Raw genomic sequence first — 116,413 nt, 5'->3', positions numbered from 1 at the left:
TCTCTTACTCATTTTTGATACAATTGCACATTCTAAAATTACATTTTCTAAGCTTTTTAATGATTTTTGCAATGTCTTAAATTTTACCAACACACGCAACAATTTATCAACAACACTTTGCATTTATATGACACCTTTGATACAGTAAAATGTCCCAAGGCACATCAAGAATATTGTTTTGAAAAGATTGGCTCCACACCACATAAGGAGACATTAGGGCAGTTGTCTAATAGAGGTAGGTATTGAGGAACATTTTAAATAAGGAAAGGAAAACAGAGTTTTCTGGGGTGAGAAATTCAAGGTTCCAGGCAGCTGAAGGCACAGCCCCCAATTAAAATAGGGGATTCTCAAGAGGCCTGAATTGAAATAGTGCAGGTATCTCAGAGTGTTGTAGAGTTGGAGGAGATTACAAAGATAGGGGGCATTACGGACATGGCAGAGGTTTGAAAGCCAAGAAGTGAATTTTCAAATCGAGGCTTCACTCAACTAGGAGACAATGCTTATCAACAAGAACAAGGGCCACAGGTGAATGGGACTTGCTAAGTTAGGACACAGATGAGAGATTTGGAAGGGTTCAAATTCATAAAGAATGGAAGGTGGAAGCATGCCAAGAGGACATTGGAATAGTTAACTCTAGAGGTAAAAAAGGCATGAATGAGGGTTTTAACATCAGATCAGTTGAGGCAAGGGTAGAAACAAGTGATGATATGAAGTGGGTGATAGAAAAGATATGGGCTTAAAATCTCAGCTCTGAGTTAAATAGGTTGCCAAGGTTGCAATTATCCTGATTCTGCCTTGAGCAGAGGTAGAAAGTCTCACACACCAGGTTGAAGTCCAACAGGTTTATTTGGTAGCAAGAGCCACTAGCTTTTGGAGTGCTTGCTGTCCCTTTGTCAGGTGAGTGGGAGTTCTATTTACAAACAGGGCATATAAAGACACAAACTCAATTCACAAAATAATGATTGGAATGCGAGTCTTTGCAGATAATCAAGTCTTAAAGGTACAGACAATGTGAGTGAAGAGAGCATTAAGCACAGGTTAAAGGGATGTATATTGTCTCCAGACAGGACATTAGTGAAACTTTGCAAGTCCAAGCAAGTCGTGGGGGTTACATATAGTGTGACATGAACCCAAGCTCCCAGTTGAGGCCGTCCTCATATGTGCAGAACTTGTCTATCAGTCTCTGCTTAGTGACTCTGCGCTGTCGTGTGTTGTGAAGGCTGCTTTGGAGAATGCTTACCTGAAGATCAGAGGCCGAATGGCTGTGACTGCTGAACTGTTCCCCAACGGGAAGAGAACAGTCTTGCCTGGTGTAACCCCCACACCTGGACTTGCAAAATCTCACTAACTGTCCTGTCTGGAGACAATACACATCTCTTTAACTTGTGCTTAATGCTCTCTCCATTCACAATGTCTGTACCTTTAAGACTTGATTACCTGTAAAGACTCACATTCCAATCATTATTTTGTAAATTGTGTTTGTGTCTTTATATGCCCTGTTTGTGAATAGAACTCCCACTCACCTTACGAAGGGACAGCAAGTGCTCCGAAAGCTAGTGGCTTTTGCTACCAAATAAACCTGTTGGACTTTAACCTGATGATATGAGACTTCTTACTGTGTTTACCCCAGTCCAACAGTGGCATCTTCACATCTTGAGCAGAAGTTAGCAGGAGAGACAAAATTGATTAATTGCAGCAAGGACTAAAGACAATGGCTTTAGTTTTGCTAATATTTAGCTGGAGGATATTTATGCTCATTAGTTCTAGAGGTTGGAACATAAGAATTTAAGAAATAAGAGCAGAATTAGACTATACAGCCGATCAAGTCTACTCCACCATTCAGTATGATCATGTTTGAGTTTCAACTCCACTTTCCCATCCACTCCCCATATCCTTTAATTTCCCAAGAGACCAAAAGTCTGTCTTTCACAGCTTTAAATATATAATGAGGGTGCATCCACAAACCTCTGGGGTAGAGAAATTCAAAAATTAACCATTTGAATGAGAATTTACCTTCATCTCACTCACAAATGATCCGTCCCTTATCATGAAACTGTTCCTGTGTTCTAGATTCTTCAGCCAGGGGAAACAACATCTCAATATCTACCCTGTGAAGCCCCTTCATAATCGTTTCATAATCGTTTCATCTCCCATTCTTCTAGACTCCATAGAATATAGATCCAATTTACTCAGTCTCTCATCACAGAACAATTTTCTCATTAGAGGGACCAATCTAGTAAATCTTTGCTTACTGCCTCTAATACAAGTACATATTTCCTTGTATATGTAAACCAAGATTGCACACAGTATTCTAGATGTGTTACGGAATTCTTCAGCCGTGCGTGCCCCAAGACCGGAAATTCCCACCTGAGCTCAACTGATCTTGAATTGGTCCACCAAATTTTCTGTTCTGCCCGCAATGATTACTGCTGCGGGCAAGACGGGAGAATTTCAACTGTAGTAGCTAGACTTTTTTTTATGTACCCCTATCCCTTTGCAATAAAGACCAATATGCTCTTTTATCTCCTAATTCTTATATCTCCAAGCTAAGATCTTGTGCTCCTTGTATGAGTACATTCTGATGTCTCTCTGAAATTCAACATTTACACATTTCAAAAATATTCTGCTTTTCTATTCTTATGATCAAAATGAATAAGTTTTAAGTTTATTTATTAGTGTCACAAGTACAGTAAGTAGTCTCACAACACCAGGTTGAAGTGTAACAGGTTTATTTGGTAGCACAAGCTTTAGGAGTGTCACTGAAACAAATATATGGTGACATCAACAAGTTCCATCCCACCATCAGACTCACCATGGACTACTGTCCGGAATCAGTTGTATTCTTGGACACAAACTCTTCATCAAGGATGGTCACTTCAGCACTTCACTGTACCGCAAGCCTACATATAACCTCACGATGCTCCACTTCTTCAACTTCCACCCTAAACACGTTAAAGAAGCCATCCCCTACATACAAGCCTTCCATATACATAGGATCTGCATAAATGAGGAGGGTCGCAACAGACATCTACAGATGCTGAAAGACACCTCGTAAGAACAAGATATGGTGCTCAACTCATCGATCAACAATTCTAACGCGCCACAGTGAAAGACCACATTGATCTCCTCAGAAGACAAACATGGGACATGGTGGACAGCATACCCTTCGCCATCCAGTACTTCCCCAGAGCAGAGAACTTATGACATCTTCTCCGAAGCCTTCAATATGTCATCGATGAAGACGAACAGCTCACCAAGGCCATCCCCACACCCCCACTACTTGCCTTCAAACAACCTCAAACAGGCCATTGTATGCAGCAAACTACCCAGCTTTCAGGAGAACAGTGACCACTACACCACAACAACCTCTGCAAGATGTACCAGATCATCAAGAGAAATGCCATCATCTCATGTGACAACACCATCCACCGGGTACACAGTACGTACTCTTGCGACTCAGCCAACATTGTTTAGCTGATACACTGCAGGAGAGGATGTTTCGAGGCATGGTACATTATTGAGACCATGCAGACGCTATGATGACGGATGAATAGACACTGCTCGACAATCATCAGGCAGGAATGTTACTTTCCTGTTGGGGAACACTTCAGCAGTCAAGGGCATTCAGCCTCTGATCTTCAGGTAAGCATTCTACAAGGTGGCCTTCACGATACACGGCAACGCAGAATCGCTGGGCAGAGTCTGATTGCCAAGTTCCACACAACCGGGATCTTGGGTTCATGCCACACTATCTGTAACCCCCATGACTTGCCTGGGCTTGCAAAATCTCACTAACTGTCCTGGCTGGAGACAATACACATCTCTTTAACCTGTGCTTAACACTCTCTTCACTCACATTGTTTGCACCTGTAAAGACTTGATTACCTGTTAAGACTCGTATTCCAACCATTACCTTGTAATTGAGTTTGTGTCTATCGCTCCGAAAGCTTGTGCTACCAAATAAACCTGTTGAACTTTAATCTGGTGTTGTGAGACTACTTATTGTGCCTACCCCAGTCCAACGCTGGCATCTCCACATCATGTCACAAGTAGGCTTACATTAAAACTGCAATTAAGTTACTGTGAAAATCCTCTAGTTGCCACAACCCAGCACCTGTTCAGGTACACTGAGGGAGAATTTAGCATAGCCAATATACCTATCCATCATGTCAATGGGGGCAAAGTAGAAATGGTTGAGAGCTTCAAGTTCCTAGGTGTCCAGATCACCAACAACCTATCCTGGACGCTCCATGTCAACTCTATTGTTAAGAAAGCCCACAAATGACTCTACTTTCTCAGAAGGCTAAGAAAATTTGGCATGTCTGCTACAACCCTCACCAACTCTCATAGATGCACCATAGAAAGCATTCTTTCTGGTTGCAACACAGCTTGGTATGGCTCCTGCTCTATCCAAGCCCATAAGAAACTACAAAGTGTCTTGAACGAAGCCCAGTCCATCACACAAACTGGCCTCCAATCCAATGACTCTGCCTACACTTCCTGATGCCTCAGGAAAGCACCCAGCATAATCAAGTACCCCTCACACTCTGGACATATTCTGTTCCAGGTTCTGGGACACATTTTTGCAAAAAACTATCATGAAAACACCCAAGAAACTTGCTGCCTTTATGAAATGAGGTTGTCTGATTATCCCAATCTTCATGGAAGTTAAAATCCTCCATTAATAGTACACTATCTTTACTATGTGCTTTACTAATCCCTGAATTAATGCACTCTGCCACTTTACAGCTGCTTCTAGGGGCCATAAATGCAATTTCCAGTCCAGTCTTAAATCATTGCTTATTTGATTATTCTGTCCATAACTCTCCGCTACGCGTTAATCTCTCATTTTATCACATCATAGAAGAAATGTCATCTTTAATCAGTAATGCTACCCCTCCACCAGCTTCCCTGCCCTTCCTGTAGACATTACCATCCTTGTATTTTCAGTTGCCAGTCCTGATTCTCGTGCACCCATGTCTCAGTAATGATTATTGTAACTTTTAAGTTGAATTTACACCTGCAAATTATTTAATTATTTAATTATACTTGATGGGCGGAATTATTCAATTGTATAAAGGGTATTTGTTAACCTGTTATGCTCTGATAATTTTCTCACAAATTTCATATTTGTACCTCTTAATTGGATTATTTGGCAGCTTGTACTTATTACATATATTTCCTAACGCAATTAATAATAATAATGGTCAGTTTTTGTCTGTCTACATTACATTGATTGGTCAGTTTGAGGGGCAAGCCTGTTGGTGGGTTTCTTTGGTGTGCAGTGCCTGACACCAGTCTTGGTACATGGAGCATGCGAAGGACTGAAGCAATTGCCAATGGTTGGTGCAGCAGTGGTATGAATGTTTGGTGGAGAACATAAACAGTGGAAAGTAAGGGGAACCCATGAGGAAAGTTACGCCTGTCTGGAGAGATTCTTGCCATGAGAGACAGGGTGATATTGATAGGGGGGATGGGGATGGCAAGGGTATGATAGGGATGGCATAGAATTGATAGAAGGGATGGAATGAGGATGGCATTGAGGGTTGACATGGGAGGGATGGATGAGATGATAGGATTGATTAAGTGAGGACAATTACTTGATATAATTATTATTTAAAATCCATTTGTTGTGCTAAAAATTAAGATTCACTGAATTTGAATGAAAATGTTTTGAAAAAGCTGCCAGGTGAATTAAAAGAATACATCAGCATTGATTCTATAGATCAAGAAAATGATAACAATCTATACCCTCCAGAGTTTCTACACATTCTAACTCCAAAAGGCATGCCACCACACAAAATTAGGCTCAAAGGAAGAGTTATAATTTTGTTACAAAATTTCAGTCCTGAACAAGGACTTTGTCATGGAACAAGATTAGCAATTAGGAAGTTGCTTTCTTTGATAATAGCTGCTGAAATTACAACAGGCAAATTTCAAGGGAATAGTATTTATTTCTGGAATAATGTTCAGCAAATCAGGTGCAAACCTATTTTATTTCCAAATGAGGAGAAACAGTTGCTAATTAGACTTTCTTATTCTAGAAAAATAAACAAGTTACAAGGTCAGACTCCTAACAAATTTTGCATTTATTTTCTATTTTTACGCATGGGCAGCTTTATGTAACGTTTTCAAAAGTGATAAGTTATACTTCAATAAAAGCTTTTGGTGAAACTGGAGATCCTGTTTTTAAAGCAATGTTTCAATAAAGATGCTAATTGTACTGCAAATTGAACTGCTAGTTTCTGAATATTATTCTACTCTCATCCTTTCCATTTGTTTTATTATATCTGGATCACTCAATGAAGATTGCCCTGATATCAGATCTAAATGATTGGTTACAAGTTTAAACACATGTCTTCCTGTAATTTAAAGGAACATCCCAGGGTTACCTTTTATAGAATCAAAGAATCCTACAGGGCAGAAAGAGGCCATTTGGCCCATTGAGTCTGCACTGACCACAATCCCACCCAGGCCCTATCTCTACAACTCCATGCATTTACCCAAGCTAGGCCCCCTGACACAAAGGGGCAATTTAGCATGGCCAATCCACAGAACTTGCACATCTTTTGAGTGTGGGAGGAAACCAAAGCACTTATAGGAAACCCACGCAGACACAGGGAGAATGTGCAAACTCCACACAGACAGTCACCCAAGCCAGGAATCGGACATTGGATCCCTGATGCTGTGAGGCAGGAGTGCTAACTATTATGAACTTGTCCACTTTGGCTGAAAGAATAGAAAAGCAAGCAAATTATTTAAATGGAGAGAAATTGCAGAACTCTGAGTTACAGGGGGATCTGGATTTCCTGATATAATAATCACAAAAAGTTAGTTTGTTGGTACAGCAAGTGATGAGAAAAGCAAATGGAATATTTGTCATTTATTTCAAGAAGAATTGAATATAAAGGTAGGCAAGTTTCACTACAGTTCCACAGTTGGTGAGATCACACCTGAAGTACTGTGTGCAGTTTTGGTCTCCATATTTAAGAAAGGATATAATTGCATTGGAATCTGTACAAAGAAGGTTCCAGCAACTGATTCCTGGGGCGAAGGGGTTGTCTTGTGAGGAAAGGTTGGATAGATTGTCCTATATTGATTTGGAGTTCAGAAGAATGAAAGATGATCTTATTGAAACAATAAGGTTTGACAGCGTGCATGCTAAAAGGATGTTTCCCCTTATGGTTTGAGTAAAATAAAAAGAAATTAGGAGTTTATTTTCTCTCAGAAGCTCATTAATCTATGGAATTCTCTTCTCCAGAAAGCAGTGGAGGCAGTCATTGAATATTTCAAAAGCTGATTTAGATGGTTTGTTGGAAAATGTCCGCAGGTCTGGCAACACCTGTAAGGAGACAAGAGAGTTGATGTTTCAAGTCCAGATGGCTCTTTGTCAAAGCTTTTACAAAGGGTCACCTGGATTCGAAATATCAGCTCTTTTCTCTCCTTACAGATGCTGCCAGACCTGCTGAGATTTTCCAGCATTTTCTCTTTTGGTTGCAGATTCCAGCGTCTGCAGTAATATGCTTTTATTTAGATGGATTGTTGATTGACAAGGGAGTCAATAGGAAAGTAAAAGCCACAATCAGATCAACCTTGATCTTATCAAATGATGAAGCAGGCCTGAGGGACTGAATGGCCAACTGCTGCTCCTAATTCATATGTTTGTAATTCATTGGATGGACCTTAGCTGGAGTATTGTGCCCAGCAACTTTAAGAAGAATGCCAAAGGTCTCAGAGAGAGTGCAGAAGAAATTAATTAGAATGTAGAATTAGAATTATTAGATAATATTAAAATAATGTGATTGTAATGATAATACATTAATAGAATGATACCAGGGCCAGGAAACTTGTGTTATTGAGAGAGATTAGAGAAGCTTGGACTGTTATCCTTCAATAGTGTTTAAAATATTAAGGGTTTTGATGGAATAAATAATGCAGAAGAACAGGTAACCAGAGGACCCTTAGCAAGAGATGATTTTATTAAAGCAATGAAACTGGTATTATTTAAAATATATTATAAATAAAATGTATTGGCCTACATGTTTTAAACAATGATGTTACGATTGAATACTGGAACTATGGGATGGTCAAAGCTGAGTCAAATGTAAATTTCAAAAGGGGATAAACACTTGAACTGGCAAAACTGCAGGACGTTTAGGGAAAAAGCAGGAGGGTGAGACTGATTCTTTGGACTCTGGAATGGTTCCAAGTGTGGTCTAACCAAAGTTTTATAAAACTGAAACATGACATCCTGATTTTTGCACTCTGCCCCAATAAATAAAGGTAATCTTGTCATATGCCATCTAGCACCTTATCTACTTGTGTCGATTAGACAGGGTAGATTCAGAAAGAATGCTCCGAGTGGTGGGATAGTACAGAACTTTCATTGAATCATAAAATCCCTCCAGTGCAGAAGGAGACCATCCAGCCCCTATCTACATAACCCCGTTTATTTACCTTGCTAATCCCCCTAACCTACACATCTTAGGACACTGAGGGGCAATTTAGTATGACCAATTCACCAAACCTGCACATCTTTGCAGTGGGTCTAGGGATCATAGTTGAGGATAAGGTAAAAATCTTTTAAGACTGAGATGAGGAGAAATATTTTCACCAGAGAACAGTAAATCTATGGAACACTCTTACTAAAAGAGATAGTTGAGGCCAAACATTGCACAATTTCAAAAAGGAATTAAACTCTTGCAGTGAAAGCAATCTGAGAAGGCACTATCAGAGTATTGAATTTAATGGTCAGCCATGATCGTAATAAATGTGGTACAAAGTTGAACAGCCAAATGGCCTACTCCTGCTTCTGTTTTCTATGTATGTTTCTATATAATTGGAGCATTCTTCTAAAGTGCCAGCACTGGCAGGGTGGGCCAAAAGGCCTCCTTGAGTTTGTGGGGCTCCATCAATTAGCAAGATTTTGTTTTGCCCTGAAAGCTGAGGCACATGCGGCACTCTTGTTTCACCAGGCAGTCTGGTAATGTGCAACTTACGGAGATGCTGGCATTGGACTGGATTAAACGTAATAAGACGTCTCACAACACCAGGTTTGTGTCTTTATATACCCTGTTTGTGATCATAACTCCCATTCACCTGACGAAGGAACAACCAGTTGTAAAAACTAGTGGCGTTTGCTACAAATAAACCTGTTGGACTTTAACTTGGTGTTGTTAGACTTCTTACTATATGCAACTTCACCCAGGGGAGAGGAAAGTGTTTAGTGCCCAACTGGGCACAGACCGAACCTCTCCTACTCTTGCTCCCTGGCCCTGCCCTCACACATCCGGCCCCGCCCACTCTCTCCCGGCCCCACCTCTTTCCCTTCTGGCCCTGGCCCCGCCCCCTGCTGGAATGCCAGCGCAGCGACGCCTTTTCTCTGGGGAGGGGGGGCGGTGGGGAAGGAATGAGCGCGGCCACGTGATCCGAATGGAATGAAAACAATGTGGCGCGCGGCTGTCCATCAGCAGCCTCAGAAACCCCGCCCACATTCTGAGGCGTGGGGGAAGCAGTGAGGAGAAAATAGAGTCTGATCAAGAGGCTGTAATTAAAACCCCTGAACACAACACTGGAAAAGAAATCAAATAACTTCAGGGCAGGAGCGGCACAAACCAACTCAATTAAACTGCCAAGTAAGGAAAAAAACTTACAGAGACTCATCACATTTTTCAATAGTTAAACTGCATTGCTTTATTTAACGTAGCTATAGATTATACATGAAGTTTTTTGTCCTAGATATTTTTTGCAATGATTCTGTTGAAAACTGGAACCATGTAGCGAGAGGAGCCATTGTGTGCGTGTGTGTGTGTGTAGCTTCCTGGAATATTACTGTGATGGCCAGCCTGCTAACAATTGATGCAAGTTATTGAGCAGGAAAGTTTATTTATTGGTGTGACAAGCAGGCTTACATTTAACACTGCAATGAAGCTACTGTGAAAATCATGATGGGCCTTAATGCAGTGACACTGATGACTGACTGCTGGGTGAACGAGGGGGAACCCATTTGTTTTAAACACGTTATTTGGGACGCTGGGCAGATTGAAAGATATTTTCTCCCGGTTGTGGAATGTGGTTTGTGGGCTGGAGCTGCCTTCTATTGGCTCGGACCCGCATAACTCAGAGAGAGAGAGAGAGACTGCCGTCGTCCACTCCATTAATCCGGGGGCAGATTTCTCAGCAGAAGTTTGTGTGTGTGTGAGTGTGTGTGTTTTTAAGGTGCAGTTAACGAGAGAGAGAGAAAGGGGGAATTTCCTCGATGGCAGCGGTAACGTATTTATTTAAACCCATCTCGCGCTGTCAACTGATTTCTTTTTTTAAAAAATACGTTTCTCTCCACTAACTTGAAGTAAAGTTTAATCTCTTTAAAACAAAATTTAAAAAATTCCTTGGCGACGTGATGGACTTTCCAGGAAGGTTCTTGGGGAGGGTGTGTATGTGTGTGTGGAGGGGCCCTCTGATCAGTTTTGGAGGATGGATCGATCCGATTTGAGGGGTGAGGGAGTTTGATCTGAAAAAAAATCACACGGTAACCGTCTCTGAAAACTTGTTTTTTTAAAAATTATTATTCCCCCCCGCCCCCCGTTTCGGTGAGGGGAGGAGGGGAGCGGAGGAGAGGGGGCGGCCGAAAGACTCGACGGTGACAGCTTTGCGGGTAAATGTCTGCTGATTCAGGGCCCGCAAAGCAGCCAGCGCTGCTGGAAGCTGCATGCTTTCGGCAGTCTGTCATCGGTAAATTCTGGCGGCTGGGTTGGCTCTGTACTGGGCTGTACAAAACTTTAATGGGCTTTAAATTGCCCTGCTGGGTCTCTCTCTCTCCCTCTTTTAACAAACCAACATCAGGTTCTGTACATTTCCCCGTTGAAATCTTTTAAAATCCCAGCTCTCGAACTTTTTTTGGTGTTCCTCTTAAGAAACGGGCCGTTGGGTGGATTTGGGTCGAATATTGTTGGAAAAGTTACTTTGAAAATGATCGATTCTTTTTCAACCCTTTTTGTTAATTTTAGTATCTCATGCTGCTTAAATACCGCAACTAATAGCCGCGTAGATGTCAGTGCTGCGTTTGATAAAGGACGGTCAAAACGTTGAATGTATACATTGTATAATTGCTGCTTTTCGTCGCAACAAACACTTTGTGATCCAAAATTATGTATATTTCTGCGAGCCGATGTTTTGGTTGACATTTTAAAAAACAGCTTGACTTTTCCCCATACACCCAAGATAAAGCAGAATTTAACTGAATGCCATTTTGATTGGTGTGTCTTCCTGTTGTCTTGAAAAATCACAAAGGAACACTGTTGATCGCGATCACTTTGTACCTAGGAAAATTCGCATGCTATTTTATTAACTGCGTACATTTCAACTGCAGGGTAACCCCACTCCCTGTTTGTTTCCGTTTTTCCCTCTGAATATTGGTGGACATTTCTCACACATTTACAACGCAGAACAACTTACATAAACAACTTGGTTTACACATTAAATTAATTACAATTATTTGACAGGCAATCTTCATATAGTCGTTTTATAACATTTCAAATTTTTAACATTTGCGGAATGTGGATGTTGCTGGAAAGGCCACTATTTATTGCCCATCCCTAATTGTCCTTAAGGTGGTGGTGAGTTGCATTCTTGAACTATTGCAGCACCCATGGCATAGGTACACCCACAGTGCTTTTAGAAAGGGAATTCAGGATTTTGGCCCAGCAACAGTGACGAAGTGACAATATATTTACAAGTCACCATGATGAGTGACTTGAATGAAAACTTCCCAGGTGGTGATGTTCCCATTTGTATGCTGTCCTTGCCCTCCTAGATGGTAATAGTTGGTAGTAGAAGGTACTGTCGTTCTTGTAGATGGTACTCACAACTGCCACTGTTGTTGATGGTGGAGGGAGTGAAAGTTTGTGAAAGGTGTGTCAATCAAGCAGTCTTCTTTGTCCTCAAAGGTGTTGAGCTTCTTGAGTGTTGTTGGAGCCTGCACTTATCCAGGCAAGTGGGGAGTATCCCATCACACGCCTTATGTGTGGACAGGCTTTGAGTTGGACAGGGTGGAGAGCAGGGGGTGAGTTATTCACCGCAGGATTCTGAGCCTCTGACCTGCTCTTGTAGCTATAGTATTTAATTGGCCAGTCCAGTTCAGTTTCAGGTCAATGGTATTCCCCAGGAAGTTGTATATAAGAACATAAGAAATAGGAGCAGGAGTAGGCCATCTAGCCCTTCGAGCCTGCCCCGCCATTCAATAAGATCATAGCTGATCTGTCGTGGCTCAGTTCCACTTTCCCGCCCTCTCCCCATAACCCTCAATCCCTTCTCTTATCAAAAACCCATCAACCCGCTTCTTAAAAATATTTAGCGAGGCAGCCTCCACCACTTCAACGGGCAGAGAATTCCAGAGATTCACCACCCTTTGAGTGAAGAAGTTCCTCCTCAACTCCGTTCTAAACCGCCTCCCCTTTATCTTGAGGCTGTGCCCCCTAGTCCTACTGTCTTTTTTGAGCGGGAAGAGTCTCTGTCGCAAAAACCCAGCTTGCAGGTGCAGCAGGTGGTCAGGAAGGCGAATGGGATGCTGGCCTTCATAGCGAGGGGGATTGAATATAAAAGTAGGGAGGTCTTGCTGCAGCTGTATAGGGCATTGGTGAGGCCGCAGCTGGAGTACTGTGTGCAGTTTTGGGCGCCGCACCTGCGCAAGGATATTTTGGCCCTGGAGGGAGTGCAGAGGAGGTTTACTAGGCTGATGCTGTATATGGTTAGTTAATAGTCATTTTTAATTTTTTTTAAGATAGTGGTTTAATTTAGAGTTGTTCAGCACATCACAGGGAACTTAAGCTATACATACAGTAGGTTAAGACTATGGCCGTTTATAACCTCTTTGTACATTGCTCTGACAGAAAGCAATGATTACACAAAACATACATGAGAGTTTTGATTGTCATTCTATGTATTAAATGTAATACTAACATCCACAATAGTATAATAGTGTTGTTTACTCAGTTAAGATGTCAGCTGGTATGGTTTTCATTGTTTACATCTAACACGATATAAAAAATTGTTTGATTTGGTTTTAAATGCTTGAGTTACTTGATTTGATAATCTAATTAATAATTACAATCCATGTAGATTTAATTAGTTATTTCTATTTAGTAACTAGATTCCTATGGATTATAGGTTTTCAGACTTGGGTCTGCAAATCCTGGAGCCCACAAGTTCGTCAAATTTCTGGTGGGCTAACTACTGTCATATAAAGCTTCTGAGAAATGGACCTGGAAAGTTTTGTGTATTTTTCTTTTTGTTAACTTATTAGCAAGTCTATGTCAGTAGCTGTATTTCAGTTTTGCTTTGCACCATTCTTGCAATATTTTCGTATGGGTGGCCAATACTCTTCTAACAGTTAAGACGGCATCAGTATTTCCTGCTCATTGTTTGATGATTCAGATGCAAAATTTTTGTGTTTGCCTATCCTATCAAAGGGTGGTGAATCTCTGGAATTCTCTGCCCGTTGAAGTGGTGGAGGTTACCTCGCTAAATATTTTTAAGACGCGGGTTGATGGGTTTTTGATAAGAGAGGGGATTAAGGGTTATGGGGAGAGGGCGGGAATGTGGAACTGAGCCACGACAGATCAGCCATGATCTTATTGAATGGCGGGGCAGGCTCGAGGGGCTAGATGGCCTACTCCTGCTCCTATTTCTTATGTTCTTATGTTCTTATGATTGTTACAACACTACATACATAGTGTAAGGAGAACCCTATTAAGAAAGTTATGGGAAAAATGGAGGAAAATGTAACACAGTTATTCATCAATGCCTTATTATGTATGTTTGTATTTGTTTAAATTACACTTGTCTTTCAGGAGAAAGATTATTTCATGTAGTATGTATGCAATTAAAAATAAGGTTAAGGCAATTTTGTCAATATAACTTGAATTTTGATAGAGACAATTAAAAGTGACTATAAATGTGACATTTATTAAATATTTCAATTATTCCCAAAATTGCATGTTTTAAAAATATTTTGTAGCTCTTTGATTTGTTTGTGATTAGAGCATGTTTATGTTAAGAGATATTGTAGCTCCATGAAAAAAATTGTTACACACTATAATCAAGTTCTACATCAAAATGTATACCAGTGTCTGAAAATAATTAGCAGGCAGATGGCAGTTGTTACCTTGTGAAATGTAAATACTTTTGATTATTTTGTAAGTACAACAAATTGTTTTGTTTTCCTGTTCAAGTCTTTGCAAGTTATCACCCCCTTGATTGACACTACTATACTAAATAGTTCCGTTCAGGGTTAAGGCAAAATAAATGAAAGGAATATTGTTATAACTTGTCTAAGCTTGTAATAAAATGCACAGCTTACATTTTTTCTACACAGTGCCTGTCGTGAAATGAAAATATCAAAATATAAATACTGTTCCATTTTCAATAATCAAATATTAACCAAATAAGCTGGCAGTTGTTTTAAATTTTGTATTTAGCTACACAGCTACTGACCAAAAAAATGAAAAAACTGATTGTTTTGTGTACTTGAATGCAGCATTCTATTGAATGGTCCTCATGACGTTTTTTACCTTCACATAAGATAATTGACAACTACTGACTAAAACATTAAGCTATAATTCTTTTTCCCTCCCCAGTATAATATTTGCCTGGGTATAGTATTTGTTGATTATTTTTTGTGTGAAATCTTTCTGTAATTATAATTTGTAAGGTTCCTTTTGATAAGCTGTTAGTTCACGCTGCAATCCAGAGGGCAAAAGTTCAAAATCTTGCATTTCCTGATAGTAAAATCTGGCACTTTTGATTATGGTGAGTTTTATTCTTTTGTGGTGTGGCCACTTTTGAGGAAGGAAATAACTGAAATTGTCCACTCTTGCTTGGAACAAGTATCTCTCATCCCTGTTTGCCATTCACATAACTGCATATCAGGCAGTTATTAAATAGTAGGAAAGCTAGATTTCCTTCCCTTGCAAATAATGACATGTTCTTCAGGACTCCTGCCTTAATTCCAAAAAGAGAATTTTCGTTACCCCAAAGAAAATATTGCTTTAGTTACAAAAATAATTATTTTGTTAATATACATTAACTAAAATAACTTGTTAGTAAATCAAACAATAGAAACAATAGAAATAAATGCAGGGTATCAAATTAGTGCTCAGTACATGCATGACCCCAGTCAGATAGAAACCTGAAGACTTTCCACAGATCCTATGGTCATTGGAATGACAACAAAATGTTGGGAATGGAATGTATAGATATATTTCACTCTACATATCAAACCAATCTAACTTAGTGTTTTTGAAGTCTAGGGATCTCGATGCAGAGTATAAGTGCTTGCAGTGTGGTCTATGACTCTATGTTGGCTTTTTAAGTCAAATGATTAAGTATTAGAAAATACATAATTATTTTTTCATTTAAAATTTTATTTTAAAAATATTATTCACGGGAAGTTACTGTACTTCACTCTACCTTTTGCTGCTTATAGTAGGCAGGAAGTTGACTAGTGCCCCATTGATGAATTCAAGGATGAATTAAGTACTATCCTAGCTGAAGCCCCTCATTTGTCCTTAACCTGTAGATTAAGATATGAGTAAGTTCACAAATGGTAGGAGACAGTGCAAGGTAGAGGTGGACAGCAGACTATAGGACTAGCATCTTAATAGAGCCTTTCACAGTGTTTGAAACTGCTTTACAGCCTTTAGGAGAGTATAATGCAGGAAGGGTCAGACAAGATATAAGTTCGTAATGGGGCTTGACTCAAAGTGCTGTTAATAGACTAAGCTAACCCTAAAACAAAACAAATTGGCTATGATGTCAGAAAAGGCTAGAGTTCAACCACAAAATATGCAAGTGTGAAATACCGCTTTTGAATAGCATTTCGTTTCCTCAGATATGGGGCAATATAGGGGCCTGGCTAGGAAGAAGAAAACACCAGATGGAATTTTTGCTTTCTGATTGATACCCAGTGTCTGATGCTGCAGATTATACCTATACAGTCACTTGGTGAAAATAGGGTGAAGCTTGACTGTGAAATCCTCAATTGTTACATGGCTTACTTTGGTGCCTTGGCCCATATGTAAAGAATGCCCACAAGGGAGCTATCCAGCTCTGCTTACAAATGTGCAGTGTCCCAACAAGAGTCAGCATTTTTAAGAGAGTGCTTTCAAAAATGCACATTTTTCACTGTGAAAATTGGGAACGTTCTGAAATAGATTTATATAAATATGTCAAAATATACAACATTTCAAAATATTCCTGGAATATCAGAATTTTCAACTTTGTGTTTTACTGTATACTTGTAAGTAAGCAACACAATGGGAGGAAATAAAGTGATTATGACTATTCAGTCAGCAATTTCACATTTAATTTTTCTGTTATCATAAAAGAACATCCTGTGTAACTGTGAAACTCTCTCTCATTATCTTTCTTGACCTGTCTGCAGTTATTGTCATGGTTAACGACACCATCCTCCTTCAATATCTCTGCATCATCTAGTTGGGTGGGATTGCACATGCCTGGTTCTATTTTTATCTTTCCAATCGTATCCAGAATACTTGCAATTGTTTCTTTTCACATTCTTGCACTGTTACTTCTGGAAATCCCTAAGAATCTATCCTTGGCCTTCTATATCCCATCTATGTGTTGTCCCTTTGGCAAAATCATCCAAAAGGACAGTGTTAGTTTGCACATGTACGCTGCTGACACTCAGTTTTATCTCACCATTGCCTCTCTCAGCTCCATCACTGTTGGTAAGTTACCAGACTGCTTATCTGACATCCAGTACTGGAGAAGCAGAAGCATCCTCCAATTAAATATTGGGAAGACTGAAACCATTGTCTTCAGTCAGCAATCCATTCTGTAGCTACCCTAACTGTGGTGAGACTAAACACCATCATTCACAACCTTGGTGTCTTATTTGATTGCAAGTTGAGCTCATAATCACATGTCTGTGCCATTACTAAGACCATTTATTTCCACCTCTCTGTCATCACCTGACTTTGCCCCTTCCTCACTCATTGGTTGCTGAAATCCCCATTCATGTCTTTGTTAGACTCTAGTCTTGATTATTCCAACATACTGCTGCAGGGCAGCACAAAGGCACAGTGGTTAGCACTGCTGCGTCACAGCACCAAGAACCCAGGTTTGATTCCTGGTTTGGGTCACTGTCTGTGTGGAGTTGGGCACATTCTCCCCTTGTCTGCGTGGATTTCCTCTGGGTGCTCCGGTTTCCTCCCACAGTCCAAAGATGTGCAGGTTACGTGAATTGGCCACGTAAATTCTCCCTCAGTGTACCCAAATAGCGCCGGAATGTGGTGACTAGGGGATTTTCACAGTAACTTCATTACAGTGTGAATGTAATCCTATTTGTGACTAACAAATAAACTTTATTTTTAACTCCAGGCTGGTCTCCCACATTCTACCCTTCGTAAAATGGAGGTCATCCAAGATTCTGTTGCTGTGTCCTTATCTGCACCAAATTCCTATATTGACTCCCAATCAAGCAGTGACTTGATTCTGAAATTCTCATCATTTCATATTCCTCTATGATCTCACCGCTCCTTATCTTCATATTCTGCTTTAACCTCACAACCTCCCAAGATATCTGCACTCCAATTCTAGAGTCTTCAGCATCCTTGATTTTGATCATGCCATCAGCAACCAAGACCCTAAGCTCTGGAATTCCCTCCCTAAAACTTTCTATCTCTCTATCTTTTCATAAGATGCACATTAGATCCTACCTCTTTGACCAGGCTTTTGATTATCTGTCTTAATATTGCCTCATGTGGCTCCATCTAATTTTCATTTATAACTCTCCTTTGAAGTGCCTTTGGAGATTTTATTATATTAAAGGTGCTGTGTAAATGCAAGTTGTTGTTGTCACAATCTTATTGTGAGCTCTTCTACATTTCAGGTAAGGATGCCTGTCAACGAAGTCAAAGTAGACTTTATGTTGGAAACAATTTAAGGACCACAAGTAGGCAAGGATATAAGGAAGAAAACGACAATGATTACAGCAAACTAAACATTAACTTTCTGAAAATCTTTGCAGCACCAGAAACGCAAAGACAGCTTATTTATGATAAACAAAAGTTGGTTTTGTGATGAGGCCAAAGACATTTCCAGCCACTTCGTATGCTGGAAACAGCCGTCAGAGACTGCAGGAAATTCGGGAGGGGTTGAAACAACCTCATAAACCTTCAGGTCAGTCTTTAAATGTTGGCTGCAACAATGAAACCCAGCCGGACCTGAAACCCACAGTTGGAAAGGATGCTACCAGACAGCAGCAGATGCGACCAGTCCCAAAATTTGGGCCTTATCAGAAAGCTCTCCGAGAAATCAGAAACTCCCTGATGCCTTTTGCAAATGAGTCGGGTTCATCTATCAGTGTTGAAGTAAACAGACAGATGCTTCAAGAATTGGTGAATGCTGGATGTGATCAGGTACGTCATACAGATATTATAATTATGCTATATGCCAATTTTATAAGTTTATGCTTCTATTTTGAAGATTTTAATTTCTGCTGGATAAAAGAAATACTGACCCCAAAAAGTCCTTGGGGACAACTGCATATTCATAGTTAATGTTAATGAGTGCAGTGAAAAGAAAGAAAGACTCAGAAAAGCTGGATCCCAGCCCAAAATATGAATTTCTGTTGGAGCCTGTGGGTGGAACTCTGTTAACATCAAATATGGCCCATGATGTCTGAGGTGGAATGGCTAGGAGGCAATTAATTCTGACACCATGAATTTTCTCAGATGGCTTGTTTTGTGCTATATAACCCGGATAACCCAGCATACAGGTCAACTGAGTGATCAAAGTAGCGGAGGTATGCAGACTTGATCTTGGCCTGAAAGATCTCAGAAATTGTTCCCTCGTGCAAGGAAAGCTGATTATTTTTGTGACTGCATTTTCAGGAATTGGAGGTAAGACGGTTATTCTGTGCTCCCCCCAGACCCACCGCAGCCACACCATGCAGTGATTTAAAGCTGCTTTTCCAACCTCCTTTGGTGGATAACTTAAGCAGTTAACAGTTTAAAGGGCACTTTTACTACCATGTAAATGAGGTGACTCTGGATATTTAGAATTGAAGATCATTGATGACTGCACCTCTGTAAGAAGTCTCACAATACCAGGTTAAAGTCCAACAGGTTTATTTGGTAGTAAAAGTCACCTGACGAAGGGTCAGAAGCCTGAAAGCTAGTGGCTTTTGCTACCAAATAAACCTGTTGGACTTTTACTTGGTGTTGTGAGACTTCTTACTGTGTTTACCCCAGTCCAAAGCCGGCGCCTCCACATCATGACTGCACCTCTGCCGGAAGACCATGCCTGAGGATTTCATTAACAAACATCCCATTTCCAAACACTGTGGTTGGAACAGAGACTTTTCTCTTCACTGATTTCCCTCCCCCATAATACTAATGGTTGTTCTGTGGGTGCCTGCTAGGTGTCTTCCAAAATCTTACCCAAGTAATTAATTTCTATATAAGTCTGGACAGTGAAGGTTGGCAGACTGTTCAGTTGTGGGAGTCATTCAGTCCTCCCTTGAGCTTTACACATTTACAACTATCACTGGATGGCAATCAGGAATGAAAAGTCCACTGATGTTACTTTTTCCCCTTATCTGGGAAGGATGAAGTTAGCTGTGGTACCTGCCAGTATTCTGCTGAGATTAGCTAATTCAGATCAGTTTGAGGTGAATCCGGGACTTTCCTGGCCCATATGGTTCAGCGCCACTTTATACAGTACATTTACTGCCTAAGCTTCAGGGATTCAAATAAAGAGTTCCAAGAGGGCTGGAATTCTGTTTAAAAGATTCATAGTATTTACTTTGTACATTTGCAAAATAACTCCCAATTGGACAACTTCACAAGCAGGATATTGTCTGTCATCTCTTGGTATTACTTTGTGGTATGTCCTGAGCATATGTATGATTGCAAAACCTGCATACTTGTGGATCCAGCATCATGCAGTCTCTCTCGTGTACTCATTTGACATTTTTACTCTTAGTTGCTGCTTGCTAAGGAAAATTTTAGACATCACTACCGTGGAATTCCAAATGCATTAACATTGACCGTATAATTTTCTTAATTTGTGGCCCTGGAACCCTGTATCTCTATTATCTGATTTATCAAAAGCTATTTTAAGTCTGTTCTGTAATTGGATAATGTTTAAAAATTGAACGTGTTTGTTGAGCCTTGATTCTGTCACAGTTTTATTGGTATCTTATTTTTTATTCCCAATTGATACAATTTGCATACTCTATTTTGCATGCTTTCCAAAACATGTTTTTGATGTTTATTCAACTTGGGTTAAAATTTTAAAAAACCTTTAAAGGTAGATAATTTTAAAATGTATTTAATTAATTGAAATGTGAAGAGAAAGATGATTTTGCCTAATATTAGCAAAATATATACAGTACTTTGCAAAATATTTTTCTTTGTGCTACTGGATATAATTTTAAATTTTATTTTTGAGTCCAATGTAAAACATTGGTGTTTAAGGAACTTTTATGTACATTATTTTAGTATACTCATTTTTGCTCGGCTAGATATAAAATGGATCTATACCATTTGCACAGAAGGTGCAAAGGACTTTGGACAAAGCTGCTCAAGCTTTAAATTACAAAATACAAAAGAATATCTATCACATGATCACAAGTTATACTTGTTTCATTGTAAGGATATCTAAAAGCTGTGTTTTGGACTGAAGAGAGGGAAATTCTTTCATGGGTTGTGAGTGTTATTGGCAAGATCAGTTTATATTGCCCATCCCTAATTGCCCTTGGAAAGATGTTGGTGAGTGTCTTCTTGAACTGCTGCATTTCATGAGGTATAGGTACACCAACAGTTGTTAGGGAGAAAGTTTCAGGTTTTTCACCGTGACAATTATAAAACGCTAATATATTTCCAAGTCAAGAAGGTGTATGACTTGGATAGAAATTAGCAGGTGTTCCCATGTACCAGCTCTGCATTAAGCTTAAGGTTATTCTAGGTGGCAGAGGTGGAGGTTTTGGAAGGTGCTGTTGAAGGAAGCTTGGCAAGTTACTGCTGTGCATCTTGTAGATGGTACACATTGCTGTCACTGTGCATCACTGGTGGTGGGATAAATGTTTAAGGTGGTGGGTGGAATACCAATTAAGTGGCTGCTTTGTCCTGAATAGTGTCAACCTCTTTAAGTATTGCTGGAACTGCACTCATCCAGGCAAGTGAACTATACTCCATTATACTCCTGACGTGCCTTTAAATGGCAGACAGGCTTTGGGGAGTCAGGAGGAAGTTACTCCCAACCTCTTGACCTGATCTTGCAGGAGATGGTAATTGCCTGGCACTTGTGTGGCATGAGTGTTACTTGCTACTTATTACTCTAAACGTGGGCATTATCCAACTACTGTTTGTGGCATTGAGTTCCACTTCTAACTATTCTCTGAGTAAAGAAGTTCTTTCTAATTTCTTGTTGGATTTATTGCTGACACTCTATTTTCTGCCCAGCCTCAATTCTTAGGCTGGTAAGAGGATTGAACTTGTGTGGGGGAAGACTGTAAATCAAACACTCTTCTGAAATTGTCCCACCCTCCCCTACTTAAGGTCTGATGGCCCTGGGCCTCCCTGCACTCCCTTACCCCGCTCCCACTAGCCTTGGCCTTTGCTGCCTCCCACCCTGCCTTGTGCCCCCTTGAATTTACTTGGGCCTCTTATGCCCAGACATTGGTGCCAAAGTCCTTCTGCATTTCTTCTTCTGTCCACAGCAGCGCTGTCACTGCAGGGGCTAGAGCGCTACCAGCCAATCAGATTGGCCAGCAATTCTCTAAGGCGGGGATTCCTCCTAAGTGAGGCACGGAAGTTGTGTCTGCAGCTACTTAATGCTCATTCCAGCGTGAAATGGCTGCTCTGCACTTGGAATCAATGGGGATGTGTTCACATTCTATTCATTATTTTGTTTCAAATATTAATTTCCAAGACCAAAATGTTTTGTTCCTTGAATGATTACTGTAATCTCAAAGCACACAATAATCTCCTCACTATACGAGCGATTCTTCTAAAAGAATTCTAAGTGTCAAATTGGTGTAAAAACTAGAGTAAATCCTGTTGATTTTTTCAGCAGACTTTCAAAATAAATCTCCTACACTCACGTGAAAAGTCTGTGGGTCTGTTCCTGCTGGAGAAACCGGCAGCATAGTGCTAAGCAGCCTACTGCTCATGTGTCCATTTGTCAGCGCCAAGATCAGCACATGTGCAGTAGCCCTGAACTGTTGGCCTCCCAATCACTGGCCAGCCTCGTGACCCCACATTGCTGGCCCCAGGCGTGTCTGGGCTAACCTCGAAACCCCACCCCCTCGGCCTGCCTCAATCCCGCTCCAAATCACCACCCCACCCCTTTGCCCTGGTAGGCCGGCCCCCAGTAGGCTGACCCCCCACCTGATCTCTGGCCTTCCTCTCTCTCACTGATCCGTCTGCAGAGTGGCAATGGGACCCCTACCCTCACTGATCACCCTGAGGTCCCACCCCCATTAGCTTCCCTCGTTGGCAGTGCCCAGGTGCCCCCTGGGCATTGCCGCTTTGCTCCTTGGGCAGTACCTGGAGACCAGGCTGGTACTCTAAGCCTGGCAATGCCCAGGGAGCATCCCCCTTGCCCCCAACCTCCTGGGGAGGGCCTCAATTGCCCCCCCCTTAACTCCAGCGGAGTTGGGCTGCCAGATCCCTGCAAATGGAGTGCTATTGTAAACCCCACTGGAGTGAAACACTCCTGGCGGCGTGCAAGAGGCTAGCAGGCCTGGAGACTTCAATCCAGGGCCCACTATTCAAAGGTAAAGTATATTAAAGTTAGAATTTACATACATTATACAGCTCCACTCCATTTCTGGCGCGCGGAGCTGACGGCACTGGAAAACCTGCTCCCAGAGACTTGGAGGTCGTGGAGCCTAGTGGAAAGCCCACTAAATGGCTTCTGCTTGGATCTCCTGCAGTGCAGCAGGCTGGGAAAATGCCGCCCCCCCATGCTCTCTGCTACAGTTTCTACTGCAAACCAAACAAATTCCATTCTACATAACTAAGGCAAGTAGCGTAATGCATGAGCTTAATCTTAGCTAAATTAAGTACTTTAATTTCACTATTATAGTGTGTAGCAACATACCATCCAATCCGTCTTTCAGATGAGATGTAATAGCATTGCCCCACCTACTCATTCAGGTGAACATAAACAATCCCATGGCACTATTCAAGGAAGAACAGGGAAGTTCTCCTTCATCCTTTAACCAGCGGTACAAGAAATAGCTGATCTGGTCATTAGCTCTTTGCTGTTGTTGCAATCTTGCTGTGTATAAATTAGCTGCCACATTTCCTCCATTACAAGAGAAATCATATGCATGAAAATCCCATTTTGTGATGATGCTGTAGAGGGAAAAATGTTGTATTTGCACCACATTTCAAGTACAAAGCAGAAGTATCATAAGATGCCAAGAAATGTTGAGATAATATCACTTTCTAAGATGCTGCAGCTGTAGATCTGTACTTCCAGATTTAGTATTAAAAGTACAAATATAAACTTGAACTTTTGGGAAGGGATTCCAACAGCATTACAGCTGCTTGAAAGTTGTTAGTAACCAAAATCAAAGTAGCTAATCTTTTGTGGCATCTGGGTGATTTTTCAGTGATTTGTAATAATCCCAGATGTGCATATACAGAAATTAATCAGGAATTAGTTCAAATTAGAAGACTTATCAGTATTTCAGTTATACAGAGACCACCTTGTAACAACAAATAAAATTCAATTTTTGTAAATGTAAGTGGTTTTGTTGTGGTTGACGTAATTTGAAATATATCATCAAACTTATAAAATAACTCATAAGAAAAATTAAGATGCATTATAAAGGAGTAGATTTTCATTTTTATTGTGTGGGTGTGAGGATTGCCTGGGTGGAGCACTGGAAGACAAAAATGTGTGTTGCTTGCACGTCAGTAACAAAATAACCCAGATTTTTCTTCCATTTAAATGAATGGAACAAACATCTGGCAAATTATGTTGGTGATGAGCAAACCCTCTCCGTCAGATTTTTCTCGTGGCACTCTTGTTTAGGTGATGATTAACACTCAGGTGACGCAGACAAAATTCTACCCCATAGTGCCTCAGAATATTCCCATAGCACTCACAACTATGTAACTATTTTTGAAGTGTAGTCACCTTTGCTATATAGGCACACATTTCAGCTGATTTTTTTTTGTTTTTATTCCAATTCAATCTAATCAAGTCCAATTCAGAATCTCAACAAGTTGAGACATTCCCAATCCAAGCTGACAAGACAGGGCTCTCACCTCTTGTCTTGGGCTTGATCTACATGATCCATGCTCATTGGAGTAGGCATTGCTCTGCCTCCAAGGCTTGATCTCATTTGCATCTTAGCCAAAAGGCCGAGATACTGCTTTCAAAAAATTGCTTCAAATGAAGCTGAAATATAACCTAATGACTTCAACCAAGCACAGCATGTTGATACTACACTTGATCTTATACACGGTGATATCTCACAAACTGAAAATAAAATGGATGCTTAGTTGATCTGAATTTTTTTGCTTGGGGGAGAGAATGTTGATTAGGACACCAAGAAAGTCTCCTGCAATTCTTGAAATAAGGCCATGAAATTTTTAGAATCTCCTGAATAGATGGATACGGCTTCTGTTTAATAATTCACCTGAAAGGCAGCATCTCATAATACAGCATTCTATCAGTGTTCCTCAGAAGTATGCATCTAGGTTGTATGCTCAGGTCTTGGGGAGATCTTTAACTCACAATCAAAGGGAAGGGCATTTATACTCTGTTCAGAAAAGTTGACATTCATTTGTACAATTAATGGTAGAAAAATTACTTTCAAAATGAACTGTGAAATCCATATAACGGGCTAATGTGTGCAAAAGATTTTACTAACTTTATCAGCTGGGAAAATGTAATGTTCATTCTGTCACCTTTCAAATTTTTTACTGAATTTAACTTTTTGTTCCATGCTTGGCACATTTTTCTCTTTCGTCCTTACTTTTTACCTTTACTTGATGTTATTAACTCCTTGCTGAGTAAAGTTCCATGACTTTCAATCTCCTTTTGTCACTTTACGTATGTGGGAATTAATTATGTTTGACTCTTGACTATGTGCAATGCTAGGCTATTTTTGCAAGGAAAGTATCACAGTTGAACCTAATTATATTTTCATCAAACTTTTACACATGCATGCACCTCCTGCAGAGATCACTGATTAATGATTAGAAACTAAAAAAATTAATTAGTTGTTCCTCCCTAAGCACGCAGCAGAGAACTTGCACCCTGGCTGAAATTAGTTAAATCAGCATAGAGATTGTACCTGAAACATTGCCAGATCTTTTCACTGGATAAACTTTCTAAGGCATCAGGATGTCAGGTTAACTTTTTAAAATGAAAACGGAACAGCTTCAGAAAAATTTGTAAACGTTAATCTGAAAATGAAGAAACCCTATCTTTGCAATGTTCAAAGGTGTCAATGTTGCACATTGAAGAACATCATGTTCTAAACGATAGTCTTCCTAATATTGTTAGTGGACTGCGTCTTTTGCCTTTTTCAAGATTTACATTCACTGAGAATTTTTGCACAGTAGATTGCAGTTAACTTTTAATGGCAGACATTTTTTTAAACTAGCTAACAGAAGACACTTTATATGCAGTAATGCAATTCTCGAGTGTCAGTTGTTTTCAAGTCATTTCTATGACATGATTGCATAAGTAAATATTTGCAACCTAGTTTTGAATAAGACCTCAATCATTGTTCATCAGAAATTATGAGACAAAGTGATGATCGAACATGTCTTTGAACTAAACAGGAAAGATTTACTGGTGTAAACTTTATGAATGTTATGTTACATTTCCTCTTGAATTTCACAGATGTATAGCTTACCTCTCTCAACAATTCATTGAAACCACGTAAAATACTTCAAGCAAAGGGATAAACAGTACCTTGAATTAATTAGCAATTCACAGAGCAAATGGATGACATTTTAACAGGAAAGTTATTGTTTAGTACTAGGCAGTTAATTTGGTCTTGGAATTTGGTAACTAACAAAGTTAGCAGGTTGTGTTTCTATAATGATTGCATTAGAACTGTTTGCTAGAATTGGGAATAGTTCTTTGTTGCAGCACGTTTTTCATCTCATTTGACATCTACTTGTTCATAGGAAGGTATAGTTATCATTTTCAGCACAATATTTTGTCTATATATCAGTTTACTTACAGATATCTGCGACAAAATGTCTCTCACATGTATACCATAGGGGGAGATTTTTCGACCCTGTTTTTGGTGGGTGGGAAAGCCAGAGGAGCCAGAGAACCCAAAGTGAGTCTCAAAACGGCATTTATGCTGGTGGAATTTTGTGTTGAGATAGTCCATGCCCCCCTGCCAGTGATATAATAGGATTCCTGCTATGAAAGGTTACCATACATCTGAATGTCATTAGTGGCCTTCCCACTATGTTACCAGGCCTTGATAAATAGGGACCAGGTGAAAGGTCCGTGCTGGGGACGCACAGGAAAGTGTCCTCATTCAGAACCTGTCCCACCAGTATAACATTGGAGGATCCGTCCTTTAAATTTTGTTTCCTACAAGTTTACAAGACAGTGGGTTAACCCAGCAAGGCAGCTAGAGGGTTTCCCTCTATTTTTCCTGGTGAAACGACACTTGGAAAACAAATTGAAAAATTCCATCCATGTCTTTGCAAATTTCTGTCATGTTTCTCCTCCATATCTGAAGTCTTTGTATCATGATGGGATGTGGTTTAAAGGGCTATATACCATTGTCTTAGTTTTTTTCTCACCCAAATGACCATTTTTCATTTCACAATCTTAGTGGTAAGTTTTGCCGGACTGTACAATATGGGGTGTGAGAGCTGGGAGTGAGAAGAGTGCCACAGACTAGCTTAATCCTTTCTCCATTTGGAAGCTGTATTTTCTGTCAACAGTTACTGAATTGTACATAAGGAGCAGAAACCCAGGCTGACTTATTTTTCTCCGTCACTAACTGAATATACTGATAGCCAATTGTAATGTTATAACCATAATCAACAGTGCCACATTTGAAATCAGGCATTGCCGTAAACATGTTCACAAAGGTTACAATAATGAAATTAAATTTGACAGTTAAATTATATGTAGTTGCCGCATAGCCCAAAATGATCAAATAATGGGCCGGATTTTTTGTGCAGTTGGAGAGGCTTTCTGTCTTGTGAAAATGGCAGTGGTGGTCTGGATCCTGAAGTCCTGGTGTGGATCCCAGGCCACAATTTTGCAATTGGTGAAGGGGATTGGGTTCTAATTTACAGATCTGTTGCTCACTGCTTAGAGTGTGACATGAAAAATGATCATTTGGATGAAGTACTAAAAGTGCCATTTGGAATTGGTAAGGTGCACTTTGAGAGAGATAATGTGCCTTTTAGGGAACGTAGGTTGGCACGAGTCGGCACATAGGATTATTAAAAGTGGACGTGGCTGTATGTAAGAAATCCATAAGCTCATTGGAACTGTCAAGGGATTTAAATGTGATGAATTTTAAAAAAGCAATTTGCTATATTAAAAAAGATCAGTGCTTGGTATCTCACTCTGTCTGATAACATAAACCCAAGGACTATCATTATGGGATTAGTGCTACACAACTGATTTGATAACCTTCCAGTATCACAATGGAATGCCTGTCAGTTCAGAGTTGGATAAACAACTCCAAGTGCTTGTAAAGTGGAAGTGGAACTATGAAGACAAATAGTTGTTTTCATACAAGATTAAAGGAATTTAAATGTAGTGATTTTTTTAAATCAGTGAGACTGTTTTAAAATAGTGAATTCACCAAAGGACACTTAAAAATTTCAGTTAATCTCAGTATGGGTACTGGTTGGCCCTTGGTGGATACTGTGTAAGTTGCCATGCTAGGTGTATGGACAAAGGGGGAAAGTTGACACTTTTTATAGTTGGCTGTAAAGGGTCATGGGGTGAATGAGGGCATAGGTTGGCATGGAGTGTATGAGAGGCTGTGAATGGGTAGATGGAAAGACATATGTTGGCATAAAGGTATGAGGATTAATAGACAGTGGGTCGAGGGGTATAAGTTGGTATGGAGGGTAGTGGGGAGCATTAGGTAGCATAGGTTGGGGAGTGTGTCGGGGTGAGGGCTGTAAGAGGTGAAGGCTGTTCTTTTGTGTTATTGTTTACTTTCATTGTCTCAACAGAGTTTCAGTGCACCAAGGCTGACATTGCCCAGCCCATCACTACACCTGGCAGCCTCTGACTTCTTTCCAGCGTCACCTGATCAAAAATTTGACTGGCTTTTCCTGTGTTGGGTTTGCAGAGCTGGGAGTGAAAACCCAGCCATGGTCTATGTCTTTGTCTTTGAGAAACTGGTGCAACATCCGTGCAAGGATAGTGGGAGTCCAGAGAAGAATCTCCCACACTCTGCACTTCAGAAGTCACTAGCATGTATACCATTAAAAATCAGTGGGTGAGGCCAGCAGCTTAGCACTGAGTGGGCCACTGCACATGTGCAGATCTGTCAGTGCTGAGATCGGCAAGTACGCAGTAGCTCTGCACTTCTGGCCTCCAGATTGCTGGTCAGCTCAACCGCTGGTGACTCCCGCATCGCTGGCCCCTTTCACCACCCCTTCCTGGACCATTTGCAGGCCAGCTCCAAACCCCCCTCTCTCAGCCTGCCCCGATCTTCAGCCTCCCTTGCCCCAATTCCCCACTCATGTGGTCCTGACCATCCCACCCCAGCAAGCTGATACCCCCCGCCAACACCCCCCCAGCCTGCCTCAATCACTGGCCTCTCCCTCCCCCCACAGATCCTGTCTGCAGAGTGGCAACAGCCTGCCCCCTTGGCACTGCCCCATGCTTGATGGGCAGTGCCAAGGTGACCCTAGTATTGGCACCTTGCCCCTTTGGCAATGCCAGGGGGCCCAGGACGGCTCTGTCAAGGTGTCAATGTCCAGGGGGCACTCCCCCATTGCCCAACCTTCTGGGGGCCTTAATTGCACCCCCCTTCACTTCAGCAGGGTTGGGCTGCTAGTTCCCCGTTAGTGGGGAGCTACTGTAATCCCCGCTGGAGTAAACCACTCTGGTGATGGGGGAGATGCTAGCAGGCCAGGAGACTTCAGTCCCGGGCCCGCAAATGGAATTTAAATTATATTTAAATAACCATTTAAATGGTCTTGGTGCCTCCCTGCTGATTACCGGCACAGAACTGATGCCACTGGAAATCCGGTGCTGGGAGACACTATTGGTACAGGAACGCATACGCGAACCCTGTGAATCGGCTGACGTGAGAATCTCCCAGCCCGGTGTGCTAAAGATTAGTACAGCGGAATGGGAGAATCACCCCCAAAATGTGTGATATTTTGTCAGGAATTTCCTCGGAGATTCTCCTGTTTCTGCGTTAAAAGAACTTGCACTTGTAAATGGCGTTGCACCACATACCTTGTGGAAGATACTGCTTCTGAACAGGACTACTTCTGAGGAAACTTGTAAAATCAAAACATGTTTTTGAGAAAAGATGTGTGTAATGTTGTGCAATCAGCTTTCTATGAATGCGATCTTATCAGAACTGTAAACAAATATCGGACATAGTATCTGATTAGATAAGTAGAATTGAGTATAAAGAAATGCATTCATCTAGATGCTAACTCATTGCTTAGTAGCAGTATCCAAACTGTAGTGTATGGTTGTGTACTCTCTAAGGCTGCTGATTAATTAGTATGATATTGATAGAAATTGCCAATAAAAATTAAAAATGTTATGTTATGGCCTGAAATGAACCGCCTGTAAGGGTGCTGGAAGCAGATTCTCTGATAACGTTCAAAAGGGATTTGGATAACAATTTATATTTTCATTTATTAATCTGTGGGATTTGGGCATTTTTGGCAAGGTCAACATTTATTACCCATCCCTGTTGGCCTGGAAAGGTGGTGAGCTCCCTCAGTGGCTTTCTAGGCTACTTCACAGGACAGCTAACTGTTAATCACATTTGATGTGGGAGTCACACATCAGCTGGATCAGATAAGGATGGCAAGTCTCCTTTCCTAAAGGACATTAGTGAATCAGTTGGGTTTTTGCAACAGTCTGATAGTAGCATGATCACTATTACTAATACTACATTTTTTATTTGAGATTTATTGATTTAACTGAAATCAGTTTAGAAGTTGCTATGTTAGATTGGAATTCACATCTCCAGATTAGTAGTTTAGGCCTCTATATTACTAGTCCAGTAAAATAACTACTGTGCTATCATCCCCAAACTTGAAGTGGTAGAGCAGAGGGTGTGATTACTTTAGTATCACTTTCAAAGAGCTGGCATAGGATTGATGTCCTCTGACTGTGTTGCATTATTCCCTGATACCGTAATATAGAGAGAGATTTTCAACTTCATTGCCTATGTGGTAATTGATTGGCTGGGGTATGGTTGGATGGTGTGGGGGAGATAGGGTGAGGTTATTGGCAGCTTTTGAAAGAGCTTGCTATAATGGGTGGATAGTCTGCTCTGGTAGTGAAGATAAGGTCTACCCCATCATGTCTTCTAAACTTATCATTTACTTCTACAACTTTTTTTACTAGTTACATTTGAACCTTGCAGATTTATGCATCTATCTTCAATTCCCAGTGCTATGTGATAGTATTTAAATAAATTAATTTTGTATTGCCTTGAATATTATTTTTGTGAGGCAATCAAACAGAAAGCAATCCTGGCTGCAACATATACCTGTGAACCACGTAACTGCAGTTCACTTTAAATGTGTGCAGCTATTACAGAACAGGAAAATGTGTAAATAAATTCAAGACTAGAATGTAAGTATGACAGCTGGAATTCTCAAATCCTGTGAGGCTGCCAAGAGCATTTAGAACTCTTGCTAGAATGTGATGTACGTCTTAGTTTGAATGGTCCCTTTAAAAATTTTTGAAAAGTGTAATTTCATTTTTTTTTCTAAACATGTACTGTGTGTACAAATTAAAGAACACTGTTTATTACTCCTGTATTAAAAATTACATTCTGAATATTACACTTCATCTTATGAGTGCACTATACTGTATTGTCAACAATAGAATAGCCTGTCTTATGTCAACCATCAAGCTTAACTTTGAAGTTAACATTTAGTTACACTGTAAATGCATTGAAAGATAAACAAATGTCAAACTCTTTGGAGATTTAACATATTCAATATATGCCCTAGAAATGACATTTTACTTCATCTGATATAAATTTTAAAAAACCTGTCAAAAACACGGAGAGCTCAGACTAAGTGCACTCTTCAGGTCAAGTGGGAATATAGGGATAATTAGACTAGGGCTAAGGGCAGGATTAAGAAACTAGAGGCGAAGGAAATGGAGCTCGTTGTGGTGAATGGGAAATTAGAAAAGGGTAATAGGATGGAAAGGAGGAAAGTGGAAAGATGTAATTTAGTATGAAACCAAAGGAGAGTAGAGGCCCAGTGGGGTGGAGGAAAAATCCAAGAACCCCTTGCAAATGCTGCAGTGCTGCTGAGGTCTGGGGAAAGGGTTGCATTGCTACAACCAGAGGGCAGTAAGCTCAGCTAGAGTGGAACCTGGAGAGGAGAGGTAGTTAGGAGAAAGGATAGTAGTGGGATAAGAAGGAAGGGAGAAAGTGGAGAGGAAGGGAGGGGGTATACTATTTTTGGTGTTTGATTTTAAAAATGTATCAATCTGTCAGAAGTTTTGAATATGTTATGGGGCGTAGGCAGCGAGGCAGTCATTGAGATTGTTTCATGATAGTGTCTGATATCACTGAGTTACTTGTGCATGCGCCCAGGCTGGTACAATACTCACAAAGATTTCTGTCCCAGGGTAGTGACAGGCCATCAAAAATTTATAGACCAATTAGGTAGCCGCAGCTACAAAGACTTCCACCCAAGTTGGAAACTCAGCAACAAAAGCAGCAGGACAGCAGTGAAGGATAGAAATGCTGGCTTCAGATTGTGGGAGAAGGCAGAAAGGACTGAAGGGACAAAGGAGCAAAACGTCAATGGAATTTCCTTGAGTGGGAAGGGATGTGGCTAATCTGTGTTGCTTATTATAATGTGGGTATGCCGGCGTTGGACTGGCGTAAACACAGTAAAAACCTGGTGTTGTCAGACTTTTTACTGTTGCTTATTATAACCCAAACACAATAGCTAGGCTCTGAATTGCTGTCTGTGTATTTTGGATTCTATAGGGGTGAAGTTGTTCTTTGGCAGTAGCACAAAATGGGTGATAGTGAATTGACAGCCCATCTTGTACCCTGTCTGATTCCTTTTGCATTGTTTATCCTACCCTGTCATCAGCAAATGGCAGTGACCCAAATCATGCCATCTCCTGGAGAAAGGAAAGAACAAATTCAGCAAAAACTTTGTGAAATTTCTCTCTGAATCCTTCACAAAACTATAGGGGACCATAATAAGCAATAACTCCTTTGAACCCAGCTAAGCTGTAATCTTTGATCAACGACCAGAAATCCCTTCCTCTTTCAATAACTCATTCAGTTCCCCATTGAAAGGACTGTGAAGAATCCACATTCACTGCATAATTTGGTAACCTGTTTCAGGGGTTGAAGGCTGTGGGTAGAATTTACCCATTTGCTGGCGGGTTCAGTATCAGATAGTGGGGAATAACTCAGCAGGAGATCCAAAAGTTGGTTTTATGCCAGAGTGAATATATGCAGGATCTTCTGCTGGTGCCTACCATGGTGGATGGAAAACTCACTGGAGGCTGGTGTGCAACTCATTTGCACCTCACTAATGGGATGCAGATGAAGGCTTGACCATTCATGCCCAATTTTCCATGGCACTAGACATGAGGAACAACATGACATGTAGATGTTGGGATTCACAAGAACAATGCCTGGAGCTGCCTCCAGATTTCGGGATGGACGCTGCTGGCAACCCTGAACTCTAGAACACCACATCAGTGGATGAGAGAGCATCAACAGGTGGACGTTTGAGATTCAGTGTCATTGACGGAGCCCATCTTCCGTCTCAAAATGTTTTTGGAGATCCACCTTCTTGCTCAGGAGCTGCATCTTCCAGACACAGAATGTTCCCAGAGATCCATTTTCTTTTTCAGGGAATCCATCTCCTTTCTTCAGTAGTGGGTAAATGATGTTGGGCACCTTTTCAGTGTGGTGCGTGAATAAGACGGTGGGCTACGTGCCATCAGCCCTGCCCTGCAATGCAACACAGCATAAAACGCTGATGTATAATTAATGAGGCTGGGGCCAGAAGATGTGATGTGCTTTCCTGCTGGCCTCCACAGAAGGAAACACTCCATGTTTCTGCCCCCTCCATGGGATTTTGTCCCCAGACAGGAGGATTCTGTCCTGTGAATGGAAATTTCTCATAACATCTACCTTAATTAGTTGGGATAGAAGAACTAAAACTTTTTTAAGAAGAGTACTGTGATAACCCCTATGAGTTCCACGGCGAATCGCTAATTGGTCTCTCAATGGGGCTTGTTGATTACAAGTTGTCTTGGTAACAGGCAATGACCTGTCCAGGTGGAATTTGCCACCAGAGCCCTTTGAAAGGCAGATGCCAGGGAGCATCTGCAAAATTATTGTCCCATTTGGGACTTATGCATATACGCCACAGAGTAGTGGCATAACTTTGTGTTTAACAATGAACACTGTTCCTTTCCAGTCAGGCTTCCCGAGTTATTACACATATGGATGTACATTATACTGAGCATGTGCTTCTCATTTATATACATATAAAAGCTTTCATGTAGAAAGATAATCAAGTTTACTGAATTGGGAATGCAGTTGACAATCAATGTATAAGTACAATAAAAATGTTGAGAGGTAACATATATTCACAAATGTAAGTTTTCAATGTTGCCTATATCCTAACTTACACCTAGCCTGTTCATCCATCACCTATATATTTGTTGATTTACATGGAGTCCTGGTCCCTCAGCACTTCAAATTTAAAATTCTCATCCTCATGTTTATATCCCTTCACGAAAGTTTGTGAGACAATCTACACACTTTGCATCAACACCACATTTCCTTTTAGCTTTTGATGCGGTTGAAGGAAGAAAGTCAAGAATGGAGCTAGGATGAGATAGCATTTGAAAAGTGGTCCGTAAGATATTAACCCTTTCCAAAGAATTTGCAGGTCATTCAGACCTTACAAAATTCTTACTCAGGAGCTTTGTGTTCAAGAAATATAATTCAAAGACCTGAACTACCTTCTGCGCCTGCTGAGTTCTGCATGTGGTAGTATTATGACACTGAACTTTTACGTCGCCAGTTTATTTCAAACAGTCACAGAGAATCCAGGGCTAAATCCAGGCGTGCATTCATCCAATTGTTGACATAATATTAAGAAAGTTCTGGGAGATTCAGTCAGTTTGACAGCACAACAAAACTGCAACACAAAACCAAAATATTGAATACAAGAATTAGGACATCTGGTTGAAAAGTTGTACAGGACATTAGTAAGGCCACACCTGTTTCTGGGTTTCCATGGACCATCATCTGCTTCCCTGTTGTAGACCTGGCAGCACCCACTAACATGCTCTTGATGGGATTTTTTCCTCAGTGAGGGGCTGAAGAGCCCAGCCTGCCCATTTAGCTAGAAAAACAGCACTTTATGGCTGCAGGACAGACTGGTGTGGAACAGACTTTGCTTTTGATGGGGAGCAGTTCCTCCCATAATATTCTGCCCATAGTTTCATCAAATTGCTGGGTTCCATGAAGTGCAACATGCAATAGATGGCACGCACCTGCATTATGACTCGCGTTGTAAATTTGCTAAACCTTTTGAATAGAAAATACTTGCAAGTGCTGAATGTACTATGTGATCAAAGGCAAGGAATTCTGCATGACAATGTCAGATTTGCTGACAATTGCCATGTTACATTACTGCTCACGAATTCAGCCCTCCCTGATTTTTTTCAGGAAAAGGAATATGAAGCAGCCGAAGTTTTGTGCGTCACAAAGCGTATACCCTGCAGCCATGAATGATGACCTGCAAATAAAGAATGTTACAATGAGGTGCTTGCTTCTGCAATTCGTAACAGAGAAAACTATTAGGGATCTTTTGTGGCCTTGTTAGATATAGAACAGCTCTACAGTATATTTCTGAACCGCTATCCTATACCAAACATATGCTTTCGGATAGTCACTAAATTCATGAAGCCACTATGCTGTGAGAACAAAGATTAATGCAGCATAAATGAGAGGGTTAACTGCATAAACTGCGTTTGTTATACTCACATCCAGCATAATAGTTTGGGCATTGCGGGGTGCAATGGCCAATTGAAAGGTTTTGGTTATGAGACTTGTGAGTTTTACTTGATGCCTGCAGAGGAGGCTGGGGACCTCAAGTCTTGCAGCTCTTTTCAGTGAAATGGCTAGCTCTGTGAAATGTCATGTTGGTCAGCTGTATGCAAACTATGAATAATTCTCATAAATGCCCTCTGAATGCAGAGAAAGCTTGACCCTAGGATAATCCATCCTACTCTTTGCTGTTCTTGCCTTTAGGTGACATAAAAAGATTTGTTAGAAAACTGGAATGCCTGGTTAACTAACCATTTAAGTATTTTATGAAGTAGAAACAGAACTACAACACTGAGATTGTTTATGGAGCTGTAAAATCCACAAAAACATAAATTAAAGATTACTGAAAAATTGGGAGGTCCGCGAAGGGTGTTCGAGGAGGATGGGCTTCGGAGGTTCCCCTGCAGAATAGGAATCCTCCGAATTTTTATTCTGCAGTTTGGTAACAGTGTGGATCCGGAACGGATCCGAAGACAGTAAGGTGGGATTTGGCAGTAGAGTTGGGCGTGCAGTTCATTAAGTCGATTTAAATGCATGCTAATGCATTTTTTGGGCACGGATCCGGTCCACGCCCAAATCGGGTGTCAGTAAAGGTGTGATCTGCTCGGTTTCGGGTGCAGATTGCATTGCAGGCCCGATGCCCGAAAACGGGAGTGAATTTTTGGTAAAATCAGACCCTCTCTTTTTTTTGTTGGAGATTGGGAAGCCCTTTAATATATGAAACTCTGCCATCCTTCCTTACCTGATCTGGCCCACACGTGACTCCAGCTCCACAGCAGTATGTTTGACTCTTAATTGCCCTTTGTAATGGGCCTAGTAAGCCATGCGGTTCAAGGGAAGTTAAAGATGGGCAATAAATGCTGGCACAGCTAGTGATGCTCACATCCCATGAATGAATTTTAAAAAACGCACTATGGGGAAACTGAGTGCTGAGTATGTTAGACAATAACCTATCACTTCTGGTGGCTTAGTTCAATCCAGCCAAGATTGCTAATGTGAGGTTTCCTTTGTGTGGTGACGAAAGTTCCTCTGTTATATAAATTTGGTCAATTTCAAAATAGCACAGAAAATATCCTTAATTTGGCATTTTCACTTTCTCTCATTGAGGTCATGGGGTGACGTAAAATGGGAACATGTCATCCTTATATCACAGGAGCTGCTTCGTTCCACAGCATAAGATGTTTACAAATACAAGATTCACTAAGGAATGTCATAAATTAATTAAAGTTAGCAGATTTTATTTCAGTTGCCTATTAAATTAATACTTTGGTTGAAAAATATTTTTGTAATTAGACTGTATATTTGTAATTAGATTGTATATTCAGTAATTCAATATAGCAGCTCGTAGACCCTTAATGCATTTGTTTTAATTTACACAGCGGCACTTGAAAAAAGATTATCAATGATTGAACAGAGTAGAATTTGTTTTTGCTTGGGTGCAAATAAGTGGTAATTTAATGCATGCCTTGCCAGGAGTATGTTGTTGTATAAATCTAATCATTAGAGGTCACTGGCTACAGTTGAATACATAGAGGGAAAATGGAGTGCAAAATAAACACAGAAGGACAGAAAGTTTGGCTTCTTTCCAGCTTTCATTCTCCACAGACACAATATTTCTCCTGAATTGCCTTGTATTGACTGAAAGTGGAATGTGTGACTGAGATGACACAGTGGCCCTGCTGCCTCACAATGCCGGGAACCCTGGTTTGATTTTGGCCTTGGGTGACTGTCTGCATGGAGTTTGCACGTTCTCCCCATGTCTGCATAGGTTTCCTCCAGGTGCTCCAGTTTCCTCCCACAGTCTAGAGATGTGCAGGTTAGTTGGAGTCACCCTACTAAATTGCCCCTTAGTGTCCAAAGATGTGTAGGTTAGGTAGATTAGCCATAGTAAATACGTGGGGTTACCGGAATAGGGTGTGGGGGATGTGCCTGGGTAAGATGCTCTTTTGGTGAGTTGGTACAGACTGAATGGCCTCCTTCTGCACTGTAGGAATTCTATAAGATAGAACCATAGAACATTACAGCACAGAAACAGGCCTTTTGGCCCCTCTTGGCTATGCCAAACCATTTTTCTGCCTAGTCCCACTGACCTGCATCTGGACCGTATCCCTCCACACCACTCTCATCCATGTACCTGTCCAAGCTTTTCTTAAATGTTAAAAGCGAGCCCGCTTTCACCACTTCATCTGGCAGCTCATTCTACACTCCCACCTCTCCGTGTGAAGAAGCCCCCCCAATATTCCCTTTAAACTTTTCCCCCTTCACCCTTAACCTATGTCCTCTAGTCTTTTTCTCCCCTAGCCTCAGTGGAAAAAGCCTGCTTGCATTCACTCTATCTATACCCATCATAATTTTATCCACTTCTATCAAAGCTCCCCTCATTTGTTTCCTGTTGCCTATATGTGTCATACATCTCTCTCTCTTCTTCTTTATCAGAGTTGCAATATCTCTCGAGAACCAAGGTTCCTTATTCTTATTCACTTTGCCTTTAATCCTGATGGGAACATACAAATTCTGCACTATCAAAATTTTTCCTTTGAAGGCCTCCCACTTACCAATCACATCCTTGCCAGAGAACAGCCTGTCCCAATCCACACTTCTTAGATCCTTTCTCATTTCTTCAAATTTGGCCTTTTTCCAGTTTAGAACCTCAACCTGAGGACCAGATCTATCTTTATCCACGTTCAAGTTGAGACTAATAGCGTTATGATCACTAGAACCAAAGTGTTCCCCTACGCACACTTCCGTCACTTGCCCTAACTTATTTCCTAATAGAAGATCTAACATTGCATCCTCTCTAGTTGGTACCTCTATATATTGATTTAGAAAATTTTCCTGAACACATTTTACAAATTCCAATCCATCTAGACTTTTAACAGTATGGGAGTCCCAGTCTATATGTGGAAAATTAAAATCCCCTACTATCACAACTTTATGTTTCCTGCAGTTGTCTGCTATCGCTCTGCAGATTTACATAAGAACATAAGAACATAAGAAATAGGAGCAGGAGTAGGCCAACTAGCCCTTCGAGCCTGCCCAGCCATTCAACAAGATCATGGCTGATCTGTCGCGGCTCAGTTCCACATTCCCGCCCTCTCCCCATAACCCTTAATCCACTCTCTTATCAAAAACCCATCAACCCGCGTCTTAAAAATATTTGGCGAGGTAGCCTCCACCACTTCAACGGGCAGAGAATTCCAGAGATTCACCACCCTTTGAGTGAAGAAGTTCCTCGTCAACTCCGTTCTAAACTGCCCCCCCTTTATCTTGAGGCTGTGCCCCCTAGTCCTACTATCCTTTCTGAGCGGGAAGAGTCTCCACCTCTATCCTATCCATCCCATTCGTCATCTTATATGTCTCAATGAGATCTCCCCTCATTTTTCTAAACTCTAACAAGTACAAGCCTAATTTATTCAGCCTCTCCTCATAGCTCAACCCCCTCAACTCCGGCATCAGCCTAGTAAACCTCATCTGCACTCCCTCCAAGGCCAAAATATCCTTGCGTAAGTACGGCGCCCAAAACTGCACACAGTACTCCAGCTGCGGCCTCACCAATGCCCTATACAGCCGCAGCAAGACCTCCCTACTTTTATATTCAATCCCCCTCGCGATGAAGGCCAGCATCCCATTCACCTTCCTGACCACCTGCTGCACCTGCAGGCTGGGTTTTTGCGACTCATGCACAAGGACCCCGAGGTCCCTCTGCACCGTCGCCTGCTGCAGTTTTTCTCCACGTAAGTAATAATCCTTCCTACCATTATTCCTACCAAAGTGGACCACCTCGCACTTGCCAACATTAAATTCCATTTGCCATTTCCTGGCCCATTCGCCCAGCCTATCTAGATCCTTCTGTAGACTCTCCCCACCCTCCGCACAATTTGCCTTTCCACCAATTTTGGTGTCATCAGCAAATTTCGACACCCTACACTCGGTTCCCTCCTCCAGATCATCTATATAAATGGTAAATAGCTGAGGCCCCAGCATCGACCCCTGGGGCACTCCACTAGTCACCATCCGCCAATCCGAATAGTACCCATTGACCCCCACTCTCTGCCTCCTATTTGACAACCAGTCCTCTATCCATGCTAACACCCTACCCCCAACTCCATGCCCCCTGACCTTCTGCAATAACCTCTTGTGAGGTACCTTGTCAAACGCCTTCTGAAAAGATTTTGCTCCTCCAATTCTCATGGCGGTCTATAATACAACCCCGTTAACGTGGTCATACCTTTCCTGTTCTCAGCTGCACCTATATGGTATCGGTAGACAAGCCCTCTAATCTGTCCTGCCTGAGCACTGCTGCAACATTTTCCCTGACTAGCAATGCCACCCCCCTCACCCTTCATCCCTCTGCCTCTATCACGTCTGAAACATCGGAACCCTGGAACATTGAGCTGCCAGTCCTGTAGCTAAGTATCACTAATGGCTATGTCATAATTCCATGTGTCAATCCACACCATGATGTGGATATGCCGGCGTTGGACTGGGGTACACACAGTAAAAAGTCTGACAACACCAGGTTTAAGTCCAACCGATTTATTTGATAGTAAATTCACTAGCTTTTGAGGTTACCCTCTTCGTCAGGTGAATGGAGAGTTCTGGCCTCAGACAGAGCATATAAAGCACAGACAGTTTACAGATTACTGATTAGAATGCGATTCTTTACACCTAACCTGCTGTTCAAGTCCTAAAGTGGCCGACAATGTGAGTGGAAGGAGCACTGATCACAGGTTAAAGAGATGTGTATTGTCTCCAGACAATACAGTAAGTGAGGTTTTGCAAACCCAGGCAAGTCACGGGGGTTACAGATAGTGCGACATGAACCCAAGATCCCTGTTGAGACCGTCCTCATGTGTGCGGAACTTGGCTATCAGTCTCTGCTCAGCGACTCTGCGCTGTCGTGTGTCATGAAGGCCACCTTGGAGAATGCTTACCCGAAGGTCAGAGGCTGAATGCCCATGACCACTGAAGTATTCGCCAACAGGAAGGGAACAGTGTTGCCTGGTGATTGTCGAGCGATGTTCATTCATCCGTTGTCGTAGTGTCTGCATGGTCTCCCCAATGTACCATGCTTCGGGACATTGTTTCTTGCAACGTATCAGGTAGACAACGTTGGCCGAGTTGCAAGAGTATGTGCCGTGTACCCGGTGGATGGTATTCTCACGTGTGATGATGGTCTCAACAGGGATCTTGGGTTCATGTCGCACTATCTGTAACCCCCGTGACTTGCCTGGGTTTGCAAAACCTCACTTACTGTACTGTCTGGAGACAATACACATCTCTTCAACCTGTGATCAGTGCTCCTTCCACTCACATTGTCGGCCACTTTAGGACTTGAACAGCAGGTTAGGTGTAAAGATTCGCATTCTAATCAGTAATCTGTAAACTGTCTGTGCTTTATATGCTCTGTCTGAGGCCAGAACTCTCCATTCACCTGACGAAGAGGGTAACCTCGAGGCTAGTGAATTTACTATCAAATAAATCGGTTGGACTTAAACCTGGTGTTGTCAGACTTTTTACTGTGTTCAATCCACACCCTCAACTTGTCTGCCTTCCCCACAATACTCCTGGCATTGAAATAGACACGCCTCAGAAGATTATTACCACCACACACAACCCTGCTATTTGTGATTTTGCATGAACTATTAACATCATTTATTTTCACCCCCGCTCCACTATCTGCTCTGGCACTCTGGTTCCCATCCCCCTGCAAATCTAGTTTAAACCCTCCCCAATAACACTAGCAAACCTCCCTGCAAGTATATTGGTCCCCTTGCAGTTCAGGTGTAACCTGTCTCTGTTGTATAGGAGATGAGGTTGGGTTGTTTACCGATTCTCAGGCAAAAGTTTATGCAGTTTAACGATTTTAATAGATTGTAACTTATAACGAACTGCTGCAACTCCTGAAAAAGAAAATTGATAAAGAGATAATTGATAAAATTGATAATCCACCAATTTTCCTGCTCCTTGTTTTTGTTCAGTGTGCAGTGAAATGGCTATTCATAGAATTTGAGTAGGGGAGTTGCACTGGATTTGCCAGTGGTGTCTTGTTTCACTCATTCTGTTATTGCAAATGAAGAATAGGTACTTAAGTGTGGTATTGGAGATCTGAGCCAGAATTCTTCATTCAAGCCCTACTGCTGCTGCAAGCGAGGATGGAGAATTTGGCATTCAGAAGGACCAGGGAATCCTGTTTACGTGAACGGCCAGAGAATCCGGCCCAATTTAGAACTTTACCCCGGCATGAATTAGCATCTTCAGTTGAGGAGGGAGGCTGGAGGACAAAAATGAAATTATTTAAAATTAAGCTTGTCACTTTTTAATATATATGTAATTAATAATTCTGCTATTTATGAATTTATGACTCTGCACATCATTCCTCATTACCCAGCCAAGCTGCCGGACAAAAACTGTTTACTTCTAGGCCTTTGCCAGTGCTATGTTTTAACCAGAAACTAAAAGGAGTTCAAAAGTGAAGCATCCAATAAGTTTATGAAACAATTTCTTACATTTCAACTTGTGCTATTGTACTGCTTAGAACTGAACTGTTTCAATCAGTAATTGCTTTAGTAGTTTGTTCCAGACCATGAAAAATTGTTCTTAAAATATACTTGCATTTATAGGATCAGGAAAAAACAAAAATCTACGGTCAAGGTAGATTTACGATTACGAACACCAATACATTTTTTTGTTTTCGATTTATCTCTGGGATTTCTCACAGGCACAGTTGCATTTGCAGTTGGAGACTAGAAGCAGCTTTGAGACAGAGAGAAATCTGCCAGGAGTTGTTGACTAGAAACAAAGGCTGTTAGAAACAAGGGGTGTTTTCTGATTTTGGAGTCACTGAACAAGAAAGCAGGGAAGCTCAAGCTTGTGCTAGGTTGTCCACAGTTGTGAGCTGCTTCAGAAGAGTTGGAGGGTTGCCTAGCTGAATGCTCTTGGAAGGACCCTAAGGAATCTCATAGCTCAGAAAATAGCAGGAACACTGAGGAGAGTCAAAAAATCCTGAAAGCTGCCCATTATGTATGCTTCTGGCACAAACAAGATTCACCTTGTATTTCACCATCTCTTCTAAAGATCACAGAATTGTAGAATACAGCACAGAAGAAAACAAGGAAACCATCTTGGTTTGGTCACAGGAGAAATGAAGGGATCTTCAAACTCCTGTAAAATGTAGGGGAAATAATGGGTGGAAATAATAGTAAAATGGGAAAGATCCTGTTGAGATTTTTGGTGTTTATGAAATATAGTGTTAATTTCAGTAAATGTTTCTGTTTAAATGTGAAATCTTTTGGCCTAATTCTTTCAGTTAATTGCTGGGAGTTTGAATTTCTTATTAAATAATGATGGCCTCCACTGAGTTCATAACAGTATAGAGGGAGCATACTGGAAGATCTGTGGATTTTCATGGCATATATAACACTGATTTCTATTTTTTGGAAACATATACCACCAAAATTCAGCATTGCAGGAAAAGAGCAGGAAATTGGAATTAAATTGGAAAGATATAATGAGAGCTAACTGCCTACATGTTGATAGGCTGCATATTTTCTGTGCTGTATTCTATAATTCTGTGATCTTTAGAAGAGATAGTGAAAAACAGGGAAGAAAGTTGGGAAAAAAACCAAGGTGTATCTTGTGTATGCCAGAAGCATATGGAATAGGTAGATCATGATGTCTCCCATCAATCTCCTTTGTTCCATTGACAGCGATCCGATTCTTTCCAACGTAAACCATTCTGTTAAATCTCCCTTGCACCCTCTCTTGAACCTTCACATCTTTCCTAAAGTGTGGTGACCAGAACTAGAGGAAATACTCTAATTGGGGCCTAACCAAAGATTTACAAAAGTTCAGGAGTTATGAATTCCATAGATGGCAACTCAGAATCACGTTACAATGTGATTATAAAACTTAATAGAACTGTTAAAAATAACGATTGCAATATCTTTAGCAGGAAGAGGAGACAAAATACACCTTTCACTATCCTATCCTATCCTGCTGGAGACTTTACCTAAAATATTCTGTGTAAACTGAACATGTTACCTAATCACTTTGTTATGTAACTGTTTCCTAAACAAAATTACTGTTTATCGTCATAATCTGAAAGCTATAATTTTAGTTCTACGCCTTAAATTGTTTTTGCTTTTAGGAAATGGCAATCCGAGCTCTCAAGCAGACTGGAAGCAAAAGCATAGAAGCTGCTCTGGACTTCATAAGTAAGATGGGCTATCTGGACCCTAGGACTGAACAGATTGTAAGAGTGATTAAGCAAACATCACCAGGTAAACCAGGTAAATTCAAATACATAAAGATAACACTGCTTTATAATTAAATTTTATTTTTATTTCTTGTCCATGAGATTTGGGTGAAACTGGGACAAATATAGGTGGGAAATCCAGAAAGCCATTCTACTGGTGGCTCATTAATTGGTACCACTATTGGCATTTTTCACCATCAGTAATTATTCTTCTGGCAGTAGGTATTAGGAATGGTTACAGTAATTTTGGATGCAAGGAACATCAATGTGCATCCACTCGCAGTCACCCCCAACACCCTCTCCTTTCACAGCACCTTTTCATTCAAGGACAGGAGATGCAGCATCAGCCTGGCTTTTTATGTCCTCCTCCAATGCCCAGGGGGCAGCTCCGTGCCTCCTGATGCTTTGGGGGCCCCAGTTGCCCCTCCTTCATTCCAGCGGGGTTGGGCCGCCAGCTCTCCAAGTGTGAGAGAGGGGAGATGCTAGCGGCCTAGAGACTTAGACCTGGGCCCACTAATCACATTAAAATGATATTAAAATGTCCATTTAAATGACCTTGGTGCCTCCCTGCCAATTTCCAGTGTGGGACTGATGTTGCTGAAAATCCAGCGGGTGGGAGATGCTGGAGGGGCACGTATACAAGTGAGAATCTCTTGGCGTGCTGCACTAATTTTTTAGTAAGAAATCTCACAACACCAGATTAAAGTCCAACAGATTTATTTGGTAGTAAATGCCACCAGCTTTCAGGATTTGCGCCTTTGTCGGGTAAGTGGGAGTTCTGATCACAATTCACCTGATGAAGGGGCAAACCCCAAAAGCTAGTGGTGTTTATTACCAGATAAATCTGTTGGACTTTAACCTTGTATTGTGAGACTTCTTACTGTGTTTACCCCAGTCCAACACTGGCATCTCACACTGTTTCTAATTTTTTAGTGCAGCGGAATGGAAGAATCATGGCCCCAGTCTCCACTGCGCTCTAGGAAAGTGAATTCCACATAAAATGATCTTCTAAGAGAAAACAATTCTTTTTATCTCTGCCTTAAAAGGGACTCCTCTTATTCTTGAACTGAATCCCGTGGTTCTGGTCTCACCTACGAGTGGAAACATCCTCCCGGTATCTACTCCTTCAAGTCCCCTGTGGAATTTATATCATCCATATCATTGACGCTGATTGTAAATATTTAAGATCCTAGCACAGTTCCCTGTGGCACTCCAATAGTTGCAGTTTACCAACTTGAAAAGACCTATTAATTCTAATCTTTGTTTCCTGTTAGCTAACTAATCCTTATCCATGTTGATATGGCACCTTATCAACTGCCTTTTGGAAATCCAAATACAGCAAATCTACAGGCTCCCCTTTACTCCTCAAAAAGCTAGAATAAATTAATATTGCTGAAAAAATATGTTTTATTGAAGCTCTTCATCCTGCTCTTATCGGGACAATTGCAAGAATATCAGTGTGAAGGGAGACAACAACTTCATACTGTATGAAAAGCAATGCTGATTGGTGGGCAAGTGGACTCTGATTAATAAGGGCATTGCCATAGAGAATGCACCAGTTAACAGTGACTGACAGTTAACTGCCAAGCTTTGTTTGAAACCAAGCAGCTTGACTTTGGTCAAGGCATTGCCCTGAGGGTTGAACCAGCAAATGGCCATCCCTTATTTTGTTCAACCGAAACAGGTACAAAGTGTGTATTTTTTCTTTCCGTCCACAAAAGACCCTGTGTATTGATATCTCCCAGTACATGTAAATGTGCCACACTGTGAGCTGGACTGACAATCATAAGTTAGTTATCAGTGTAATTTTTAGCACCTCAAGTGCAAGATCCTAATACTTTTTAAATGGGTTACCTATCACTCTTTCACACTGTTGCTGGAATTCCACCCCCCACCCGCCTCCCCACTAACCCACCACAGAATTGGAGTAGCTGAAGAGCAGACAATGGAAATGTCCATTGATTTTGGGCCTAAACTCCCAGTCTCACTTGAGTGAGCCGCAAAATCCTGCCTGGTGGGTTTCAGACCTGACCACCCTCTGGATTAAAATATGTTCTCTTCAATTCTCTCTTAACCTTGTGTATTTCTGCAAATATACATCCCCTGCTTATTGATCTCTCTGCTAAGGGAAAGAGGTCGATCCTATTTCCATTCTAGGGCCCTTAAGATTCTATAACCTCAATTAAATTAATTTTAACATTTTCTGCTCTACAAAAGACAACACCAGCTTATACAATCTGTCCTCAGAGCTAAAATTTCCCAGACCAGGAGGTGATCTCACCAGAATTTGGCAGCGTGTTTTTTCTGGCAAGAAAAATGGCGTGTTTATTTCCAGAGAAACAGGTCAGTTTTCTCTACATTCTTGCCATACTCTGTTTAAAAAAAGACAGCTGAGCGAGTTTCACACCAACATGCAGGGGAGGGAGAGGAGCCTAAACATGGCAGCAAAGTCTGGCTGCACAGATATCGGGGTGCTATGTTTAAAGGGTGTCCCGATTAGGACATGAATGATCTTCCCCCACAGCCTACCACTGAGGTCTAGGGGCTGCCCTTCCGAACCTCTCTGATTGAAGTCGGTATTCAACCCCCTGATTGGAATCAGCACATGGTTGCCTGCCCCCCTCCCCCCTAACAGTATCAGTATCCCCCAAACATCGGACACCACCCCCCAGCCCTCCCATAACAGTCAGTGCCAGCATCCCCCACCTCCCCCCCCGCCGACACAACACTTCCCATCAAACATCGGACAGCTCCCCTCCCTCCAACAGTCAGTGTCAGCAGCTGTCTTCCCTTCCCTACTAATATTGGATCCTTACCTCCCACCCCAGTGTCAGTGCCGTCAAACCTGTCATCCCTCCAAACATCCCCACTGCTAACACAATAGTCAATGTTGGTACCCATCCCCTAAATGTTGGACCCTTTCAGTCCCTCCTTGTCCAGCTGGCAACACCCCCCCAACCCCAACAGCCATTGCCGGCATCCCCAGCTCCATGTCTGGCCATGTCCCTCTCCCCAGGGAGCTATATTCACTTTCAGCTCCCAGGGGAGATCCCCACAACAGGTTCATGTCTGGGTGAACTGTTGTAACCTGTGCTGCGTCATGTCATGTCAGCATGGTGTGAATATATGGTAATGAGGCCTGTTAATGTGAACCTGATTATGTCACCGGCAAGGGACTGCAAAAATTAAAAGTTGTAATCTTGCTGGCGAGATCCATGATTTCTGGATTTTGCCCCATCTTGAGCCCTGGCTGGCAATTCAAGGCTCAAAGCTATTCGTCGTTGCGTATATTTCCCCCATGCCAACACGATAGTTAAGAAAGCCCGCCAATGCCTCTACTTTCTCAGAAGACTAAGGAAATTTGGCATGTCAGCTGTGACTCACACCAATTTTTACAGATGCACCATAGAAAGTTCCTAAAAGTTCTAGAGAGGTTGAGGAAAGGATTGCGGAGACGATCCTGGATAGGAGTGAAAGTAATAGGGTAATTGTTATGGGGGACTTTAACTTTACTAATATTGATTGGAATAGCCATAGCTCTAACTCCTTAGAGGGGTCAGTTTTTGTACTAAGCGTGCAGGAGGGTTTCTTGACTCAGTATGTTGATGGGCCAACTAGAGGTGAGGCTATATTGGATTTGGTGCTGGGAAATGAGCCAGACCAGGTGCTAGACTTGGAAGTTGGGGTGCATTTTGGTGATGGTGACCACAATTCGGTTACGTTCACCTTAGTGGTGGAAAGGGATAGGCAGGAACCTCGGGTCAGTAGTTTTAGCTGGGGGAAGGGTAATTGTGAGGCTGTTAGGAGAGAATTAGGAAGCATAGGTTGGACTAGGAGACTACAGGGTCTCGGAACGTCCAAAATGTGGAGTTTTTTCAAGGAGCAGCTACTGTGAGTCCTTGATATGTATGTCCCTGTCAGGCCCTGTCGAGCTAGGGAACCGTGGTGCACTAGGAAAGTTGATTCGCTGGTTAAAAAGAAAAAGGAGGCTTATGTCCGGATGAGACTTGAGGGCTCAGATAGTGCACTAGAGAGCTTTAGATTGGCTAGGAGGGAGTTAAAGAGAGAGTTAAGAAGGGCTAAAAGAGGACATGAGAAGACTTTGGCTGATCGGATTATGGAGAATCCTAAGGCGTTCTATAGGTATGTTAAGAACAAAAGGTTGGTTAGGGCAAGATTAGGGCCAGTTAGAGACAGCAGTGGGAATTTATGTGTGGAACCGGAAGAGATTGGAGAGGCATTGAACCAATATTTCTCTTCGGTGTTCACGCAGGGGGACATAAATGTAGCTGTGGAGAACACTGGGTTACAGGGTTGTAAACTGGACAGTATTGCAGTTGACAAGGAGGATGTGCTAGTTATTCTTGAGGGTTTGAAAATAGATAAGTCCCCTGGGCCGGACGGGATTTACCCTAGGATTCTCTGGGAGGCAAGGGAGGAGATTGCAGAGCCTCTGGCTCTGATCTTCAGGTCATCGTTGGTCACCGGTATAGTGCCAGAAGATTGGAGGTTAGCGAATGTTGTCCCATTGTTTAAGAAGGGGAACAGAGACTTCCCCGGGAATTATAGACCGGTGAGTCTTACTTCTGTTGTGGGTAAGGTTTTAGAAAAAATTATTAGGGATAGGATTTATAGTTATTTGGAGAGTAATGAAATGATTAGAGATAGTCAGCATGGTTTTGTGGAGGGTAGGTCGTGCCTTACTAACCTTAGTGAGTTTTTTGAGAAAGTGACCAAAGAGGTGGATAGGGGTAAGGCAGTTGACGTGGTGTATTTGGACTTTAGTAAGGCGTTTGATGAGGTTCACCATGGAAACCTTCTGCAGAAATTGCAGATGTATGGGATTGAGGGTGATTTAGGAAATTGGATTAGGAATTGGCTGGCGGATAGGAGACAGAGGGTAGTGGTTGATGGTAAGTATTCGACATGGAGTTCAGTTACGAGTGGTGTGCCTCAGGGATCTGTTTTGGGGCCACTGCTGTTTGTAATTTTTATAAATGATCTGGATGAGGGTATAGCTGGGTGGATTAGAAAATTTGCTGATGACACCAAAGTTGGAGGTGTGGTAGATAGTGAGGAAGGGTGTCTTAGTCTACAGGGAGACTTGGTCAAGTTGCAGAGCTGGGTCGAGAGGTGGAGGATGGAGTTTAATGTGGAAAAGTGTGAGGTAATTCACTTTGGCAGGAATAATGGATGTGTAGAGTATAGGGCTAACGGTAGGACTCTGAATAGTGTGGAGAAACAGAGGGATCTAGGTGTATGTGTACATAGATCCCTGAAAGTTGGGAATCAAGTAGATATGGTTGTTAGGAAGGCATACGGTGTCTTGGTGTTTATTGGTAGGGGGATTGAATTTAAGAGCCGCAGCGTCATGTTGCAACTGTACAAAACTCTGGTGTGTCCGCACTTGGAGTATTGTGTGCAGTTCTGGTCCCCACATTATAGGAAGGATGTGGAGGCTTTGGAGAGGGTGCAGAGGAGGTTTACCAGGATGTTGCCTGGTATGGAGGGGAGGTCCTATGAGGAGAGACTGAGGGATTTGAGGTTGTTTTCATTAGAAAGAAGGCGGCTGCGAGGGGACCTTATTGAAACATATAAGATGATCAGAGGTTTGGATAGGGTGGACAGTGATAGCCTTTTTCCTCGGATGGAGAAAGCTAGCACGAGGGGGCATAGCTTTAAATTAAGGGGTGGTAGTTATAGGACGGATGTCAGGGGTAGGTTCTTTACCCAGAGGGTGGTGAGGGATTGGAATGCCCTGCCTGCTGCAGTTGTGGATGCGCCTAGTTTGGGGGCGTTTAAGAGATCCGTGGATAGGTTTATGGGTGGAAAGGGTTTGGTTTAGGTTAGAGGTCATTGTTTTTTAACTGGTTGGCGCAACATCATGGGCCGAAGGGCCTGTTCTGCGCTGTAGTGTTCTATGTTCTATGTTCTATAGAAGGCATTCTTTTTGATTGTATCACACCTTGGTATGGCTCCTGCTCTGTTCAAGACCGGAAGAAACTACAGAAGGTCGTGAATGTAGCCCAAGCTATCATGCAAACCACCCTCCCATCCATTGACTCTGTCTAAACTTTCTGCTGCCTTGGCAAAGCAGCCAATATAATTAAGGAACTCAGAAACCCTGGACATTCTCTCTTCCACCTTCTTCCATCAAGAAAAAGAAACAAAAGCCTGAGGTCACGTACCAGTTGACTCAAGAACAATTCCTGCTGCCGTCAGACTTTTGAATGGACCTACCTTGCATTAAGTTGATCTTTCTCTATACCCTAGCTATGACTGTAACACTACATTCTGCACTCTGTCATTTCCTTCTCTACGAACAGTATGCTTTGTCTGTATAGCGTGCAAGAAACAGTACTTTTTACTGTAGGCTAATACATATGACAATAATAAATCAAATCAAAAATAAAAATCAATCTCATGGGCAGTGAGTGTGGATTCAAGATCCCGCCCCTATAAACATAATTCTACTGTCCAGCTTATCTCCAATTGCAGCGGGATCTTGATCAATCAGGCCAGTGTGCTGACAAATGGCAGATGGAGTTTAATTTAGACAAATGCGAGGTGATGCATTTTGGTAGATTGAACCAGGGCAGGACTTACTCAGTTCATAGAACATTACAGCGCAGTACAGGCCCTTCGGCCCTTGATGTCGCGCCGACCAGTGGAACCAATCTAATGACCCTCTAACCTAAACTATTCCAATATTATCCGTATGCCTATCCAATGACTATTTGAAAGCCCTTAAAGTTGACGAGTTCACTACTACTGCAGGCAGGGCATTCCACACCCTTACTACCCTCTGAGTAAAGAACCTACCTCTAGCAGGAATTGTTCTTGAGTCAACTGGTACGTGACCTCAGGCTTTTGTTTCTATATCTGCAAAGATATTTTGGCCTTGGAGGGAGTGCAGAGGAGGTTTACAAGGCTGATACCGGAGTTGAGGGGTTGAGCTATGAGGAGAGGCTGAATAAACTGGGCTTGTACTCGTTAGAGTTTAGAAGAATGAGAGGAGATCTCATTGAGACGTATAAGATGATAAATGGGATGGATAGGATAGAGGTGGAAAGACTCTTCCCGCTCAAAAAAGACAATAGGACTAGGGGGCACAGCCTCAAGATAAAAGGGGGGCGGTTTAGAACGGAGTTGAGGAGGAACTTCTTCACTCAAAGGGTGGTGAATCTCTGGAATTCTCTGCCCGTTGAAGTGGTGGAGGCTGCCTCGCTAAATATTTTTAAGACGCGGGTTGATGGGTTTTTGATAAGAGAGGGGATTAAGGGTTATGGGGAGAGGGTGGGAAAGTGGAACTGAGCCACGACAGATCAGCCATGATCTTATTGAATGGCGGGGCAGGCTCGAAGGGCTAGATGGCCTACTCCTGCTCCTATTTCTTATGTTCTTACGTTCTTATATTTATCACCCCTCAATTTAAAGCTATGTTCCCTCGTGTTAGCCATCACCATCCGAGGACATCTCACTGTCCACCCTGTCTAATCCTCTGATCATCTTGTATGCCTCAATTAAGTCACCTCTTAACCTTCTCTCTAATGAAAACAACCTCAAGTCCCTCAACCTTTCCCCATAAGACATTCCCACCATACCAGGCAACATCCTGGTAAATCTCCTCTGCACCCTTTCCAATGCTTCCACATCTTTCTTATAATGCGGCGACCAGAACTATACGCAATACTCCAAGTGCGGCTGCACCAGAGTTTTGTACAGCTGCAACATGATCTCACGGCTCCGAAATTCAGTCCCTCCACCAATAAAAGCTAACACACCATATGCCTTCTTAACAACCCTATCAAGCTGCGTGCCAACTTTCAGGGATCTATGCACATGTACACTGAGATTCCGCTCATCCACACTACCAAGAGTCCATTAGCCCAATACTTTGTAAACCTGTTACTCCTTCCAAAGTGAATCACCTCACTTTTCCACATTAAACTCCATTTGCCACCTCTCAGCCCAGCTCTGCAGCTTACCTTACTTTTGCAGTTGTAAATGCGCCTAGTTTGGGGGCGTTTAAGAGATCCGTGGATAGGTTTATGGATGAAAAGGGATTGGTTTAGATTACAAAGAACAAAGAACAACACAGCACGGGAAACAGGCCCTTCGGCCCAACGAGCCCACGCTGCCATCTTAACAATGTGCTTTTCTTCCTCTACCCTTGACCCATGTCTATGCTTATGGTACCCCCACTGGAAACCAGATTTAGGGGAGAATAATTTAGGGACAATTGCACAGGAAAGCCACATAAACACAGTGGCTACAACAACAGGTCAGAGGCTGGGAACTCTGCAGAATGTAACTCACCTCCTGACTTCTCAAACCTTGTCCATCATCTACAAGGTACAAATTAGGAATGTGAGTGAATGCTCTCCACTTGTCTAGATGGGTGCAGTTCCAACAGCACTCAAGAAGCTTGAACACCATCCAGAACAAAGCAACTGACTTGATTGGCACCCCATCCAATACCTTCAACATTCACTTCCTTTTCTGACAAACAGAAAAGCTGTGTGTTCCATCCACAAAATGCAGCAACTCACCAAGGCTGCTTTGACCCATGATCTCTACCATCTAGAAGAACAAGGGCAGTAGGTGCATTGAAACACCACCACATGCAAGTTCCTATTTAAGTCACACATAGAAACATACAAACTGGGAGCAGGAGTGGGCTATTTGGCCTTTCGAGCCTGTTCTGCCATTCAACATGATCGTGGCTGTTCCTCTATCGCACCATACACCAGCACCTGACACCTTGAGACCTTTAGAGTTTAAAAACCTATCTATTTCCTTCTTAAACATATTTAGTATTTTGGCTTCCACAGCCTTCTGTGGTGGAGAATTCCACAGATTCGCTATCCTCTGAGAGAAAGTTCTCCTTATCTCATTACTATTTGGCCTTCGGCCTGTTCTGCGCTGTAATGTTCTATGTTCTATGTCCCTCTGCAAACTATAACATCCATCCTCACTGTCTACAACTCCTCTGACTTTAGTGTCATCTGTAAATTTACTAACCCATCCTTCTATACCCTCATCTAGGTCATTTATAAAAATGACAAACAGCAGTGGCCCCAAAACAGATCCCTGCGGTACACCACTATTAACTAAACTCCAGGTTGAATATTTCCCATCAACCACCACCCTCTGTCTTCTATCAGCTAGCCAATTCCTGATCCAAACTGCTAAATCACTCTCAATCCCATGCATCCGTATTTTCTGCAGTAGGAAATGCATAGGAAACCTTATCAAACGCTTTGCTGAAATCCATATACACCACATCAACTGCTTTACCCTTATCCACCTCTTTGGTCACCTTCTCAAAGAACTCAATGAGGTTTGTGAGGCATGACCTACCCTTCACAAAACCGTGTTGACTATCCCTAATCAATTTATTTCTCTCTAGATGATTATAAATCCTATCTCTTATAATCCTTTCCAAAACTTTACCCACAACAGAAGTAAGGCTCTATAATTTCCAGGATGGTCTCTACTCCCCTTCTTGAACAAGGGGACAACATTTGCTATCCTCCAGTCTTCCGGCACTATACCTGTAGCCAATGATGACATAAAGATCAAAGCCAAAGGCGCTGCAATTTCCTCCCTAGCCTCCCAGAGAATCCTAGGATAAATCCCATCCAGCCCAGGGGACTTATCTATTTTCATACTTTCAAAAATTGCTAACACTTCCTCCTTATGTACCTCAATCCCATTTAGTCTAAAAGCGTGTATCCCAGTATTCTCCTCGACTACATTGACTTTTTCCTGCATGAATACTGACGAAAAATATTAATTTGGTGCCTCTCCTATGTCTTCAGGCTCCACGCACAACTTCCCACTACTGTCCCTGACTGGCCCTAATCTTGCCTGAATCATTCTTTTATTCCTGACATACCTATAGAAAGCTTTAGGGTTCTCCTTGATCCTACCTGCCAAAGTCTTCTCATGTCCTCTTCTAGCTCTTCTTAACTCTCTCTTTAGTTCCTTCCTGGCTAATTTGTAACTCTGTAGTGCTCTAATTGAGCCTTCACGTCCCATCTTTACATAAGTCTCCTTCTTCCTTTTCACCAGAGATTCAACTTCCTTTGTAAACCACAGTTCCCCCGCTCGACCACTTCCTCCCTACCTGACAGGTACATATTTATCAAGGACTCGCAGTAGCTGCTCTTTGAACAAGCTCCACATTTCAATTGTTCCCATCCCCTGCAGTTTCCTTCTCCAACCTATGTATCCTAAATCTCGCCTAATTGCCTCATAATTCCCTTTCCCCAGCTATAACTTCTGCCCTTCAGTATATACCTATCCCTTTCCATCACCAAGGTAAGTGTAACCGAATTGTGGTCACTATCACCAAAGTGCTCACCTACCTCTTGTTGGCCTATCTACATACTGTGTCAGGAAACCTTCCTGCACACATTGGACAAAAACTGAACCCTCTAATGTACTCAAACTATAGCTCTTCCAATCAATATTTGTAAAGTTAAAGTCCCCCATAACAACTACCCTGTTACTTTCGCTACTGTCCAGGATTGTCTTTGCAATCTTTTCCTCTACATCTCTGGAACTTTTTGGAGGCCTATAAAAAAAACTCCCAGCAGGGTGACCTCTCCTTTCCTGTTTCTAATCTCAGCCCACACTACCTCAGTAGACAAGTCCTCATCAAACGTCCTTTCCGCCACCGTAATACTGTCCTTGACTAACAATGCCACGCCTCCCCCTCTTTTAGCACCCTCCCTGCTCTGACTGAAACATCTAAACCCCGGAACCTGCAACAACCATTCCTGTCCCTGCGCTATCCATGTCTCCGAAATGACCACAACATTGAAATCCCAAGTACCAACCCAGGCTGCAAGTTCACCCACCTTATTCTGTATCTCCTAGCATTAAAGTATACACACTGTAAACCACCCTCCCGCCTGCCAATACACTGCTGCGACCTTGAAACCTTATCCATGACCTCCCTACACTCAACCTCCTATACATTGGAGCTACAATTCAGGCTCCCATCCCCCTTCTGAATCAGTTTAAACCCTCCCGAAGAGCATTGGCAAATTTTCCCCCCAGGACATTGGTACCCCTCTAGTTCAGGTGTAGACCATCCCTTTTGTAGAGATCCGACCTATCCCAGAATGAGCCCCAATTGTCCAGGTATCTGAAACCCTCCCTCCTGCACCATCCCTTTAGCCACGAGTTCAAACGGTCTCTCTATTCTTCTCCTCGCTATCCCATGGTACGGGTAACAAACCAGAGATAACAACTCTGTTCATTTTAGCCCTAAGATTCCACCCTAACTCCCTGAATTTCTGTCTTACATGCCCATCCCTTTTCCTACCTATGTCATGGGTGCCTATGTGAACCACGACTTGGGGCTGGTTCCCCTCCCCCTTAAGGATCACGAACACACGATTGGAGATATCACAGACCCTGGCACCTGGGAAGCAACATACCAACCGCGAGTCTCACTCGTTCCCACAGAATCTCCTATCTGTCCCCTTAACTATGGAGTCCCCAGTCACTAATCCGGTACTCTTCTTCCCCCTTCCCATCTGAGCATCAAGGACAGACTCTGTGCCCGAGACCTGTACCCCATGGATTACCCCTGTTGAGTCGTCCTCCCCAACAGCATCCAAAACAGAGTACTTGTTTTGCAGAGGAACAGCCATGGGGGATTGCTGCTCTGACTGCTTCTTACCCCTTAATGGTAGGGCGTTGGGGAGAGTTACAGAACAAAGAGATCTAGGGGTACATATTCATCGCTCCTTGAAAGTGGAGTCACAGGTGGACAGAAAGGTGAAGAAGGCATTCGGCCTGCTTGGTTTCATTGGTCAGAACATTGAATACAGGAGTTGGGACGTCTTGTTAAAGTTATACAAGACATTGGTAAGGCCACATTTGGAATACTGTGTGCAATTCTGGTCACCATATTATAGAAAGGATATTATTAAACTAGAAAGAGTGCAGGAAAGATTTACCAGGGTGCTACCGGGACTTGATGAATTGAGTTATAAGGAAAGGCTGAATAGACTGGGACTTTTTTTCTCTGGAGCGTAGGAGGCTGAGGGGTGACCTTATAGAGGTCTGTAAAATAATGAGGGGCATAGACATGATAGAGAGTCAATATCTTTTCCCAAAGGTAGGGGAGATTAAAACTAGAGGGCATAGGTTTAAGGTGAGAGGGGAGAGATACAAAAGTGCCCAGAGGGGCAATTTTTTCCACTCAGAGGGTGGTGAGTGTCTGGAACAAGCTGCCAGAGATAATAGTAGAGGCAGGTACAATTTTATCTTTTAAAAAGCGTTTAGATAGTTACATGGGCACGATGCGTATAGAGGGATATGGGCCAAATGCGGGCAATTGGGATTAGTTTAGGGGTTTTAAAAATAAGGGCAGCATGGACAAGTTGGGCCAAGGGGCCTTTTTCCACGCTATAAACCTCTATGACTACTATTTAAGAAAGAAAGAAGAGAGAAAAGGGGAACTATTGGCCATTTAGCGTAATATCAGTTGTAGAAAAATTGTTATATCTATTACTGAGGCACATAAGAGTATCATACTATGTGCATAGCCACATGAATTAGCTAAAAGCAAATTATGCTTGATAAATTGAAGAGGTAACTGCGCAATTGGTGGCACAGGCAAAGAAGAACTAATGGATGTAGTACTATATTTGGTTATTCAAAAGGCATTTTAAAAAAGTGCCACACAAGAGATTATTGCATGAAATTAGGATTCATGAGATTAGTGATAATATATTGGCATGCTTTGGCCTTGAGATCAGCACTAAGAAATTTACTGGCTTTCTGCAGTAAAGCCCTATCTCCAGCTCAAATTTCAGTCCATGACCAGAATTAGTCAGCAGTGAATTAGTTCATAAGAACATAAGAACATACCTTTTGTGAGGCACCTTATCAAACGCCTTTTGAAAATCTAGAAACACCACATCCACCGGTTCCCCTCTGTCTACCGCACTAGTCACATCCTCACAGAAATCCAATAAATTCGTCAAACACGACTTCCCCTTAACAAATCCATGTTGCGTCTGCTGTATCAAACCATTCCTTTCTAGGTGCCTCGCTATTTCTTCTTTGATGACGGATTCAAGCATTTTTCCAACCACAGACGTTAAACTAACCAGCCTATAATTCCCTGCCTTTTGTCTGCTACCTTTTTCATACAGCGGTGTAACATTAGCCATTTTCCAATCTTCCGGCACTTCCCCGGAATCCAGTGAATTTTGGTAAATAATCACTAAGGCATCCACTATCACCTCTGCCATTTCCTTCAGAACCTTGAGATGCATTCCATCCGGTCCTGGGGACTTGTCCACCATCAGTCCCGTTAGTCTATCAAGCACTACCTGTCTAGTGACAGTAGTCGCATTCAGGCCCTCAACTCCTACCATCCTTCTATCTTTAATATCTGGCAAACTACTCGTGTCCTCCTCCGTGAAGACCAAGGCAAAAAACTTACTTAAGGCCTCAGCCATTTCCTCATCTCCCATCACTAAATCTCCCCTCTCATCCTCTAAGGGTCCAACATTCACTCAAGCGAAAGTGTCTGCCTATTATATAAAGAAAATCACTGCAGCAACAGTAAATAAGAAAATATAATGCCACTTTTCAGAAAAATTGATCCTTTTGACCCAGAGACTGAACACTGAACTCAATATATATTTAAAAACTCCTCTGTTTATTCGCCATTAATGAAATTACAGGAGACAATAAGCAAAAGGTCATTCTGTTTATGATATGAGAACTTCTGACTTATAATTTTATTAGAAATTTAACATCCTCAGAAACTCCAGATACTAATGCTGGAATTTTACTGGCACCCCCTACCTGGAATTGGGGAGGGCAAGCCTCGGCGAATGCATTCTCCATTGGCCTCAGTGAGATCTTACGAGCCTCGGGTGGGCATGCTGGTAAAATTCCAGCTCAAACCCATTGACAACCTTGTAACTTTGGTAAAGGATCATTATAACCCTAGACTGTCTATCATCATGCAGCATTTTAAGTTTAACTCTGCTGTAAGGGATCCAAGGGAATTGATTGCAACATACACATCAAGACTAAGGAATTGGACCTTTGCTAAGGGACACGCTGTGAGACAGATTAATTTGTGGCATAAATGACTTAAATATATTAGAAAAGCTACTAGTCGAGAATAAGATTTCCTTAGAGAAAGTGATGGAAATAGCTCAGATGATTGTGAGTGCAGAGACAGGCACTCTGGAGTTAACAGTGCATGCATATAGGCGATGTGAATCAATTATAGCATAAAGCTTTGGAAAGTTGGGAGGGCAGAGTTGAGTGCAGCGAAGAGACAGAGCAGAAACTCAATGAGCAAGGCAAGTATCAGAAGAAAAAGAAAACAGGTCAATTAACCAATAATTTTGAATGTTGTAGGTGCAGGGGAGATCACTGCCAGGAAAAATATAAATTCTATCAGTTTTGGCTGTAATTGGAGAGACCACATCCAAGTTCCCTACAATTTGCCAGCAGGATCTCACCCCTTTTACGTGTGTCATTGGTAACAGTATAGATCTCAACCCCTGGCCGTTCACTCTGTAAACTTTGCCCTGGCTGTATCCTTCAGTGAAACCATTGCCCTCACTAGTGTGTAGGGCTGAATACCAGTTAGAAAGTGAGGACCACTCAGGGAACTTCTGCTTACTTTCCTGTTCTTGCTTGTCTGCTTGGTGGTCACCTATTCATTCTGTGCCATTCTTAAACTGTAGAATGACCATCTCCTGAAATGTGTTACCCATTGTAGCTCCCAACTTCACAGTGCATTGCAGTGAATCCAGCTGCTGTTTTAGTTCAGATTCCTCCAGTTAAAGTCGTCTCCTGCACAGGTGGTTGTCCAGGATGCGAGAAGGATTCTGGGGTACCAGTGTAACACAGGATGTGCATTCAATGGGGCTTAGGTGTTGTGCCATTCCTCTATAGACATTATTTAAACTGACTAAAAATAAATTGAAGGCTTATTCCTGATATGCACAAGAAAAGCACTCAACACCAATTTAGCAATCCGGTCTTTACCTTGTGGTGACATCACTTTAGGTCCTTTTTACTGCATTCACTGATGTGCCCCCTCTTACCGCCATTCTTAAACTAATTGATCAAATGCTAAAGCATACAAAGAAGATTTACAGATCCTTGATCTATAACTTGACTTAAAGCACTCAGGGTGTTCTGCTGTTCCCTCTGTCTTGTTTTTGAAGTAATTCTAATGCCACTTTTTCAGTTTCTACTTTTTGATTTTGTCTGTTCTTGCTCATTTTTCTCCTGCCTCAGACCTTTTGGCAAACTTTCAAGGAACTGCCTATGTGGGTGTTGGGTGATGTCAAGATCAGGCTTGATTGAGCACAGCTGAGTAGTCTGCCAATTTGTTTGGGAGGCACAAAAAATGTTCACTAAGAATGGCTGTCTAGAACTGTAACCTAACAAGGAGCTAGTACTTTGAAGGGGAGGAGGGGAGACAAGACAATTGGCATGAAGGAACTGAGCAGATAATTACATTATTTGGAGAGCCACATTCCAGCAGTTATGGGATTTTGGATGAACATTCATAAAGTATATTTTATCTGTAAGAAACAGATAAATTGTGGGATTCTTTTTGCTTCCAAGGTTTTGTTTCTATCTATCCATTGGAATTTTAGGGCAGGTTTTCTACTGGGATTAAGTCCTTGACAAAAAGGTTAGCACAAGCTTGCTGTCTTCCAAGCTGTTTGCAATTTTCCATTGATTAATTTTAATGCAGGGAAAATCATGATCAACTTGTCCTGAATTTGTGATGAACACTTGTGCCCTGTTAAGCACAGGATTCTGAAGAGCTGTAAAATGTTACTGCGTGGCAACGTTTCATCTGGCACTCTGATCAGATTGAGATACTGCTGATTGATGCTAAAATGTATAATTTTCTCTCATATTTGGAAAAGTGTCTTGCAGAACTGGATTTGTCATACTGGATTATAATTTTTCTTCTTAATTTTCCTTCTTTTCAAAGTAAATTCTTTCCCAGTTTCTATACATTCCTTGACTGACTTACTGTTAGGACTATCATGTTGTTGTTTTTCTGCTCTGTAAAATATATGAACGTGGCTCGGGTTAACATGCATATTCACACAGTTCTGGCAGGGTCACTGTTATATTTAACAATCAGAATCAGGACTCCTGCAAAACGTTTCCTGTCCTGAAAGCACTTTGGCTAATTTAACAACTCCGCTGCTGCTCCCACTGAGATGACACTGGTAATTAAATCTAGGATTTTCCTGATAATGTATTACCCAATTACTCGCAGAATAAACTCACTGAAGCATTATCTTTGGGGCATCGGGCATCTTATGGTAATACAAATAGACTAGCAACTTGGAGGGGGGTGGTGGTGGGTCAATTCTCCCAAAGTGCTTAATTGGTGGGGAAAGTGTTCTAGAGCACGACTGTTTTGTCAGTTCAGCTTCTCACTCGAATCTTCCCATTCTGTACACTGCAGAGGTCCCAATCGTGAATTTCATTAAAAACCCAGGAGGTGGGGCCTATTCGCGCCAGAGTATGAGGTGTCTGGAACTCTGCGCATGCACAGTGGCCCTGATCTGTCAGTCTCCCATTTGCTGGCCAGCGCAATCACTGGCCAGCCCGGGACCCCTGCAGTACTGCCCCTCCAGTCCCCACTAAAGTCCAAACATGGCTCCCACAACAATTCCCGGGGGAGCCTTGATGCCCTGGGTGCCCTGATGTCCAGCCCATTCCCCACCTGCCTCCGGGTCAGAACCTCTGCCCCAATCACTGCCCTCCCTCCATCCCAGACCGATTGCCATGCAAAGTGGCAGCGGGTCCCCCCCCTTCATTCTGGTGGGGTCTCCTGCTAGTTTCCACAACATGGGGAGCTACTTTAAATCCCGATGGAATGAAGTACTCCTGGTGGGTGGGAGATTCAATCGGGACCAGTAAGTTCCCGATAATTACATTTAAAATACATTTAAAACATATTAAAAAAAGATTCAAATTACTTACCTGTCTTCCTGCCGGTTTCCAGCGAGTTCTGGCCTGCAACTGTTCTCTAGCTTTGGGAGATGTGCATGCATTCCTGGCACATGTGCAAATCAAGGAACAAGGCCGGCGTTGCACATCTCCCACCCCAACCTGTCAGAAAAATTGCGAGTCGGGATGGGAGAATCGTGGCCGTGATTTCATTTCAGCCATTTTCATGCCTTTGCTAATTGTAAGGAATTGATTGTGATAATAATGTCTTCCAATTTGTTTATTTTAAGGAAAAGGTATTGGACCACATCCCCTTGATCGTAGGCCAAGTTTTGAAGGATCAAATGACTCTTTGCCCACCTATCACCAGATGGGTAATCCAATGTATGAAGTAGCAGATTCTGGAATGGAGAGTGGAAATAAGCATAGTGAAATATCACGGCAATATGTAAACGCACCCAATATGAATTTTTTAGTTGCTGCAGGACAAGCTATGACTGTCAACACTCCAGGGCAGAGATGTTCTCCCTTAGGACCTCACTCTGCAATTGCTGGACAGAATCCTTCATCTAATGTTATATTCCCATCCACAACCTGTGATATTAAACACCAACAAAAAACATATTCAGCCAAAGGAGAAACAGGCCAACCTCTTCAAATCATTAATTACACTCTCTCAAATCACAGCAGCCAATCAATCACAATGCAAGGCCCTCAGGTGTCAAGCAATCCACATTATATGAGGCAGCATTTAATGACACAAGGAGAAAGCAGTGTCTCTTTAGGTTATGCTGTCCAAAGAAGTTCATCTTTCCAAAACAAGATGCAACAAGAGGGAAATTATGGAAGTCTTCAGAATAAAAGCTCTGTTACGCAAGGCATTCCTGGCCATACCTTCCAGCAGTCTCCAACTGTTCTATATATGCCACAGTCCCATCATAGACAACAAAGTCCTACATCTCCTCAAATACAAATGTTATCCAGCTTAGCTTCATCATTTGGAAATGAGTTTTCAGAGCTCACCCCAAGTATAGTGACACCCTCAAGAAATAGCCTGAACATGGACATTTTTGATATAAACCCTGCTCAGATGCAACACTGGCAAGTGCCATCTCCATCAAGGAGGGATTCCTTGCAGAACACTGGACTAGAAACATTGCCAAGACCAGCTGGCCATCTTCGGCCAGATTCCCAAATTCCGAACCGAACCAATTCATTTAACAATCAACTGCAGGCTTCACCATCAATGAGACAAGTTGTGACTAGCAAAACAGAATCATCCCTAAATACCAGCAACACTATTACAGCAGTAACGTCAACTCCTATTCTTCAACCAGTGAAGAGCATTCGAGTTCCAAGACCTGAGCCTCAGACAGCTGTGGCACCTTCACATCCAGCATGGTTACAGAGTCAGGGTACGGACAACAATGATATGATGGAGCAAAATCCTTTAGCAGTAGGTGGAGCTGCAAACTATGTCCTTGAGCCTGATGATTACACTATGAAAGAACGTAGATGTCCTCCACCACCATATCCAAAGCATTTGTTATTTCAGAACAACACAGAGCAATTTGATACTAACTGTCTATGTGTGGGTATGGAGCAAGGTATTCGTGGTGTTCACAGTTTGACATGCAATAAAACTGAAGAGAGTAGCAATGAAAAAAGTGAGAAAAATAATAAGCCTAACAAATCGGAGAAGATGGGAAAGGACAAAAAACGTATTCAAACATCGCCTGTACCATTTCGCAAAAATAGTAAAGATGAAGAGAAAAGGGAATCGAGAATTAAAAGTTACTCCCCTTTTGCTTTTAAGTTTTTTATGGAACAACATGTGGAAAACATCATGAAAACGTATCAACAAAAACTAAACAGGAGGTTTCAGTTGGAGCAAGAGATGTCAAAGGTATTGATTTTTAACACTGTGAAATTGTAACTGATCTGTATAATTGAACTATTTAAAGCTTATACTTTATTCAAACTAAATTGAATTAAATTTTATCTTTATTCAGTGTGTTCTTTGAGGGACAGGAAAGTGCTTTGAAAGCTAGCATGCTAAACCAGAGTGGTTTGAAGCAATCTGAGTCCCAACTCAATCAGTTCATAGAATTATAGAATCCTATAGTGCAGACGGAGGCCATTCAGCTCATCGGGTCTGCACCAACCACAATCCCACCCAGGTCCTCGCCCCATAACACCATGCATTTACTTTAGCTCGTCCCCTTGACGCTAAGGTGCAATTTAACATAGCCAATCCACCAAACCTGCACATCTTTGGACTGTGGGAGGAAACCAGACCACTGTGAGGAAACCCATGCGGACATGGGGAGAATGTGCAAACTCCACACAGACAGTAACCCAAGCCGGGAATCGAATCCAGGTCCCTGGCTCAGTGAGGCAGTAGTGCTAACTGCTGTGCCACTGTTCCTATCACAAATGTCATTTTGGATGAATGTAATCAGCTGAAGCCTATAATGTCCTTATAGGGAGTAATCAGCATGAAATTTGTTCCCAAGCTAAACTTGCACGTCTACTTTTGGCCGCTTGTAAACACTGATGGAAGTCTGAGAGCTAATCATTCTCCTGGCACTAGATTATATGTAACTTATGAAAGAATGTCAGTCATTTGGATGAGAGCCCAATTTTGAATGTGGCAAAATCAGGGATGTGCTAACCCATGACATTAGCTCATCTGCAGCTAAGCAGGTGAACCATGTTGAATTTTGCTCTTCTTCTCCAATTTAACTAAATTGTTTACAAAGGAATTTTTAAACAATGAGCAATAATATGCTATTCAACCATTGTGATGTCACTTTATATCTTGCTGTATCTTAAAGAGAATGGCATTATGTTTTGTGAAATTTAAAAGAGGGTAAGCTTTTATCCTTGCATGAATGAGTATTAGTGATAAAGGGAGGCAGAGTTGGGGAGGTTGTCTCTTGCAGTGAGTTCTACATGCCCCTCAAAGAGATGGAAACAGCTGACCATTGGTATCAAAGCCACTTCCACAATGTGCACTGCTGAAAGATTAGAACTTCACCAAGTTAGGAAAACACACCATGATCAAAAATATAATTATTAAAGCCCATGATGCACTGAGTGTACTTCGTACCCTTAGTTTTTACTTCCAACGATTCCTCCAATAACAGTCTAGTGTATATTTAGTCCCAGATGAATCCATCTAAAGTAGCTATTTGTTGTATGCATATACCATCACACTGCAAACTGATACCAGAACCCCAGTTTTAACCTCCTATTCCTAACAAAATGGAGCATTCAAGGATTCAAATCTTTGTAGGACTTCCTTACCTGACCATTGCTGCGTACACCATTTTAACATTCTAACTAGCCATTGTGGACCTGGAACCAGGTAAATGAAGACCATGTTGAATTCAGAAGTTAAGCTCAGATGATGTTATTCAGACCTTCATATTCTGGTCAGCTATGTTTGGCATCAGATGCTGACCTTGCATGAGTGCAAAGGAGCAGTAGACATAAGAAAGGTGAGTAGTTCTTTTTAGATTTCCTAATGGGTCAGATGGAGCAGAGGTCCAGTCCGGCCCCACTCACCCATCCCACAATTAAAATCATGGCGTTGTTTCTTACTGCTTTTCATCTTAACTATGGAACATCTTTAGTTCTTTCTATGCTGCTTGTAGAAGAAGACAGTTTTAACAGAGAGCTTAAGCAGGAGGAAGGTTCTTAGCTAGCAGTTGACCTATAATGTTAAACTCTTAGAAACCTGGGAATGCAAGGCGCAGGCACTGCTAGTATTGGGAAGTAGGAGGACACATGCTTGCTCAGAGCTGCTATTTCATCTCACCTCATTCTCACATTGATTTTCTGACTATAAAACATATAATGCAGGCTACTGTTATGTCATCTTTTCTACTGAAAGTTGCATATAAGGGCAGCTCATTATAATTTATCTTCCTTTAAGTTTGTAAGAGCAAGCTGACTCAGGTCCCAGTTGATCTTCACAACACACAGCAACTTGTATTTACAAAGTATCTTCAAAATAATATCACACCCTCAGGCAATATAACTCCTCTATTCTTCATAAGCACCTGCTCAAATGTGTCCTCATTGAAGATTTAGACAGTAAGCTACAAGAAAATGCATTAGATAACACACATAATATAAGTGGTGGCAAAAGAACCTGGTGTTCATTGGACTAGTTTGCACCCACATCAAATGCTGGTAGATCATTGGTAACCATGCCAATCATGTTCTGTAGAACTTGACTTTTGTACGTCTTTCATGGGACCTCCCTTACAGTTCAGTTTCACAACAATGTAGTCCACTGTGGAGTGTGAGGTAAGTCTGCCATAGACCCTAGAAACCAAGTAAACAAGAAATATGAGCAAGGGGAATACCATTTGGCAAGTCAAGCTCTGCCATTCAACACTTTCAACAGTTGATGCTTTCCCTAAGGAATTATGAGAGGAGAATTATGGCATAGGAGCTTCGGGAATATTTGTCAATCAGTAAAATTTATAACCCTCTCTTGCTATTATAATTTGTTTCACGGGTACATTGCTTTATATATCGCTCACATTGCTGAAGTTTCCAGTGTCAATCTGAAAGCATAAAAGGTGAGGGTGATTGTGACATATTGGGCATTCTCTAAAACTTTGGAGTTTGTGTATTTGCCACAGGTGTCATGGAACCCATTGCTTAATTGAAGCTTCCATTTGTGCCTCTGATAAATGGAGGTATGTTTGTAATCCTAATGTGGGGTCAGTCATAGCTCTAGAATATGTGTGGTGTAGTCTGTCTCACCTGACATCTCTATTAGTTTTCCTTCAAAAAGCCAAAGTGTAAGGGGAACCTCAGGGAGAATGCCTTTGTGACACTGTTGTGACTGTATTGTAATAATTATATAAATGTTCTTAACAAGATATATTGCAGAACTATGATAATAAAGTGGTCTAGAAATTATTCACAAAAATCTTTGGGGTAAATTCTCATCTTAACAACTCATTTCATATGAGTTGATCACGTTGGATAATCATACACGTAAATCTCTGTAAAAAGGCATGGATATCAAAGTGATAGTTGGTATATGTACACTTTGCTTCTTGCACCAGATAATCCCAATTGTCCACTGTCTTCCTGAAAATACTTATAATACAAAAAGAAGCAGAGATTTAACACAACAAATCTTCACTTCATTTTCCAATTGGCAGGATCCACTTTGCTGATAGGATAGTGAGGGGAAAACTAGAGGCCAACAGTCAGAACAAGTGTATTTCACTTTGTTTGTTTTAGCAGTGATAGCAAGTAATTGCTTCTCAGAAACTGAGAACTTCATGCACTTTTTTTTTAACAGAAATCACTAAATATCAGGAGTTTTAATCTTGGCAGCTATTTTTTCTCCTATAGACTTGGGATACTAAAGCAGCTCTACAGTTACTCCACCTAAAATCCTAAACCAGGTGTTGAAATGGATGCTTCCCTAGTTGTTGACATTGTAATTAATATTGGTTTGTTCATTCACCCGATAGGCAATCAAAGGAAATATCTGTAGCTTTCAGTACAGAAGTTATATGGTTCTTTTGTATAGTTTTAATTGTTTTTTGATTTTCAATTAATTTGTGATATATAACTTCCAAAGGCAGGTCTATCCGAGGCAGAACAAGAACAGATGAGGAAAATGCTTAATCAGAAAGAGTCTAATTACAACAGACTGAAAAGAGCAAAAATGGACAAGTCATTATTTGTAAAAATTAAGACACTGGGAGTCGGTGCTTTTGGGGAGGTCTGCCTCGCTCAAAAAGTGGATACCAATGCTCTATATGCAATGAAAACCCTACGGAAAAAGGATGTGCTGAGTCGTAATCAAGTGGCTCACGTGAAAGCAGAGAGGGATATTCTGGCTGAAGCTGACAATGAATGGGTAGTCAAGCTCTACTATTCTTTCCAAGATAAAGAAAACTTATACTTTGTGATGGATTACATCCCAGGTGGAGATATGATGAGTCTCTTGATTAGAATGGGAGTTTTCCCAGAGTCACTGGCAAGGTTCTATATTGCGGAATTGACCTTAGCCATCGAGAGCGTCCACAAAATGGGATTCATTCACAGGGATATTAAACCTGACAACATCTTGATTGATCTTGATGGACACATTAAACTTACAGACTTTGGTCTTTGTACTGGATTTAGATGGACTCATGATTCCAAATACTACCAGAAAGGTGAGTCTTGGTTTTATAATCTCTAACATTTTTCTTCGGTGAGTTACAGATGCTGCCTGTACTGATAATGTTATAGATTTTTTTGCATGTGTTTATTTAGTTCACAACAGAGCAATGTTGTACTAGTATTACCATAGAAACCCTACAGTGCAGAAAGAGGCCATTTGGCCCATTCTCGGCAGAATATCAGTTTGAATTAAAACAGATATAATGCTGGAAATACTCAGCAGGCCTGGCAGCATCTGTTTCATCTGTAAGAGTGTTTGAAACCCTGGACATTGAGAAGGGAGGAGGTAAAAAGACAGTGTTGCATCCACTGCACATGGCTGGAAAAGTGACTTAGTAAAAGGAGGGGCTGTTTAGAGTGACTGAGGATTAGATTAAAGTGTCATAGAACGGTTCCTTTGGGATTCTAAAAGTGGAGGGCAGGGGTGGGGATGGGAGGATGTGCTTGGGGGTGGCATCATGCTAGAGGTGATGGAAATAACAGAGAATGACCCATTAAAGTTGGGAACAATAATTTGGAACAGAATTAATAGTCATTTGGGTGCCTTAATTAATGAACAGTAAGAGGTCTCACAACACCAGGTTAAAGTCCAACAGGTTTATTTGGTAGCATGAGCTTTTGGAGCACTGCTCCTTCACCAGGTGAGCACTGATGAAGGAGCAGTGCTCCGAAAGTTTGTGCTACCAAATAAACCTGTTGGACTTTAACCTGGTGTTATGAGGCTTCTTAAAGTGCTTACCCCAGTCCAACGCCAGCATCTTCACATCTTAATTAATGAAAGCTAGCATGGATATAGTAAGGCAAAATCGTGTTTAATTAACTTGCTTGAGTTTTTTGATGAGATAACAAAGAGAATTGATGAGGGTAACATTGTTGATATGGTGTGTATGGACATCTAATAGGTATTTGATAAAGTGCTGCACAACAAACTTGTGAGCAAAATTAGAGCTCTTTGAATAAAAGGGACAGTAGCAACATGGATACAAAATTGGCTGAGTGACAGGACGCAGAGAGGAGTGATTAATGGATATTTTTCAGACTGGAGGAAGGTTTATATTGGAGTCCCCAAGGAACAGTGTCAGGACTCATGCTGTTCCTGACTTATATAAATGACCTAGACCTTGCTGCGCAGGGCACAATTTCAAAAACTGTAGCTGATAGAATACTTGGATGTACTGTGAACTATGAGGAAGATTGCGTAGAATTTCAAAAGGGCATAGGTTGGTGGAATAAGCAGACAAATGGCAGACAAAATTTAATGCAGAAAAGTGTGAAGTGATTATTTGATGGAAATAATGCAGCCAGAATATAAAAGAAAGGGTATAATTCTAAAAGGGGTGCAGAAGCAGAGGGACCTGGGTGTATATGTGCATAAATCGTTAAAGGTGGCCATACAGGAATTCAGGAAATGTGGGTGCTCTCGAGGGTCTTGTCAATCATGATGAGGACTAAGGAATTAAAATTGGAAATGCTGAAATAAAAGGTTACATCATCCAAACAGATGCAGCAGAGATGGAGAAACTGGGAGAATGGAAAAAGTTTTGCAGGAAGTGGGGTGGGAGTCAGTGGGCTTAAAGTCAATATTGGTTGATAGCCTATTGCCGTAAATGGAAATAGAGAAGCTAAAGAAGGGAAAGGAAGAGTTGGAGTTTTGGTGGAAATTGGTAGCAAAGTCAATGAAATTTTCCAGTTCAGGGCAAGAGCAGGAAACATCACCTATACTGGAAAAAGGAATGAGGAAATGGATCTGCCTAGAACTGGATAAAGTGAGTTCCACATATCTCATGTAAAGGCAGGATAGCAGGAGTTTAAACGTGTACCCAAAACAACACTCTTTATTTGAAGGAAATGAATGGAGTTGAAGGAGAAGTTGTTAAACTAGGTGGAAGAGGTGGTGGTAGATGAGGACTGGTTAAAACTATACTCAAGAAAGAAGCAGAGGATGTTCAGACCAACCTGATGAGGAATGGCAGCAGACATTGGACATCTATTGAGATGGTTAAGACTAGGAAACTGGAAACTGTTAGGAACAGAGAGCATCATAGGAGTCACAGCTGTAGCTGAGAAGAAACTGGACAAAGAGAGGAAAAAATAGTCACAGTAGGAAAAAAATCAGTTCTGTGGGACAGGAACAGGCTGAAATCATGAGTCTTCCAGGGCAGTCTTATGTGTGGCACTTGGGAAGGAGGTAGAAGTGGGCTCTTCAAGGTTAGGGGGCTGTGAGGATTGCAAATGTATTTTTCCTCTTATTTCTTTTGTATTTCCTTTACATTTGGATGACATCTCCTCCTGTCATTCACATCTCCTTTTAATACATCATTCATTTCTTTGCCACTCTCTTCAGCCTGCACCATAAGACTCCTTGTCATTTAACCTCTCCTGCCTTCCACCTTATCACAGAATTTCCCTTTCGTTTTTCTTCCTAACTTCCCTCATTCATTACTCAAAACTTCTTAATTTCCCAGTTAGCTTTTTCCAGTTGTGATGAAATGTCACAGACCTGAAAGATTGGACCGGATTTTCCAGTTCTGTCTTCTGTGAGAATCATAGTGGGTAGGAAAATTTGATGGACCAGAAAAGGCAGATTGATTTCGGGTAGGAATTTCCAGGACCAGAAAATTCAGCTATTTAACTGTTTTTCTCAACATTGATGCTGCCAAACCTGCTGCTTATTTCCAGCATTTTCTGTTTCTATTTCAGAGTTCCAATACCTACACTATTTTGCTTTTGTATCACTTTGAGATGCTGGGGATCAGTTTACTTGCTGTACATGTATAAGCTTGTCATCTTGTAGAAGAAATATCTCTAATTCCAGCTGTATGTGGGAATGGAAAGAAAAGCACTCCAGCTTGACCTGCATGATTTAGATGCCTGGAGCGATGTTGACAAAGATTATGAGTTGTCCATGATCTGCATCAGCAAAGCATTTGATAAGGTTCCCCATGGTAACCTAATGCAGAGAATATGGATGCATGGGAGTGAGGGTGATTTAGCGGTTTGGATCAGGAATTGGTTAGCTGATAGAAGACAGGGGGTGGTGGTTGATGGGAAATATTCAACCTGGAGTTCAGTTACTAGTGGTGTACCGCAGGGATCTGTTTTGGGGCCACTGCTGTTTGTCATTTTTATAAATGACCTGGATGAGAAGGATGGATTAGTAAATTTGCAGAAGGCACTGAAGTCAGAGGAGTTGTAGACAGTGAGGATGGATGTTATAGTTTGCAGAGGGACATAGGTAAGCTGCAGAGCTGGGCTGAGAGGTGGCAAATGGAGTTTAATGTGAAAAAATGTGAGGTGATTCACTTTGGAAGGAGTAACAGGATTACAGAGTATTGGGCTAATGGAAGGACTCTTGGTAGTGTGGATGAGCAGAGAGATCTCGGTGTACATGTGCATAGATCCCTGAAAGTTGGCACCCAGATTGATAAGGTTGTTAAGAAGGCGTACGGTGTGTTAGCTTTTATTGGTAGAGGGATTGAATTTTGGAGCCATGAGATCATGTTGCAGCTGTACAAAACTCTGGTGCCGCTGCACTTGGAGTATTACGTACAGTTCTGGTCGCTGCATTATAGGAAAGATGTGGAAGCATTGGAAAGGGTGCAGAGGAGGTTTACCAGGATGTTGCCTGGTATGGTGGGAAGGTCTTATGAGGAAAGGCTGAGGGACTTGAGGTTGTTTTCGTTAGAGAGAAGAAGGTTAAGAGGTGACCTAATTGAGGCATACATGATCAGAGGATTAGATCGGGTGGACAGTGAGAGCCTTTTTCCTCGGATGGTGATGGCTAACACGGGGGGACATAGCTTTAAATTGAGGGGTGATAAATATAGGATGGATGTCAGAGGTAGGTTCTTTACGCAGAGGGTAGTAAGGGCGTGGAATGCCCTGCGTGCAGCAGTTGTGGACTCGTCAACTTTAAGGGCATTCAAATGGTCATTGGATAGGCATATGGATAATATTGGAATAGTTTAGGTTAGAGGGTCATTAGATTGATTCCACTGGTCGGCGCAACATCGAGGGCCGAAGGGCCTGTACTGCGCTGTAATGTTCCATGTTCTATGTTCTATGATCATAGATAGAAGGAGATCATGCAATCATAGACTATACAATAATTTCACCACATCCTTTGTCAAAAGTGCTCTGAAATTTTAAGAGAATCTACTACATCAGGGTTTATTGAGGACAAGGAACACTAATAATGCTAGCTTTTCCTTCAACCAAAGCAATTTGTTTTGAGAACAATTCCATTCAAGCAGCAAAGTACAGAGCGACCACAGTAGTCATTTATATGAGATCAGCTTGTTGAGGTTAATTATAGTTTTTCTTTATATATTGGCTATGGGAGAGAGTTGCCAAGATGGATTCCTGTGTTCACCAATAATGCTATTATTTGTTTCTGTTCTCCTTTAAATACCTTGGATGTCAATTCCAAACAGACCCCAGTGGGCTTGTGAGAACATGAAGGCAAGTGACGATATAAACCATGGGAAAGATTGCTCTTGACTTTTAAGTTGCCCCCACATATGTAAAAAAACAAATTCAAATTCGATGGCCCTAAGGATATCATAGTGGGTTTGAAAATTGACATCAGCTAGTTCTGTGCAACAATAAGCTCTCATCATTTTACTAGTGCACTGAGGGGAGGTTGTAATTGGGTAGGGAGGCGTGGGGTGAAGGAGCTTTTCTTTCCCCGATGAAGTTGGAACTGGGAACATCAAGGACAGCCTTCTTAATCAGAGGTTGATTGGAAACCATAAGTAACCAATTAAAAGCCACTAAAGGGTGCCATCCAGGTAGGGGATGGAGCCTGGACCATGTGGAGAAACTCCCAAATGTACCCCGGTGGCCACCCTCCAGGTGCACGGAAGAAGACCCTTTTGACTAGCCACTCAGCAGCAAAGGCGACCACAGCTTGATGAACCTGCATGGGGAAACATAAAATTCTGCCCAATGGGATAATATCCTGGTCCTTTAATGATGTCTGTTGACTTTGGTTGCAATTCCTTAATGTGAGATCTATTCCTATTCTTGATCAGAAGACAAGTAAGCCAAATAATATTCCATGTGAGGTTTCATAAAGGCTGCAGTCAATTGCACACACCCCTCATTAATCCTAAACTTAGTCCCTCTTGCAGTCAAGACTAACTTGCCATTGCCTCCAAAATTGCAGCCTTTAACTGCATGTTAGCTGAAAATGACTATTGAGAAGGACATTCAGGAATGATTGGATGTGCACATGTTATTAGTTTAACACCTAGGGAAACCTCTGATTTTCTTTTGGTCAGAACACAATGGAGGGCTTTGCTCTTTTAACCTTCAAACTGCAATTACAGGGTTGCTTGCCACTCACATAATCTGTTAACTCATCTTGAGGTTTCTTTGCATCCACTGATATCTCCTATTGGGGCAGCAACCACGATAGCAGACAGATTTCGATAGCAGACAAGTTCCAGCTTTCGGTCCAGGTGTACTTCGCAGCAATGGAGACGGCCTGCCACTGGCTGGTGGTGGACTGTCAATAGAGTTTCCCGTTATATGCAACTTCAGCTGCCAGGAAACCCATGGCTGGGATTGCTTACTCCAGTTGTTCATGTTTTGGCCTGCAGACAGATGGAAGAATTGAGTGTGACGAGTAGTCCTCAGTTTTCACCAATAAGTGATTGACAAACACAATGTCCCGCAACTGATAGAACATTTAGAGCATGAAGTGGCATTTTCAATGCACATGTCCTACCGTCTGCTGTCTCTTGCAGCCCAAACTCCTGTGCACTTGTGCACTTATCTTCAGTTCTTTTGTAGACTCAATGGGCACTAATCTCTGTTGCCACCACCATCCAGGCTGTCATGGTCAGATGAGGGGTCTTTTGTTGCCATATCTGGGAAGCAGGGTTCCTGGACAACCTGAAGGAGAATCTGCGGGGAGACATCACTAATATGTCAACACATTGTCTGCTCTGAGACATTATGATGGATTTTGAATCCGAACTCCTGGCTTGCAGTGAGTGAATGATTGCTTTGGTGCCCTTAAAGTATGGCATTAGGAATTTGACCCCTGAGGTAAGGGCAGGGACAGCAATTTCCTGCCCAGTTGCACTGCAAGATTCACTGAGCTCCTCGTGCATGCATATGTAATAAGCTGAAAAGTACAAGATCCAACATGGGGAAGTGAATCTAATTCCAGCTCCTGCCACCCAACCAATAATCCAGAATGGAAGATACTGCAGCAAGTATCAGTAGGAGCACTATAGGTGGCCTCAGGTCTTTTTATTATCATGATGTGGCGATGCTGGCATTGGACTGGAGTAAACACAGTAAGGAGTCTCACAACACAAGGTAGCAAAAGCCACTAGCTTGCGGAGCCCTGCCCCTTCATCAGATGAGTGGGAGTTCTATTCACAAACATGGCATATAAAGACACAAAGTCAATTTACAAAATAATGGTTGGAATGTGAGTCTTTACAGATAATCGAGTCTTAAAGGTACAGACAATGTGAGTGGAGCGAGCGTTGAGCACAGGTTAAAAAAATGTGTATTGTCTCCAGAAAGCCCAGTTTACCCCCTTTTATTAGTGACAAACTGTCTTGCAAATGTTTCTGCCACTAATTGCTATGATGTGATAGTTGCTGTGAACAACTCTTGCTGGAGCTGTGTATTGATGTTGGGTAAGTTTCAATCAGGCCAGTGAGACTATACAAAAGGATATAAATTTAAGATGACAAAGAAATGATTAAATTACAAAAATGCTTTGTTTCCTTCTTTGTTTCTTATTCCCTCTTTTTTTTTGCTCCAGTTTCTTCTCTTGCTCTTTCTTAGCCCTGGACTTTTACTTAGAGCATATAGAACAGTACAGCACATTACAGGCCCTTCGGCCCTCGATGTTGTGCCGAACTACTTCCTCTCTCTTTTTCCACTTGCACTCATTCTCTATCTCACTTCCCATTCCCCCTCTCTCTTTCTTCCACTCCCATTCCTGGTTAGAACATGGAATTTTCTTTGTTGCAAAAAAACTTTGTTGCCATAAATTATTTTACAAGATTATTAGATAGAACCTTCGAGAAAGAAAAGTAAAGAGTGGTGTTAGACTACATGATACATGTGAAAGAAAACAGCAATCCAGATTTGCTGTAACATTTTTTATGATCCTGTTAGTAACCATTAATATTTAAAGAGGTTCTGAACATATTGTGATTAACTGACAAAACCACACCACAAGATAATTGTGCTAAAACAAACTCCACTGTACATCAAAAGATCTAATCAAAGCAAGCACTATTAACTTAATACTATATTTTGTAACTAATTGTACTATGAACTCAGTTCTACTTTACTTCCTGCCAAAAGTTACACATTTTAAGAATCTTGAAGGTTCATTCTTTAGGAATCAACCCCCAAAGTGTGCCACAGCTCATCAAAATTCACTTTAATTATCTTCAGTGTTCCAACTATTCTCTGAGGTAATGTTTAACAAAGACCTTCTGTTAGATTTTTGGCTAAGTGACCCGTCAACTTCTCTTTAATAGCTCAGGATTGGTGATGGCTCAGCTTCTTGACTGGTTGCAGGCAGATACCCAACTGTCTTTTCACAGCTTCCAAGCCAACTCTGCTGACTGCTTCAGCTTCGGAGCTTTTTGGGGACCAATGTAGATTTCTTCATTTAGCTACAAGTTAAACAAATCTTCCTGCTCCTTTTCTCTTTCGAAATCCAAACTGGGTTTGAGACCCAGCAATATTCCACGTGCTGAGCGATAAATTTAGTATTTTCTTTGCTTAAAGTGGAGGTCTAACTAACAATCATCTCCTGTTAGCTTTCTCAATCTTGTGAAATGCAGCAAAAAATGTAACTACTTGCTTTCTGAGCAAACAGCCTGGTAAATTAAAATATAGAACTGTGTATCCTCAGAATCCATTTCTATGACAAGATGGTATACTTTGAAATGCCATCAAACAGAAATGTAAACTAATTATTTTACCTTCACACAACTCTTTGATTATTAATGAAAGGAGAGACATGTTGCTGAATCTTTTTATCTTGCACTCATAAAGACAAAAGCAAGAATGCCAAATCTCAAATGATCACTAGAAAAGGGTGCTGATTGGTTGGTAAATCAATGATTGGCTCAGGCATTGTCATCGAGAAAACAATGGGGGAACTGTAGGCTCCCCAAGCTCCCTGGTAATTCAGAAAGGGTCAAAGCTTGAACATATTCCTTGATTCTTCAATTCATATGAATGTTTTATATTGTGAATGGAGTTTATGACCGTTTCTACAGAATTTCTGTCCCTATCAAGGCACTCCCTTGTTGACCAGCTGACTTTAACCTTTCCTCATCTGGGAACTATATACATAATTTAAATTTTTTATTGAAGTAAGTGAATGCCGTCTGGTTGTACCATAAACCTAACGATAGATCATACATTGTTCAAGTTCCTATTGTCAATTCTGAACTTATTGAATAAACACAAGCTATATTTTGAGCGTAATAAACTTGGTTCTTTTTAGTTGCGTTTATATCAGAGTTGTGTTCACCAGTCCCTCAACCAAATGACTCAATTTATCCACAGTTAAAACGCTGTAATTCCTAAAACTAAAATTTATATTCTAAAGCATATGAATTATTAATTAGATTTTCACAACACATTCCATGATTCTACATATCATTCCATCCCTGAGTAGACAAGCTTGCAGCAATCAGTCAGATATTGGAAACAGAACGTAACAATTGGATCAGTAATATGACCTGAACATTCTGTTGGCATCTATATACATAAGGGCTGCCTTTGCTGAGGAATCTCAAAGTCAGCTTGGTTTCATAGTTCATTACTGAGACCCGAGGCATGTACCTGATGCAGTGAGAATACAAAACTGCATTTTTGAGTGTTAGCAACCACTGAGGGTATGCTGACTGCTCATAGTGCACTGCTATTCTCCAGTGTTGGGGAATGGATCAGGAGTAAGGGTGGCAGAGACAAGAGTACTGGGATAGATGATTGCCCAATATTCTTTTTAAATTTAAATAAGGCATTTCCTTCAGCACTCCTTCCAAACAGTGATTGTTTGACTGTGCTGAGGCTCTTGCTGCATTGCGGAATGAGACATAACTCCTGACCTCACTAAGATGAGCATCTTAGGAAATTCATGGGCCTAAATCCTCCACAACCAATTTTCTGGGAAGTGGAAATTGTATTGTTAACTGTGTGCTTCTGATATGAATATATGCAATAACTCTGTGCTGTATAACATGGTTACAATATTGGATTTTTTAAAAAATTCCATATCTTTCATACAATTCCACTCAAATAGAACACTAATATATATCTTGTTTTGAGGCTGTTAATTTTGTACTTCATTATCTAAAGGTTTAGATCATGTTCCAGACATTTAAACAGAAGATAGATAATAATAATAATAGATAATGATACTTAATGACGTTAATTTTGAGCCCGTACTTTCCATCTGTGAAAATGGAGGCACGTGCTCAAAATCCAGAGAACATGATTCATGCTGGTGAGTTTCCGAGTTCTGATCTTGCCAGCATCTCGCTGGTAGAGTGGTGTGGAACACGCTGTGGGACCACAGAAACTCATTTTAATACATTAGTGAGCACTATCTTCAGGACCTACCTCTCACCAGATATTTGGCATACTCTGGCATGGTGCACACTGGCACCATTTACAACAGGTTCACCTAGAGGTAAATCTGTCATGGAGTGCTCCCTGGGGTCACAAAAGTAACTATAGCCCTCACAGGAGATTGATATGGTCAGGCACTATGCCAACCCAGCAGTGCCAAGGGGCGGGCCTCAGTGGGAGTTTCATAGTGGTGGGGGGAGCGGGGGAGCGTGGATCATTCATTTAGATGCTGCGCTGGCCAAGCACAGATGGAGGAACAGGGGATGCCGGTGATGGCCATTTGGAGGGTGGGCTGATGGAGGTGAGTACACTGGGGAGGAGTGGATGAAAATTATCGTGGGAGGAAAAGGAGTCGGTGATCGGGAGGGCAGGGAAGGGGCCAATGATCTACGTAGTGCAGTGTGTTATAAGATCGGGAGAAAAAACCGACCAGTTTCTTAGGAGAGAAACATGCCAGTTTTCTCGTCGGAAGTAACTCCCTGCTGTTTTTGGGTAAACGTTTTGCCCACTGTAATAGATTTGAACACCTCTGCCATTTTGAAACTGTTAATTTGCCCACCTCAAAAATATCAGTGTAAATAATTATTTTGTTCAATCCAATTTATCACAGTTATTCACATCTGCATTCCATCAAGAGACTTCAATTATCATAGTTTGATTGCAGGAGTTAAACATTTGGACTCAGGTTAATAAAAAAGAATCAGAACTATAAGCAAAACATTTTGCTGTAAAAGTTAGTTATAGTGTGATAGGAGTTTTTGTTTAATTTGTTTTATTTCCCAATTTACAAAAAGGGAGTCATGCCAGACAGGACAGCATGGAGCCAAGTGATCTCTGGGGAGACTTGTCTGACTGTAAATGCGGCGACAGGTTAAAAACCCTTGAACAGAGGGCTGCCCGACAACACCAAAGATGCCTAGCCCACTCGTTGGTTGGAACTCCAAACTACATTGCTCCTGAAGTTCTGTTACGAAAAGGTTAGTGCCACAGGGTTTGTATGGTTTCAGTATATTTTCGAAATAACTAAATGGCATTAAAGGTTATATAACCCTGGTACCAGGCAGGCAACACAATCTTTGAATTCCTAGTTGTAGCTGCAGAGAACAGTACTGATCCCCGAACTGCATTATTCTCTGCAATTACTGCATTTCTTTTCACTCCCTGCACCCATATAGTGCTGTGGTCAGTTTATCCATCTACCGTACAGACTTTGCCTTCTTCCACACAAAGAAGAACCTCTCTGTTGGATAAGGACAAAGGCCAAGGCTGCTCCCTTCCAGCAACTGGGGTTTCTTTACTTGCCTGACCTGCAGTTGTGTCGTTCTATTCCTGACCATTTATATATGTTTAGCTTAAGAGTGTGACTGCCTTCTGGATCAGAGCATTCAGGTAACTCCTCCCTTCCTGATACCCTTAATTGCTACAGCTCAGATTCCACCTTAACAACTCTGAGCCAAAGTTTCTTGAGACGTTGACACTTACGGCAGATGTGGTTGTCCAATATTATGGTGTTATCTATAAACTACTAGACGCTGCAACTGTCACATCACCAGTTCTTATTTACTTTTTGTTCATTTAATTAATTAATTAAAACTGAGTAATTAATCAACTTTTTTATTACACTAATTGCTTCATCTAATTTAAATTGTAGTTAGATTAAATTTAAATATTTACTTGTAGTCTATCATCACTCCTTGTGCTGTGATGTTACTTGTAATTTTTCTACTGTTCTTTCCTAAATCTTGGCCTTTCCTTACATGTTAGGTATATTTATGTACCTAAAGGATACTAGGTTCTTAATACTTGGATACATGAGAAACATAGCTCTGATTCCTTGACTTTTTCCAATCCTCACTCTACACTGAAAATTATACCACTTTTGGAGCTTTTCCTTCCATTGCCTGGTATCAGATGGCTGTTTTCTGACACTATTCTTTTTAAATCCTGGTGCTCGAGCTCCCTGCTCTTTTCCTGCTGCCGCCAATCCTTTTAAATCTTTTAATGTGCTTCTCTTCATTCCCTGAAGGAAGGGGTACAGTCTCATGATATCAGTTGCCCTCATGCAATTTTGCTTGTAGAAATCTATACACTGAGTACAGGAACAGCACAGCCAAACTAAATCTCAACCTTTTACTACACATAGATTGTCATCAGTAATGGCAATTGGTTGATTTCTTCCTCTGTCCTCTTCCTCCCTCTCCCCCACTCCCCCCTGACTCTGCTGCAATCTAGAGTGCTGAGACCAATTATAATGCCTCTACATCAAGACAGCATTTATCCAAACAAAGTACTTAGCAAAACGAAGGTCACTTGGGCCATGGAGAAATAATGGCTCACAAATAAAGATGGTCTAGGCTGTTGAAGGTATAGGTTGCAGTATGCCATTGTTGTAGAATTTCTTCAGGATAATGCCTTGACCCATTCATGTTAGTGTGCTTCAATGATTTTCAGTCAGAAAATCAAGAGACGTATATTTTCATGTTGAGCTCTATTTTCAATTGCTAAAATAACAAAGCATTCCACGCCAGGACCTGGGAAACACCCAGGCTTCAGGTGGCAGGTAACTTTTACATCTTGGAAGTGTTGGGTGAACATCATTTCAAGTAAAGGAAAATCCAGCATTTTCCCTTCGTTTTTGCTAAATTCTCAACCAGCAGCATCTTGAGAGTCACCATTGACCAGAGCTGAACTGGATCAGTCATATCAACACTGTGACTACAAGAGCATGGCAGAAGCTGAATAATCTGTCACGAGTGACTTACTTTCTGACTTCTTAAAGCCTCTTCAGAATGCCTAAGTCAAAAGTGAAACTTAATATTTATTTGGATGTGCTCAATTAGAAATAAAATGTGGCCTAAATTCCAGAAAACAAATAATTTGTTTAATTCTCTGCCATTCCAAGACTGCAGTCAATGCAATCAAGTATAGATTAGGTTTCAAATCTGAAAACTTTCAGCTGTTTGTGAGTTCTTGACTCAAGTGTCTTATAGAAAAGCATATGAAATGTCTAATCACCACACATTTCTTCTGTCCTAGTGTTGTGGCATCATTATAGGTGTTCCCCAAAATTCAATGTACTTCAAGTAGACCCTGCATTATCTTGAACATGCACAATTGCAGCCTGATCTGTGCAATAGCTTTTCTTTGTACCATTGAACATTTTCAGCCCTTCTGTATTGAGTCATATATCATTGACTTCTTTTAACTTTTTTCTACCTCTTTCATCCCTTCATTATTTTTCTTTTCATCTCTCAACATGTTAATAATTCTAAGCATAGGGGAAAACATCTGATAAATGGAACAAATTTACTGATACTGAGGAGTATGAGTAATGACAATGTTAGTGATATTTTCACTTCCCTAACATTCAAAACATAAAGAAAGAATTTGCATTTATATAAGGGTACAGTGTAATTTCTAGCGGTGAAGGTTTGTATATAGGATCTTTTATACACCTATTACCAGTCTTTGAGTCAATGCAGAAAAGAAAAATCTTGAAGATAAAAGCATGATAGGCTACATCTGTCCATCTGTCATCCTCCTGCGCCACCAATTGACTTTATAATACCAATGCTTTTCTAACTAGCCTCCCATGCTACATAAACTTTAGCTCATCCAAAACTACTTGTCTGTGTTCTGTCGAACAGTAAGTCCCATTCACCCCCACTCTTAACCTTTGTGACCTATTATTGGCTTGTCTTTGTCCCTTAAACTTAAAATGCTTAATCTCATGTTTAAATACTTTCATGGACTGTCCTCCTTTCTGTTCCTGTATCCTCCTGCAGACCCTGCGTTTAACCTCTTGATTTCTTTGATTCTAGCCTCATGTGTATCCTCTCGGCTGCTTCATTTACTCCATAATTTGCAGCTGTGTCTTCAGCAATCAAGGCCTCAAACTCTGGAATTTCCTCTCGATGCTTAACCACCATCCTCTTCTACTTTAAGGCCCTCCTTAAAGCAGTAAATATTAAAAATACATATCAGAGCACCACCTAGAGGACTAAGGGGGAATGCTGTTTCAATAAAATGTATGCTCACAGATTAAGTTTAATACATAACAGATGTTCAATCCATTGTCCTTGTGCCAGCGATTTGTTAGAAGAATTAAAAATTTATTCCATTGTCTCACTCCCTCTCCATAACACTGTAAAATTATTTACTTAAATAATTATCCATTTTTTTCTAAAAATGTGTTTCAACCATTCTCCATTGCAAAGTATTCAATGTTCCAATAACTTTGTGTAAACAAACTTTGCTATTCCTCTATCCTCATCCTTGTAATATCTTAATATTTATCTTTAATTTTAAATTGAAGAGTCTCTTCCTTTCTCTCCTGAAGGCACCTTGCATCTTGCTAGGTATAGTTCCAAGGCCACTAACTGCTCTTTGATATTTTGCCACGTGTATGCTTCAGTAGTAAATCTCTTCAGTCTGATCTTGCTGGAAAGGTCAAACAGTTGAGTCTGATCCCTTCTTTGAATGATGTTCACACATGCACATTTTCAACAAAGACAGCTGGATAATGATCACAAGCAAGAACTTAATGGTCATCCCTAACACAGGTGCATTGAAACTACTTGCATTGGCCCTACCTTCAGGAATGCTGAGATCAGCTAATGCAACACCAGTTGGGCCAAATGACCTGTTTCTGTGCTCTATGTAATTTTTATGATCTGAGGATCTGGAAACAAGGACTGAGGCCTGCTTGCTACATGTACAATAACATTTGGGTCTCTGCCAAGCAGAGATCCAGGAAAATATAAGGGGCATGGTGACATCATTTTCAACTCTTTGCCATAGTATTAATATGCCTGTTCCAGACACAAACATGCTCTGCCTTGCCTTCCTCTCTAGAACTCTTCAGAGGTGTTTATAAAGTACAAAGTACATGGGGAGCCAACATCATCAATCTCTGTCTCTTTTTCTTCTGGTTGGTGTCCAGAAAATGTATATGTTATATATTGGGTAGTTAGTGTCTGAAACAAGCTGCCAGAAATAGCAGTAGAGGTGGGTACAATTTTGTCTTTTAAAAAGCATTTAGTTACTTGGGTAAGATGGGTATAGAGGGGTAAGGGCCAAATGCGGGCAATTGGGATTAGCTTAGGGTTTCAAAAAAAAAGGGCAGCATGGACCAGTTGGGCCAAAGGGCCTGTTTCCATACTGTAAACCTCTGTGACTCTACCTCAAGTAAAATCCAGAGGAAAATAAACCTCATCTATCCATCTAGCCAGCCTTAAATTCAAAGTAAATGTTTTTTCGTACACCATACTCTATTCTCTGACTGAGAGTCTAAGTAGGCAACCTGTTTTCACATTTCTGAAAACATGATTATTTATTGATCTAAATTTTAACAGGAATCTAAGAACAGACATGGGCCATACTTTATTATGTTTCTCTTATTGTGCAGATAAATTGTGTATAACAAGTGGTGGTGGAAGAAACTATATCAAATAAATGAATATACATCACAATTATCATCTATAGGCAAATATTGGTTACAGACCAATTCTATTAAAGTTATAAATAGAATTTACTGTCCAGAAATTGACCCAACTGATCTGCATCAGTTTAGTCTAATTTTTGATATAAATAGTGTTAATTGCTCTATTCAAGTCTTAGTTACATACAAATCTTACTTGTATTTGAGGATTGTCTTAACTGATGCTGTCTTTCTTTCAGGATACAGTCAACTTTGTGATTGGTGGAGTGTGGGAGTTATACTGTTTGAGATGTTAGTAGGGCAGCCTCCTTTTCTTGCTCCAACTCCTGCAGAAACACAAATTAAGGTAAGTATGTGGAGTGATACATCTTTACTGAAGTATGGTTCAGTAATTTAAGTATTCTTCTCAGTTCAGTATGTCAGAGTTGATGTTAAAGTATTCACATAGTACAGTCTCCTAAATGGTGTCCTATATGAGAGGACAGTAGCACAGTGGTAATGTTACTTGGTTAGTATTCCAGATGTCTGTCGAACCCTCCAGAGACATGAGTCAAAAACCCACTGCATGTGGTGGGGGAATTTAAACTTAATTAAAAATGATCACAAAAACCCATCTGGTTCACTAAGTTGGTTCACTAATCCTTTCTGTCTGGCCAACGTGTGACTCCAGATCCACATGCTCAACTGTCTCTGAAATGGTTTAGCAAGCCACTAAATTGTACCAAACTGCTACAGAGAAGTTGAATGAAAATGAAACTGAATGGATCTGATATTGACTTAGCCACTGGAAACAGCAAAGGCACATCCTATCCAATCAATGTTGAAAAGTTCTTCACATTTAACATTTGGGATTTTTGCCAAAGTTGGGAGAGTCAATCAACAGCTTGACATAGTCATACTCACCGAATGATATCTTACAGACAACCTCACAGACTGCTCCATTATCACCCCATAAGTATGTCCTGTTCCACCAGCAGGACAGACCCACCAGAGGTATAGGTAGAGTGGTATACAAGTTGGATGGGGGAATTTAACGTGGATCACCAAGAGTGGTTAGTAAGCACTACTACTGGCCAAATCTTGAAAGGTACACCAGCCAGACTGGATCTCTAGCAAGTGGTAAGAGAAGCAACAAAAGGGAAAAACCTACTTGACTTCTTTCTCAATCTATCTGTCGCCGATGCATCTGTCCATTACAGTAATAGTAGGAGTGACTGTCTTGTAGTTCTTATAGAAACGGATTCTCCTCTGAAGAAATTACCATTTGTTGTGAAGCATTACCACTTAGACTAAATGGGGCAAACTCCAAACAGATCTAGCAGCTCAGAAATGGGAATCCATGAGGTGCTGTGGGCCATTAGCAACAGCAGAATTTGATTGAATCATATTTGGTAACCTCATGTCTTGGTACATCTTTCACACTACCACTACCATCAAGTCAGGGGACCAATTCTGGTTCAATGGCACATCTTGGTGAGCATGCCAGGTGCAGCACCAGGAATATCTAAAAATGCGATGCCAAGTTGGTGAAGCAGCAACACAGGACTGCACACGTACTAAACAGTGGAAGCAGCATGCTGTTGATAGAATTAAGTGATCCTAGACCAATGGATCAGATTAAGGCTCTGCAGTTCTGCCACATCAGTCATGAATGCTGGTACACAATTAAACAACCATCCATAAACATCCCGATCTTCAATGATGATGGAGCTCAGCTTGTCATTACAAAAGACAAAGCTGAACATTTACAACTATCTTCAGCCAGAAGTGCCAAGTAGATGAGTCATCTCAGCTTCCTACTGCGGCTGCTAGCATAACAGGTGCCAGTCTTCAGCCAACTCAATTCATTCCAGATAATATCAAGGAACAGCTAAAATCCCAGTTATAGTAGTACTGAAGACTTTTTCTCTAGAACTAGCCACATTCCTAGTCAAGTTGTTAACTACAGCGAAAACACTGACATCTTCCTAACAAAAAGCAGGACAAATCCAATCTGACCAATTACTGCCTCTTCTGTCTACTCTCAATCATCAAAAAAAGTGGTGGAAGCTGTTGTAGATAGGGCTGTCAAACAGCGCCTACTCACCAATAATCTGCTCACATTGCTCATTTCAGCTATGGCCATTTGGCTTCAGATCTCAATACACCCATGGCCTAAATATGGAGAAAAGAGTTGAATTCTAGAAGTGAGTTATGAATGACTGTGACTACCTGTGGCTGCCTGTGACATCAGAGCAACATTAGACTGAGGGAGACATCAAAGAGCCCAAGCATAAACTGAAATCACTGAAAATCATGGGAAGACTCTCCACAGGGTAGAGTAATACCTAGCAGAAAGGAAGATGGTTGTGGTTGTTGGAGGTCATAAGAACATAAGAAATAGGAGCAGGAGTAGGCCATCTAGCCCTTCGAGCCTGCCCCGCCATTCAATAAGATCATGGCTCAGTTCCACATTCCCGCCCTCTCCCCATAACCCTTAATCCCCTCTCTTATCAAAAACCCACCAACCCGCGTCTTAAAAATATTTAGTGAGGCAGCCTCCACCACTTCAACGGGCAGAGAATTCCAGAGATTCACCACCCTTTGAGTGAAGAAGTTCCTCCTCAACTCCGTTCTAAACCGTGCCCCCCTTTATCTTGAGGCTGTGCCCCCTAGTCCTACTGTCCTTTCTGAGCAGGAAGAGTCTCTCCACCTCTATCCTATCCATCCCATTCATCATCTTATAAGTCTCAATGAGATCTCCCCTCATTCTTCTAAACTCTAACGAGTACAAGCCTAGTTTATTCAGCCTCTCCCCATAGCTCAATCCCCTCAACTCCAGTATCAGCCTAGTAAACCTCCTCTGCACTCCCTCCAAGGCCAAAATATCCTTGTGTACGTGCGGCGACCAAAACTGCACACAGTACTCCAGCTGCGGCCTCACCAATGCCCAATACAGCTACAGCAAGACCTCCCTACTTTTATATTCAATCCCCCTCGCTATGAAGACCAGCATCCCATTAGCCTTCCTGACCACCTGCTGCACCTGCAGGCTGGGTTTTTGCGACTCATGCACAAGGACCCCGAGGTCCCTCTGCACCGTCGCCTGCTGCAGTTTTTCGCCACGTAAGTAATAGTCCTTCCTACCATTATTCCTACCAAAGTGGACCACCTCGCACTTGCCAACATTAAATTCCATTTGCCAGTTCCTGGCCCATTCGCCCAGCCTATCTAGATCCTTCTGTAGACTCTCCACACCCTCCGCGCAATTTGCCGTTCCACCAATCTTGGTGTCATCAGCAAATTTCGACACCATACACTCGGTTCCCTCCTCCAGATCATCTATATAAATGGTAAATAGCTGAGGCCCCAGCACCGACCCCTGGGGCACTCCACTAGTCACCAACCGCCAATCCGAATAGCACCCATTAACCCCCACTCTCTGCCTCCTATTTGACAACCAATCCTCTATCCACGCTAACACCCTACCCCCAACTCCATGCCCCCTTACCTTCTGCAATAACCTCTTGTGAGGTACCTTGTCAAACGCCTTCTGCAAATCAAGAAAGACCACATCCACCGGCTCTCCTCTATCCACCGCCCTAGACACATCCTCATAGAACTCCAATAAATTTGTCAGACACGACTTCCCCTTAACGAAACCGTGCTGCATCTGCTCTATCAAGCAATTCCCCTCAAGATGCCTCGCTATTTCCTCCTTCAGTTCCAGGACAGCAGTGCTGGAGTTCCTCAGGGTAGTGACTAAGGTCCAAACATCTTCAGTTGCTTCATCAACTATAATTAAGAAAGCCCACCAGTGCCTCTACTTTCTATTGAGACTAATTTGGCATGTCCACTATAACCCTCACCAACTTCTACAGATGCACCATAGAAAGCATCCTTTCTGGTTGTATCACAGCTTGGTATAGCTCCTGCTCTGTCCAATACCGAAATAAACTACAAAGGCTCATGAATGAAGCCCTGTCCATCACTCAAGCAGCCTCCCATTCATTGACACTGTTTGCATTTCCCCTACCTTAGAAAAGCAATTGAGCGAACATCCTGGACACACTCTTTTCTGTCTGGAACAAGATATGAAAGTCTGAAATCACATACCAGCTGACTCAAAAACTGCTTCATCCCTGATGCTATCAGACTTTTGAATGGACCTACCTCACATTAAGTTGATCTTTCTCTACACCCTAGCTATGACTGAAACACTACGTTCTGTGCTCTCTCCTTTCCTTCCTATGCGTGGTATGCTTTGGCTGCATAACACACAAGAAACAATACTTTTTGCTGTGTACTAATATATGTGACAATAATAAATCAACTCAAATCAAAAATCAATGACCTTCCTTCCATCATCAATTCAGAAGGGGTGATATTAATTGATAATCAGAACTCCTCAGATTGTTATGACTGGGATGGAGGAATGCACAGTTTATCTAGTCCCATTACTCTGGAGGTTCCACCATTAGGTTAAAAGTTTAACTTAGGCACCAAAATGGCCAATTATCCAACTTCACCACCGTCAAACCCAGAATGAAGGAGACTTTAACCAGATTTCTTACAATAAACACAGAATGATTGATTTATCATAAAAGAAATACTTATTTTTTAAAATAAGTTGCAAGAACTAGTTAGCACACAATTGTACATTGGAAGTATGACTATCATTCCTTTTTAAAATAACCCAGCATGCATACACCCAAAAGCAGACAAATAAAGGACAGGGAAATGGGTTTTCTGCAGAGCTTTCTAATCTCTCAAATTATTGTACAACAAATCTGCTTTATTGTAACCAGGAGAAAAAATGGTGAAAAATCTCAGCAGGTCTAGTAGCATCTGTAAGGAAAGAAAGAGCTGACGTTTCAAGTCCAGATGATCCTTTGTCAAAGCTCCTTTATTGTACTTTATCAAGTTACCACAATTACATCAGGCATCAGACTTTGTTATACATGAAGTATTTAACCTCTGACATACTTTGTTACAATGATGTGAAAATGTTGGCGTCAGATTGGGGTAAGCACAGTAAGAAGTTCCACAACACCAGGTCAAAGTCCAACAGATTTATTTGGTAGCACAAGCTTTTGGAGTGTTGCTCCTTCCTGTCTTCAGGTCTTTAAGCAGCAAGACCCAGAGAGAGGAAGGAGCGACGCTCCAAAAGCTTGTGCTACCAAATAAACCTGTTGGACTTTAACCTGATGTTGTGAGACTTCTTATGACACTTTGTTACACACAAAGTAACTAATATTTGACCTACTCTATTATATATTCAAAAGGTATCAAAACTTCACAAAATAACCAAACTCGTGAATTGGCTTAGAGATACTTCCCATGATGAGGCAAACCGATCAGATTCCCTGCAGATGAGTTTTGCTCCCAGACTCGGGATTTGGCTTCTACCATATTTAATCCTGGGTTTTTGCTACCAATATCTTTTTGTCTCTTTATATAGAGATCCTACTGGTACTGATCATGTTTCCAGTTGCGAACTCCAAGGACAGGCATTAATCAATCACAATCTTTTTGGTCACGAATACTGAGTCATGCCTCTGTGAGAGGGTCGTAAGTCTCTAAGGAACATAGGGATCTGTGTTCAATCACTATCTGTTCAAGGCATAGCAACAGTCACTGTTCAAGCAGTTCTAAGCTGCACATCCTGCTCTTTGCTGCTGCCACAGTCCTTGCCTGATACAGAGTTAGCTCTTTTAACCATCAGGCTTTGCTGGTGTCATCACTTTGGCTCTGATGAAGTGTCAAAATGACTTGAAATGTTGGCTGTGTTCTCTGTATGCAGATGCAGTCAGATCTGCTGAGAATTTCCAACATTTTCTACTGTTGTTTCACTCTGCTGATGTCTTTATGAATACCGTTCGGGCTACAACTCTGTGGTTGCAGGTTGATGACCACACACAGAATTTCAGGCAAAGCAGGTAGAGAACGAGTTAGGGCAGCCTTCCTTCTCGGTTTATTCTTCAGAAGTGAGTCCAAAAACAACAGGTTCAAATCTCAAAGGTCCTCTGTCAGTAAACCACAAGGTCTTTGCCTTTGCCTTTAAACATTTTTTTCCAGAATTAAAATAATTACAGTTCAACAAATAAGGCATGCTTTTTCCAGGAAATCGCATGATTTCAGCTACCTGATCAGCGTGGCCCTTGAAGAGGGAAAAGGCATGCAGGTTAACAGCCCATGGTGAACTTATGACCTTTTAAAAAATTTGTGTCCAAATAATGCAGTGTTCTTCCAAATTTTAAAATAAAAATAGCTTGTAAAGATATGGTTTTCTCATATTTTTTCTATATTCATCAAAATGTTTAACAGCCAGTAGCAATCCTTGGGTTTCCTTTTCTACTATACAGTATCTCTTAAACTTTATTAGAAAAGCACCCCACTGGCTTCCCTATGTCTGATTCATTTTCTTGCAATGAGAATGCACCCACATCCTCCCAAAGTCACTAGCAACAATTGCCACTTCTAAGGGTTAATCAAAATTAGGCGTGGCTAACACAGGTTCATTAGTTAGGATCACCTTCAGATTCTCAAAAGTTGTCTAGCCCTCTCTTGACCATACCACCTTCGCTTCTTTTTGCAATAATTCTGTTAGTGGAGCAGCTGTTGTGCTGAAATTTGGCACAAACTTACAATTGAAGCCCTGGATCCCTGAAAATTTCATGATTTCCTGTTTAACTTTCAGCACAGGGAATTCCATTGAAGCCTGTACTTGCTCTGTATTTGGCAACACTTGCCCCTGCCCTACGAAATGCCCTAGATAAATTACTTGTGCCTTTGCGAACTCACTCTTGGCAAGGTTTATTACTAGAACGGCCAACTATAATCATTTAAATAGGGCTTCCAATTGTTCTACATTTCCATGTTTTGCTGTGAATTAATACATCATCCAAGGAAAGTATACAATTAGAAACACTGGTTACAACTTGATTCATTAGTCTTTGGAAAGTGGCTGGAGCATTTTTTTAGTCTGAATGTCATTACTTGGTATGGTACATAGCCCATTCAGTGTGACAAAAGTCAAATTTCTTTAGTTCATAATGTTAAAGGTACTTGCCAGTATCCTTTCAATATGCCTATCTCACTAAAGAATGTGGCACTGCCAACTCTATCAATACAATCTTCTAAAAGAGGGATTAGGTAGAAATCTGGTTTTCTTACTGTACTGACATAACTATAATCTATGCAGAACCTGGTTGACCCATCAAGTTTAGGCACTAACACCACTGGCAAATTCCAACTGCTTTGACTAGGTTCAATTGGGTGATTTTCTAAAATATATTGAATTCTTGCCTTCATTTGAGTTTGTTTCCTGTGGACTTAAACAATAAGAATGTTGTTTTATAGGAGAAGATACCCCCTACATCCACATCATGCAGCCAAAAGTTGTTCACCTTGGCTTATACCTACAGATTTCTTTAAATTTTGTAAGTAACCTCACTAGATCTTCTCATTGCCCTGCCTCTCAGTATGAAAGTAGTGTCTAATATCCTATATTTCAATGTTAACTAACTGGATAATAGGAAGTTCAATTTGTGAACTGCCAAAGTTTCCTTCCGCCTCACTCGCATGCTGTCTCTCATCCTTCACTGTCCTTACTACTTGACATACATGCCCCTTCTCATCCTTGTCCCTACAATATTATTGTTTTAACATATTGATATTACACAGCTGATTCTTTTTCCTGTGATTTTGGGGTGTTTGTCAAATAATTAAGAGGGCTGATAAACTAAATTACTTGTATGGACCACTGAACTGTGCTTTCAGACGTTCCCCCTGCCAAGGCAATAACATCAATACTTCATCCCCCGGATGAAATATTTGGGATGCAGCTTGCCTTTCTGCCCATTTGTTCATTTTTATTTGAGAAACTTTAAGATGTTCTTGAGCCACTTTGCAGACACATAGGCTGGAATTGAACAGCTGTTCATGCCAGCAGGATTCTCTGTTTCTGCCAGCAGCGTATCCCCAACCCTAGGTTTCCCGGAAGCATGGGGTGCTTTCAATAGGAAATCCCATTGTCATCGTCGGGACCAGAGAATCCTGCCACTAGCAAACAGCATGCCACCTTCCACCACCAAGAAATAAATAGAGAGTTTGTCTTTTTGTCCTAAAACCTTCTGTTGGATTAATTTCAGAGGATCTCTTTTCTCAATGTCCATAAATTAATTCAATTAACTAGATTCATTTGTGTATCTTGGATGGCAAACTAAAGAATGTCCAGACCTTTGTCCCAATCATGAGGATGTTCCATGACAATATGCTTTAATCTTTGTTTTGAGAATTTTATGATACCTCTTTGAAGCTTCCTGTCTGGATGATTTCAGTTGTTTTATATCCAAACTAGTATGTTTTGAAAAATTTTAGACATGAAATTGGAACCTTGATCCAATTGGATCTCTACCGATAATCCAAATCAAGTAAAAAAACTTGGGTTAACTTCTCTACCACTACCACTGTAATTGTTCTTAAAGAGATGGCCTCCGAAAATCCAGTTGTCGTAACCATAATACTGATACCCCTCTTTCATTTTTGATAATGGTGCCACGCTGTAACTGTTTCTCTTTAACCTCACTTGGGCCTTCCGTAATTATGGGAGAAGCTACTATTTTCGCTCCAGCTAAATCTTTTCCCAGGAATTAGTGTACTCCACCTCAGGTAACTTATGAGCAACCCTATCACCATTGATCCAGAAATTATGTCACTCTCCAAGCTCACCTGGTACTTTCCCTCTTGACAAAAATTCTTTGTAACTTTCCTGTCTCTTATTCACTTCCCCTGAACTCACAGCAGGGTTCACACTTGGCTGCACAATTGTAGCAAATGCTACAACATGATCTGTTGTATTTTCAGTTAGAGCTCCTTTTCTTGAATCGCCCTTATGTATGCCAGTAAGTCCCAGGGATTTCCCATGCAACTTCCAGCAATCCACACAAATGTGTCCCAGCTTGTTATGATGAATACACTTAGGCCTCTGAATATGTAACTTCCGTCCTTCCTTTCTGATCTGAGGAGAGTTCCCAGGGTGTCCCCAGTGTTCCTTCTTTGTCCTGGCTACTGCCTTCCTTTCATCTTCCCATCTTTTATCTTTCACGGGTTTGTGGGGCTAATGAAAAAAGGATTTGGATTTATGAACCAACTCATAATCACCAGCCATCTCCACTGCCCGCCTAGCTGTTCTAACCCTCTGGTCTTCAAGATGGGTTTTAACTACTAGAGAAAGTGAATATTTAAATTCATCTGAGAGTATAATTTCCCTTTGGGCTTCGAAAGTTGAATCAGCTTTTAAATGCCCATATGCAATGGTCAAAATTACTTTATTTCTCCCTTTCATTTTCAATATAGGTCTGCCCAGGCTGTTTACTTAGGTTTCAAAATGTCTGCCTGTACATCTCAGGAATCAACTCATAGCACTAAATAGTCCATTTATGCATTGTAATCCACGGAAACCTCTTCTGAAAGTGATGAATAAACCTCACAAGCTCTACCAACTGTCCTACTCTTTAGGAGCGATTTCCAGTTTTCTTTTGGCCACTTCATTTAAGTAGCTATCTTCTCAAACAAAATAAAGAATTCTTCTACATCCCATTCCTAAAACTTTGGAAGGACTTGTACAAATTTATACATCTCCCCACAGGGCTTTAAATTGGAGGTGTTTCTTTCTGCTCAGAATTTTCCTGAAGGCCACCTTGGAGAACGCTTAGCTGAAGATCAGAGGCCAAATGCCCATGACCACCGAAGTGTTCCCCATTAGGAAGAGAACAATCTTGACTGGTGATTGTGAAGCAGTTTTCATTCATCGTTGTTGTGTCTGCCTGGTCTCCCCAATGTACCATGCATCGTCCAGGTACATGATACATTGTACGAGACATGGTACGTTGGGGATACCATGCGGACGCTATGACAACGGATGAATGAACACTGCTGAACAATCACCAAGCAAAAGTGTTCTCTTCCTGTTGCAGAACACTTCAGCAGTCACAGGCATTTGGCCTCTGATCTTCGGGTAAACATTCTCCAAGGAGGCCTTCACGACACATGACAAAGCAGAAACTGATAGCCAAGTTTCACACTTAGTTCTTTATGAGGACGACCTCAACTGGGATGTTGGGTTCAAGTCACACTATCTGTAACCCCCATGACTTGCCTGGGCTTGCAAAATCTCACTAACTGTCCTGTCTGGAAACATAAGAACATAAGAACATAAGAAATAGGAGCAGGAGTAGGCCATCTGGCCCTTCGAGCCTGCCCCGCCATTCAATAAGATCATGGCTGATCTGTCGTGGCTCAGTTCCACTTTCCCGCCCTCTCCCCATAACCCTTAATCCCCTCTCTTATCAAAAACCCATCAACCCGCTTCTTAAAAATATTTAGCGAGGCAGCCTCCACCACTTCAACGGGCAGAGAATTCCAGAGATTCACCACCCTTTGAGTGAAGAAGTTCCTCCTCAACTCCGTTCTGAACCGCCCCCCCTTTATCTTGAGGCTGTGCCCCCTAGTCCTACTGTCTTTTTTGAGCGGGAAGAGTCTTTCCACCTCTATCCTATCCATCCCATTCATCATCTTATACGTCTCAATGAGATCTCCCCTCATTCTTCTAAACTCTAACGAGTACAAGCCTAGTTTATTCAGCCTCTCCTCATAGCTCAACCCCCTCAACTCCGGTATCAGCCTAGTAAACCTCCTCTGCACTCCCTCCAAGGCCAAAAGAAACAATACACATCTCTTTAACTTGTGCTTAACACTCTCTCCACTCACATTGTCTGTACTTTTAATACTTGATTACCTGTAAAGACTTGAATTCCAACCATTATTTTGTAAATTGAGTTTGTGTCTTTATATGCCCTGTTTGTGAACACAACTCCCACTTACCTGACGAAGCAGCAGCACTCTGAAAGCTAGTGGTTTTTGCTACCAAATAAATCTGTTGGACTTTAACCTGGTGTTATGAGACTTCTTACTGCAGGTTAATAACCACACACGGAATTTCAAACAAGGCAGGCAGAGAAAGCATTTGGGCGACCTTCCTTTTTGGCTTAGTCCAAAAAGTGAGTTCAGAAACAACAGTTTCAAAATTCTAAAGGTCTTCTCTTGGCTGATCACCAGTAAACCATCAGGCCTTTGCCTTTAAACCAGTTTATTTTCCCAACAATTTAACTAATTACAATTAAAAGAAACAAACAACTGTCCCCCCTTTCAATGGCCATGCTGATCAGGTAGCTGCAGTCATGTGATTTCTGAGAAAAGGCATACTTGTTGGTCCAAGATGAACTTATGACCTTCTTTAAAAAAAATACAATTCTCCAACTAATGGAATGTCCTTCCAAAATTTAAAAGAAAAATACAGTTTGTCAAGATATTGTTTTCCCAACAATGTACTGAAGCAGCGTATGAGCTGGTAAGTGGCAGGCAATATTCACACCGCTTAAGTGTCAGGCAACAAGAGAGAATCTAACTATCTCCCTATGTCATTCAACAGCATTACTATTGCTGAATCCCATTTTATCAAGATTCTGGAGATTACCATTGACCTGAAATTTCATTGGATTAGCTATTTAAATACTCTGGTTAGAACAGCATGCCAGATAATGTGAATTCTCAGGCAAATAATTCATCTCTTGATTCCTTATTATCAACAAGACACAAGTGAGGAGTGTGATAGAATACTCCCATTTTGTCTACCTGAGTGCAGCTCCAACAACACTCAAGAAGCATGACACCATGCAGGATATCCCATTCACTCCTCCACTACCAGTGCAGACTTTGCAGCAATGTGTACCATCTACAAGATGCACTTCAGTGACCTGCCAAGCCTACTTTGAGAGCACCTTCTTATCCTGTAATCTTTACCTCCTAGAAAAACAAGGGCGGCAGGTGCATAGGACAACCACCTGCAAGTTTATTTCCAAGTCACACACCATTTTAACTTGGAACTATATTTTTGTTCCTTCTGTGTTGAAAATCAAAATCCTGGAACTAACGCTGCAACACACTGTGGATGTAACTACACCACATAACTGCAGTGGTTCATGAAGGCACCTCACCACCAACTTCTCAATGGCAATCAGGGATAGGCAATAAATACTGGTCTTGCCAGTGGCACACACATCATAAGAACATTAAGGTGTGTGAATGGAGTGGTACATTTTACTTCTCTAGCATATTAAGAACATTAGACTGCTTAGTCATTAGGTATTCTTGAGAGAACTTGAGAGGGTCAAATGCTGTTTTAAACAATCATTTTGAATTTTTAGGTTCATAGAAGGGTATATGGCATGCATGGACCCTGGTTTGTCAGAAAAGGTATACCTTTTGAAATACCAGTTAATGGCAGCACAATTTAAACTTGCTACAATTTTATCTTCCCAATTTTCATCCTCTACCCATTCAGCCTTGAATCTGACATGTAATTTTGTGCTCCAGTGTGGTTCCTTGCTGCATCAACATAATTATTCTTCTTGAGTGGCCACAATAAAGAGTATCAATGGTCATTTCAACGACAGAGGGAGATATTGCATTTCAAACTGGTCTAATCAATGTGTGACATCCATTGAAGAGTTCACTGGATAGTAATCTAGATCAGATCCTTCCTAGCTTGTGGATGCTGAAGCCAATTATCACCCCGTCTGATCAGAGTCAGTCTGATTTAGTTTCACAGCATAAAGTGCATTTACCTCCTACGAGTGTGTGTGTTTTTTGAGGTCCTCTGTCAATGGGAGTGCTTAGTGGGCTGTGAGCCATGGTGTTCTTTGAGGAGGCTGTTTTCCCTGTGGACATCTGGAGATTCACTGTTTGCTAGCACAAGAAGCCACTTGAGCTTGATTGGTCTCAGCATTCCAGAAATTATCCTAATGACTTCCCAAATGTGGATATGTACCACATGTGTGTCCTGAGCCAGGTTGAGCAGCAATACCTTGATATTGGTGTCATATTTTGTTTCATAGTACTCCTGTGAAATGACTTGAGATGTTTTCTAATGTTATAGTCATTGTTGGATGGGATATATAAATTCCTGCATCAGAATCCTGCATGGGACAATGGTGGGAGACTTAGAATACTCAACCACAAAATAAACCATTTCTTCTCGGCTTACAATTCACGTAAATTAATCTAACATATGGTGCTGAAATAATTATATGCTTCATAATTTCTATTCCTCAGGTAATAAATTGGGAGAGCACACTCTACATTCCACCACAAGTAAAACTTAGTTCTGAGGCAACAGATCTCATCACGAAGCTCTGTTGTGGAGCCAATGACAGAGTGGGTGGAAATGGAGCAGATGAAATCAAGGCTCATCCTTTCTTTACTTCCATTAATTTTTCTGAAGATATCCGCAGACAGCCAGCACCCTATGTCCCAAAGATTAGCCATCCCATGGACACATCCAACTTTGACCCAATAGAAGACGAGAACTCATGGAATGAGAGTGGTGATAGCACCAAGACCTCTGACACATTAACTAGTCACGTTAGTGGCAATAAGCATCCAGAACATGCATTTTACGAATTCACCTTCCGAAGATTCTTTGATGACAATGGCTATCCTTTTCGGTATCCAAAACCTTTGGACAATGGTGAGCCCAACCAAAATCAGTCAGATTTGGGCCAGAGGGATTCTGTTGGCCATAGTGAAAGCTATCAACCTGTTTATGTTTAAAGAGTATGTGTAACATTTTCTGTAATTTTTTATGTTCTGGCATTTGAAACAGTACAATCTACAAAAGAAATCAAGATTAATGATTGAAAATGGAAAGCACTTACCTTGTCTTAGTGGCATAATGTGGCCCCTATGGATAATTGTTGAGCTCCTGCTGCTGAATGTTTTGTTAGGAATATGTGTGATATTTAGTATCAGCACTAATTTTATAGCAGAGAGTAGAACTAGCTAATAAATAGATACCAAAATCTAAATCTAGAATATATATACAGCATTGGAAATAAACAGAGAAAGCTGAAAGAAGTTTTGATAACTGGCTAAGTGCAATAATATGTAAATCAATATGTTATGTTTTTATATATAGTGCCATCAGTAACTGTAATACAATAAATGTACAATTATCTTATAAACATTCTGTTAATTTTATAATCTATATTGAAAGGTCTGGAGCAAATTACATAACACTGATGCTGCTTTGTATCCTTGTATGATACATACAAAAGTATTTTTCAATACAAAACGTGAAAGAGTGAGTTGATGAGTGAATTATGCATCTTAGTATGCTTTTGGTGTGTGTAACTGATGCATGAACAGTATTTTTTTCTTTTCGGTTAAACTAGTTTATGGAATACTTTCAAAACACAGGCTGGTCCTGTGTGAATTGATTCATTTATAATAATTAAAAAGAATATAAAGCTTGTTCTTGAGAAGCTATTATGTTAGTCTGCCTCTTTAGAACTGTCAATGATGTTATAATCTATGTCCTTTTGCGTGTTCTCCATCTCATAAGGTTTTTTGATTTTTTTTTTCTATCCACAATATTGATATATCTTTTAAGATGTCATTGTTGTCTTACTAAGTGCCATTTTTCAGCCTTTTTACAAAATAATAGACACAGAACGTTTCTCTGTTGATCAGTGTGAAATGACCAGTTTCAGTTTGTTAAGCTATATCCATATTCACTAATTATTCTGACATACCTGTCGTGCTAGTTGGAATGGTTCAGTGTTTGAAATAAAGTGTAAGAATATAGTCATACAAAGTTGGACTGTTTATGAAGAGGTAGTTGGAATACAGATCTAAACATGCCTCATGTTTAGGAAAACTAATATAATGATATTCGCCCTTTGTTGCCAAATACTCAACTATGTATAAAACCACTATCTTGTGGTCAAAAACATAATATTATGCATTATCAAAGTCTCTTCAATCAAGCTCAACAATTAATAATTGATAAATTCAACTTGGTACTATTCAGAAAGATGTAATTGGACATCAATTTAATTTAATTTTTTGATTTTGTTTCTTTTCAGATCTACCTAAATGTGAAATAATCGCTTTTTAAAAAGATATATTCTATTCTCCAGTTTGACACATTTCTTGTGTCAGCTGTGTTTTTAGGAATTAAATAAGTATTGTAGATTTTTCAGAAATGATGTATGTAGTAACTATTCACAAATCAATGTAACATAAAATACTAGTTAATGTTTGGTTTTAATTAAAGGCAAAAAAAGCTCAACAACAGTAGTCAAATTGACTATTGTAATATTAGTGGGATAATATCCAATAAGATTTTTGTTGTAAATATTGTCACCAATCCATAAATGCATAAATATTACGTTAACGTATGTTATTCCTAAGACATTTACATTAACTATATTTGAAACCTTCCTCATCTGTTAGGTCTGCTGGGTTACATTCAATTGGATCCTTTCGTCCTTTTATTTCCTCCAGACTAATTATGTTAATTTTTCTTTCCCCTGTTTTATTATCCTTTTCTCCTCTCTTCAGCTGATGCTGAATTACATTAAATATTGTTGTACTCATGCTAACAATGTGACAATGTTTTACTCAGTTGGCCATTTTAAGATGAGAACCAAACAGTAAATATTGAAAGGAGCCATGAGGAGGCTGGTATCACAACCTCACCTGATCTGACATCCTAACACATGCCCTTTCACACACAATCATTCAGGAGCAGAGATTCCTGCCCATCCTACCTGCGAATATAGCTGAGATTAGCTAACTCAGCAGAGACAAAGGATTAAGTCTGCTGCCTTTTTGGCTTATATGGCTGAATGCCATGCAATGTCTTTGCTAACCTGTTATGTGTTTAATAGATTATCACATCATTCATAAGAAATTTGAAGTAAAATTGAATTGCATGCACAGAAGAAGTCCAGAATAACATTCTGTGTCAAATTAAAATGTAAGGAGGCTGAATACCAGAAGATTTTTTTGTTATGCAATCATCATCAAATATGCCCAAATCTAATTTGGGGAGCCAGTCACTATTTAGCTTAATTGCATACTTGTTTATTATTACACCTATATTTGCCTGTACAATGTATCAAGTTCTTTTGTTTTGATAAACTTGAAGTATCTATGCAATGTGGAAATACAATTAGTAAATGTCATTGTAAACCTTATAGAGCACACACAATCTTTTCTAAAATAAAAAGCATATGGTATTCAGACTTCATAAAAAAGTTATCTATTTTGTATGAACTTGTTTACATTTATGGTTAAAGGGGTGTTCTGAACATATGACAATTATTGTGTTGTGTTTGTTCTGTGACGGTCTCTTTTTAATTATCCAGTATTATTGGTTTTACAACTTGTCACTTATCTAACAGGTCTCATGTTAATTTTTTTCCTCAGGAATTTAAATACAACTTTATTTATTAGTATAATATGAATGCCTTTTTTGGATCTTTGTTTTGGAAAAATCACAAAAGTAAATAAAATATGTTTTGTGTGCCTTTGTGACAATTTATAAACAAGTTAAATAATTTGGAAAGATCCACAAAGTTCTGTTGTCATTGTATTTAATCATTCAAATTGCTGCTGGAAATCTGATGTCCTGTATCTAAAAGAATATGCTACTTTTAGAAGTTACTTATTATTTTTTCATTGCATCATGCACGATTGCTGACAAAGAGAGCAATTAGGCAACCAGCTCTTCTATCTGTCACCTACATCATTGTATACAGTAAGTCCCTATTTTAAGTCTGTTCTACTTTAACAACACAGATATAATGGGGCCAGGCTGGGGTAGATATATCATCTCCTGACCATTTTGAAGCAACTTCTCTTGCTTCCTGACCTTCCTGCTTACCACCTCTCCTGCTTCTTGGCCCTCCTCTTCACCACCTTGTCTGCTCCCTGATTCTCCTACTCCTTGGCCCTTCTACTCACTGCCTCTCCTGCTCCCCACCTGCCTTCAGTTTGCGACCCCCTCCTCTTACCTGCATGCCATCTCTCTCCCACTAACTGCCCCTCCTAGTTCCCAAACCTCCTGGTCACCAGCTTGTAATTGCTCCCTGACCCTTCTACTCACAGGTCCTCTCACTCCCTCACTCATTTCCTCCCACACAACCCTTTCTTGAGCATTCCTTGTAATTCTATACAATGATGATTTTCTGTAAAGCTATATTTAAAAAAATCTAACTTCTAAAAGCAGTTATGTTCACACCTTCCTTGCAATCTGAAGACCAGCTAGTGCTCTGTGTAGGTTGGAAAAGGCCTCTTGCAGCTTGCATACAAGCACTCTTAGCAATGTTTTGAGGCGAGGGAAGCGACAAGGGGGGTTGGTGAGTGCTGGAGCATCAAATGGGGAGGGTTGGCCAACAGCAAGATTGGTGAGCAGGAGGATTGGCAAGTGCGAAGGAAGGTGAAAGTGTTGGCATATTTCTTATACTTTAAAAATATTTTTAAAATTTTGTTTACCAATATAAGAATTTAGGAATGTACAGTATTTCATCCTGCAGGGTATCTTTTAATTTTTTGTTAACGCCAACGATCCTACAGAACCCAACTACAGCTTTTTCTTTGGTTGTTATGGGAAAATATGACTTGCTTAATGTTCTTTCATTTGAAGTTGCACTTTTCAGGAATGCAACTACAATGTTAAGCAAGGAATTGCTGTAATTGATCACAGGATGACAAATATGAATGCTTGATGTGATTGTGCTCCCCATCTGAAAGGATGTATTTGGCCTTTGTTCCACAAGGTTTCAAAGTGGCATTACACAGATGAGTAACAATGTGATTAAATCACAGTGTAAATGCTTGCATTATTACAGTGAAAAAATGCAAACACTTGAGTTCCCTGAAAGCTCTTAAAATGTACCTATACAGAGAGAGAGAGAGAGAGAGAGAGAGAGAAAACGGGAATGACCCAGATTTGCTTCCTCCTTTGTGCTGAGCTAGCCAATCTCAGAAAAGTGGTATCAAGAATATTACAGTTGGTTTCAGAATAATAGAGCCAGGCAGGAAGAAAATTGATCAAGAATTTTAATTGCTATCTAGTGACACCTTCTGGAAATACATATATATGGCTAGCAGGTGAAGGCATAACCAGGCTTGTCCTCCAGAATCAAATAACACCAACAGTTAAAGTGATAATTTTCCGACTTGCTTTTCTGGTGGATAGCCTTGCCCACTGGGAACACATTGGGGAATATGTACTGAAAAGCTTATGCAAAAATTTAATTATACTTCCCCAACATACTTAACAGAGCCTGCCCAATTTTCTACTCAGTTTCTTGAATAGACATAAAGCAAGTATGCAATCTGTCTTACTGATTTTCCTTATTGTACTCTACTCAGATGACAATTATTTCTGCCGAGTGCAACAGGAAAAAAATCTGCCATTTGGTATCTGATAGCAAAAAAAAACTGCATTAACTTGATGCATGTTGATCAGAAAATAGAATGTTAAGCCCACAAAATATGGGGGGTGGGGGGGTGCAATTTTCCCAGCCCACTGCGCCAACGGGCCAGGAGACATCAGCATAGGCCATTTTGTGGGTTCCTGGGAGGGCACCACAGCCTCTGCACGTTTCCCAAATGATTCTTTCCATATTTAAATTCCAATTTCCATTTCATTAGTGGCCTCAGGACTGAAGTCTCCAGGCCTACCACCACCCCACCACTCTCCCAGCCTCCCCCCCCCCCCCCCCCCCCAGAAATGGTTCACTGTAGCGGGGTTGACTCCTGCTCACCACTAATGGGAACAGGTGGCCGAACCCCACTGGCAGCAACAGAGACCATGGAAGCCCCCACAGGAGATCAGGGATAAGGGAGGGTATCTACTGGACAGTGCCACCCTGACCCCAGCACTGCCCAAGCGGCACTGCAAATAGGGTGGGACCTATAGGGGGAACAATCAGTGGGAGTAGGGGTCCTGCTTCAACTCTGCATTGGGATTTGTGGCAGAGGGAGGGAAGGGGCTGATCATGCAGGGGTGGGGGGGGATGGTGGGTCGGGACATCAGAGCTGACCTGGAGAGGTCCAGGAGTCCAACAATCGAAGGGTGGGAGGCTTGGAAAGCCAGCAATAGGGGGTCGCAGGGCTGGCTAGCGATCAGGCTGGCTAGCGATTGGGAGTCATGATGTGGATATGCCGGCATTGGACTGGGGTAAACACAGTAAAAAAATCTGACAACACCAGGTTTAACACCAGCGATTGGGAGGCCAGCCGTGGGGGGCTAGTGCGCGTGTGCCAATCGCCATTCTGACAGATTGACACATGTGCAGTGGCCACTCATCACTATGCTGCCAGCCTCTCAGGTGGGGATAGGCCCTGCCCCCTGATGTTTCATGTGAATTCCACTAGGACACTGTAATGCTCAATGTGGGAGATTCATTTTGAAAATCCCACTAAAGAAATTGGGATTTACTCCAGTTTTCATGTATATTGAACACTTAATTTTTTGGAGAAAATCGCCCCCATGAACTGGGGATTGGATCCAAACTGGGGATTGGATTTGCTGGTTCCAATGCTTGGGCTAAAGGACCATTGAGTACATTTGTCTGAACAAAGCAACAGTCAATGCTATCAGATCTTCTGGAGTTGGCATTCTTTTCATATGCCTGGTCCTGGTGAGCTACCATTTAGCACCTGCCTCACACTGAAAGCTTGCCAAAGTGGGGAGAAGAATTTCAGTACACTTAAGCAGCTCTTCATGCTTGTCAGAAGTAAAAGGGGTGCTGCCAAATACAGTTAAAAATGATGGTGATGTGAAAACTATTTGTCTTTTCAAAGGCCTTGTATTTGAGGGCTACACTGTGGTTAGCACTGTTACCTCATAGCACCAGGGACCAGGGTCCAATTCCAGCCTCAGGTTACTGTCCGTGTGGAGTTTGCACATTCTCCCCATGTCTGCATGGGTTCCTCTGGTGCTCCGGTTTCCTCCCACAGTCCAAAGATATGCAGGTTAGGTTGATTGGTCATACTAAATTGACCTTTAGAGTCAGGGATTAACATGGTAAATATGTGGGGTTACAGGGATGGGACATGGGTAGGATTATTGTCAGTGCAGACTCGATGGGCCAAATGGCCCCCTGCACTCTGAATCATAAATCTAGAGATATCATTGAATCGTAAATCTAATGATATCCTTATAAGGTAGCTTTTTACTAAAAGACCATATGAAAGTGGTGGAGCAGTGCAATCCCTTGCTGATGGCTACTGAAGTGGAAATCCATATAGGGTAGTTTGCAAGGTTATGAGAAAGAATAGAAATTAAATTACCCTTTCAAAGAGCCAGCACATGCACAATGGGCCAAAAGGCTTTCTTCTGTGTTGTAAAATTCCATCACATGCCATAAAGTAAATGTGAAAAATTGTTTTGTTAGCTACTCCAACACATTCATCCCAGAACACAACATTTATGACAGGAGGTAGCAGCCATTGCATTACTGTGCATTCTAGGATTCTCTCACTGGTTTTAGTGATGATAATTTACATAATGATTGTATCTGAATATAAGTCGATGTGGACTAGTCTTGAAAGTTGTATTACCAGAACAGTTGTGATAAGAGATGAAGAAATTGTGAGGATGCCATCTATTCTTAAGGGGTGTGAGGAATTGTCATCAAGGTAGCTGTGGTAGTCAGTGGACTTATTGTGAATATTGGTGGTTAGCCTTTCCAAAGAAATTGAGACGGAGAAGTGGAGAAAAGAGGAAATAACCAGAGATGAACTGAGTGAGGACAAGAAAGGATGAAAATTAGAAGCAAATTTGATGAAATTTCCTGTCCAGGACAAGCGCATGAAATGGCAACAAGTCATCAATATACTGGAAGAAAAAGTGAAGAAGGGGGCCTGAGTAGGATTAGAACAAAGCATGCTTCACATATTTGGTGTAAAGGCAGACATAGCTAAGGTCCTTGCAGGTTCTCAAAACCTTTCACTTGGAGGAAGTGAGTTGAGTAAACATAGATAGTGTTCAATGTACAAACGAGTTGAGCCAGATAATAGTAGAGGGTAGTAGTGAATTGTGATTGGTCATGCTTATGGTAAAGGAAGAAACAAAAAGCCCACAGACCATCCTGGTGGGGAATTGAGTTGTAGAAAAACTGGATGTCCATCATGAGAAAGAAACTGGAAACTGCTAAAGTGATGGAAAACATTGGATATCACTGATGTAGATGAGAAGAAACTGGACAAGGGACAAAAAATAGTCAAGACAGAGTTAACATTTGACATCTGTTAGAGGTCAGTACACCAAAAACAAAGACATCGGCTGCAATTCTCCCATCCTGTTGCTCTTTTTTTTAGCACAGCAGGCTCAAAGAATCCCATGGTGGACGACACCTCACTTGCGTCTCTCAGCGCCAGATTTCTGGCAGTGTCTGCAACAGATATTGGCGTGGAGACACGGAAATGACCATTAATAATTTCCATATAATTTAAATGAGATTAGCGAGCCCAGGACTGAAGTCTCCAGGCCTGCTAACCCCTCCCACCCCACCAGAGTGTTTCACTTGAACAGAGATTACACTAGCTCTCCACTTTCAGGGAACTAGTGGCTCAACCTGGCTGGAGTGAAGGAGGGTAATTGGGGCCCCCCGCAGAGGGTCGGGCGGGGGGGAGGGATGCTAACTGGGCATTACCACCCTGGCAGTGCTAACCTGGGCCCCCGGCACTGTCCAAGGAGTCAAGTGCTAATGCCCAGAGGGCACCTTGGCACTGCTGATGAGGCATGGGGCAGTGTCAAGAGGGCAGGACATATTGGGGCAGAGCCTTAGGGTGAGGGGTTCTCCCATTCTGTGCAGAAATGAGTGGGGAAAAGAAGGGTGGCCAGCAATTGATAGAGGCTGGGGTGGGAGGGACAGCCTGCTGGGATTGGGTGATGGGGGGGGGGGGGTGGGGAAGCGGACATTGCAGCTAGCCGGTGGGGGGGGGGGGGGGGGGCTGGGGCTGAGCCCAAAAATGGTCCAGCGATCAGGCCATGGAGGGGTTAGTGAGCTGGCACAGGGCTGGCTAACGATTGAATTGACCAGCAATTGGAAGGCCAGCAATGTGGGTCCATTGTGCATGCACCGATCTTGGCACTGACAGATTGGTGCGTGTGCAGTAGCCCGCTCAGCATGCTGATTTCAGCCTCTCTAGCAGTGATAGGCCCCGCCTCTGGAAATTTAATAATATTCATGCTGGTGGCTTTTGCAATGCGCGGAGTGTGGGAGATTCTTCTCTGAACTCCCACTGAAAAAAAGTGTGAATTACTTCAGTTTTCATGCGAATCTGACACTTAGAATGTTTTTGAGAGAATTCTGCCCATTATATTAAACCTTAGTATATCACACTTACAAGACACAGGAGAGGATGCACAAGAATGATATCTGAACTGCAAGGATATAGCCATCAGGAATGAATGAACAGATTGCATTTCTTTTTAAAAAAGGGTGACCTAATAAAAGTGTCTAAAATTAAGGAAAGTTTTGATAGCGTTATAGAGTAGATGCAGAGAGTCTTTCCACTTTTGAGGAAGATCAAAACAAGCAGATATTCATCGCTTCCAGTTCCTCAAAATCGAGGATGACATCCGTCAGACTTGGTAAGTCTTCAGCTGATTGAGGAGCCTGATTCTGGATCCAAAACTTCTTCAGCAATGGAAGCATGCTGTCGCGTGGGGTGGTGGGATTAACAGGCCCGGATTGGTTTCCTTCTCCTTCCTCTGCTGCTGTTTTGCCTCGCTGTCATGACATTGAACCTTGAAGTGGCTTGTGCCTTGATGGACCAGGTGGAGCCATGCCGAGTGGACTACAACCTTCCCTCACAATCAACGGCATTAATGCATCTGTGCTTTAGGGTGGCCTTGAGCAAAACGTTACACCATTTCCTTTAGCCGTCCTTAGAGTAATGGCTAACAAGGAGTTGGGAGGAGAACCAGCTGAAGGAGGCAGAGTCCAGGTATCTAATGGCTCATCATCAGGGTTGGTTGTGCAAGAACCAACAATGGAGTACAATGTTAACAAGTGTGAGGTTATCCACTTTGGCAGGAATAATAGTAGGAGGGATTACTATTTAAAGGGTGAAAAGCTGCAGCATGCTACGGTGCAGAGGGACCTGGGGGATCTTGTGCATGAGTCTCAAAAACCCAGTCTGCAGGTGCAGCAGGTGATCAAGAAGGCAAATGGGATGCTGGCCTTTGTAGCGAGGGGGATAGAATATAAAAGCAGGGAGGTCTTGCTGCAACTGTACAAGGCACTGGTGAGGCCACAGCTGGAGTACTGTGTGCAGTTTTGGTCGCCGCACTTGTGCAAGGATATTTTGGCCTCGGAGGGAGTGCAGAGAAGGTTCACTAGGCTGATACCGGAGATGAGGGGGCTACTCCTTCTCCTATTTCTTATGTTCTTAAGAACAGGTCTTTGATGCTGGTAGACAAAACTTCGTGGAAGATGCTAGCATTGGTCCAGCAATCCTCCTATTTGATCCTCAAGATTAAATGCATGTACGATTGATGGAAGCTAGCAAAGATTTTGACATGGTGTTGATAGATAGTTCAGGTTTTTCTACAGTAGAAGAGTGTGGTCAATACAACAGCCTTATAAACCAGGACCCTTTACTTCCTAAGGTCCCCATTGTCAAGGCACATTGGCTTGAAGAAGGTAGTGCTGACATAGTTGCTCAGTGCTGGATTTCCTCATCAATTGCAGTCCCTTGGAGAAGTGGCTGCAGAAATATGGGAAAAGCAAATACCCCAGAGCTTATAATCTACACGGATGCTGAGAGGGATGCCCATTTAGCCTGGAGAAGGTTGGTGAAGGGCTTCACCTTGACAATGTTTAAACACAGGCTAAGCCTATCTTTGAAGAAGTCAAGCATGTTTGCATGCCCTGTACAGTGTGAGCCACCATCTGGCTTTGTTTGCTTTCATCTTGGATGGCCCGCATAAGCTCATAGATGGTTGGTGGATTGCTGAGGGAATGCTCCACAAGGTGTTGACACCTTGGATGGTCTCCTCCAATATGGTGGACTCCAGATTAAAGAGCAGTTCAAAGTGCTCCTTCCAACACCGACAAATAGCATTGCCATCATTGAGGAGCCAGGAGCCATTCAGGAGAGGGTTTTGTCTGGCCAGATGGACTCCTTAGATGGTCTAGGTAACCTGTATTATGGACCCCATTGATGTTCGATACAAGTATATTCCAAATCCCAGAAGGGAAATTTGGAATGCCAGTCCTATTTTTTTCAATTTGAAAAAGTTGAGGAAAGTGATGAAACCCAGTGAGGAAAATGGGTCAGACTGGTATAAATATTTAATAACAAAATGTTTATTAAACTTTAAAATATGCAACAAGAAAGGCAACAGTACAGAACATTTACCATTAACTACAATAATGGTTATCTAGACAGTATTCTTAAATTATCCCCCAAACCGAATCTATGTTCCTAAACTCTGAGAACACACCTTCCCCAAGACAACACCAATAGGTTTTATTACAGTGAGTCAAATCCAGCAAATAATTACCACATGGGACCTGTTGCTTTCTTCTGGAGCCTCCTTCTAGTTAAGAATGGACCTTACAGGGTCTCACACATACTGACTTCTGCTGCTCTTTTCTGCACAACAGCTTGATTCTCTGAGAGGGGCCTGCTTCACAACTGGGCATGGCTATGATTTAGGTCCCTAAACTACTACTCTCCACTTTGCTTAACCCCTTTACCTCACTAGAAGTAGGGGCCATAGGCTCCATGCCTCCCTCTTCTGGTATCCCTGCTGATGCTGTCCTGAGCACTTCTGAAATCGTTGAGAAGGTTCCCACCCTTTAATGTGGGGCTGCAAGCAACTGGTCCACATGCCATTGCCAAACCAACTCAACCTGGGTTATACTGTATAGGACAATGGCCTTATCTTGGCCACAATTGTGGTAGGACCTGCTTTTTCTCTGAAGAATAGTTCCTGGCAAATACCAATGTGCCCTTCTGGAATGCCCTCATCTTAACATGCTTGGCTCAATGAGCCATCTGCGCCCCCTGGTTTCTCACCACCACTCTTCTTGTCTCATCTGGCTGCAGTAGCTCAAACATTGTATGCAACTGCCTTCCAAACATCAATATTGCCAGGGAGCATTTTATATGAATGCTACTGACTAGATTTTCTACCTTCTGGTAGAAATCTAATACCCTCTGGACAGCAAATATTTCCATCCCAACATTAGGCTTGTTCCATTATCTCTTAAAATTTTAATACCTTTGCCCACTTTATTTCATCAATATGGAAGACTTTTCCTTCCCACAGAAAGTCCTTGAGCACATCAACCTGCCAGTTATCCTGCCCGTGAACAATTTGTGCACACATTTTTACACTTCTATCCAGTCCTGTTGTTTGTTTCCCACTGCGCATAACTCCTACTGACTTTCTTGTTCCAGTCCCTAACTTAATATCTCCCTTCTTGAGTTCCACAATTCCAACCAGTTTGCCTACTAATACCCAGCACACTGATGTTGTATGGCACAGTTTATTACAACAAAAGCATTTAACCTTCCTCATATATGATGAATGGGATGGATAGGATAGAGGTGGAGAGACTCTTCCCGCTCAGAAAAGACAGTAGGACTAGGGGGCACAGCCTCAAGATAAAGGGGGGGCGGTTTAGAACGGAGTTGAGGAGGAACTTCTTCACTCAAAGGGTGGTGAATCTCTGGAATTCTCTGCCCGTTGAAGTGGTGGAGGCTACCTTGCTAAATATTTTTAAGACACGGGTTGATGGGTTTTTGATAAGAGAGGGGATTAAGGGCTATGGGGAGAGGGCGGGAATGTGGAACTGAGCCACGACAGATCAGCCATGATCTTATTGAATGGCGGGGCAGGCTCGAAGGGCTAGTTGGCCTCCTCCTGCTCCTATTTCTTATGTTCTTACATCCCAGGTACCCCCAGCACCTTCTTTTTCATTCCGGGTGTGGAATCTCTGAAACTTTTAGTTATTCTTTCTCCTACTTGACTTCCTTTTTCCTCACCTTCCCATTTTCTATCCCTTTCAGACTTTGAAGGCTGTAAAAAATAAAGGCTTTTATTCATGAACTAATTTATAGTCAGCAGCAAGTTCCACAGCATGCCAGGTAGTTATAAATCTTTGTTCCTCCACATAAATCTTTGAACTCCTCCAAACTCTCTAAGAGCCTCATAAGTTCCTTCTATATTTAATGCTCTTAGCCGGCTATCAAAATTATTCTGTTTAATTTTCAAATTCAATACAAATCTGTCCAGATGGAATTTCAAATCTTCAGTCTATAAGCCTCTGGTACTAATTCATATGCACTTAATATAACTTTATTCACTGTATCATAATCTCCTGATATTTCTGGTGACAAAGATACATACTCTTCATTTGCCCTACCTACTGATTCGCTCTATAAAAACAACATCCAACCCCCTTGTGGTCATTTCATTTGCTTAGCTATCTATTCAAATGAGTTGTGTTAAAGTTTATTTATTAGTCACAAGTAGTCTTCCATTAACACTGCAATAAAATTACTGTGAAAATCCCCTAGTCGCCAAACTCCAGTTCCTGTTCAGGTACACTGAGGGAGAATTTGGCATGGCCAATGCACCTAACCTCTTTGGACTGTTATGGTTCAGATCAGAGACTCCAAAGTGTTCCATGGAGCTCTCCTGGATCATAAGTTTTGCATCTCGAATTTGGCTAAGATAAGCATCATAGGCTTCCCTTCAGGTATGATGCAAACAACCCACTAGGGAGCTTTTAATCAAAGATAGAATATAGTTAACATGTATAGTAAGAAACTTAGCAAGAACTTTTATCAACTAGACAAGAAACAAAACAACCACTATAATGTATAACCCTTAATAGAGATATCTAATGTGTTCTAATCAAACCAGAAACCTTAGTCTAACGTCTGTTGTAGGTAAAATGATAGAATCCGTCATCAAGGAGGAAATAGCGAGGCATCTTGAGGGGAATTGCTTGATAGAGCAGACGCAGCATGGTTCCGTTAAGGGGAAGTCGTGTCTGACAAATTTATTGGAGTTCTATGAGGATATGTCTAGGGCGGTGGATAGAGGAGAGCCGGTGGATGTGGTCTTTCTTGATTTTCAGAAGGCGTTTGACAAGGTACCTCACAAGAGGTTATTGCAGAAGGTAAGGGGGCATGGAGTTGGGGGTAGGGTGTTAGCGTGGATAGAGGATTGGTTGTCAAATAGGAGGCAGAGAGTGGGGGTTAATGGGTACTGTTCGGATTGGCGGTTGGTGACTAGTGGAGTGCCCCAGGGGTCGGTGCTGGGGCCTCAGCTATTTACCATTTATATAGATGATCTGGAGGAGGGAACCGAGTGTATGGTGTCGAAATTTGCTGATGACACCAAGATTGGTGGAACGGCAAATTGTGCGGAGGGTGTGGAGAGTCTGCAGAAGGATCTAGATAGGCTGGGCGAATAGGCCAGGAACTGGCAAATGGAATTTAATGTTGGCAAGTGCGAGGTGGTCCACTTTGGTAGGAATAATGGTAGGAAGGACTATTACTTACGTGGCGAAAAACTGCAGCAGGCGACAGTGCAGAGGGACCTCGGGGTCCTTGTGCATGAGTCGCAAAAACCCAGCCTGCAGGTGCAGCAGGTGGTCAGGAAGGCTAATGGGATGCTGGTCTTCATAGCGAGGGGGATTGAATATAAAAGTAGGGAGGTCTTGCTGCGGCCGTATAGGGCACTGGTGAGGCCGCAGCTGAAGTACTGTATGCAGTTTTGGTCGCCGCACTTACGCAAGGATATTTTGGCCTTGGAGGGAGTGCAGAGGAGGTTTACTAGGCTGATGCCAGAGTTGAGGGAGTTGAGCTATGAGGAGAGGCTGAATAAACTAGGCTTGTACTCGTTAGAGTTTAGAAGAATGAGGGGAGATCTCATTGAGACATATAAGATGATGAATGGGATGGATAGGATAGAGGTGGAGAGACTCTTCCCGCTCAGAAAGGACAGTAGGACTAGGGGGCACAGCCTCAAGATAAAGGGGGGGTGGTTTGGAACGGAGTTGAGGAGGAACTTCTTCACTCAAAGGGTGGTGAATCTCTGGAATTCTCTGCCCGTTGAAGTGGCGGAGGCTGCCTCGCTAAATATTTTTAAGACGCGGGTTGATGGGTTTTTGATAAGCGAGGGGATTAAGGGTTATGGGGAGAGGGTGGGAAAGTGGAACTGAGCCACGACAGATCAGCCATGATCTTATTGAATGGCGGGGCAGGCTCGAAGGGCTAGATGGCCTACTCCTGCTCCTATTTCTTATGTTCTTATGTTCTTAAATAACCCTTCAAAAAGCTTTAATACAACAAACTCTATTGCTCATGTGATAATGGAAATTGAGTCCTTTGGTTGAAGTCTGCAGTTCTCTGGATTCACTCTGAATAGTTTGAAGACAAGGCAGCTTCCCAAAACACTAGAGACACTCTGGTCCAGACCCCAACAACAGCAGATTTTCACCCTTCAGGAAAAATTCTGTTTTTAACTAACCAACAGAATTTTTAAAACAACAGGGTCAGAGAGAAAATATTTCTTTTTAGCTTGCTGTCCCTTTTAAAATTAAAAACTCAAACCTGCAGCTCCAAACTGAAATTTAAAAAGAACCTGTCAAAAACACATGACCTTCCTGCTAACGATGTAGGATTATAAAACTAATTCTGGAGTAAACACAAAGAAACCCATCTAAGCCACTCAAATAGCAATATAATGGCATTTCCAGTCAAGCCCGCAACAATGACGCCACTGAATTCTGGGCTGCAGAAATTATGACTTTTTAAAAAAAATCTTAGAGGTACACTAATGTCACAATTGAAAAATGCTTCTATGTTCTTTTCACCTACTTTTGTAAGTACCTGTATGAATCTAAGCATTGCCCCACTAAGTTCTTGTTCAGAAATATGTCTGTCCTTACTCACTTTCTTCTGGTGTCTCATTATTAACTGCCAGCTTTTTAAGATGAAATTCTTTGTCTCTCTCTCCTTTTTTCTTTCTTCCTTTGGAAACTTCTCCATTTCCAATTTGCTTTCCTGCCTCTTTTTCTCCCATTTCAAGTTTTTTCTCTCTCTTCTTTGCCTCCAATTAAAGTTTTTTTCATTTCAATTTCTCTTTGAAAAGCTCTCTCTATTCTCTTTTCTTCTCTTTCTATTTCTAAATGTTTAATTTGTAACTGGATTTTTACCAATTAAATTGCATCACCTTTTGGAGAACATGGTCTCTCAGATAATCCTTGCAATTTTAAATGCTTAGCTATTCAATCATATCAGCTTTCTAAATTTCTGCAGGTAATCTTAATTGTAACATATTGACCATCATCCCTGTACCAAAGAAAAGCCAGACAGCGTATCTTACTAACTATTGTCCAGTGGCTCTGACACACATCATTATGCAGTGCTTCGAAAAGTTAGTCATGGTACAGATCAATTCTGGACTCCCAGATTTCCTGGATCTAGTTCACCTATCGCTGCAACAGCTCCACAGCAGAGACCAGCTTGCAGGCCCAACATTCATTTGAACATAAGAAATAGGAGCAGGAGTAGGCCATCTAGCCCTTCGAGCCTGCCCCGCCATTCAATAAGATCATGGCTGATCTGAAGTGGCTCAGTTCCACTTTCCTGCCTTCTCCCCATAACCCTTAATCCCCTTGCTTATCAAAAACCTATCAACCCACGTCTTAAATATATTTAGCGAGGCAGCCTCCACCACTTCAACGGGCAGAGAATTCCAGAGATTCACCACCCTCTGAGTGAAGAAGTTCCTCCTCAACTCCGTTCTAAACTGCCCCGCCCTTATCTTGAGGCTGTGCCCTCTAGTCCTACTGTCCTTTCTGAGCGGGAAGAGCCTCTCCACCTCTATCCTATCCATCCCATTCATTTTAAAGCACCTGGATAACAAAGATACTTATACCAGGCTCTATTTATTGACTACAGCTCAGCTTTCAACACCATTATTCCTACAAAATTCATTTCCAAACTCCCTGGCCAAGGGCTCAGCTCCTCCCTCTGCAACTGGATCCTAAGCTTTCTAACCTACAAGCTGCAATCAGTAAGGATAGACAACAACACCTCCTCCACAATTATCCCTGCAAGGCTGAGTCCTCAGCTCCCTACTATACTCCTTATACACCTATGCCTGTGTGGCCAAATTCCTCCAACTTAATTTTCAAGTTTGCTGATGACACCACTGTAGTGGGTCAGATCAGTCGAGAAATATTCCAACTCTTTTCTTCCTGTCTGCTAACCAGCTTTCTATCCATCTCAAGACACTATCTGCAATTCCATGCGCTTTAATTTTACAAAGTAATCTTCTTGTGCGAGATCTTGTCAAAAGCCTTCTGAAAGTCTAAATAAACTACATCCACCAGTTCTCCCTGGTCTCTCTAGTTAGATCCTCAAAGAATTCAAGTAGATTTGTCAAGCATGATTTCCCTTTTGTAAATCCATGCTGAGTTTGTCTGATTATACCACTGTTTTCCAAATGCTGTGCTACGAAATCTTTGATATTGGACTTAAGGAACTTCTCCAGTACATGAGGAGTTAAAAGGCATTAAACCTGCACTGACTTCCAACACAGACACTGACTTTCAAACACAGACAATCACTTAAAATTTAAACCACAGGACAGACAGTTAATTGAATTAAAACAGGGAACAAATGCTTCAGGAAGCCAGGCACCTTAAAAGAGATAAAGATAGTCCTGAGATAATGGAGTCTGATAGGGAGATTAAGAACAGGAATGTATAAACACAAAGGAACCATGAGCTACAAGAATAGAATAAATTAAGTCATTGATAAAGAGGAAATGTACCCATTCATGGAACAATGTGATATTGAAACGATAATGGTTGTACCTGTCCGTAACAATGAGCTAAGAAATGTTGTACCCATTTGACCATAACGATGTGATAATCGTGTCTGGTCCACCTATTGTGTAAAGGGTATAAAGGTGGACTGCTTCTATTGTTTCATTGAGAGAAGGTAGCTGTCCTGTACTGCGGAGTGCTGGTCCCTTTTCTCCACGAAGCTTCGTTAAAAAAACTGTACTGTTGTCCCTCCAGTCTGACTCCGAAGTGGTAATTTTTACTACAACAAATCCATAGGAATCATTCCAGAATCCAAAGAATTTTGGAAAATGACCACCAATGAATCTACTATTTCTAGGGCCACTTCCTTAAGTATTCTGGGATAAATATTATCAGGCCCTAGAGATTTATCAACCTTCAATTTTCTTAATTTCCCCAGGGAGAGCTGGTCTTCAACATATCATTGATGAAGACGAACATCTTGCCAGGGCCATCCCCACACTCCCACTTCTTGCCTTCAAACAAACAACCATTGTTCATGGCAAACTACCCAGCCTTCAGGAGAACAGTGACCACAACACCACACAACCCTGCCACAGCAACCTCTGCAAGACATGCCGGATCATCGACATGGATGACATCATCTCACATGAGAACACCATCTACCAGGTACACGGCACATACTCTTGCAACTCAGTCAACGTTGTCTACGTAATAGATGTCCCAAAGCATGGTACAATGGGGAGACCAAGCGGATGCTACGAAAATGAATGACTGAACATCACTCCACAATCACCAGGCAAGACTGTTCCCTTCCTGTTGGCGAACGCTTCAGTGGTTACAGGCATTTGGCCTCTGATCATTGAGTAAGTGTTCTCCAAGGCACCTTCACAACACACGATAGCGCAGAGTCGCTGAGCAGAGTCTGATAGCCAAGTTCCGCACACATGGGAATGGCCTCAACCGGGATCTTGGATTCATATCACACTATCTGTAACCCCCATGACTTCCCTGAACTTGCAACATCTCACTTACTGTTCTGTCCGGAGACAATACACATCTCTTTAACCTATGCTTAATGCTATCTCCACTCACATTATCTGCACCTTTAAGACTTGAATAGCAGATCAGTATTCTGTAAACTGTATGTGCCTTTATATGCACTTCTCTGAACAGAACTTTCCACTCACCTGACAAAGGAACAGTGTTCCGAAAGCTTGTGGGTTTACTTCTTTTTGCACAACAGCTTGATTCTCTGGGGGAGCACTGATTTGCAACTGGGCATGTTTATAATCTCGGTCCCTGGACTGCTAGTCTCCCCTTTGTTTAACATAGTATCAATATCACCCTGTTACTTGGTTAACCTGCATCTCACAAGTCCTCTGTGCAGCTACCTTCCTATCAGCTTCTTTTTTAGCCATTTCACTTCCATCACCAAGAAAAACTTGCGCATGTCATGGTGGTTGGTGTAAACCTGAATTTCATGTGCCATCTCCATCCATCAATTGTTCTTCATGACACAAATGTGGCATTAGTTAACAAGACATCAAAAAGGGAATTCAGAAGAAATATCTTCATCCAGACAGCGGTGAGAATGTAGAACCTGCTACCACAGAGGGCAGAGGTGAGTGGTTTAGTTATTTAAATAGAAATTAGACCATTTTGTCTCTTAATTTGTTAATTTTAGTTTATGTATTGTCATAAAATAGATTGACCAGTTGGGCTGTGTAGTCTAGTTCTGTCCTGTATATTCTACATAATTCTTCAGATTAGATTAAAAACTCAACTTGTATAGTGATTTTTTAAAATTTATTTCACCTCCTCTAAAAGCATGCTCTGGAAAGAGGTGGTGGTGTAATGGTAATGTCACCAACCTAGAAATCAAGAACATAAGAACATAAGAAATAGGAGCAGGAGTAGGCCATCTAGCCCTTCGAGCCTGCCCCACCATTCAATAAGATCATGGCTGATCTGTCGTGGCTCAGTTCCACATTCCCGCCCTCTCCCCATAACCCTTAATCCCCTCGCTTATCAAAAACCCATCAACCCGCGTCTTAAAAATATTTAGCAAGGCAGCCTCCACCACCTCAACGGGCAGAGAATTCCAGAGATTCACCACCCTTTGAGTGAAGAAGTTCCTCCTCAACTCCGTTCTAAACCGCCCCGCCTTTGTGTGGAGAGAGGTTCAAATCCCACCAAAGCAGCTGGTGGAATTTTAATTTAATTAATAAACGTGAAATTATAAAAGTTAGTTTCTGTAATGGTAACCCTGACAACTATCATAGATTAGCTGATTGACTATCTGTTGTTCTTACCGGGCCGGGCCTCTTGTGATTCCAGATCCGTAGGAGACAAGGTAGGGAACATCATGACATTATGAAGGCAGGGAATACCTATGACTATGTGGCCAAATTTTCCTCCAACTCTATTTTCAAGTTTGCTGACTACACCACCGTAGTTGGTCGGATCTTGAACAACAATGCGACAGAGTACAGGAATGAGATAGAGAATCTGATGAACTGGTGTGGTGTCAATAATGTCAACAAAATGAAGGAGATCGTCATTGACTTCAGGAAGTGTAGAGGAGAACATGCTCCTGCCAACATCAACAGGGACAGAGTAGAAGGGGTCAAAACCTTGAAGCTTTTAGGTGTCAAGATCACCAACAGCCTGTCCTGGTCCCCTATGCCGATACTATAGTTATGAAAACCCACCAATGCCTCTCCTTTCTCAGAGGACTAAAGAAATGTGGCATGTCAGCTTCGACTCTCACCAACTTTTACGGATGCACCATAGAAAGCATTCTTTCTGTTGTAACCTACTCTTCTGCTCTCTGTTGTATCACAGCTTGGTTTGATTCCCGCTCTGCCCAAGATCACAAGAAACAACACAAAATTGTGAATGTAGCCCAATCCATCACGCAAAACAGCCTCCCATTTATTGACTGCCTACACTTCCTGCTGCCTTAACAAAGCAGCCAGCATAATTAAGGATCTGACACACCCTGGAAATTCTCTCTTCTACTTTCTTCCGTCGGGAAAAAGATATAAAAGTCTAAGTTCACGTCCTGACTCAAGAACAGCTTCTTCCCTGCTGTGATCAGACTTTTGAATGGCTGTAACACTACTTTCTGCGCTCTCTCAGTTCCTTCTCTATGAACAGTATGCTTTGTCTGTGTAGTGCAAGGAACAATACTTTTCACTATATGTTAATACATGTGACAATAATAAATGAAATCATAGAATCTCTACAGTGTAGAAGGAGGCCTTTTGGCCCATCGAATCTGCACAGAGCACAATTGCACCCAAGCCCAAACCATGTAACCCCACATATTTACCCTTGCTAATCCTCTGACACTAAAGGGCAATTTAACATGGCCATAAACCTAATCCTAATCATTGGACTGTAGGAAGAAACCCGACGACCAGGAGGAAACCCACGCAGATGCGGGGAAAATGTGCAAACTCTACACAGACAGTGACCCGAAGCTGGAATTGAACCCTGATGAGGCAGCAGTGCTAATCACTGTGCCACCCATTATCTGTCAATGGGAAACTGCCAGTGGAACACTACTTGAAAACGTCTGATCTTGGAAGCGAAGCAGAAATCCTATCCAAACCACCCACATCCTCCAGTACCCACTACTCCTCCCTCCCTCCCCCCACGTCCCCCCTCCCCTCCCCCCTTCCCCCCATGTCCCCCCTCCCCTCCCCCCTTCCCCCATGTCCCCCCTCCCCTCCCCCCTTCCCCCATGTCCCCCCTCCCCTCCCCCCATGTCCCCCCCTCCCCTCCCATGTCCCCCCTCCCCTCCCCTTCCCCCATGTTCCCCCTCCCCTCCCCCCTTCCCCCATGTCCCCCCTCCCCTCCCCCCTTCCCCC

At 41.6% G+C, this 116,413-nt stretch overlaps 1 protein-coding gene across 7 annotated transcripts; it reads left to right on the top strand.

Moving 5' to 3' along the window:
• The first annotated feature begins 9,524 nt into the window (after positions 1 to 9,524).
• On the top strand, positions 9,525 to 98,238 carry lats2 (large tumor suppressor kinase 2). 7 transcript variants are annotated; one of them, XM_080197325.1, is made up of 9 exons: positions 9,525 to 9,635; positions 13,141 to 13,218; positions 17,909 to 18,437; positions 43,458 to 43,599; positions 60,842 to 62,457; positions 66,169 to 66,751; positions 77,180 to 77,362; positions 82,065 to 82,171; positions 94,981 to 98,238. In XM_080197325.1, the coding sequence occupies exons 3-9, from the start codon at positions 18,099 to 18,101 to the stop codon at positions 95,476 to 95,478; spliced, it is 3,468 nt and encodes a 1,155-aa protein (XP_080053451.1). In that variant the 5' UTR covers positions 9,525 to 9,635; positions 13,141 to 13,218; positions 17,909 to 18,098; the 3' UTR covers positions 95,479 to 98,238. The 7 variants fall into 7 exon arrangements, with proteins under 7 accessions (XP_080053451.1, XP_080053454.1, XP_080053448.1 ...); XM_080197324.1 differs by lacking the exon at positions 9,525 to 9,635 and adding an exon at positions 10,147 to 10,267; XM_080197328.1 differs by lacking the exon at positions 13,141 to 13,218 and having other exon boundaries at positions 43,458 to 43,590.
• The last annotated feature ends 18,175 nt before the right edge of the window (positions 98,239 to 116,413 follow it).

The sequence above is a fragment of the Carcharhinus amblyrhynchos genome, chromosome 10, assembly GCF_965287045.1.
Source record: "Carcharhinus amblyrhynchos chromosome 10, sCarAmb.v2.hapA, whole genome shotgun sequence".
Lineage (NCBI taxonomy): Eukaryota > Metazoa > Chordata > Chondrichthyes > Carcharhiniformes > Carcharhinidae > Carcharhinus > Carcharhinus amblyrhynchos.
Note: the sequence above shows the minus strand (reverse complement) of the source record. Positions and strands in the feature narration are given on the sequence as shown.

Coding starts and splice junctions, on each gene's coding strand:
- lats2 (XM_080197322.1), top strand. CDS start 18,099: ATGAGGCCAAAGACATTTCCAGCCACTTCGTATGCTGGAAACAGCCGT. Junction 62,458..66,168: donor TGGAGCAAGAGATGTCAAAG/GTATTGATTTTT, acceptor TAACTTCCAAAG/GCAGGTCTATCCGAGGCAGA. Junction 66,752..77,179: donor TTCCAAATACTACCAGAAAG/GTGAGTCTTGGT, acceptor ATTTACAAAAAG/GGAGTCATGCCAGACAGGAC.